Here is a 144,179-nt window from a genome sequence, read left to right as displayed (position 1 = left end):
CGGTAACTTAACGCAAAAAGCTTTCGGGTGCCAACCAAAAGATTGTGGGTTGAAATCCCACCTGTTATTGCACCACTCGATATATTTTTGATCTATATATCGAAATTTTCCAATTCATCCAATTAATCGTTCTGCTACATTGAGTTGATCGCCACAATTCAAATTGTTTGCTTCTTGTGATCGGCAGTTTTCGAAACGTACGGACAAAATGGCACTTAAGTTGATATTTATTTTCGTCGAAAACCGCCGATCACAAGAAACAAACAATTAACCGTTCGTTGCACCATACGCTTCTTTACTTTCCAAAAAAAATCTGTAATGGAAAGTTTTTTCTGCAGTTCTAATTTTCCAAATCTCGCAATAGTCAAATTTTTCATAGTCGACTGGAGCCTTTCTCATTCCTTACATTGAAGGTGTGTTCAGAAATTCAATTGGTGGTATTAAATTGAACAATTTTTGCATAATATGCTAACATCTAGCTTCTGTCTTAACCTTTAATGAGGTCAGTGATATAATTAATCTGCCATAACGGTAGTTTTTTTTACAATCGATGGAGGGGACTGTAGAAGATGGTAATAAAACAAAGGTGTTGATAGCATCAAAACAGAACGGGACAAGGCATGTAGGGGAAAGAGTAGAAAATTAGTTAATGGATGGTTATTGAAGCAACGCTTAAGAAATTGTGTAGTGCAATCCCCTTTGCACAAGCGGGTGGACCACGAATCCGTCGATAGTAAAAATTTGTAGGTTCCTAAATTAGGCAATTTAACCCTCTGGTGCCTAGTGCCTACCGCCACCTTTTGGTGGGTTAGAAGTATTTCTCTTCAAATCTCTATAAATCCCTGATACTTAATTTTGTTATATTAATATTTACTTATGCCTTCTCATTATAGTCTAATCTGTGGAGTGTACCCCATTAGGCGTAGGGACGATAAGGATACGGACGTTAGGCATAAATAGGCATAATGCACGATAGGCATAATACATTGTGGTAGATCTACATCAGTGATGACTCGTGCGGCCCGCGAACTGATTTGAGGGATGGCAGACTTATGAATCATTTTTTTTGATGACACAGGGGTCACTCAGTTCAGTCGTAGTACCTCGTACATATTGTAGATCTGATTGCTTTCCGGTTTAAATCTTGTGGTTACTCCTAAAAATCGACTTTTGGTGCCGCCTATTTTACATTTTGGTATGCGCAAGAATGGCCAGCGGCCATTGTGGCCCGCGGACTCATGGAACGATCTGATTTGGCCCGCACCACGCCTATGCCTGGGCACCACTGATCTACATGAACGATAGGGAATGGACGTGCGGAAGGCATAATGTTAGGCAATCTGCCGTTAGATTGCAAGCGGTCTAGGGTAGAGGATCCATATTTCGCCAGTTGATGAATCCAAAGCCTTGAAAAATGGAAGTACTCCCATCCCAATAAATAAAGGGGTCGTAAAATCGGCACTAAACTTAGGGTTTTCACTTGCTGACCTGAAACGAACAATCTGACAAAATTTGGTTCTAATCCGAGAAGGTCGATTACAAGTTAGTACTTTTTCTTGGTCACTTGACGTGGAATGACCCATAGAGTACGGCGGGGCATAAGTGCGATGTTTGAAGTTATCATAAATTTTCGTGAGATATAAAGAAGGACAACAACATAATATATTTTATAGTGATGCAGTAAGTCAATGTCTTCACATTCAAGTATAAATCATCTACGGTAATAGTGTTTTGCAAAATAAATTCTTCTTTCTTCTGATCAAGTGCAGATTCGCACTTTTACCCCACTAGCGGGGCAAAAGTGCGAATACCGAGGGGCAGAAGTTCGAAGCTAGAATCCATGAAATTAGTCCAGCAGTAGCTAACAAAACCATATTATCTTCAATCTGCGTTATGTTTCGGTAAGGAATATTCTCAATTTGCACCTTTTCTATTTTACACTGGTGTATTGCAGCCTCCGTTAGATCGAAACTTTTCCAAACGTTTGTCTGTTGTTTCATCAACGGAAACACATTGTTTTTCTTCGACCAACATCTGTAGAGCACACAGTTTTCTGCAGATCTTTCATTTCTAGTATCTGTAATATAGTGCCTAAAGCTGTAGATAATTAGCTATACATTTTTGCCTCGTCCATGAATCGCATTTTTGCCCCGTCCGTGAATCGAACTTTTACCCCGCTAGCCGCTTGACGGAGTTAGATTAAATTACGGAAAAGCGAAATATATTTTGTAAATTATTTGCGTCGTATTTTCAAAACAGATATGTGAGTGATGTAAAACGCTGCTACAAATTTTCAACAAGTAATATCCTCCTGTTGATATCGTATTTATCGTATAACGTAAAATTACATCAAAACCGCCCTAAAATAGCATTTGCACATAACTCAGCAACTATGCTTCGTAAGCAACCAAAGTTTACGTTAGATTCAAGCTGTCAAAGTAGTCACCCATCCATGTCAATGTAGAAAATTTACTCGGAATCTGCACCGATAAACCATTGAATCGCACTTTTACCAGCATCGCACTTTTACCACTCCTTACTCTATAGTATGAGTCAGATTACATACGAATGGTCGAAACTCAACTGGACGAAATAGCGAATGGTGTAGAGAAACACGAATGGCCGAATCACAAATTGCCGAAACACACATGGCCCAAGCAATATTATACTCTTATGGCTGTTTTTATGACCTATTTTGGTCTGTAATGCCATCATAAGAGTGCAATAAAACTCAAATTGTTACTTTGGGGGCCGAATCACGAAAGGACGAATGTCATCGCTAATATTTGCCGTCTCAAATGTTGGGTATCTACTGTCCTTACCCGATACCGCTCGTTCGGATTCAACTAAGGGGTAACCCCTATTAGTCAGTAAACCTATCAAAATGCATGCACCTAAATAGGATGACGGCCTTCTAGCCCTAAATCATCAAGAAAACGTTTGCTACTGACAAGGTAAACAGGTCTCACAGCTCATAATGAGCATAACTCATTAACGTTTAAGAGAAAGAAAGAAATATCCATTATCTGTACTCTACTGTTTGTGCTAAAACTTGATTACCAAAATAAAAAATAAGGTGCAGAGTGTGTTTGTCTTGTTGTTTTCAGCCCATGCTCTGCCCAGTTGTTTTCAGCCCAGTGTGTTCCGAAGCCCACGCACGTGTGGTCTAATTTTTTAGCACACGCGTAATTATTCTAACGAACAAGCCGGCATAAGCATCTCTTTCGGACTCCCACTCTTATTTATTCATACACTGCAACGAGTTTTTGCGAGTGTGTGTTTAGCTAACAAACAGCTACAGTCGTCACTTTCGTTCGTCGTTGCAGCCCGACCTGCTAATACCGATTACTCGCGAGGGCTCGCACTTCCGCTCGTGAGCAGAATCGAGGACGCAGATGAAGAAGAAAAGAAAAAGTGACGCAAAATTTGTATTCCAGTGCACCACTCGGCTCACGGGCAATTAATTGCTCACGAATCATTTGACTCCCGAATAAGTTATGCAGGAAGATGATGTGAGGATGTGCGTGCGCGAGTGTGTGGGTAGCAAAATGTCTGCACACAGCAACGGCGGCTGTTTCTTCTACGTCTGCGTGAGCGGTGTAAGCGTAGAACACTATGCTTCTCATACTCTCTCGCGTGTGAGTAGATATCGTTGGCCCGCCCGGTGCTGTGGAACGCCATGTACGACGAGGTGTTGAAGCTGAAGTTCCCGGTAGGGGTTGTGATTGTCGGCTTTGAGGACGACATCACCTTGGAAATCTACGGTGAATCTATCAGAGAGGTTGAGTTGGCGGCTGCCCACTCTATAACCATTGTTGAAGATTGGATGCGCTTCAGGAAACTGGAGTGGAGCTAGTACATCATAAAACAGAGGTTATCGTGGTGAACAACCGCAAGTCGGTGCAGCAAGCAAATACCAGCGACAGGGACTGCACTATTTCATCAACGCGATCCTTCAAACTCATGGGAGTCATGCTCGACGACAAGCTCAAGTTCGGGAGCCACGTCGGCTATGGCTGCAAGAAGGCTTCCACAGCTATTTCGGCATTGTCTCGTATGAAGTCTAATAACTCTGTGGTATATGGCAGCAAGCGAAGGCTTTTAGTCAACGTGGTCCAGTCCATACTTAGGTATGGCGGACCGGTGTGGTCAACGGCGTTAGGAACCAAATACCGTTAGCTACCTAAATAAGCTGGAAAGTACCTATCGTCTCATGTGCTTGAGAGTGGCGAGTGCGTATCGCACAGTTTCACATGATGCAATTTGCGTCTTAGCGGGTATGATGCCTTTTGGTATCATCATCAGGGAGGACGTAGAGTGCTTCAGCCAACGTGGAACTAGAGGCATACGGAATACCACAACCATCGACCTCGATGATGACATGGCAGCGGGCATGGTCTGATTCCACAAAAGGCCGGTGGACACATCGACTTATCCCGGAACTATCCGGGTGGGTCAACAGGCGCCACGGCGAAGTTAACTTCCACCTGACACAGTTTCTGTCAGGGCATGGGTGTTTTTTTGACAGTATCTGCACAAGTTTAGGCATGCGAAGTCCCCCGCGTGTCCTGAATGCGTGGATTTAGAGGAAACTCAAGAACATGCTTTCTTCATATGCCCTCGTTTCGCAGGCGCGAGAAGCAACATGATGGCAGTGAGCGGACAGGACACTATTCCGGATAACTTAGTCCAAAGAATGTGTTCCAGCTCGGACGTCTGGGAAGCGGCCAATGCGGCTGCTACCCAGATTGTACTTGAGCTACTAAACCGCTGGAGAGCCAATCAACGGCGACTAAACAGCCTAACTACCATAGTCCAGTAGTTAGCTAAGAGAGTGCGTTAAGCACAATAGCCCCTCCCTGAAGTAATACCGTTAAGGTGGTGCCAGGGAGGATTGAGGCTGGATACTCGAGTAGGGTTTTAGTGGGCCGGCATCCTCACACCCCATTAGAGCGGGTATAGCTAACCCCACACTACCTGAGTTGTCTTCCCAGGGGTCTGATAGCACCATATCTTCTTGGTGCTGAGGTGCTGAGCAGATTTCCCTACTCTTAAATAAAGATATTGTTGGTCCAAAAGGACCAGGATAAGCAAGTGAGTTGTTCAAAAAATTTTTGGCCACAAAACCATTTAATTGTTATGAAACCAACTTGATTTTCACGAAAGGATCAAAGTTCAACTCAAGAGTCTTTTCCATTCAACAAACTTCTGAAAGTTACAAGTATATGTTTAATGCGAAAAATGTAGATTAGGCCTGGCCTAATATTAAGAATTTTTTAGTTTGCCTAATTTTACATTTTTCGCATTAAACATTTACTCTTCCTCAAGTGAAAAGTAAGCCGACTGCAATACTGTCGATTGAAAAAAGATAAAGAAAGTTACAAGTATATTTTTGGTGGCATTGCGGCCATCCATAAAATACGTCACGCTTATAGGAAGGACAAGAGGTTGACCTAGTCGTGACGATTTGTGACGTAGGGGGGAAGGGGGTATGAAGTTATGTGACGTCACATGAATAAAATTTCAAATGGAAAATTTATTTCGCTTTTATTTTAAGGTACAACTATTGAAGGCTTGTATAAAACGTACTGATAGATTTTAAAACAAATATTTAAATTTTTTAAATGACAACTTTTTATTTTTAACATATATGTGTAAACTGGACTCATTTATTCTTCTAGTATGAACTCTCCATCAAGGCTTTACAGAATATGCTGTACACCACTTAAGAGCTCCTTGAGTACCGCCCTGCCTAAAAGATTTTTGCAACCGCAAATAGCAGTCGCACAAACTCCTGATGGGCTACGGGGTGCTACCAATGGCACTGTTTCCTCTTGATATTCGTGCTGAACTCAATCGATGAACATAAACTCTGCCCTGGCAAGTGTTGTGGGTTCGAATCCGGTTATAATCTCAGATTATAGCTTGGTTCGACTCATGTACCCTCCAGCATTGGACAAAAAGTAGGAGTCAAAATAACTACTTGTCAAGCGTAGCTACCATTTCCCCCCCTCCTTTCCTTTCCGCTCTTCCCCTCCTTCACCAAAAAAATTTCATTTTTTTCCCCTACCGTCCCTTCATCAATTGTAGAACCATCGTTTCAATTTTTAATAAACTCATACCGAAGTTCGACGGCTGGGTTTAAAGTTCTTCCGTGTAACCTATAGGCACAGATAAACAGACATAACACTCGTTTTCCATTCTTCGAACCGATTAAACTGTCATTTCAAATTTGGGCTCCGTTGGGAATGTCTCCGTTTTGGTCAAAGTGGCGCTTTTTGACGAAAGCAGGGGAATTCCCTATAACAAATACTTGCTACTTCAAGGGATACTCCTGTTGCTATTTGATATTTTAGATTGTCTGTCATAGATGGTGCTGGCGTTCAGGCTAAATGTCATGGTCGATAATTTTTGTTGATTTTTCTTCCAAGAGTTATGTCTGTTTGTCTGTGCTATAGGGTAGCAACATCAGAAATCGCCACTTTTCAGATAGCAAACAAGAAAACCGAGATTCTTTACTATATAGTTCCATATCGATGAGAATTGTTTAGCCTACATTAAACAGAAACATTTTTGCTATGTTTTCAGCATAAAACTTAAGCCCAAATATTTGAAAAAGTCGTTGTAAATGTAAAATTTGTGATGCATGTTGAGGCACCAGTTTTCAACCCCCAAGACACAGTTTTCGCCATTTCTGTGCTCCAGTTTTCGCCACCCCCAGAAGCGTCGGTTGCAACTTATTGTGGTCTGAAAATTTATTTATATTTATATTTTTTTCCGAATAATAGAATCTGTTTTCAGTTGAATAGTGAAAACAGAATGGATTAGCGTAGAGAAACAATCGCATCCTGGTTCCCGTGATGTGCTTAGGAACGGTTCATTGAAATTCGCCAATGGCGAAAAGTGCATCACGCTCATACCCTCTCAATCTGACGACACCAACTGAAAATAATGCCAATTTTAATTGCATAGCCATTGATAGTTTGGAGTCGTATTATATTTATTTATTTATTTTATTTATTTATTTATTTTTCTATTAAACTTCAACTGACAGAGTCTTCTTGAAGTGTAGGTATGGGAAAAGCCGATTTGGGATGACAATATTGACACCATTCTCAAATCGGCACAAAAACCCATCATCTTTTCATTCACAGTACAAACATAGGTTACATAAATAGTTACAATCATAAATAATCATTTTTCCTGATTCTATTCTTAAATCTATACGTCGATATGGAGAAGTCAAATTGTTGATATACATCATTAAATAAGCAGCACATCGCCTGGATTGGTTCGTGTTGTCCATAATGTGTGCGTTGAAAGGCTGGTCGAAGAAATCCTCGGGATCTAAGTGGCCGTGGCATAACTTTTACATCTATCATACCAAGAAGTTAAGGAGAATCGATCTCCTATTTCAAAAGTTGGGCTACGAAGACGGCTGTGGAAACGTTCCTCCTTTTGCTTAAAGTTTCGACATTCAGTAGTTTACAACGGTCTTCATAGCGTGGGAGATTTTGATGGTCCAACCACGGGAGATGTCTTAATGCATGTCTGATAAATCTCCGTTGCACTGCTTCGATTCTTGTGGACCAAATATTAGTGAAAGGACTCCATACAATAGAAGCCGTCTCCAGAATGGAGCGTACTAGCGAATAGTAAAGAGCACGCAAACAATATGGGTCACGGAAATCTTTAGCCATAAAACCCAGATTACGATTCGCTTTTGAAATTATGTTTGAGTAATGATTGTTGAAGGTCATTCTTGTATCTAGCTCGATTCCTAGGTCCTTAGCAACTCTGACCCGTTCAAGACAAGACTCTTCGATTTTATAATTATACACAATGGGTGATTTGCTTCGAGTAAAAGTTATGACTGAGCATTTGGAAGTACTGATGGTCAGGTTGTTCAAGCGACACCACTTTGTAAATTGGTCAATAAAGCTTTGCAAGAACCTATAGTCCACAACAGATCGTACAGAGAGAAATATCTTCAGATCATCAGCATATAGTAGTTTGCAGCCCGGTGGGATCACAGAACAAACGTCATTAAAGAATATAATGAACAATAATGGGGTTAGGTTGCTTCCTTGTGGGACTCCAGACTGATTGCAAAAGCAGTACGACTCAGTGGAACCTAGTTCAACTGAGAGTCTCATTTACATCCAATGTCGTGGATATGCGTGAAACATTAATCGACGACACATCAGCAACTTCTGTAAGTATTTCCGATCACAGCAATTGGAGATCATCTTCAAAATACGTGAATACTTGTAAGCTCGAAAATTTTCCATTTTTTATTAGCTGAAGTTCATATTTGTTATTTCATGAATTTTTTTTTTTTTTTGTTTTATTATAGAGATTTCATGAATTGATTGAAGTGAAATATATTGATAGTTTGAAAGCAAAAGGTTGGAATGTATATTTTTTTTTTGTTGTGATGGAAGAGGGGGGGGGGGGGGTTGCCGAGACGTGACGTACTTTCTCAAGGGGATCATGAATGTGTGACAAAATGAGACTAGGGGGGGAGGGGGATGGTCGATTTTGGTTGATTGGCGTTTTTAAACTACATCTACATAAAAATATTTAGAGAAATTGATTCCAATTACAATGTGCAATGTTGAAATAGACCTTGCGTACATGCGCTCATGCTGCTACAATCTGTGCGGAAATTCCCCAACCAGACCGACCGACGGATGCACCGGGATGGCCCAAAATAATCCCGTTTTAAGCGCTTTACCGACACACAGACTCTCGTCGCGCTCTCTGGGACATGATTTTTCGATGGCGTGTCGGCGTACTATTGCCAGCCAGTCTCTCTCGTCCCAAGGCTTCCCGGTCCGACTACTCCGACGGTTGGCTCGGTCGATTTTATTTTTCCCCCTTTTTCCAACATCGCGTCTGTAGCAGCCCCAGCCGGCGCAGCGGTGGGATGCGTAAAAGTGCCATTCATGAAAAATTAGTGTCAATCCCTGGATAGGAAAAATCGGTTATGGCCGGATTGGCCCCGGCGTGGCATAAAAATCGATTTCGAGTAGGATTGAAATGGTAATTTCATTGGTTTAGCTACGGCTGGATAGGTAAAATTGGAAAATCTGAGGGAGTTGATTTTAAAATGAAATGATTCAATAATGCAGTACTTATAAGAGGACATCAGCTTTAGGAGTACAGAAACGGTATTTTTAACACAGAATCCCTTTTCTCTGACTCACTGTCGGTCATCTTACATTATGTTGTACCATTTGGATAACACAATTTGAAGTCCAAATTTGTTCAATCTTGCTAAGACCAGCCTTTATTAGGCCGAACCAGGTTAGTTTATCGCATGTAGTAATACACTGACAGGACCTTCATCCTGCTGAGTAAAGCTAACGAACAATCCTCTCAGAATAGTTTACTACCTCGTCAGTAAGCCCAGAATGGATGCAATAAAATTCCAGCAGAGCCCTGTCGTACGCCCACAATTTTGTTGATCCATAAAGGAAATAAAGTCAGTTGGTTAACTTATTCGTAGTTTGCTCGTTTGAAGGTAGTAAAACTTAAACTTAACTGTAACTGCGGTCTAGTAAGAAGCTCTGAACAATAGGCTCGATAATGATGAAGCAGTCAAGTCAGGTTAGGCAAAGTCAAGGTTCAATTTACGGGTGTGGGTTAATTAGTGGGACGATCTCGGCGACGGAAAATTGCAGTGACGAATTGCAGTGACGAAGGGCGCAGTGCTATTGCCGACCTTTTATAATATTATACGGGAGGAAAAAAGGTGGCCTTTAAATGTGCCTAAACCTTTTTGTTTCAGTAAAAAGACCCTCCAAAAGTCAGACAGTAGTTTTGACACTCTAATTAAGAAGTCAATTTCGTTAGTTTTCACTACAGTCTGAAAAGATTCTGGTCCTTTGACTGCAATCAACTAAACCTACAATAAAAGTTCCACCATCAACGCAGTATTAATGTCAGTAAGCGACGAAATTTGATTGAAAACATAAGATTACAAACCATGATTTGGACTTCGTACACCAGGGACGTGGACATTTCCCATCAGTGCGTTTTCTATGTGCGAGCAGATACCAAAAACACGACAGAATTAATTTCAATTTCAGACACGAGCATTTTGACAGCATGCAATAAAAGCACTATAAATATTTCACGTTTCTTTATGAATCCTTTCCCCAACCGGCAGCCTGCAACCGAGCTAACTGATTCCCCCCGTGGCACCGGTTCTGATTACTCTCAACTGCTATGGGACGCACCAAAACACTTCAGCACCAAAGCTTCGAAAGCAAGTTTCCATTGTTGGGAGTGTGTGTGTCAGTGTTGGAACTGGGATCAGTACCTACATCTTTGCATGTGGCCGTAGTTATGGCCTCGGCGGTCCTGGTGGTTGGAATTGGATTTGTGACTGAAAATCGAAACACAAACCAACAGCGTGAACGGTAGCAGTTTTGAATAAATTAAAGCAAAACTTTGATTGCTTCACTTCTCCCACTGGGCGCAACCCTTGCCGCGCTCCCGAAAACCGTGCCCACCGCCCTGACGGAACCGAACCTCCTGCGGTCCGGGTTTTCGGTGGAGACTGTGGAGATTAACCGCACCACGATAGAGAGAACGAACAGTCTAACGGTGCGAGAATTTGCTACCAATTGAGACCCAAAGCCAATCGACCGCCGAAAACCGAAAACCAAACCATCGAAGGGCGAAAAACTTTTCGACTTTCGAATCATGGTGAGTTTTCGTGGTTCATAAAATCAGATTAAGGCTATCGCCCGTGTAGCTGATGGGCGCTAATAAAGCTCTAATCCTGCGGCCAATAAGCTCCTGAACGGTGCTACTGTTTCGGGGGGTCCGCTGGTTCGGGCATCGATAAAATAGCTCCGAGCAGTTCGATTCGCCGTAGATTGGTATTCCAGAGCCCAAAAAAAAAAGAGGAAAAACTTTTCGGCAGCTTCGGCTGAGGCTCGGAGGAAGACACCCGGTCGGTCGACCCGGCCAGCCAAAGAACGTCCGATAACAATAAATTGTTGGATTGTCTTAGAAGTTATTGGCTCGTTCGATGGGTACGTTGTTTATGAGTCTGTGTGGGATTAATGCCACATCATGCTCTACGAAAGCAAATCGAGGCTGCTGCAGCACAGCGACAATGGAGGCAGTTTTTCTAAATTATGATAAACTTGTGGAAACAATTTTGTTATTTTCCTTTATACTTTTCTCGTTAACTGTTCTGTCTATTGCTTTATTTTTCGTCGGAATTTTCTATATTTAAATTTAAATTAAACATATAATAGGGCATATAATTTTCAAGAAAACATAATGTTCAATTTTAACATTTTCACGAATCGTTTACTGAATGTTGGTGACATAAACGGCATTAGCTGAATCAGATATTGTTCCATGGAGGCGCATTGTGATTAAATTATTTTTCGAACCCTGGTTATCCATGCCACGCTTCAATAGTAGAGATATATAAATTTTACCAACAAAAGGCAGGTTGTTTAGAAATTTACTAGATTTTTAACCGGTTTTCAATAATTCCTTTTGAATCGTCTGTCAATTTTTTATACCGACGCATTCCAGCACGCGGTAAAACGCCTTTGCGGGATGCGATAAGTTTCCGGTAAAACTTTTACTCTCACTCACTCAGTCATTCAGTCAATCACTCACTCTCATTATCACTCACTCATAAGCTGACGGCTAACGTGGAGGGGCTGTTCCCGAGGCACGACCCTTCATTGTGGCCATCAACACCGTACGGTGCAGAAGAGAGGAATAACCTTGACGGTCTGCAAGTCTCTAATAATGAACTACTAGCAGTAACTAAACGGCCAAGAAGGCGCCCAGTCCGAATGGAATTCCCAATGTGGTCCTAAAGGCAGCGACACAAGTGTTCTCGGACATGTTCAGGACAGTGCTGCAGAAATACGTGGAAGACGGTAGCTTTCCTGATAGGTGGAAGATCCAAAAGCTGGTGCTATTACCGAAGCCAGGGTAATCAGCCGGGGATCCGGTGTCATACTGGCCGATATGCCTGATGGACACAAGTGCTAAACTCCTGGAAAGGAACGAAGAGGAGATCATTTGAGCGCCGATCGACGTAAAAAACGCATTTAAGAGTGCCAGCAGGATCCATCGTCGAGTCGCTGCAAAGGATGCTTGGAATTCTGAGGGGTTACTTTCAGAACCGGACGCTTGTTTACGAAACCTCCGAGGAGCGGAAGATGATGAACATTACGGCGGGAGTACCACAAGGCTTCATCCTCGGCTCTACGCTTTGGAACGGTATATACAATGGTGTACCAACTCTGAAGCTGCCCAGAGGTTTAGTTATTGTTGGTTTTGGTGACAGGCGAAACACTTGGAGGAGGTGGAAATGCTGGCGACCGAGGCAATCGGAACGATTGAAAACTGGCTGCAGGGAGCAGAACTGCAAATTTCCCACCACAAAACGGAGGTCCTGTTGGTTAGTAAGTGCAAGCAGGCTTGGCATACACTTTTCGATTCGATTTTGCTCTTTTGATTACTGCACCTCAGCTATGCAAAATTTGAAAAAGTGGTTGAACAAAAAGAGGCAAACAACCGATTACTGAATATTGGTGACATAAACAACTTTAGCTGAATCAGATATTCCATGGAGGCGCATTGTGATTAAATTATTGTTCGAAGCCTGGTTATTCACGCCACGCTTCAATTGTAGAGGCATATAAATTTTACTAACAAAAGATAAGTTGTTTAGAAATTTGCTTGATTTATAACCGGTTTTCAATAATTTCTTTCGAATTGTCCGTCAATATACTACTATTCTTAACCGGGCCATTCCAGCACGCGGTAAAAAGCCTTTGCGGGATGCGATAAGTTTCCGGTAAAACTTTTACGCTCTCTCACTCACTCACTTAGTTACTCAGTCACTCACTCACACTGTCATTCACTCTCTCGAACTCTCACTGTCACTCACGCTCTCACTAACTTTCATTGTCATTCACTCTCACACACACACACACACACACACACACACACACACACACACACACACACACACACACACACACACACACACACACACACACACACACACACACACACACACACACACACACACACACACACACACACACACACACACACACACACACACACACACACACACACACACACACACACACACACACACACACACACACACACACACACACACACACACACACACACACACACACACACACACACACACACACACACACACACACACACACACACACACACACACACACACACACACACACACACACACACACACACACACACACACACACACAAACACAGAACTATCAGAGAGATGGGACACGACTGACAGTGATGCAAATGTGTTTGCAACAAGAAGCGCACGATGCTTACACCGCAGCACTATGGTCGAAAAAGCAAAAATTCCAGACAAAAATCAATATCTCGAAAACCATTGGCTCTACATATTGCATGTATTCAGAAGATTTTGTTTAGAAAAAAAGACCTATCTTTTGGTATAATTAGTCATTAGAGTGGTTCACTTTTACTCGTTATAAAAATTTTAACTTTTTTGTCTTACGATATAGAGCAATACTTTCTACTACAAAGTATACAACAACAAATACAACAAATTTTCTAGATTAGGTCAGGGTGGATCTTGAAAAAGCTGTTTTTTTGCTCTAACTTTTTTATTTGAAACCCAATTTGAAAACTATGTTCGGATGGCTTTTAGAGCGTAAAATGATGCATTTTATAAAACTTCTAGATAGTTGCTATCTATTGTCTGAAGGAAGATATAGAAGTTTTCGATTCAAAATATTATAGTTTTCCACGGCATCTCACACTTCCGTTGGCACATATTTTCGAAAACAGAATGAATGGTCTAAAAGTACGTACCTGGATCTACAAAATTCATGTAATGACATTTTTCCACACTTCTCCTGTTCTGAGAAAAACGCATTTGAAAAGTGAGTATTTTTCCATATTCAGCCCGCTGTGGTCCAACGGTTCACCAATATCTACGATCCGCAGGGTCTGGGGAAAAGTTGGGTTCGAATTCTGTTATAATTGACTCCCATTATAGTTCGTTTTGTTCCATGGACCCGTAAGCGTTGCTTCAAGGGCCATGCCTTACCTGTTTTTTTCATTCTGGAGACACTATAAACACGTTTGTTTCATTACTTTCTTCTACCGTCCCCTCCATCTATTGTAAAAAAAAACTACCGTTATGAAAAACAGTCGTTATAAAAAAAGAGTATTTTTACATTTCTAGACCGAAGTGCTGCGCTTGCCTAGTTTTGTTTAAGGTGGAATTAGTCGTCATCGATTCTGCAGATTTCAAAATCAGTATTTTTGTTTGAAACAAAAAATCTGTTCATGTGTTTTGTTCTGTTCAATATATTCGGTATGTTCAGATTGGTAAAAAGAACACAGTATTTACATTTTTGAAAACAGAATCCCGCTGTTGGGCCCAAAAACTGCTTCTGAAATTGGGCTTTCCGACGAAAAGTTAATGACTGCTAGTTTCCCGTTAAGCGTGTAGATCTATCACGTATGTTTTCTTATTTAAAAATATTCTGATCTTTTAAAAAAAAATTAGCATAAATTCGAGGTATTCTAAAATGTTTTCAAGGTTTTTGGAATTTGTTATAATTTTTTTTGATTATTTTGTATAGACAAGCATTTCCATTTTGCAAACTAATTCTAGCGGAATAAGCTCACAGTTGCTTACTTCTACGACTTGATAATGAGAGATTTTTTGATAATGAGAGATTTTACGCATTCTCTCAGCACTCAACTCGGCCAAATTTTTGTATTTCGATGAGACTTGTTTAATGAGGATGCGGTATCAATCGATAAAGTAGTCGAGACATCATAATTATTGGATATTATTGCAATATTTTCAAAACTTTCTCCAGGAATTTGTAATGGCGCGAAAAATGCATGTATCCCTTACAATCGAACAATTTTTTTTTCTATTCCACCGGCATGTCCTTCTTTACGACACTGTATGCTTTGAAAACTTCATCACATACTTTTCGGATTTTTTCGAAGGAGTTTCCTTGCGTATTTTTCCACAAAGAAAACAATTCACGTTTGTTCATTCCTTTAAAAGTACCCCCAATATTATTTTTTAATAAAAAGGTTTTATAGCGTCGTTTTCTAACTTACCTGCGATATTTATAACGGTAGTTTTTTTACAATTAATGGAGGGGACGGTAGAAGAAAGTAATGAAACAAACGTGTTTACAGTGTCTCCAGAGGGGAAAAACAGGTACGTACGTACGTACGTACGCCACGGATGGCCCTTGAAGCAACGCTAACGGGTCCATGGAACAAAACAAGCTATAATGGGAGTCAATTATAACAGAATTCGAACCCAACTTTTCCTCAGGCCCTGCGGATCGTAGATATTGGTGAACCGTTGGACCACAGCGCAGCGGGCTGAATATGGAAAAATACTCACTTTTTTAACTAATTATACCAAAAGATAGGTCTTTTTTTCTAAACAAAATCTTCTGAATACATGAAATATGTAGAGCCAATGGTTTTCGAGATATTGATTTTTGTCTGGAATTTTTGCTTTTTCGACCATAGTGCGCAGTCTAGTAGAGGACTTCTAGGAGACGATTTCAAAAAATTTCCGAAAAATTCGAAAAAAAATTATGGTGCGAACATTCCTTTTTTTAACGCAGGACTACGTCTTTGTGTACTATACTGGGTAGGGTAGCACTTTGTGAACATGAAAATAGAAGTGTAACGTTTGGATGAAAGATTTCAAATGCTTATAACTTCTATACTACTGAACGAAACATAACTGTTATTATGTCGTTGGAAAGATAAAATGTCCAGCAATTTTATAATAACTTACTTATAATAATCTTTCATACGCGTAATAATGATAAAATAATAATAATAATAAAATAATAAAAGTCAAATTTCACTAACATGGAAGGCTAGCGGTAAGTACGAATGACAAGCGGGAGTAGACTGCAGTGATAGCGGCTAATAAAAATGTTTCGGTGCAGGATACAATGAATCGATGCCGATAACCTACGTGCCTGTTGCCATCAGGGGTGTGAAATTGTCAAAATTTGGCGGACTAAATATCTATGGATGGCGACAACTCTGAAGTAGCCTACTTGTCGAAAATAACAGCTAGTTATAGTTAAATTATTGCTAATAGGCTGTGTTTAAATGCTTTCTGATTAGTTTCAGTTGTTTTAAGATGAATCAATCAGTAAGTAGGTACCAGAACCAAAAGTACCAAAACCAATGGGTGGGACATGGACAATGTATGTAGTTTGACACCCACCCCACCCCTCTGGTTGCCATTTATGCCAAAAGAGAAGGACATCCGATATTTGCACTGAACTTGCTTTGGCTTTGATGTTATTTGTAACCAATGGCCCTTTTAAGGGCCACCAACAAATTAAATGAAGGTTAAATAAAATTTCACGTAATCTGCAATCCGTTCATGTAAAAACGTTTAGTACCTATAACGCTAAATATATGCTACTTTTGTGGCGTTCCCTTCAAACTACTAAGTTAAAACACTGTAAAGTTCCTTAAATCTATTTTTGCTGTTGCTGTTTTCAGTTGAAAGAAAATTCAATTTTATCTTCAATTATTACTTGATGCTGAAGGCCAAAAAGGCAAGTTGATGGATGATATTCACATGTATCTTGAAACATTTACTAGGAGCTCGAATGTCATGATAATTATGTGCCTTTCGGGACGGAATTTGGGCTAATTCACTCACCAACAAGAAACGAACGAAGATCTGAACCTCCCGAGGGGTTTCCGTAGCGCCTCTGCTCACTGTTTTAATGAACCAAGCTGGAGGCGATAGATTCTTATGAACATACACATGTCAGAAATGCAGTCTGCATTAGTTCTTGCTCTAATGATCTGACATAAAGGAATACTTTATCGAGTAAAACATGTTATCAAAATATTACAATATAATGTTAACATAGGCCTACGTCACCATTTCGTACAACCCTTAGGGCTGTATACCTTATAGTTTTTCGTTTGAAGAAAAAGGACATCTAGAACAGAATGTTTGATCTCAAATTTTCCTTGTGAGTAATTTACATGCTTTTTTTTCAATTTTGTGATATATTTGAACTAAAAAAGTATTTGGGTAGAGCGTTAGGCATGAAAAACTAAAAAGGGAAAATGGACTATTTCATACCCATCGGTCCTCCAGATAAATATTTTCCCATGAAAATCAACACTCGAGCTTGAGTGTACTTTCATGATAAAGTAATCATTTGCTTGATCGCATCGTTTTTACGATGTTGCCCGTTAGAGGGTTAAGGAACATTGCGAGACGCCTAACCCCTAACCCCTGGGGTGACGCATATCGAGTTGCAATGGCAAAGATAAGAGGTCCGACGACGCCCACTGAAACGTGTCCAGAGAGGCTAAAAATCATCATTGAAGCGCTTTTCCCGGAGCACGATACAACGATCTGGCCACCTTGTCCATACGGTGCAGTTGAGGAGGTTGACGCCCATGAAAGACGAGACTCCAACGAGGAACTCGTAGTTGCCGCGAAAAGTATGAAAGTTAGGAAAGCGCCTGGCCCAGATGGAATCCCCAATGCAGCGTTGAAAGCGGCACTGCAAGAATTTCCAAATATGTTTAGACCGGTTTTACAAAAATGTCTGGAGGAAGACTACTTTTCAGATCCAAGGAAGACACAGAAGTTAGTACTCCTTCCGAAACCAGGAAAGTCCCCGGGAGATACAGGTGCTTACAGACCCATCTGTCTGCTGGACACACTCGATAAACTCTTGGAAAGAATTATTCTCAATCGGTTTACAAAATACACGAAGAGCGGACATGGACTGTCAGAGGGGCAATTCGGGTTCATGGAAGGAAAATGTACGGTAGACGCCATAAGTACAGGGAGAAGGCAACTAAGCAGAAGAGAAGAGGAAATCAACACTGCGCCGTAATCACGATTGACGTTAAGAACGCTCCAGTAGGCAAGCAATCGCTGCAGCGCTACACGCAATGAGGGTCCCTTACTATCTGTGTAGGATCCTCAATAGCTATTTCCAGAACCGCTTTCTGGTTTATGAAACGAACATCGGCCAGAAGGCGTTCAGGGTTACCGCGGGGGTTCCACAAGGCTCACTTATCGGCCCTTCGCTCTGGAATGCTATGTACAACGGCGTACTTACACTGAAACTGCCTAGAGGTGTGGAAATCGTCGGCTTCGCGGATGTCGTAACGACGTTAATAGTCGAGACTTTGGAGGAGGTTGAAATGCTGGCATACCAGACAATAGACGCGATCGAAACTTGGATGAAAGGAGTAAAGTTGCAAATGGCCCACCACAAAACAGAGGTACTATTAGTTAGCAACCGTAGAGCGGAGCAACGGTTGGAACTCAACGCTGGTGAGCACGCTATAGCCTCTAAGCGTGTGCTGAAATACTTGGGTGTGATGGCCGACGATCGGCTGAATTTCAATAGCCACGTCGACATGCATACAAGGCGGCCAAGGCCTTCAAGGCGATTTCCAGAATCATGCCGAACAGTGCTGGTCCAAGCAGCATCAAGAGGCGTCTTCTGGCTAGTGTATCCTGCTCAATACTGAAAAACGCGGGCCCGGCATGAAACGCAGCGCTGGAAACCCACTAGAATAGGACAAAGCTGAGCCGCACCTATCGGTTGATAGCCATACGAGTTGCTACTGCCTACCGAACCATCTCATGGGAAGCAGCTTGTGTTATCGCCGGAATGATCCCTATTTGCATTACGCTGGCCGAAGACAGTGAATGTTATAGGCGGAAAGGTACTAGAGGAATACGCAAACGGATGAGAGCGGAGTCGACAGCCAAGTGGCAACAAAAGTGGAACACTGCTACGGATGGAAGATGGACGCACAGGCTGATACCGAACCTGGTCAGTTGGATTAACAGGAAGCACGGAGAAGTGAACTTCTATCTGACGCAATTACTATCAGGGCACGGTTGCCTCAGGCAGTACCTGCATCGGTTCGGGCATGCAAGGTCCTCCCTATGTCCCGAGTGTGATAATGAGGAGGAAACACCAGAGCATGTAGCTTTCGTCTGCCCAAGATTTGAGTCTGCGCGATGTGAGCGCGTCGTGGTGGAGGGCACTTCCCAATCAGTACACGTCTCAACGGGTAGCAATATCCCGCGAGGGTGGCCATGATGGGGTGCACGTTATGCCGGTAGGCACTCCCAAATCGGTTCACGTCTCGATGGGTAGCAGGAGCGCCGTTATTGGAGCAGTGTTTAAGCACAGCCTCTCCCCGAAGTAGTCGCCTTATAGCGGTCCCGGGGGGATCTCGGGTCAGGAGCAGTGAGGTTTTTAGTGGGTTAGTGTCCCACACCGTGCCATATGATGAATATCATCATTAGTGTGCCAGGCATCGAGCGTTTCCTCAATTAAAAATACACACACACACACACACACACACACACACACACACACACACACACACACACACACACACACACACACACACACACACACACACACAGGCACACACACACACACACACACACACACACACACACACACACACACACACACACACACACACACACACACACACACACACACACACACACACACACACACACACACACACACACACACACACACACACACACACAGCAGACGCAGAGGGAAATGCCGGCAGAACGCGAAGAAGTGGGAAAAAAAGGCGAACCTCGCCGGATCCGGAGCAAACGCGACGCTCTGATTGTTGGAGTGAAGGGCGAGAAGACGACGTAATCCGATCTCCTCAAGTGAATGAGGGATGACCCGAAGTTGAAAGAGCTAGGGAAAAATGTCGTGAAAGCCTGGAGAACCCAGAGCGGCGATTTGCTCTTCGAGCTAAAGGGAGACCCGGAGGTGATGAGCGCGGCCCTAAAGATGCTAGTCGAGACAGCGCTTGGTAGCGAAGCTCTAGTAAAAGCTTTGTTTCGAAAGACGATCGGCGAAGCGAAAAACCTGGCCTAGGTCACAACAGAGAATGAGGTGAAAGCGGTGCTGACAAGAGCGGAATACCTGGGAGACGTTCCAATGTCTATTCGGGGGCGGAAAGCATACGGCAGTACGCAGACGGCGTAGATTCTGTCTGTCTATCGTTGCGGCAAACCGGCTTCTGAAGATGGACAGAGTCAAGATCGGAAGACGGTGGTTAATTTTAGGGCCATCCCCCGTGAACCCTAAGAAATTGCGAGATGCTTTAAATGCATGGACTTCGGTCGCCGAGCGAGGAATTGTCCGGGCCCCGACAGATCGAAACTGTGTCGGAAATGCAGCAATGAGGTACATGTTGCGAAGGACTGCAATAAGCAACCGAGGTGTATGTTGTGCAACACTGCGAAGACAACGACCTCGTGACGGGAGGCTTTCAATTCCCGGTGTACCAGAAGGCAAAGGCAGGCCTCAATAATGGAGGTGATTCAAATCAACCTCAATCACTGCGACACTACACAGCAACTGTTGTGGGAGTCGACAACTGAAACAAAGTGCGACTTTGCAATCGGAGCGGAGCCGTATCGAATTTCCTCCGATAACGGTAACAGAGCAGTAATGGTCGCGATATTGGTGACGGGCCGATATCCGAGGTGACTTCAACGCCTGGGCAACCGAATGGGGAAGTAGATGCATGAACGCCAGAGGAGCCAGCCTACTTGAAGCACTGGTAACGCTCGAACTAGAGCTGAGCAACGTTTGAACCACCAGCACCTTCCGCAGAGATGGCCGAGAATCTATCATCGACGTCACCTTCTACAGCCCGTCGCTGGGAACCGACATTAATTGAAGAGTGTGCGAAGAGTTCACGTACTGTGACCACCAAGCTATACGGTACACTATTGGCCGACGGAACCCTGTGACAGCACAGACAGGAAGAATTCACGAGCGGCAGTGGAAAATGGATGTATTCGGCAAGGACCTCTTTGTCGAGGCATTACGACCACACAGCAAAGCCCAGGATTGTAATGCTGATAAGCTGACCAAACCGCTAACAAGAGCATGCAACACAACCATGCCGAGGAAGGTGGAGCCCAGAAACTGACGGCGTCAACCCGGTCGGCGGCGACCGGAACCCGTCGGCACGTACCCGTACCCGACGGGTTCCGGTCGGGTTCGGGTATCAAAAAAAATAATCTTGCGTGTTCGAGTCGGCTACGGGTTTTTAATATTTTTTCTTAATCGGGTCAGGGTCGGGTTCGGGTATTCAAATTTTCATACCCGACTATCTCGACGCAAGGCGAGATTAGACGGACATGATTCCGAACGGACAAGAGACCGAATAGATTCAATGCCGAATGTGAGACCATCCGATACTGAACTAATTAGTTGTTACTGCTCACTAGTTACTTCGCTTTCGCTTCTCAGTACTCACAACCAGGGTTGCCACATGCACAGATTATTCTGTGTTTAACAGATATTTGAAAGAAATCGCCTGTACAGAATCTGTATGCATAGAATACAGATTTTCGCCAAATTACACAGATTAAACAGATTTTTGAGCCTTTATATGAGAGAGAAAGGGACGGAAATAGTCAGCAAAATGACTCTCTATCTCTTTCACTCTCATTGTTTTGTATTGGACAGATTTTTGCACAGATATTTTTCCTCGCCGTACAGATTGTCAGATTTTTCCAACAAAAACACAGAATATGTGGCATCCCTGCTCACAACTCGCTAGTACTCTCAGTACTTACTCCTCATGACCAACTGCTAATTCTTCTCCTCTTCATACATAAAACCCTATATTCAAACATTTATATGAATTCAGAAAAAATCCATAAAAATCCTTTTTCAAATAGGTCAAAATAATATTGTAAACATTGAAAGACTTGAATTTTGTCCAATAAACTAAAAGTTTATTTAAACGGCGACGAACATGCTGCTTGAACCACAAAAATTGATATTTTGGTTGCCCTCTTCCTTTGCTCAATATTTACAATGAGCAAACTACAAACCAAACATTTAGAGTGCAATATGGAAATGAGATGTATCGTTGAATTTTAATTCCAAAATCCGCTCGTAGTCAAAATAGACTTAGGAAAAAAAAGTTACAATCGGTCATTGCCACCAGCGACGGACGACGATTGATCTTGACAAATCACGATGTCGACCTTGAACGGAGCTTGTGTTTCGTTGCTTCTCGATGCGATAGGAAGGTACCTTTGTTGTAAAATTTCACCAAAAAAAAAGCCAGAGACGCCAGCCTCAGGACGCGAAGTTAATTTTAAACACGTCTAACAGCTTTCTGATTGTTAATTTCTGCTCACCAAGAGTTGGTGTTAGTTAGGAATTAGCTTCTTTCCTCGATAAGGACAGCGCGCAGACATCGTCGAATGAAACGATCATAAATTCTAGAGACATAAATTTCGGCGATTTGGTTAAAAATTTTCCTCTAACAGCTAGATAATGCATTTTACTGCTTCCAACAATGGCCACCTTCTAGAGCCGCACGGTTGTGCTGGTCTCCAAATTTGATTGTCTGCTTCTTTGTGCCTTACGACGAAGTCATTCGGACGACGGGTTGCGAGCAGCTCATTTCGAAAGAAAGAAGGCGAGATGCATCCCGGCGAGTAGCTCTGGTGGTGATGTCTGTCTGCCTGCCTGCCTGCCCGGGCACAAGATAAACATTAACATGACAAATGCTAATTCCTTAACCTTCTGCTGGATAATTAGGTAAAATTTAACCGTTTCCCATTGCCGGCCACACCGCAAAAGGCGTGGCCCGGGTGAGGCTGCCGACCCGGGGGCAGGTAGAACTAACTAGTGGTCGGCTACCTGGCGGAACGACTTTGTAGTGTGATTAGCAGAGATGCCTTTGGCACCCCACGCGTCCACGCTCGGGGCTCGGGGACCAATTTCATGCCGGCCTAATTGCAGCGAAAGCCCGAACGAACGAACGAACGAAATATTGATTTTCCCTGTCTGACTGCTTATTTCCACTGCCACTGGAGCGGGAGATTTTTCAATTAATGATTTCAAAATCTAATTATTAGAAAGTTCAGGGATGGTTTGTCCGCGCTGCTTGGCATGGGGGGAGGGTGGAAAACGTAGCGGTTCAGAATTAAATTTGTGCGAAAAGTTCCATTGCTGTCGATCGAACGAACTTTACTTACATTTGCCCTCTTTTGCGAAGAGCCCTTCCAATGATTGATTTTCCAACCCGAAGGTGCGCGCACAGCCAGCCAGCCAGCCAGCGAGCCAGGTCCGGTTGTTTTCCCGTTTTCCTCACTTGCTAATTCTCCCTAGGTACATCTCTCCGGTTTTCTCGTGAATGAGAAAAAACTGCGAGGCATTTTCTGAGAGAGCGAGAGAGAGTGGTTTAAGGCGAAAGACTTGTATTCCAGCGAGGGCACAAACACACGGACCGTCGGAAGCAGAAACGGGTTTTCGTGACTGAGTAGAGTGTGAAGCAAACAAGAAACCAAGAATTCGAGTGGGATGGAAATAGATGCCAATGGAAGGCAGACGCGTGTCGAGTAGGCGGTTCGAAAGGGACAACCATAGCGTGTTCGGGACCTGGTTGGTCCCAGGTAGAGAGTGTGTTTGTTCCGTTAGAGATTCGACTTTCGGGCCGCCGTTGTGTGCGTGGCAGAGTACACCTCTTCTCCGGAGTCTTGCATTGAAAAGTTATGAGGTATGGTTTGTTTTTCTACTTAGTTAGATATAAACATTCGTAAGGAGTACATGTGCACAGCGGATTAACATTAATTATAATTTTTATTGTTGTTTGTTTAATTAATAACAATAATAGGTGTAGTGCGTAGTGCGCGAGGCCAGCAGCAGTAGTGTCGTGCGAGAGCTTCGCAACCTTGTGCGGGAGTAACCATTGATGTCCGCGGCCGCCGCCGAGCTTGACCAGCGCTAGCGAGTCTCGTGTGTCCATTGATCCGGCTTAAACGTCACACCGTCACCGTTTTGTTGATCCGCTCCTGACACAGGAAACAGCTGATTATTTCTCTCCCGCGGGGCCCGTGCCAGTGCTTGTTCGGGGACACGCAATCGATGGCGATCGGTGAATTTGTCTAACAGCTGGTGACCGATAAACTTGGATTAAACTTGGAGGTGTTCTAGTTTACTTTCCCGTATGATTCTGTGCTCCAAATTACAATGTGCCAGTGATCCGCAATCAGGGAACCTGGGACTGTTAGCTAGTGTGGTGATCCGTTGAAAATACCACCGGGAAGCTTCCGACCGAGTGAACGGGTTGCGAGTGTGCGAGTCCGATGACAACATTTGGGCCAAAGTGACCGACCGTGTTGAGGTATTGTTCTTGTGCGATCGTAGTTCAGCCCAACAAGCTGATTAACGGATATAGTGGTGGACCTAGTGGAAGTGTGTGTCAGTGTGATTTAGGCGAACCAGTGTGTACTACCAGCGAAGGATAGTGCACACACGTTACTGTTTTTTTTCTTACCCCGGCTGCAAGAAATAGGCGTAAAAATTTTTCCCTTCGGAGAGCTGCATTCGTCGATCGGGAGGTGAGTTTCTAGACCAGGTAGAAGGCCGGGATGGCAGAATCTAGGTCAGAATTGGCACCTGATCGGTGCTTTCAAGTGACAGACAATGATTTTTGCTCGATTTTTTCCCCAAGTTTTCTATCCGTTATGTTGCTAAGTTTTTCTAAAAGTTACATAAGCAAGTTAGGTACAAGTTTTCGATTAGTTTAGTTCAATCGTCACCTTATTCAATTCATTCCGAAGCCAACGAAACTGTTCACATCTCACATCCAGTGGTGCGTATAATGGTAACCACAACCGATTATTTATGCATCGAAAAATTTCGATTATGAGCCAAGCCATTCAAAGGTAAGGTAATTAAGTCGGCATATTAACTGGCTTCTGTTGGTGATTTAGTTTATCAGGTGTTGAAACCGGTATCGCCCCGTACTTATGATCAATATCAATAAGCAATCGGAAAAATTTCCAATTGGTAGCACGGCCGGCACGCGCTTCGATAAGCTTCGAATTGATTATGCAATCATCTGCTCGTGATATGCTTTATCATGTGCACCCGTATTGGTGAAGGACCATCCCTTTGGTTGGATTCCAATCAGTGTAAATTATGCTGAAGGTTTTCAGTTTGGAAGTTGAAACCGAAATCTTGCAATTAATCCTGTATCTTTCGGCTAAATGACACCCAAATAAATGGTTAAAATATTTTTCAAAGCGAATAAGGCGTAGGGTAGTTGATTCAATAGTTGTGGTAGTATCAATAGTTGCGCTACTATTCATTATTAATGCATATTTTCGTCACCGTAGCATTTTAAATAAAGCAATTATGTTCATTATATAAAATAAGTTCAAAATTAAAGCATTATTTGCTAGAATGCCGATTTTATAAAATCTAACACAACTATAGGCGCTCATTTCTATAGTTGCGCTACAATGTTTTTTCACTTAGCAACCTAGCAATGTATACGGAATAACACAATTAAAGGAATACCAAATATTTTCACCATCTTTTAAATCAGTCTGTGGGCTGCTTGGACGCCTCGGCACCACTGTTCTATGAGATTATAATTTTAGGATGTAATTTTGTCACGAACAGGGAAGAGCTGTTGACGCACTACCTTAAACGTGTACAATCTTTTAAATTTCTGCCTCTTTCAACTAATTTTGATCTCAGTTTTGGTAAATTTCAATTCAACTGCACTTTAAATGTTATCAGTCTGCAGTTCTGATTCCATTAAATTGTTCTTGTATCAGTACGATACTGGATGGGTTCGTCCATGACGTCGTCTACTTTCCTGACATCACGGAGCGAAAAAGCTCCAGTTTGTTTCAAACAAAATGATTGTTGCTTTAAGCCTCAATAAAATATTTTTATAACAACCTAAAAATATTGTTGTTTCAAAACAAGATTTGAATTAAAAGTAAAGTATTTTCAACTTTGAAGTTAAGATTGATATAACAATAAATATTTTCATTTCAATCATATATTTCAGTTTGAAACAAAACGAAATTTTTGTTTGTGCGTAAAACAACCATAAATATGGTTGAAACTACATTTTTATTCTCCGTGATATAGACGAAAAAACAGCATTTGAACCAATTTTGATGAGAATTACATTCAAACTTTTTAAACAGTATGTGTTGCGGCATAAAGCCGCAATATGACCGCGTTGACCTTCACATCTAGCAAAACAACAATCAGTGTACTCGGTCGAAGATGAGACAAAGCGCTATTGTTGTTCTGGCTAGATATAGTAACAATGAGCTATTATCGAACGATGTATAAATAGGGGAATAGGGTAACCAACCTATTTTGGACCCCATCAGCAGCTGTACATAATTTGGACACTTGCATTTGAGTTTGCTGTAAGTGTCCATATTTATGTACAGCTGCTGAGGCGGTCCAAAATACGTTGGGACACAGGGATTTCCTCTTAGCATGCTCTTGTTCACACTATATTGTGGAACCTCTAATAAGAGCTACTAGTAACAGCGGCTGCGGAATCCTGGTTTACGATAAATGATTGAAAGTTGTCGCGCACGCGGGTGATTTGAACATCTTTATCAAAACTCAAGAAGAGTTTGATTTGGTTATGCAAATTTTTAGCTCATACACCTGTTTTGCACAAATAAAACTGAATCTGGAAAAATCTTATTTTCTACGGTTGAATAACGCAAAATCTGGGCCACAGCTGGTGAAAGAAGTGAACAAAAAAAGGATTTTTGGGGTTTTTATCAGTGACTCGTGGTGCAATGTGATTGAGGATAATTATGAAAAATTACTAGAGGTATAGACTTTGTATTACAGCGACATAGACTGCGGAATCTGGACTTATATGATAAAACATGGCTTATTAAAATCTTTGTTCCTTCAAAATTATGGTATGTAGTCTAAATTTTTCTACCAAAAAATAAACACCTTGCGGAAATTTAACGGAATCAATTATGCTTAGACCCCATAGACGGTGGAACTGGCACTGTTTATTAAGAATATTTTAGTAATCAAAAATTGAGAAGGAAATGAAGCAAACAGCAAAGCGATTAAAGGAAGAAGCTGATTTGAAGACTGTAAGAACGATATGGCGGAATATAAATCACAATTGTCTACTTTCGACTAATAAATCAATTGTACCTATATCAATTAGTGAATGATATTATCTCAAATAAAGAAAATTTAATTGATTGTAACATTGAATTTGTTTTCAATATTTATTTTGAAGCCTGCGATGGGCCTGACAATAATTTACATATAATCCGTGATTCCAAAAAGTGAAAAGATATTCGAGACTGGGTTATATATATATTAAGAAGAAAAAGATGAAAACCGAACTTGAACATTTTGATCAATTGTAACAATGGATAATAAACCAGCAAAATAAGTAAAATTGTGCAATTTTGTGGTTAGGCAAATATACGATTGCTTGGTGAATTTCAGGAGAGGCTAATGGTAGCCGTTACTGTTTCACTAGATCAATTAGAGAAGCAAGATAGAATACTAGGACAATTTTCAACAAAAGTTTCAGAAGTTTCCTAAATTGTAATTAAAGATTTAAAAAACTATTATATTTGCAACAAATAGAATGAGTTATTTATAAATGTAATGTAAGAAGTTCATGAGCGAATAAACTAATCATTAGGCCATCACAAATATTTTAAAAAGTTTTTGTCCCTCCGATTGTTGGGCCACTGAAGCGGGGGGGCGAAAAAAAACAAAGAGGATTTTTCAATCGAGCAAAAAAAAAATGGATTTTAGGCATTTTTATTTTAAGTTTAAACCAAATCTACTCTTGCTTTTAATATATACGTTGTTAATTTCCATGCAAAAATCTACGAAAAAAAAAGACAAAAACGAAAGAAAATTTTTTTGCTCGATTTTCGGAAATTCCGCTGTTTGAATTTCCATTTATATTTCATGCTAGAAGCTTTAAGCGTTACTCATTTTTCAAGTTTTAAGGCTGTAGAGTCCACAGACAATTGATTTTATAAAAAAATTTAACTCATATCCTACAAATTATTTTTTTGACCCCCGATTTTGCAAGCCAATTTCCAAGGGGGGGGGGGGGGGGGGGGTTTGACAAAAACTTTTAAAATGATTTGCAATGGCCTTATTCAAAAAAACTATTACTTGGCATTGATATTTATAGAATGCTTCTTCATTATCGACAAAAAACTAAAATAGGAATAAAATTTTTTTCACTATTGTTCAAAAAATAAAAGTTCTTTTGGTTTTCCTACCTGTTCTGAATAGGACGAAGAGTCTTCTGATCACTCAGAGTAAACACTTGAAATGTGTTCGTGGGTTGATGACTTATGTGTAGGGAACGTGCGAAGTTAGAAGAATTAACGTAAAAATAAATCTAATGAAACTAAATCATTTGTAGGGAACGTGCGAGTGAGGTTGCTGAAGAGAACTATTTTCATCACACTGTCGTCCGGCATCCTTACGACTTGTCTGGCCCACCATAGCCTACCGACTTTCGCCAGACGTAAGATGGGAATCTTTGGAAGCAATGCCTGTAGCTCATGATTCATACGCCTTCGTCCACCTCCGACCGAGCCCTCCGGAACACGGAACAACAACGTCCGTAAACGTCTACGTTCGTATGACAAATTCTCGCAACACATGCAAAGCAATTTCCGTTACACTGAAACAAATGATTTAGTTTCATTAGATTTATTTTTACGTTAATTCTTCTAACTTCGCACGTTCCCTACATTATGATTCAAACTATTTCCACTTTTTTTGTGGGAGTTGGATAACTTTTGCACACGGTTTAAAGAATATGTACATAGATTTTTGTAAACAATTGCTGTCTGTCCAGTATTGACAAAAGAAATCTTCCATATAACGAAGTGCACTTTTGTTAAGATAAACTTCCGTTGGAGCATGAACAATTCACTCGACATCGACGAGTATAGAGTCACGGAGACTACTAAATGTTTAGAAATATTTCAAATATGCGAGGAAGTGTCACAAAAAATATCGGAGCTATGCCTCTGATTTTTTAAAAAGACTGTTAGCTGCCACACACGTTTACGTTTACTTACATTTATTTATTTCGTTTTATGCTGATTATATGTGCATAACGTTACAACCGTCGCGACAACCAGTTTACTACCAGTCAATTAAAATGTGTTTCTGACGAAATTACGGCCGATGTCGACAATGGTACTCTGAATGCAAAAAAAAAATTTCAAATCCATGCATTATTCTTATTTGAAAAAAAAAAACCCGATTTAATTCATCTATTGGTGAAAGGAATCTTTGTTATACCATCTCATTGTCATTTGAGATAGAATTCGACCCACCTTCGAAACATAATTCAGCTTTTTGATAACACTTCGGTAGTTATCATCAATACATACGCATGTCTATGTAATATACTGGTTATATTATACAAATATATTTCAAAGCATTCCAAAAATGTTTTCCTTTTATTTGTAATTTGTTATTTTGAGTTAATAGAGGGGTCGCATTCTGGGGTTTGGTTTAAGTTAGAAACTAGCCATTTTCCTGGAAGTATTCGGAACGTTCCTAGAACGTGTCCGGCTGTAGCCAATGTAATCCTGGACACTTTATATGACGACAAATGAACTACTTTTGCAATTTTGAGTACTTAAAGATGTCACAAGTTTTATTTTAGTTCAATTCAGAAATTGATTCCCGATCCGGAACGTTCCCGGACATATTCAACGTGGTCGATGATGTCTTGAACATTTTATACGACATACTGAGACTGTTATGCGTTTATTTGTAACTTGTGACTGACATAGTTTAATATTATTTTCAAAATTTTAGGAACAAACATAACATTACTGTTTGAAATATTGAAAGCATGAGCAATTTAAAGATGATCCTCAGGCTTATTCCCAAAGTGGTGAAAATACATGGGACTGTTATGCATTTATGGGCAGTAATGGTAGTTATCATCAACACATGTGCATGTGTATGTAATCTACTGATAAATTTGTAGAATATTTGTAATCAATCAAAAAATCGTGTGCAAAGTTCTTGGGCAGGATTAATATTTAAGGGGGGACCCTCACTGTAAATGAAATGAATAAATGTAATGTAAACGCGCTCTCCTCGAAAACATATGTTTCCATCGACGGTGCGTGTATCTTAGTATCTAGAGGATCGTTTTGACTGATTTTTTTACGTGTAAAAATTGATTATCCTAATTGTGACGTAGCCGCTTTTCAATATCTCAATTTTTCAATTGGCGCTGCAAAAAAATCGTTGCACTTCGCAACCAGCAAGAGGTAGATAGTTACTATGTACAGCAAAGTTGCTTATTTTACTGTGTTCTACAACTTTTGTGGAGACACTGTACTATTTTGGACGCATTCAAAAAAACAAAAATTTGTAACACCCTAATAAGTAGATTTACGGTCACCCTAATACTGTACAAAGTTGCGCCATATTTTTTAAATAAACTCTTCCAAAGACACACCACCAGGAAAATTAAGCATTTTTGCGCAAGAGCACATGATCGTGTTTTTTTCTATTTGGTTCATATCAGTAAAGTTTACTTAAATAATTTCATCAATGTTTTTCAAATAACTTTTGACTGGTAAGGCCAATTCTAATCAGATTTAGCAGATATGTTCACAGCGTCAAGGCCTCTCGTTTGATACTAAGATAATTGAAATCTGATTAATTATCTGGTTAAAATCGTTATGAATAATTGTAAATTTTATTGTGCTGTACACGACTGCGCATAACTTCCAAATTAAACATCCAATCAAAAAACAAATCAATAATGATCTATGGGCCTATATTACCTACCAAATGAGACTAATAGCGCATAAATCGGTTTGGCCATCTCTGAGAAACGTTCGACTAATTGACACCTTGAAAAAGCACTTTTTTAAGCATAACTTTTGAACCGCTTTATTGTTTTCGATCAAATTCTCGGCAAAAAATTTGTAGTAGCAAGAGCTTTCATTTGATACTAAAATTGTTGAAATCGGTTGAGCGGTTCCGGAGAAAATCATGTCACGTAATTTTTACATTTTTGCTTATAACTTTTAAACAAAATGTCGGACCGCCAAACAGTTCAATAGTGATCTACAAGGTAATAGCACCTTTCAAATAAGCGTAACAGCAAACGAATCGGTTCAGCCATCTCCGAGAAACAGACGACTAAAGTCAAGCGTCACACACACACACACACACACACACACACACACACACACACACACACACACACACACACACACACACACACAGACACACACACACACGCAGACACACACACACACAGACACACACACACAGACACACACACAGACACACACACACACACAGACACACACACACACAGACACACACACACACAGACACACACACACAGACACACACACAGACACACACACAGACACACACACACAGACACACAGACACACACACACACACACACACACACACACACACACACACACACACACACACACACACACACAGGCTTTGCTCAATTCGTCGAACCCTATCGATTGGTATATGTGACTCGTCCCTCCGAGCCTCGGACCAACTTCGTGTTTTTCGACCAACTTTTAAACCTTTGTTATAGTATAACAAAGGTAAAAAGAAAAAAAATCGTTTCAAACACGAAAGGCACAAAGAAATTTGAAAACATGGCGTTATTTAAGGAAAAAAGTATATTTAATTGTGAAACACTTTGGAAAATCCCTGAAAAAGTAAAGTGACCGTGATAGTTCACCGTTTTGCGACACGGCCTAACGCCATTTCGTAAAAAATGATGCAAACTGTTTTGAGTTAATTATTTCTCAACTTTTACAACTTTTATCATTTTGATATCGACTTATACTGGTAAAATTATTTTGTACTCCCACATGATAAAATCAATTACTTTACTTAAAAGTTATTTGTGTGTACTTGAGTTATATACATTTTGTTAAACCTTTCAATGCACGAATAAGTTTTCACTAAACACGCAAAAAATTTGGGCGTTTTTTCGAACACATCTTTTACCAAACGTTCAATAAGTTGTACTTTTATCAATGTTTCCTCGAATATTAGATGAGACAATGAGACTAGAATTTACTACCAATGTTAGCCTACGCACGAATGAAACAGACGCTTTTAGGGGCTTCAATTTCGCTAAAAGCAGACGATGGTTGACACGACCGAACGCAGCTTTAATATCGGTGTAAATAGTGTCCAGCTGGGCTTCGTTCTCGATATGCTGGATACAAACTAAAGTAAATTCAGTTAATTTTGTGTTAATTGAACGACCAGGGTAGAACACGTGCTGATAAACTGAGATCACTGCATCACTTATTAGTATTTCAAATACTTTAGGCAAATGAATCTTAAATTCCTTGAATTTTCTCAGGATTCTAGTCATAAAGGAAATTTCAGCAAGGTTGATTAGCAGAACAAGGCCTTTCCATCGGTGGACAGAGTTTCATAAGTTTTTCTCCAAGTGGCGTTAATATTCGGGTGAATTACGTTTTGTTTTAGCATGCTTATGAATCCAAGTTGGCGCGAGTTACGAAAAGTTTAAGATCGCATTTTATTTCAGCCATTTTGGCTAAATAAAGGGCATTTCATCTTAGTTTTCTCGATAAAAAGAGATGTACAAGTCTCTGAAATCCGTCGGAAAAGAATAGATTTTTTTTTCGCAATAAGAAAGCGATATTGTATGCGGCTTGATTAACTGAACTTAACTGAATACGATTGTGAAAACGAAAATAAAGTGTAACGTTTGAATGAAAGATTTTAAATGCTAATAACTACTGAACTTCTGAACGAAACTGAACAATTTATATGTCGTTGGACAGACAAAATGACCAGCAATTTTATGGAAAGGGTAAGAGAGCAATTTTATGGAGGGCGTAAGAGAGGGGGGGGGCATACAAATGAAACCCAAATTTCCTCAAAGCTCGAGAACTAATCAAGCAAATGGAACCAAATTTGGCATAAGGGGGTTTTAGAAGGCTAGATTTTTTTCTATGGTGTACTGAGACCCCTTCTTCTTCTAAGTGGGGGGCTCCCATACAAATGAAATGCAAATTACCTCATAACTTTATAACTAATCAAGCAAATGGAACCAAATTTTAGATGTGGGGGTTTTTGGAGGCAGGATTTTTTTCTATGGTGAATTAGGACCTTTGCTTTCTTTAAGAAGGGGGGATCCCATACAAATGAAACATAAATTTCCTCATAACTCGAGAACAAATCAAGCAAATGGAACCAAATTTGACATGTGGGGTTTTTTGGATGCATGAATTTATTTTATGATGGTTTGAGACCCCTCACCCCTGTGGTAGGAAGATAAGGACTCTCATACAAATAAAACAGAAATTTTTGCGTATGTGCCATATTTTCTGCTATGTAACAAGCGGTATGCTTTGAAAGTAAAATAGTAAAACCTTCTCGGAGCAAAAGACAGTGAATCGACGCCGCTAACTTACGTGCCTGTTGCCATTCATGTCAAAAGAGAAGGACTTTCGAATGGCACGTCATAGTTGCGTTGAACGTGCTTTGGCTTTAATGTTATTTGTAACCAATAGCTCTTTTAAAGGCCACAAGCTAGTTAAGTTAAAAGATTTTTAAAAGAAATCTTTCTATCTCAATGGTTGCAGGAGTTGTACTTATCCCCGTATTTTCGAAGCCACCATTGCATTTAATGAAGAATTGAATGTAAATATTTCGCTCTTCTCTTTTAAACATTCATTTAAACAATGGCACTCATCGATTTCTATGAACATACACATGCCAGAAATGCAGTTTACATTAGTCTTTGATCTAATGATCTGATATAGTCCTACGTCAATCTTTCGTACAACCCTTAGGGCTGCATACCTTATAGTTTTTAAAACGCGGGGTTTTCAGCGATTTTTAAGGTGAAACGGTACTGAATTCAACATGGCCGGACAACCTATATCCTCACAAGGACGCCATTTTTCCAGCCATGTTGGGATTCAGTACCGTATCACCTTAAATTCGAGCGGCTTTTTTGGTGAGTTTGAATTAACGCGGGTTTTTTTACGTCGATTTTTGAATTAACACGGTTTATTTTATAACAATTTTTGAATTAACGCGGTTTTTTACAACATTTTTCGAATTAACGCGGTTTTTTTAAACGGTTTTGTACACGGCACGTATCCCCCGTGTAAAAAAAGACTTGAGTGTACAACTTATCTCCATCGAGAATGCAATAAGTATAGATGAACTTGTCGCGCTTTTACAAGAAAAAGATCTATAATTAAAAAAGAAGAAAACTTATCCAATTTAATTCTACTATGTGTATTTTATTCACGACAGATACTCGAAAACAGACGCTGAGGAAGCCTGCAAGTCGCAGGCGAAATACGTATCTGTCGTGAATAAAATACACATAGTAGAATTAAATTGGATAAGTTTTCTTCTTTTTTAATTTTAGGTTTCGTATTCTACTAAGACGCTCCAAAAACTTCAGTCAAGGAAAAGATTTTTCTCTTGCACGAAAAATTAGTTTTATCAACATTTTATGGTAGATTTAGATAAAACCATTAAAAATTGACAAACAATTGGCTGCTTAGACTACTTTTCAAATGGTAGCCAATTGCATTTGGGTATATTGCAATTGGTTTTCTCCAATACCATAAGTGATCTAATTCTTTTGAATAAATTTTTGAACATAGAAAAACCTGCTCGCCACAATTTGTTTAAATTTCGATAACTATCCGTTTTTTATGGAAGTATTGAATATTTTTTATATAATTAAATTATTTAATAGTCTAGTAACGCTTGCTCGACGCTTGGCTTGAAAATTTTCTCATTCATGTGCTACAAAGTTGATGCTTTTATAACAATTTTATTTTCAATTTTCATTTACATCAATTTTATAAAAGCAATGTCTGTCCTTAAAAGCTTTTAGTCAATTTAAAATAAAAAGATATCTTTATCAGGCAAAGCAAACCGGTTCAGGAAATTAAGTCCGTGAAAAAATGATGATGTTTTGCAAGTGTTTTTAAAAGGAAAACCATAAAGCCATCCACACTTGCGGTGGTTTTATTATAGTTTTTGCCCCACAGGAATAGAGAACCAGGCCGGACAAAACACTATCGAATTGGACGGAATAGGCCGACGATTTGAAGATTTTTGTCAGTGGAATGATGATCAAATGCACGCTCAATGTAAATTTGTTTGAATTCTGGTAAAACTTAATCAAGCGACGGTTTTTATTGTTGCCGCTAACATTTTTTTACGTTCACTTCTGCAATGGGGCGCAACAAATGTTGTGACAGTGAGATTTCAATTTTTTCACTGGCAAAAGCATTAGCGTATGTGTCCTAAATGACACAAAAGATTATGATTTTATTAAGTCCGACCAAAAGATAACAAACAACATTAGGGTAGACGAACCAGTAGTGGTGGAAACTTGAATTATTCCATTATTTTTGCAGATTTTGGTACGAGCTTGATAAGTATCGAACTACCAGTAACAGTGTTATTTAATAAGTATCAAACTTGTACCAAAATCTGCAAAAATAATGGAATAATTCATGTTTCCACCACTACTGGTACTACCACCACTAATGATGCGTCTACTCATTACCAAGCAATGTAGGGTAAAGAACCAGTTTTAAGCAGTCTAAGCGGGTCACTGATTGTTTTACCTTATTACAAGCGATGGGTTGACTAAGTGGAGGATATCAGCATACCAATCTTCTTGCTATCTTTAGTTCTTCAAGCTGTTACCATTGGAAGACACTATTGTTCAGCTAAACTTTTGATTTTTCGCTTTAAAAGTTGCAGTGGTGGAACTAATTTTGATCAGACCGAATATATTTTCACCCTCAAGGTGCTTTGTTAAGCAATCCTGAAACCTGATTTTTTTTACGTCCCCATAAAAAATCACTCGAACTATTCCCCCTATTCAGTAAGTTCGCGTTCCTATCCGCGACATACTAATCGACATCTGATGCGTAATCGGCATATCGTATCGGCATAGATGCGTGAAATGCCATCTGTCTAAATTGTTTATCGGGGCATACACTCACCGCACCGCTCGGCAAACGATATTCGTCGTCTCTTTTATTCTCTAGTGTTCATATGGGAAACTGCGAGTTTGACGTCTCACTCGCTGTTCATAAGGATGGTGGGAGAACAAAAGAGGTAAACATAGCAGTACACACGGTCCGACTAAGAACAGTGTTGTCAAAGCAAATAACATTGCAACACATCGTTGCTTCATCAAATCACTGAGAAAATCTTCGAAAATTATTGAAAAAGCTGTTTTTCTGTTGTTTTTAATAAAGAAAAATTAGTTATGAACATACATTTCTCTTGAAAGTATTGAACCACGTTTTCACCATTGGAGATTTCAGATAATTTCAAACCTATAATTCTTATTTCCAGACCCGAAACAGTGTCTTGGCAACACGATAGTTCATCAGTTATGCTGCAGCTGCTGCTACTGGTGAACAAGTTCCGTCAATTCAGAATTTATTTTCAGTTTTGTTATAAAATAATAAAACTTTCGGCTAGTGACAAAGCCTTAGATAATAGAAAAAATCAGAGGGGTTGTGTACAAGACACGACCGCATATATAGGTGACGCAGGACTACGTAAGTGTCTTTGTAGTGATAGTAGCATGTATTCATGCTTGTAATCATTCGATTCTTCATGTATACATGCTATATGCAACATATATACATGCTACATGCGTTGTATGTAACATTTATCAAAGTAGTAACATTGCATACGTTCAATTCTCAAAAGATTGTACATTTGAAAACAATTTAACAAAATCAAGAACACAAACTATTGCTTTCCTGCTACCTTACTGAAATTAAAGATTGTTTTTATTATCCATGGTTTCCCACGTTGCCACGACGTTACCAATTAAATCCTATTTTATCAACAGCACATCTTTTCACTACACTTCTAATGAAACGGCAAGCTTTCGTATTCATACAGAGCCGTATTATAACCGAACAGTACAGCTGTAGCACATTTTTCCAACACAGATATCAAGTTCGCCGAGGTTTAATCGTCTCGCAGTAAAGAATTTGCGATCTGTTGGGACAATGAACTTGTGTCATTTTTTCTGGCACACTTCCCTAACACAGACATCAAATTGGACTAGGTTTAATCGCGTTCGTAAGAAATCTGTTGGCGCGAGGGGGCTTTGTTACTCTCTCTGGCGTACTTCCCAAACAAGGACATCAAAATGGTCTAGGTTGAACCACGGTGTTAAGAAATCTTGTTGAAATAAGGAAACTTGGTCACTTGTTTTGGCTTACTTCCCAAGCACAGATATCAAATTGGTATAGGTTTAGATCATCGTAAAGAATCTTCCAACCAATCACCAAGCAAGAATTCTGGTAAAACATAGGTTTATTATTTTCAATTTTTCAATAGTTCAACATCAAGAATCCATACTTTTCTTCATTTGGGTCAATTCTTAGAAGATTTTCCGGTCGATTGATGTAAGAATATTGAAAATCGATCGGAAAACCGCTGAGCTATTAGCGCTCAAAAGCTTTCATTTTTCGTGACGCTCGCATTTTTCGATTTTTTGGAATGACACCCTATCTCAAAACTTGCCGTAAGACGTAGTCCTACGTCAAAAACGATAGTGAATAATATGGTATGTGACAATTGAGTGCTGGACTTTTAGAGTGGTTGTAATCAGTGCTGAAAAATGTGATGGATTCGTTAGTTGCGAGGTGGCGATTGCCTTCAGCAGCTGAAAAATGAATGTTTTTGGAAAACAATTTTTAATTCATCATGTTTCTTGTCGGAAACCCAGTAAATTGTGTTTGTGTGAATCAAAGGTCTGGTTAAGTGATTTGTGAAGATGATCCTATCAAAAGATTTTGAAAATATGGATAAAAAAGTGCATTTTCGGCTCATTTATTCATAACTGATTAAAATAGATGACACTGCTTAACTCGTTCCTTACCCTAGCTTAAGTTCCACAAAATCTTCCAATCTTGAAAGGCTGGTTCATTAGTATTGTAATTATGTCAATTACACAAGAAATCGTAAAAATGGCATTAATGTCAGGAAATAAAATAAATCAATTTAACTGTATAAGTTACCGTTCCCACGTTATTGCCCTATTCCCCTAAACTTCCAATCCGGAATTCGCGTTCAACAATAACTGCATTTCCCATCGCCTCGAAACACGTCGGTCCGGGATGTGCGCACTCACCTGTTCAAATATTTCCTCCCCAACCAACCAGCACAAGAATGGAATCAGTCGTCTTTCACAAAAACGGCTATTTAGTGTATAAAGTTAGAGCCTTTCTTCATTTTTCCCACAGCATTCTGAGTGTCAAAATCTCATTCAACATTTCCTCTCATTGTCCGTCACATCCACGCAGGTAATCACGTCTTGCGCGAACCATTCTCGTCCGTTACGTCTCACCCACCTCGGGGCTTCCTCCCGCACGCAATCCAAAATTTTGAAATCTTAACCAGCGACGGCAGGGACCCTGCCGATCGGACGGACGACCGGGCCTAGATCGTGTGATTCACAATAGTGCTTCGGTCTGTCCGGCCGCTCACCCACCCGCTCCTACCTGCTACTCCGTCGGGATTCTTCCAACTAACGTGCCAGTGCCAGCACTGCACTCCTAATCAATGAAATATCAATCAGATTGGTTTTCGTTTACTTCTTCCTTCGCATCCCACTGACCGACCGACGATCGTTCCGAATCACACACCGGACGGACGGACGGACGGACAGCAAACCCATCGGTTAGTTTCACACTTTTCAAAAATTATATGACGTTGATTTCTTCCTCACCTTGTTGACCGTTAGTGCCCATGAAGGTGGTACAGCGGTCCAAGTGGATGGATGGTGGTAGTTCATTCATAAAAAAGAGTGCTGTTTGTTAGAGCTGCAGATCCTCCTAGTAGTGTTTTCGGTCTTTTGCTACACTAAAAAGTTTGTCTTGTTCTGCAGACGGACAAACGTAAACGGAATGCGTGGACTCATTCGACAGCGAATTTCATTGTCAAGATTGATTGTTCGGGGGGAGGTTTGGATTCCTTTTTCGGGTGCTGCTGGTACTGCTACCCGAACCGAACCTGACAGATGAATCGGCTCGATTGGTGAGCTATATTGGGATTGAGCTGATCTCGCGTTTGATTTCGTTTGATTCGAAACTGGTTGAATGCCAATTAGAGTTCTCGGTGCTGTGCGGTGCGGTGCTACCGCACCGTCTTGAAGTTTGACTGTTTGTCAGGAACAAATCGTACCAACAGTGACAACGAGACAGTGACGGCATGAGAATGAAAACCATTCGTGGAAGTTATCTGCCAAACGACCAAATCCAGCGACGTGACTCCATCAAAGTACGGCCCACTAAAAGGGTCAACAGAGCGTCACCGCGCGCCCGATCGAGGTCAGCCGAACGGCGCTCCACCAATCGTGAATTTTCTTAAAACACGAATCTTTATGAGTGCTTAAGTGCTCTTTATCAAAAAATATATATTTATACACATACGAAAACGAGCGGGAAAAAGTCGAGTGAACGGAATCAAACACATCACCACGTCAACCAGCCGCCGGCTGGTGAAGTACTTCGCTGACCCGTTGAAGAGACCCCAGCGGCTGTGAGGCCCGATTCGGGGAGATTCTTGGCCGGCAAACCCCCGCATCGATCGCGGTGTGTGTGTCGAGCTATTTCGGACGGTTTTTATTATTGTTCGATATTCATGAGAGAACTACGATAAAATCGCACTCTCATTTTTTATGGTGCGTGACAGTCGGTTGACAAACAACGGGATTCGATCGATTTTTTCTCCTCCGTCTCGCCTCTCCCTGGCCGTGCCATGTGACAACCACGTCCCGCGGTTGGGAGAGCATTTTTACTGCCACTTTTTATGGCAAGCAGAGTTCTTAATTTTTCACAATTCACGATCGCTAAGTGCGTCGCAGAGATAAACGTTTCAGGCCGGTCGGTCGGTCGGTCCAGGAAACCCGGGAGAGCTCTCGACGAGTGAGTCCCAATGCGGCTCGTAAAAATATCAATAATTGGAATATGAACCGACCGTCCCGAGCCTCCGGCTCCGCCCGACCTAGCTTCCGCACTCCTCCATTCCAGCGGTCGATCCATCACGAGCACACATGAAAGCACACACATTTGCCTACGGTATAATATGTTAAAACACTTATGGAACAACATCATTATTATTCCATTTTCCCCCCTGCGCGCTTATCTTTATGCATAATTATGTCATTTGAGACACGATACTGAAATGGAAATATTTGTTCCGAACTTCTTGGGGCTTCCAATATGCGCTGACCGACCGACCGACCGACAGGCCGACCGATGACGCGCCGACCAGGAACGTCAACGACGACAACGACAACGACAACGGCAACGACGATGATCGGTCGCGCCGAGAAGTGGCACGGGTTCTGCTGGCTGGCTGCTGCTGCCGAGCTCCGAGCTCCGAGCTGAGCTGAGCTGAGGTTGTGATCGTTTATTCGAAGGTGATTTCTCTTCTTCCTCGATGTGTCAACTTTCTGGGGAAACGGATGGGTCCGGTGGACTAGAAGGGGCGGCGAGAGACGAAGTGCAATTTATAAGACATTAGGCAAAGAGTTTACAATCTTGGCATGTGCTCTCGAATCAATATGCGCGCGGCTCCTCTTGGTTTGGTGGCTCTTTTTTTTTGTTTCATCGAAAATGGATTAGGGTGCGACGGGCGGCTGGGAGGCAGGGGAGCTTGTTTTGCAGGCTGTGCTAAAAAAAATACCGGATTTGTTGCGAATTCAAATTTTGACTATATTTGTTGATAACAATTGAAAGGTTTACTGTCCAAGCGCCGAGCGAAGAATGCAGCATGAAAAAAATCCAATGACGACTCGACCGTTTACGACGTTCTTGGTAGCAAATGAAGGGCTGAGACCCTAATTAAATAACAATTTTAATTTTTTAACAATTAATAATTTTATAACTGATCAAATTTGAATAAATATTTGTGTGAAAATGCAAAGACGATTTCAGAGCAGTTCAAAATAAATATTTAAAAATCCAAATAGTATTTTTGGTTTTTGATGTTGCTTGTTGAAGATGAAATATGACTATGGAATTCACAAAATATTCACTTAGACAATGATTAGTAATATTGACTATAGAATAACATATGTATAAAAAATGGACTAATTTCGGATGGCAATGAAAAAAATCTACAACAGATAATTCAATAGAACGAATTTTCTTTGAATCCTACGTTTATTGAGTCTGTACAGAAAATAGCGAAAACAGTTAAACAACTACGCTTGATGCTTTGTTCGTACTGCCAGCTTCACCCCGGAGCATGACGTTGGATATATTTGACGCAATCGCTTACCTCCTTATGTGAGGGGAGGGGGGGATGTGAAGTACCTGACCCCTTGCTAGCCGTTGCTCTCCAGCGCCGAGTACAATTCGTTATCCATTATGACAACGACATCGCATTTTTCCGGACAGATGGTTTTCTCTAGAGTCTGTCAACCTGTCTTTGTGGTTGATTGGCTGGTACCCAGACACGGTCGGCTTCGACAAACGTTTTCGCATATAAGCATCCATTTTGGTCCTTTACACAGTACTGCATCACCGTTTGGTCGATTAGCCCGATCACCGCACTGTGCTCTCGATTTTCTTTTTAGGCTTCTGCACTTAACGGTCGCGTAGCACCGTCGAGCGGACAAAACCAGGCTTCCGTTCGGCGCTCTGGACTTTCTCCAGAAGGTAGAGGACGCTGTAAATGCCAGATCGGTCTATGTCGAACTATTTCGTTTCTAGGTGGAGATGGCAGTAGGAACAAGACATCGAACGTAGTTGTTTAGCTGTTTTCGCCATGGCTGCTAGAAATCAACTGATGCCAGTGTCAACCCGGAAAAAAACCATAACACGAAGGTCAAAATTATTGTAACAGTAGGATACAAAAAATACATCAAAAACAATGAAATTTATCGACAGTAAAGATAACCAAACAATCAAACTTATTAATAATTGAGGATTTTCTTGATATTTTTCGGTGAATAAATAACTCGCTTCTGCTTTATGCGTTACGCGTTTCAGCCTACTGTGTTTATTTCAGCCATCTTCGGACGCAAAAAGTAATTAGTACGAGACGTACACAGTGTTAAGACGTTCTTTTTGCGTCCGAAGATGGCTGAAATAAACACAGTAGGCTGAAACGCGTGACGCATAAAGCATAAGCGAGTTATTTATTCACCGAAAAATATCAAGAAAATCCTCAATTATAATCGCACGGTGATTCAAACAACGGGAATCAAACTTATTGTAGTTCACCATTACTTTCATGGTTTTGAGAGGTTCCACCATAAAAATGACGGGTTGTTAAGTATCTTAACAATAAAATAATCTATTTTCTCACGAACGAATATTTTCATTTACAGTAAATGTTATCGTACTTTTATAGTAATTATTTTAAGCGAAAAAATAAAATATAATTAAAAAAGGCAGTAAATTTGTGATGAAATAGGGTCAATTTTATTCCATAAAATAAGAAAAAAAATATGAATAAAATTTGAATTTGCTACACTTTTACAATGAAATCACCATAAGTTTCAATGTCCACAAAAAAAAACTGTTGCAGACGCATTGTTTTTACAGCGAGATTTAGTGTACAGTGTTTTTTTTTCGGGAATTCACTGTCATAAAAAACAAAAAGATCCAAAACAACCTTAAAACAAAGCAATAAAAAATTGACAAGAAATTGACAACAAAGGGGAAAAAATGATACAAACCCGACACAGAAATGATTAAAAAATGACATAAAAGTGATTGTAATACATAAAATGATACAAAAATACACAAAAATGAACCAGCAGTAATGCAAGAAAATGATAGAAAAATATAACCAAACAAGAACTCAAATCAAAGAACACAATAAACTCCAAAAAGGAATGAAAATTATGATAGAAATAGTACAAAAATGATACAGAATTGGCACAATTGTGTTATGTTGTGTCCATTTTTTTAGACGAGAGAATAAAGATTTCGAATTTCAAGTACGCCACTTTGAATCATATAATATAAAAGAATGTGACAAAAATGACCCAAAAATTGTATTAAATTGACGCGTGTCACCAAAACGATATGAAGATGGTACAAAATTGGAAAGAAAATGATGCAAAAAGTGTTTAAAACAAACAAACGAGATAGAAATATTACACATATTATTGGTTAAAAATGATACAAAAAAAAAAAATAAATACCATACGAAAACGATATAAAAATAAAATGATGCAAAAATGGCACTGGCATGGCATAAAATGATGAAAAAGATGTACAAAGAAAAAAACAATAAAAAGAAAATATTCAGAATGAAAATAAATATAATTTTGTTTTTATACAAGAATGAAACTAAAATGAACCCTTGAACGTAAAACACAAAACGATTCTTAATCTGAACAGAACTTAGTACATAAACTGATGCATATAATGATGCAAAAACTATAGATAATCACAGTAGGATTTCGAATTTGGCAACAAGTGCGTGTCGCCTACGTTGCCAAAATAGAGACCCTTTTGCGGTATGGAAAAATTCAATTTAAATGTGTCAAAAAGTCACTTATCACACAGGACTTTTTATATTAAAGGTGGCGGAGCGTTTGGTGAGGACGAATGGTAGACTGGATGATATTGCGAAACTTCGCTGTGGGGCCAAAAATATATTGCGTAGTTCAATTAAACTGAGTGGAACTCTAACCCACACTCTCTTGGTTTGCGCCCAAGTGTTTTGACAACTAAACTATCAGTACACGACAACCTATATTAAATAATCTCACATCTAGTTTCGATCATTCCAGCACAGAACAGAAGTGGAAGTAGAAATCCAAACACGTACATGCTACTTTCTACTGATACTAGCGAACCTGGCTGTAGCGAGTCACTTTTTTCCACGAAAACACACGAACGCATACGAATGCACACGAAAGTATGTGAAAGCTGCTGTGCGGTTGGCAGCGAGCGTTCTGCTCATATCGCTGTTATTCGCTTCTATGCGAAAACCATCCCAAAAAAAAAAAACAAAAAAGACTCTATTACCAGTTTTGATCGCCTAATCGTTCGGACTTCCAATTCTGTTCTGTGATTCCAGTCTAACCATTCGTACGCACACACCATACGTTGAACCGCGACAGAGTCAAAGACAAGTAAAACCGGAAAAAACAAGCAGGTCTGCAAAAACAAGTTTCTTTTCTCTGCAAAACAGAATTTCTGCACTCAATTACGTTCTCCCACGTACTGCATTGCCTCTTGAAGCGAGATCCGCAAGCGTCATGAAATAAACATTTGTAGAGCTGAATGTAATCTACAGTCTCTCTGAATTGAGTACTGCATTATTTTTTCATTTTCGTTAGAAACGGCCTGTTTTATTGTTTAATTGTTATTAACTTATTATATATTGACTTATTACAACATTATAGCGTAAATACAACGTTATAGCCTAACATACGTAAAAGATTATGTTAGGCTCCACAAATGTTTCATACGTGACTTTCACCGAATTTTCTTCTATTAGGCAACACAGTCGAATAAGCGTAAGTGAGCGTATTTGAGCACATCAACTCTGCTTTAAAATGATATTCTCCATATTTTCTCCATCACGTATGGTTTTCTTGCGAAACATGGCAAAGTTTACAATTAATGAACACAATGGTGATGAAAAAAAATTTAAGCGTAAAATACCCCGAGGAAATTCCCGATTTTGTCCATAACGATGCCGGATAATAAACGTGCATAAAATGCGTTCTAGTGCAAAATGTGCTACGAATGTGCTCTTGTACCAAATACGAACCATTCGTAATAATAACATTTCCGGTACGAAACAATCCTGCGAATGTTGTTACTGATATGATTTTTTTTACCAACTGCGAATATAGTGCTACGGATAAACGGCTGGATTCTGAAAAGTACGAAATTATGTTCTCAGTAGTGGTTGGAGAATTCGCGAAAAAATGATTATTTGAATCGATGAACATCCCTCATACCTCGATCCCTCGATGAACTTACACTATTCGTCTGCCACACCGTTGATGCACTCATCGACTTTGAGTTAAAACTCAAACACGAAAATAACCTCATTACGAACATCGGAATTCGTTCAAAAATTGAACATTGAATATTGAGTGTGCAGTGTATAGGGTATAGGATGCCCGAGGACGCATAAAAGTGTTTAAAATAATATCACACTGAAAAGAGAATAGTTTGAAGTAGTGTTAGTTGCTTCAGAAGCAACAGAAGGTGTTATTTCGCACTTTTGCTTTACACACGATATTCGTATATTCAGTGATGATAAATAAGTAGCGTGAATGCATATGGCTCATTAGTTATAGGTCAATTGAACCATTCGTGTCTCTGTTTTCTCATGATAAAATCGTTTGCCGATGCTTGGCGTATATCTTCATTTTGAGAATTTTTCAACCTTTCAAGCTGTGCGGCCCAACATGTTTGCAAAAAGTTGTTGTTGTTGTTGTTGTTGTTTTTTATTAGCGACACTTTATATGCAAAAAGTGATTGATGTTCAAGCATATTTTTGGAAGGAAAATAATTTGTGTTGCCAAAATCGATTCGTGCCAAAATGGGTCCATGCCAAAATTTAGCCATGCCATGCCATCGAAACTCCACTGTGTAAAAAAATAAAATAAAAATAATGCAGAAAATAGGAGCAAACTACAGCAAAAAAGAGAAAAAAATTACGAAAAAATTACACGGATCACAGTATCGTGATGCAAATGACCTTTGTAAAGTTTACCTTGTTAACTTGTTTGTGGAACATTCAAAGAATTACCGGACTATTTATTATATTCATACATGCTCGTCGTGATCGTGCCAATTTTCGCGTTCGTCTAGCAGTACATCGTCGCTAAGAAACAATGGTTCATGCCCTAGCGCTTAAGCGCTTTCGCCAGCCCATTGCCCATAGCCCATAGCTCCGGGGTACCATGCTGACCTAGCAAGCCAGTCGTCGTATGTTCGAATCTCGACTGGTCGGTGCCGCTACAGAGTTAATAGGATCTTTGCACTAGCCCTGTAACCAGAGCTGCCACAAATACAGATATTTGTGCATACTTAAATTTGGGACCCATCAATTATTTCAGTTGCTGTGATTTCTGGCTCTACTAATGTTCCTGAATTTTAAAGTAGTCCATAAACTATTTATGTTATTTAAAAGATTAGATCGAGAACGGTAGGATCCCAAATTTATGCATGCACAAATATCTGTATTTATGGCAGCTCTGCCTGTAACTGTCCTATACTCTAATAACCGACTGCGAAGTCTGTCGATAAAGAAGGGTCAAGTTCTGGAGGACGTTTAAACCCATGGCTTTGCTTTTGCTTGCACTAGCGCGCAACGTCCGCCAATTTACTAACTCTCACTTCCTACACAATGGACTGCTTCGACGACCATTCTCAGACAGACCTCATCTACACGGACTTGCTTTTCACAAGCTAAATCATGAAATTGCCGTCGGATAAACTGGTGAGCCGTTGATCCAGTGGTTCAAATTGTATTTGTTGAATCATCTTGTTAATGTATTCATCGACGGGCCTCTTCAGTCGACTTTCACCGCTTTCTTCGGAATCCCACAAGGTAGCCATTTCAGCCCGTTGGTTTTTCTTATATATTTTAATAATGTGAATATTACGGTCTTCTTTTTACGTTTGCCGACGACTTGAAACCGTTCGCAAAAGTCAAAGACTCATCGGATTCTCCTGCACTCCAGGAGCAGCTGTCGATATTCGCTGAATAGTGTAAGGGGACATTTCAACATCAGTAATATAGGGTTTTTTCTAATTCCCGTCGTACTAAGTAAAGCCATTCTAATTTTCATCATTCGTTGGATGGATTTAATGAATACTACAAATGTTCTTGTGCTGATTTGACTAAAACACACTTAACTTCCGATCCGTGAACTTTGAAATCACTGAAAAGCGACTATTAAAGCATATTAATGAAATTACGCACCTGACTTTGTTTCTTAAATTCGTCGTACCGTTTTAAAATCCGTCCTAACGCGCATGTATTTGTGTAGGACGGCATGACAAATGTTATTCTACAAAATTTCTGCAGGTCAGGCATGTTTTCCTGGCTGTAGAATAACGACAATGTCTTGGGTGAGTTATTTTCATTTATGAATGACGGAAATTAAAACGATTAGCTGACATTGTCTTCTTCGTCGCACGAAAAAACGTAGAAATTTTGGCTGGTAAGAGTTCTTTAATGATAAAAAGCATTTAAATAGATCTCAGCTCACTTCGATTGATCGCGTATGATAGAAAACTAACTGAAATATTAGGGAATAACTAGTTTTGCATTGCGTGTCATAAAAATGCTGATATTTTTAATAATTTGTGTTGGATAGGACGGGAATAGGCAATTACGACGATGTAGCAACATACCCTATGTCAAATCGCATGTCATAAAACGGCCAAATAGCGATTGGCGACATATCTTTCAGAGGTCATATGGTTGATTTCAGGTCCTGAACAAGTTCATTCAAAATCCGTTTCGTGCTTGGATCAGAAAAGAAACTTGTTCGGGGACGTAAATAACAGTTATGTTGACCTTAGGAGGGTTAATTAATTTTTTCTTTTAGTTTATGTTGACCGCTCTAAAAGATGGAAAAATAGTAAAAATAGACTTTTTATCTTTCCAACCGGTTAACCAGTTGGGTAATATTTTCACAGCTAGTGAAATAGTTCAAATAGTGACCAATTCGTTGGTTGCGTTAGTTGTAACGTCACAAAGTGTTGCTGGTCAAAGAAGCGTTTTGCCCATCATTTGCACTAAAAAGCGTGCACTTAGAAAATTTCATCTATCCAAATCTATGGTGATATACGACATCCATGGACATTTGAGAAAGTTATCGAGACAAAAATGTCATTTGTCTGAAAGAATTCATGACGTTACAACGGAGAATGTGTTACAAATATTTGGACTGTAAAAATAAAATAAATTATGATATAGTGATATAGAAATGGTAGAAAAATAACACAAAAAATAAGGAAGTCTATATAAAATGGCACAAAATACGACAAAAGTGATATGACAGTGACAAAAATTTGCACAAATTACAGAAAGGGAGTAAAAATGACTCAAACATCGCATTTTAGGAAGGTAAATTTCATAACCAAACGAATGGTAAATCTTCCCAAAATAAATTGAATGAGAGAGACCTCCTATGAAATCGCTGGTGGTTTCCAGTCCTAAGTATTTACTCGTCCTGAAGTATGGGATATGATTTACAAACTTACACGTTTCAAGCATCATCGATCTTTGCACTTAGCTGCAGTCACATGGTTTTGTACAGTTTGCTCAAAGATATTTCAGGTAGCTCTGGGCCAGAGCTGTCCAGATCTTTCGATTGGACATAACTCAGGACTATTGGGCGGATTAGTTGATTGTACCTGTGCCAATGAAGGATTGATTTTTACTGCCGCAGGAGCAAATTGCATTCCAAACAACGTACTTTTTAAAAAATTTAGACAAATATCTATTCTAAAGTATTCAGGTGTTGCATTTCTGGCCACTGAAGAGTAGAAAGCCCGTCTTGGAACTGTTTAAAATTATCGAAAACGTAAGTTTCACCGTCCATAATGGTATATAAAAATGTCGTGAAATAACCTCAATACTGTTTATCGTTGTAGTTATGGACTTTTTTGATTTTCGGCTGCAACAAAAATCGAATATCCAAACCAAAAAGAAAAGTATTGGAAATAGATAGAGACCGAGCATCCACATTAAACAGCTTAATGTAAAATTAGATAGAAAACCCCACTATGGACCTAACAACACCTTATGATTGTTTCCTCAAAAAATTAACCGGTGAGGTCACTTAGAAGTAGCAAGCCGCCAACGTTTTAGAGGGCCCATCTATCGAACCACAATCACTGTCACATTATTCAACCAAAATCATCTGCACAGATGTCCGGGGAAGAGCGTGCTAGACCTGCGTCAACATTTCAAACGCCGCGACCGCGTATCTCAGCTCTCGGCTAGACAAACGACCGCAGATAACAAGAGGAAAAAGAGGTGGAAGAACAAGAAACCCACCAAGCACACACATTCCTGCCAAATCTAAAAAATATGCCCGAAAAGGCTAAAACATTAGGCAAATTCCCGGCTTCGACCGAGAGTTTCGGCAATAAAATCGACGTTAAGAAGATTCAACAATCGACGACACGAGCCAAACGATGAATCCGAACCACCCGTCCGTCCGTCCGTTCGTCTGAAACATTGGAAGTGACCAATTGATTTTATTATTATTAGTATTATTATTATTAACATTTGGGCAGAAAGTTTCGAGCAAACTACGGAAAACTAAATCACCCGAAATGTCCTACCGTCGGACGGTTAGCACGAGTCAAGCCAGCAGCAGCAGTGAAGCCAACAAAGCAGAAACACGCAAGCAATTTGTAGTTCTTTAAGATCCGCGAATAAGATAACCTGACCCGGCAGCATTCTGTGCCCGCAACGCAAGAGAAGACACGCCTTAACGCCCGGGGCGGGCCGGTCCCGGTCGTGTCGGTTGCTGTTTTCTTCCTCCTTTGGAATCCTTGAAACATTTGTCAAATTCGAATTCTAGCGGCTTTTCGCGCACACGGTCGGTCCTCGGTCCGCAACCAAGTCCGACCGGCCAAGAAGCAGAGCTGTCAACGGTCGCCGAAATGAAGGATAAAAAAAAGTGTCGCCAAAGTGTTGGCCTTTTGAAGGTCCGCACGTTTTTCGCAGTGGTTTGGTGGTTGTTCGCTCTTTCAAGAACCTCCCGCGCCCACACGTTGTTCTCGCGATCCGACCGTGGACCGTCGACCATCGACCATCGGCGGCCGACGCAGTCTTGTTTTCTTCCTGCGGCTATTAATCGTTCGCTGATCGGCTGTCTAATGGATATATTTATTTTGGTTTCCACCACCCGCGTTCCTCCGCAGCGGCGCTGCGTTGCGCTGCACGGATTCATCGGGTCTACCACGGTTGAAAGCTTCAACTTCGAGAGCTTTTTACTCGAATCACTCACCTCCACTTCAGTCTCTTTATCAAAAATCATAAAAATAGACATCGTTGGTGGTTTGTGTTGTGTTGTTTCTTTTTTTTTTGCTGCGTGTCTCAGTCGTTTCGCACTCTCCTTGGCCCGGCGGCCCGGCAGGCCCGAAAGGGAGACACGCTGCCATGCCACGAGAAATGTCACAAGAGGTGTAAGTATCTCTTCGAGATGATTTTTTAAGTGTTTCTGGCTTTAAGTGGCTCGTCTCGAAGCCACGTCTCCCCGGCAATGGCTTTTATGTTCGTTTTTTTTTTGTTTCGAACATTCACAGCAATTTGCTTCGATATCAATTATTGACTGGATGTCAAAATATCACAAAAGCAGGAAACCTTTTTTTCCTTTTTTACTCATGTCCGGTACCGGACGGTTAGTTACCACCGTAGCCGTAATGGTTCGGAAGGTTGTCAAGTGAAGTTAAATTAAAATCTAAAATCTAAAGAAAATTTTGTACTGTGTCTAAGCCCGCTACTGAACCCGTTTCTTCACTACTCTTCCGAGCCAACAGTCACGGGTGACAGAATTCAACGGCCAATCGATGTCACCGCGCTGTCGATGATTCAACCGTCGCTTGCTGCCGTCGCCGGGCCAGAGCGCAACAGCGAACGGGAATTTCGTGGAGCCTTAATGGATTCCAGCGTCGGAAATTTTGACGGACCTAGATAAGAACGCACGCTCGGCGGATCGGCTGCGCCGGACGACGGGCTGAACACGACGTTATGAAATTGAAAATGTCACTCATGCTGCAGCTTTTGATCGGCAGACAGCCGTGCACACAGGTGACCCTTCTCCGGTTGTCCCCTTTCCATTGTCGATCCGTCCCGGTGGATGACGGTTGCGACAAAAGAAGCTTTAAATTACCCAAACAGAAAATGCAAACCTTTTATTTTCCTTTTTTTTATCCCCGTGATCGTCTGTCAAACAAGCAGCGAGTGAGTCAGAATTTTTGTGAAATCACTCAATTTCTCGTTTGCTGACACAAAATAGAAAGAAAACAAAATAAAGGTGATCCCTCGCGTCGAATTTCATAGCAGAAGAAGACTAATAGACCGGCCCGAACTGATCTGGATCTGAATCTGGATCTAGATCCTGCTGCAAACCCGAAAGATGAGGCTGACAAATTGACACCTACCGAGGAAAGGTTGATCTCCCGGCAAAGCTAGCCAGCCTAATTTCGTTCGTGTGTCTTGTTTCGAAGTTTGGCTGGTTGGCTGGCAATCGTAACTCAAATTACCAAAACAGTAATCGATCGGTTCTTGGAGATCGTTTTCTGCATCGAACTTTGGTGTCGGTTTTAAACCAATCTAGAAGTAAACATTAGACGGTAAATATAGGAAACATAAAATGCGCAATTTCGCTTGCCAATTTTTAATATTACCGTGTACCATGCAGCCCCATTGACAAACATTTTGAAATGTAACTTTTGCACAACAAGCACAATATCAGTGAAAGCAGAACAGATAGTTTCAAGACAATGATAACTTTTATTTGCTACTGAAAACGTCTGAAATGGTCATACTGTCATTGTGGGCCAGGTGGGACGCACCTGGGACCATGTCCCAATTTAAATTTCTTTCAATAACAGTTCTCTACTTATTAGATACTTTAAACTAAGGAAATGTCACGTGATTTGCTTATTTTCAAGACTAACGTAATCGAGGATTTCTCAAAATTATCGCACACATCGTAACAAAGTGCCTCAAAGTTAGAGGTGTGCGCCGGTCAGATTATCGGCGGCGCTGGAATCATTTTCATTCAAGTCGCCAGCGTGACGCCATTCATTACTATCGGCGGCGGCGTGCATCGGCGTGCCAGTATTTTACACCGTTAAATTACCGCATTTCGTATAAGTTTAAGCAAAATCTTTTTAAAAATCGAACTAAAGTTGACAAGTAAAACAAATCTTAATAATGCTTATTTTATGAATGATTTTTAATGACCCTTAAATCTCGGAATAATTTTTTTTTGTATGTTTGCGAACACTAGTTCGTAAAAGGCAGGGAAGATTGGAATACGCACCCCATCTTTCGATTTTATGCCATACATATGAACGTCCGATTGCTATAGATCGAATTTAAATTTCAGTTTTCTGCCTATGTGTTTTTTTAATTAAGGGATATTACATGCATTGCGTGTAATAGACGGCGCCTAAAACTTGGCGGGAGAAATCGGCAATGTTGCAAATCGAGCAAGAAGTAAAGTATGCCCAGTCTCATGCGAGCGAGTATAAGCAGCATCCAGCGCTTACGCAACTGACGCAAGCGTACGATAAGCAACCACCGATACTGTGTGCATACATCCTGCTACCTACTTGCTAGCGAGCGCACAGCCTCGAAGTATCTTTCTGCACAGCCCGCTTACAAAGCCAACAACTTATGAGAAGCCAACAGCCCGCGCGGGCTAGCGGCATACTAGGATATATGGATACTTATTTTGCATTGTTTTCTTTTTTGTTCACCTTACGCCCTCACTTACACACGCGGATAAGACTGCGAGCCCTAGCGAATGATCGGTGTCAGCTGCTTAGATTGCAATGACGAGCGAGAGCGGCGACTGTGGCCGATAGCTAAGTACACACTCGCAAAAACTTGTCGCGTGCATCTGCGCATGAAAAAATAAGAGCGAGAGTCCGTAGGAGATACTGATGCCGGCGTGGTCGTTAGAACTAAGAAACTGGTCGAAAAACGATCGAACACCTAAGCATTCCAGTGCGGCGTTGCGCAATTTCAACCGAATAAAACGCCGCTTCTGTAAAAACACGATTTTCAAACTTTATGCACCTTTTTCTCAGAAATTACACAACGTTTCGGAGCAAACTTTTTTTGTTTTATAGGTAGAAGCTTGGCAAAGACTTTTATAACTTTTGAGCTCTGTAAACGAAACACAGCCAGAGAAAAAGGAAAAAGAATATTTTTTGAAACGGTAGTTCTCTTACAATTGACGAAGGGACGGTAGAAGAAAGTAATGAAATTTTTAGAGTGATGAGAAAGAGCGAAATGATGAGGGGGGGGGGGGGGGGGGGTTAGTAGCTACGCTTAACAAGTAGTCGTTGTGACTCTTACCTTTTGTCCAATGCTGGAAGGTGCATGAGTCGAATCAAGCTATAACCTGAGATTATAACTGGATTCGAACTAACACCCGCCAGGGCATGTGGCTCGCTGGTACTAATGTACCTTTGAACCATAGAAGCGCTGGACAAAAGAGACCGCACAATCCCCTTATTAAGTGAGTAACGTATCGTCAAACTCCACCATCAGGTGGGTGGCTATAACCCCAGATTATAGCTTGATTCGACGAATGCACCTTCCAGCATTGGACAAAAGGTAGGAGTCATAACGACCATGGCGTATAGAGCATGGTGAAACGATATGGCAAAAAGTAGAAGCAGTCATATTGAAAAAAGCCAAGAAGGCCTGTGACGTAGGAATTTTTTTTACAAAAGCTTCTAGTCTAAAGCACGTGCTTGTGCTATATGTACAACAACATCATGGCAGGCGTAGGGCGCTTTTCTAGTGGTGACGTTCTTGACATAGCGTAACATAGAGATTATGATACGGAGCATGTGCAAATCTCCATTGAGTGATCGCCTGATTAAATTTGAAACAAAGTTTTACATTCCACGTAGCATCAGCCGTAAAGTTCAGGTTCAGCAACATCAGACACATTTAGTTCTTGCTGCATGAAAATTTAAAACAATTTATTACGATGCTTTATAAAACAGTTCTTTTGTATTCTGTAAAAAGAAATCAGAAATTGGATTATCCAATAAATTTTTATTTCTATCAAATGTTTCTATTTAAGTATCATTTAATAATAGGTAATGTATAACAGTACAAATCATCTCCTTCTTGATCATTGTCCATTTTTATTCACTTTATTCTCGCCTCCGAGGGATGAGAGTATTCCGACCTGGCTTTAGGGTGGGTTATTTAGATAGGCATTTCTACATATTCCGGTTCCGACGGGGATGATTTTCTAGACAATTTAAACGGTTTGAATTTGGGGTTCTGTCTCAACGGCAACGACGCCTTCCTGAAGTGTTCCTTTCTGTAACGGCTAGCTTCGTAAAATTTACACTTGCTGTGATGCCGCATTTGGATGCGCGGCAGCGAGGGTAACGCACGGTCCATTACTACTGCTAGAAGCAGCAGTAATGAAGGTGGCGGTAATTTGTACTACTTTTTCGTGGCCGCTTCCAACACCTAAATTCGACTCCGCTGCAGTGGTTTTAAGTTCGGAGATGACGCATTCGTCATCCCACTAGAAGACAGAAAAAGGAATGCGAGCCTAGATGCGTACTGGTTGGCCGGCATTTGGGTGAATTTGCATCTAAGAAGAAAATATTAGAACCGCTTAGAAATATTATAACAGTATTACTTACCTTAGTTTTCGTTTTCAACAGAACAAATATGCCACCGTTCGTTGTAGCAGCTAGCAAACAATCAGTAACAAACCTTCGTTGCTTTGGTTGCTGTTTATAAAACCAAAGCAACGAGAAAAAGCTGCAAACTTCCTACGTCATAGAGCGCCGTGCGTCTCCTGCCTGCACAACAAAAGCTTTTACTCCACTTCGCCTACTGTTTGTCAGTTGCGTTTCACCATGTCTATACTCACCATGATAACGACTACTTGTTAAGCGTAACTACAAATAACCCCCCCCCCCCTCCCCCACCTCTCTCTCACCTTACCGCTCTTTCTCCTCATTCTAAAAAAATTTATTACTTTCATCTACCGTCCCTTTGTCAATTGGAAAAGAACTAGCGTTTCAAAAAATATTAATTATATGTACCTGACCTCATTTCAAGGTCAAGACAAAAACTGGTCTAAGGAAAAAGAAGGCTTTTTTTATTTTTCAGCCTTCTGTTTCTTTTTTCTCAAGCTCTTTTTTCCTTCTTTTTCTTTTTTCTCAAGCTGTGATTAGTTTACAAAACTCAAAAGTTATAAAAGTCTTTGCCATGCTTCTACCAATAAACCCAAACAAATTTGTTTCAATATGTTGTGTAGTTTCTGAGAGAAAGGTACATAAAGCTTGAAAATCGTGTTTTTACAGGAGCGGCGTTTTATTCCAGCGAGGTTGTTCCGCGCCGCACTGAAAAGCTTATAGACTGCAGAATCAAAATCTGAAATAAAAAATTTGACTTTTTCAAAAATTTTGGACGCTTATGTCTCCTTAAAAAGAAATGAAGCAAGACAGCAATTTGACAGAAAACGTCATGCTAAAGTTCGTTTACGTTAGGTCTTTTCCATTCGCTCTCACATGGTAATACTCAGGGTACAGCAACACGGCAGTTTAATTGAATCTAAATTGAAGGTACATTATAAAAATGAATTCATAAAACGGGTTCACTATGTGCTGTCAACACCTTGACCCACATTTTTGTCAATGTTGGGCTATATCGTCAGCGTGGGTAAATGGCTTCGGCGGCCTGGGAAAAAGGACCTAGGCGGCGCGCCGGTTCTAAATCATCGGCGGCGGCGGCGGCGGCGCGTGCAAAAGTGTTGGCGGCGGCGCACGCCTCTACCTCAAAGTTTACTAAAATTTGTGCACGGACATTGCGACATGAACTTTTGGCATAGTCTTTGGGACTATCAATTTTCAAAAAGCTGCACTAAAAATTTTCTCGTTTTGTCGGACACCGATCACTACATAAATTTGCTGAAAATGCTAATAAAACATCACATAAATCTAGAAAATGTATTATTTTTTCCAAGAAGTTTTTTGGTTTGGTTTTTATTATAGAGCCTTTAACCTGAAGGGTCAGTCAGCTCTTTTCCAAGAATATTCTCTAGATTTATTTTCTCTAGATTTTTGATCTGTTTGCAGTGACTGTTTGGTAAAGCCGAAGTACATAATCGAATCTGCAGATTGAGAAAATTGGTACTTTTCCTGCTAAGTCCACTATTTATGCATTATTTTGATAGATAATATCTGTGGACTTAGCAGGAAAAGTGTCATCTTTCTCAATGTGCAGATTCGATTAAAACGCTCATGATAAAAACATTAGACAAAATAACATAAAACTTGTAAATAAGTATGAAAACAATAAAAAAACAGCATACAAATGTCACAAAAATGGTACAAAAATAATAACCATTTTGCAAAACTAGCATATAAATTGGACAGAAAAGTCTCCCAATTTCATGATATTTTGCATGAGAGCATATAACATATAACATTTGTGAATAAAAATCATATTTTAAAAATACAAAGTCTTATATTGTTCCAGATTATTGTTCCAGTTTCAACTTTAAACAAAATTTTCCGACTTTCTTGGACTTCGCATTTTGCTAACATTCATCAGTTATGCTGTTAAGATTGACTGAAGTACATATAGAAAAGCCTAGGGCTAGGCAGTATAAAAAAGCCGTTTTCAATATAAAACTGACTGGAAAGCTGAAAATCCGCAATACAATTCATCAATTATCGTTGAACGAAATTTCAAATTTTCTAAGCAATTGGTAAACATATAATCGGAAAAAGGTTTTTGAGGGGGTGGAAAACTCAAAAAAAATTGAACACTTTTTTTCTGATTAATGAAAAATTCATAGAATAATGCTTTCTTATTTGCCGATTTTTAATCGATGAATGGTGAAAATTTTGCTAAAGTGCTATTTTTATTTCAAAGTAAAGCGCTATTTTTAGTTCAAAAATTGGTTGGTGAACGGCTGGATAATGCGTTACATCGGTACCTCGCCGGTACAGGTATAAAGTAGACCCCATAGTGGTCCTTAGCCTCTTATCCAGCAACTCCTTTCCCTACCTCCTCGTGGTACCAGCCGGAATACGAGCAACCTTAGCTGGAGATTGGCGCCCCAACCCCGGTGAAAACTAAGGTCGTATACCAACAGGGAAGGAGGCAATCGTGCGAATGCTCAGTGTAGCTTGACGGTTTCTTAACCAAGCGCGCGGTTGTACTCCAGGTTAGGAGCGGCTCACGACAGCGTCTAATCCAGCGCGGGCGGCTGAATTAAAAATGTTTTGTCTCGACACTACACTTAAGATGGCAGCCCCAGCAAGAGACTCGGTTTGGTAGTAAGTACAACCTACCTAAATCTAATAATACTGCGAACAATCAAGGAAATTCGGTTCGGAACATTCGGCATGGGCAAAAGCGACGAAAGAAGGCGACACACGAAATCACTAATTTCGTGGGTGGCGACAGGGTGATGCTCGATCAATTTGAACACCGAAAGTTCGGCATCGTGGCACTGGAGGGTCCGTAGAGAAAAGGCGCAATTTTACCAGAGCGGTGGAGCGACCAACGAGCTGTGGTGATGGGTACGTCTGGAGTGACGGCCAGAATGCAAGATGGACTGGAAGGCGATCAGCGAGAAATTATGTATGTTGAAGATAAAAGACCAGTTCTTCAACTATACCTTTACAAACGTACACTGTCCAGCCAAAGACGAGAAGGAAGCGTTCTTTGCGCAGTTGGAGGCAATGTACGATAGCTGTTCGCCGAGGGACATCAAGATCGTTAAAGGGGATATGAATGCTCAGATCGGCAGGAAAGCGATTTATAGACCGGTGATCGGGCACAATAACAGCCAGCGATGCGTCAACTTTGCAGCATCCCGTGCATGCTGGTGGTCGCAAAGAAAAAAGTAAATCAATCTCGGAAAAAATACACATCGAAGCCTAATATGTGTAGAGATGTGGAAGAAAACCTGGTCACAAACGAGTGCGAGGTGGTCGACAGATGGAAGCAGTTTTTCGGTGGACATCTCAATGGTAATATAATAGAAGGTGATGGAAAGGAACCTTAATCTAGGAGTGCCTACGAACATAACAGCGTGCCGGCTCCTCTCGAAGAGATCCGGCAAAAAATCAGTCAGATGAAGAGTAACAGAGCCGCCGGAAAGGACCGACCGGTTTGAGCCGGTTACCGGTTGAACTCTACCAAAATGGCAAAGAACCACTAGCAGTGGCACTTAAACTAATAATTTAAAGGATTTGCGAGAAGGAGAAACTACCGGAGGAACGGACGGAAGCTTTGGTTTGTCCCATCTATTAAAAAGGCGATCGACTCGATTGCTGTAATTAGCGCGGCATTACGCTGATCAACGCTGCCTACAAGGTGCTCTCCAAAGATTTAGTTACGCCGTCCATCCCCAATAGAAACAGAATTCGTAGAGCAGTATCAGACCGGCTTTATGGATGCCTGTGATACAACGGATCAAATTTTTACTCTTCGACAAAGTCCCAAGAAATATCGGGAGTACAACTTGCCCTCGCATAATATTTTCGTGGATTTAAAGGCAGCGTACAATACAGTCGAACGCGAGCAGCTATGGCTGATATTGCACGAGAACGGTTTTCCGGATAAACTAACGTGGCAGATCAAAGCTACCCTATAGTGAGTGATGTGCTACGTGCGTGTTTTTCGGGAGCATTCTCCAGTTCCTTCGAACACTTCTTAATTTGAACCGCGCAGAGGATTGCGGTAAGGGTTTGGGGTTTGGAACTCGCTCAGGATCACTTCACTGGCATCACATTTATTATATTTACTGACAACAAATTAAACGGTACTTCGTCGTCTCTTTTATTCTCTGGTGTTCTTATGGGAAACTGCGAGTTTGACGTCTCACTCGCTGTTCATAAGGATGGTGGGAGAACAAAAGAGGTAAACATAGCAGTACAAACGATCCGACTCAGAACAGTGTTGTCAAAGCAAATAACATTGAAACACATCGTTGCTTTATTAAATCACTGAGAAAATCTTCGAAAATTATTGAAAAAGCTGTCTTTTGTGTTGTTTTTAATAAAGAAAAATTAATTATGAGCATATATTTCTCTTGAAAGTATTGAACCACGTTTTCATCATAGGAGGTTTCAGTTAATTTCAAACTTAAAATTCTTATTTCCAGAACCGAAACAGTGTCTTGGCAACACGATAGTTCATCAGTTGTGCTGCAGCTGCTGCTACTAGTGAACGGGTTCCGTCAATTCAGAATTTGTTTTCAGTTTTGATAGAAAATAATAAAACTTTCGGCTAGTGACAAAGCCTTAGATAATAGAAAAAAAGAGAGTGAATAATATGGTATGTGACAATTGAGTGCTTGACTTTTAGAGTGGTTGTAATCAGTGCTGAAAAATGTGATGGGTTCGTTAGTAGCGAGGTGGCGATTGCCTTCAGCAGCTGAAAAATGTACGTTTTTGGACAACAATTTTTAATTCATCATATTTCTTGTCGGAAACCCAATAAATTGTGTTTGTGTGAATCAAATGTATGGTTAAGTGATTTGTGAAGCTGATCCTATAAAAAGATTTTGAAAATATGAATAAAAAAGTGCATTTTCGGCTCATTTATGTTCAACTGATTGAAATAGGTGACACTGCTTAACTCGTTCCTTACCCTACTAACATCGAAAACAGTACGGGCCGCGAAACTTCTTAGCGAATTTAAAAATAAATCCAGGTTGCTTATTGGCTCTGGAGATATTGGCGGAAAGTTCGTGCGCTATCTAGAACGATACTAAGATCACGAATGCGGTAGACGCATTGTAGCAAATGACCTGCCATGTTGTAACCAAAAGCTATAAGCTTATTTTCACGGTGTAAGGAGATAGCCTCCCAGTTGGCTTCCAGGTATGACGCTGGCCTAAGAAGCCAGTCGTCGTATGTTCGAATCTCGACTGGGAGAGGCTGTTAGAGTCAATAGGATCGTAGCAACTGGCCCTGCAATTGTCCTGCACTCTAACAGCTGGCTGCGAAGCCTGTCGTATAAAAACAGAAGGGCAAGTTTCGATAACGGAATGTAGTCCCTAGGCTTTGCTAAGGAAATGGCAAAGCACTATGAGATACTAACGGTTAGCATGTTATTCGAGTACCAATCTTCAAATTTGTCCACAAGGCGTTGCAGTTCAATGCAGTCCATTTTTATTACCTTAAAGATTAAAAAATCGGGATTAAAAGAACGACAGCCTTGTGGCAGGAGAGCTGATAGTTCATTTACAAAAAGAGGCCAGAGCAGGAATCCGAGGTTGCTCCCCTGTGGTACGTCAAAGATGTTGCAGAGCGTGTCGGGAAACTCGGATCCGATCTTTACACTCAGCCCACGGTGTGTTCGGTACAAGTGTGGCCACTTGCAGAACTGTGCGATAACTCCCATCTTCTCCAGCCTAGCAAGGAGGATGCCGTGATCAACTCGATCAAACGCTGCTTTCAGGTCCGTGTTAACGGCGTCAATTTGCACCCCTTCATTCATGTTGCGCAGGTAGAACGAGACGAAATTGACAAGATTCGTGAAGACTGAACATCGTTGAACGTCGTTCACGATTATATCGAGCACTTTAGAACTGCGGAGCATAACGATGTAATCCCTTCGATAGTTTTGAACGTTGCGCTTATCACCCTTCTTGTGTACAGGGAGCATTACTAATTCTTTCCATAGAGTAGGTAATTATAATATCTTGGCATGCCGTGCTGCAAATAAAATTAATTTAAAATTCAACGAACCACTACAAAGTATGAACTGTATTGAAAAACCACTGGCAAGTGGAATATATCAGCAGTTTTATTGACAGACAGTTATATTTTGCGGATCGTACGATTCGGGCTCAACTAGTATTTATGAAATAGCTGAAAACAGCATCAATGTGTGTTAGGAATCAGATATTGATTGATTGTTATTTTAACCAATAACCGACGCTACTCAATTAGCACGCTTCTGCCACATTTAGTTTAAACAACTTGTTTGTGACTTGTATTAGCCATATATTATTCACTGTAACTCATTTACAACATCTGTACGGCGAGGGTAATTCCATTGGTAACATAGCCTGTTATAATTTTGTTGAATTCTCATAATCGGGAGTGTATTTACAAGAGCGGTAAGCTACGGTTTGTTTTTATGAATGAATCAACGATAAGACGAAAATTTCCGTAATTTGAAGCTGGTCGAAAAGGTCCAATGCGAGGTAATCAACCAAACACCATATTGCTTTTTTAAGCTTGTTTCTCACCTGTTGGAAGGAGGTTGATTTGAAGAACCTAAAATCGCTTCTTTAAACACCATGCTATAGGGTTTACTTTATGGAATTTTGATCACATCCAATCTTCATGTCAACCAAGTAAAACCCATTGCATTTTCACTGGCATATATTATTTCAACTGATTTAAGGCATTCCCAAATCATTCAAACCAAGCCAATCGCCATTGGTCGCCATCTTTTGCCGCCGTCGCCCCGTTACACTGTGGAAGAGGTCCAATTTTCTACGCCCGACCGGAGAGCCGAGCGGTAGCCTGACTCGTGAGAACCCTCCCCGAAATTAGCTGCCGAAACTAACGAACGTAACCACAACGGCCATGCCATCCATCGTCGTTGTCGTAGGAAAGCCAACCGCACTTTACTTTGCTGTGCCACGCACCGGTCATTAACCGCGTGCACAGGTAATTACAGGTTAGCTTCACCGGCGGCGGCGGCGATGCGGCGATGGGTGGCAAACGGCCGGCGCAAAATGGCGACGGACGACGGATGGTGTTTGCGCTGACTCAGCCACCGGTTCGGCGGCGTGCCGAACCGAACCGAACCAAACGGCAGCAGCGATTCGATGATGGAGTAGTTTTTCGGTTTTCGCACTCCTCCGGACCGGGAGTGGAAGAAAAAGAAGCGTCATTAATTAAACCTACGACCGAAGCTGATGAGAAAACTTTTCCTTTGTGCTGCTGCGGTGTAATTCGGTACGAACAGCAGCCGCAGCAGCAGCGCGGTAGCCGCGAGCTGCTCACGTATGTTGTGTTCGAAAATCAAAATTTGAATGAATTGATTAAATTTTACACGCTTCATTAATTCGGTTCCTGCCGACCGGAATGGGAGAGCAAAATGGGAACGGACCCAGAGCTTGCTGGGGCCGAGCTTCGGACTGAGCCGAACAAAATTGTTCAATGGCCCCATGATCTCCTTTTTATTTCGGCCCCGCAACTTCCCGCGGGAAGAAATGAATCTGAATCATAAAAGCAAGAGCTACATAATTAATTATAATCCTCAGTAGCAGCTCACGATCATAAATATTTATTTATTTTTATTTTTATTTATTCTTTCACTCGTTTTTTTTTTTCATCTGGTCGTCGTCCGTTTGCTTCGGCCGGCCGCGCGGTGGAGTTGGCTTCGGTGTTGCGCGAATGTTCACCTTTTTTGGTGCACGGACGGACGGACGGGCCCCAGCTACGTACGGTGTGTAGCAACCGACCGGCAGGAATGTGTCCGTATAGATGATCAATTGCATTTAAATTAATCTTAATTATTAGATATTTTTCTCCGGCTTCCTCGGGGTCGGGCAGCGAATGGGACCGACACCGGGCTGCAGGGCAGTGAAACGAGGTGAAATGTGTGGCCTTAAACAAACAATTGTTCCGGCTTTGCTGAGCTCCGGGTGACTACCGAGTATTAGGGCAGACATTTTTCGGAACTCCTCAAAGTCGTTTCGAACTGCGCGCTGTCTTTTGTGTATCACGGGAAGGGGCTTTCTCGCTTGTCATCCAATTTAATCGGTCAGCCAAGCGGTGAATCTTGAATCTAACCTCAATTAACGGTCAGAGCGACATCTACAGTGCACTGCAAGTGTTGGGTGCTTCTGTTCCTACAGTAGTGGGGGGTTCACTGTTTGCAGGCATTCAAGTCACTGAGTAGATCGGTCGACTAGAAAGTCCACCTTTGAACCCCTCGGTGTGATGATCTGACACTGAGCGGTGAGCTACTAGCATGGTAAACACAACAGTCAATCCCCAAAAGGGCAAACGCAACGGGCTCCGGTGTCGGTGGGGGTGGGAGGAACATCGACGGTAGAAGTGCTTGACAGTAATCAAGACGATCGCGCCTCGGTCGGCTGGATGGTGCGCGTTTGTCTGTGCCGGCAACCGGGAGCGGTGATTTTCAAAAGATCTTTCCATTCTGCGGCAAAGTGTCAGCGGCGGCGACTACAGGCGGCAGTGGATGGTTGGTTGTCCAGTGGCCGCAAGAGGCGATGAATGCAAAGCGTTCCTCGTAGGGAGCACGAGCGGGACACCGACAGAGACGGCGAGATGAGAAATATTATAAATATCCATATATGAAAAATATTGTTATTATTATTATTATTATTATAATTTCAAACTGGTTTTATCAGCCACCCCTCCGGTTTCGCTGCGCTGGCTACCTTCGGTTCGTTCCGAGCTTGTTTTCGTAGGAACGGAGCAGATTCTCGAGCCGGGAGTATTGCTATTTCCCTCGACCGATGATATCGAAAAAATATTCTGCCATTCTCCCGTTCGGTCCGGGGAAAACGCTGCAAAGAAAAAGCTCTGTCTACATAAATAATAATAAAAACGAGAAATAAATTAAGAAAAATATGACGATATTATACGCTACTGTATTCATTTATTGCACGGAGGAGCACGGAGCTGCCCGGGCCCGGGCGACGAACATCGGACGGCTAGAGCGAATATTTTTATTGCAGACTTGAAGCTTCTGTAGTCTAACGAAGCCACAAGCTTAACGAAGTCTGCACCGAAAAAAACAACAACAACAATAACAAGAAAGACCACAAAAGTCCCGTACGCGAGGTGTGAATCTCTAATGGTTTAACATCCAGAAGCCGGGGCCGGAAAATTAGAAATTCACCATTCGTTTGGCGTTCGGTTTGTGCCGATCCCGGAATGGCATAATTGGATATTTTTATTATTGCACCCTTTCCGCACGGGTTGCGCTGAAAATGGGTAGCTCCCAAATTCCCGAAAATCCGTCGAAATCGATAGCCACAAAGCGAGCTCCGAATGCCGCCGCCACCGCGACAGCGTGACGAGGTTCCGATCAGCGGAGACAGAGCGATAAAAATAATCGTAAAAATAATCAACGACTATCAAGATTTGGTAGATACAAATTTTTTATCGCCTTGAAGCTAATTTCGACCCGCAACGGGGCCGTTCCGTGAAAGGCCTCTGCCGAAGCCGGAGAAAGATGAGAGAAAAAAGTGGTAGCACCTTCTTTGCATATTCTAACGATTTAACAGCAGCACCAGCAGCAGAAGCAGCACACTCTGCAACCCATCAGCGTTCGGAAATGCCTTTGCTCGGCTAAGAGGGAGGACCCCTGCTGTGGTCTCCCAGCGGGCGGGCCCTATCGTCGTCGTCGTCGTGGTTACCGCGCCTGGAAGCTGCCAAAAAATTCACCACGGTTCGGACCACAGCCGGCCGCTAGAACCGGCAGGACTGACAGTCTTTTAATTGAATTTGTTAACGCTCAGTGCAACCACAAAAACCCGAGCGCAGGCTGGTTGGTTGCACTCTCGGGAGTGCGACGCATTCTGGTGGGGACAGAATTTGCACCCGGTCGTGAGTGGGTGGCTGAAGAGGAGTGAGTATGTGGTCGACTTTGGCGATGCGGCGGCATTTTCAGTAATGTGTCAAGGTGATGAAGCCTGTAGAAATTTTACCCGGGGTTGATGCGGCAACACATGGCAAAGGGCGCAAAAGGTCGGTCAAGTGTATGCAGCTCGCATTTTTTTGTAATCAAAATATGGCTTTCTGCTTCAAGCAACCGTCAGCAGTCGAAGGTCGATGTGTCTAACAATAGCAGCTCACCTGTAGCCGAAGACTGTTGAGCAATGCTGGGCACACTTTTCTAGCAGTCAGGATGTCAGATACCACAATAGCATGGGCAACATTTCGGCGAGCAACTAGAGTACCGTAATTTATTAGTTGGAAACGACTTTCGCAGCAGGGTAACCGGAATGGATCCTGCCATGGAAAACATCCATGGAAGTGCAGAACGTACAAACCTCCACTGAACAGCTTCGATACGATCAACTACATTTTGGGAATGATGTGGATTCCAATTTTGATAGCAATGCTCGACAGTTAAACGCACCAGTGTGCAATATAAGGACTCAAGGCAATAGATGTAACTTAAATCCTTAGCGATCCGGAATATGAAGTCTAGATTTCGAGAGGACTTCTCGATTACATATGAAATACGCTACTGGAATGACAGATGCAAAACTTTCTAACTGTTATTGAAGCACACGGACCTCGGAGGTAGAGCTGATTTGATTGAGCATTCTCAAATCGCCGACGGAGGATAAAGCAGAAACTTTCTTTTGTAAAATCCACATTATTTACAAATAAAAGGAATATGAACGATCTTAAGTGGCTGCCTTGAGGAATACTAGATGGAGCAGAAAGTTCATCAGACAAATTATCACCAATTTTCACTGCTAACCTACGACCAGTGAGAATACGAACGCAACCAACTGATAAGTCTGTCATCGAATCCTTGCTTTCCCAATTTGGCTATGGTGATTTAGTTTAGTTTAGTTCAGTTTAAGTTATTTGCTCACAAAAAACTTAAGATAACTGTCTTTTCTGTTTACGATTCGATCAGATGAAGTGTTATTACGAATAACATTATTACGAATACTAAATAGAAAAACAAACTAACAAAAATTAATTAATTTAAATTTAAATGCTCTAAACACGCCTTCCTAAACCCTATTTTTGATTTGATTGTTTGAAGCTCATTAGGTAATGGGTTCCAGAAAGCAATTTCGTAGTTAACGCTATCGAAGGCTGCTGTTAGATTGAAGTAAATTGTATCAGTTTGCTTAGCGTTATTATAGCCATCTGTTTTATATGTACAAGAAGTAAACGACAAAAGATTAGGTTGGCATAAATTAATGTTGGTCCTATACAATGTATGGTTGGTAAAAACCAAAAAAGTGGTCCAATTCAGCCAACTCAAATAGTTTAGAAACCAAGCTCTGAACAGATATTCCATGATAATTTTCAATGCGCATTTTATCCCCTTTTCTATGAACGGGAAACAAAAATGAAGATTTCCAAAAAGTTAGGGACTTAGGGTTTGAAAGCCAAAGACATTAAACATTAAAAATACGATGCAATGGAGTCAGTAAGCTAGCAGTGCATTTTTCAGAAGATCAGATGGAATCCCATCAGTCTTTGAGTGTAAATATTTCTGACCTGATTTCTGACGATCATTTGCATAAGCAAAGGGGGAAAGTCTTAAACATCTGTTTAGATGACAATATTGTAAGTAAGGTCGAATGAAGGCGAGGCCAAATAGAGGTGAAGCCAACTAATTGCATAGTAGAATACCCGCAAACAAATGAAAACTCGAACACATGAATTAAATCTTTATATTTAATCCCAGCTTTTGTCACTGAAAACATAAAAATTTGAAAGTTTAAATATTAATTTTACAGTAACGCTTGAGTTAGCGAGTTCCGAAATGGTAGAGTGCACAAATTCAGAAAAAGTTCGTGAATATACAATTCAAAGAATATAAAGGCATATAAAGCGTAGACCACTGCTTCTTTAGTTCGAAAAATAAAAAACGACTATGAGACTGTTTCGCAAAAGTGAATAGTGAGAAGTGAGCTGTGAGAAGTGAAAAATGAGTAGTAAGAAATGAGTAGTAAGCAGTGAGTAGTGAGAAATCGGTGGTAAGAAGCGAAAAAAGAGCCAAATTAATGAAGGAATGTAAGAAGTATGATGAAATAAGCAGAGTAAAGTACAGTAAGTACTTAGAAGTGAGCAGTGAGTAGTGAGAAGTGAGTAGTGAGTAAAAATAAAAGGCTAATGAGTAGTGTGAACTGAGTGCTAAGAAGCGAGAAGCGAATCCTCAGAAATGAATGAAGGAATAAAAAAACGAGAACACTCAAATCACTTTTTAGGCGACTCGCGTAAAAAAATTACTATACGACGAGGACAGTGAACCATTCACGGCTTCGTCAGCCCAATCCAATCCAGCATTTGAGATACTTTTCGCAAATTGTGGTCACCTCCAAACCTTAAACTTTTAACAACGTAGAATTATCTGTTCTGCTAGGTAAATATACAATGGCTACAGGTACGGCCTAAGCTATCGTAGACACCACACACATTCGAAGAGACCTTTTCCCACACGAACCTCACAGATTTGTGAGGAAAACCCCTTGGCTAATAAGACGCCGCCGATTACCAAACCTGTTTCTAATCGCATCGAAAACTCAATCACGGTATGTTACCAAAATGTAAGGGGACTTCGATTCGACCTAGATCGGCTATTTGTTTTTGGCTGCTTCCGATGTGAAGTACAGTCAGTCTACAATCGCACAGAATTGTAGATTATTTTTGCTTTAGCTGCTAAATTCCGTTTCAAAATCACCTAATAGGACACCATACGAACCGTTGCTTTTCAAGAGGTGGCGCTTTTCTAGTGGTAGTAAAATCAAAATTTCTCACTTATTTATGTTAACCTACCTGAAAAACAATCACTAATCATATTTTATTTGTGGTACAGTTACTCTGTTATACTTAATTTTCATGACTTCTACCTAATTTTGATAAAAAAAACAAACATTTCCTATACCTCTCCATAGCATCTTACTACCAGTAATCCGAGAGCCCTGAAAAGTGATTTGATACTGTACGAGAGCCAGGAGCTGATATGTTTGCGACATTTCAATTCGAAAAAAAAAATAAATTTCGCAACATGAACGCAATAAATAAAAACAATGTTTACCAACTATTTATTGGTTCAGGTGTCAAACGTTATGTTGCGATTAGCGATAAACACAAAAGAAACTGAGATGCATGAGAGAGTAAGGTTGTTGTGTTCAGTAAATTTATTTATCGCGCAAAATTCAGCTATTTCTGAAATGTACAATATGCGTTACGAAGTAACGACATCTGTTGTATTCAACAGAGAAACATTGATAGTTTCAAGCATACTCTCACGCATGGCGCATGATGAAACACTTGCGCCAACTTCTGTTATTTATTATCAGAAACTAGAGGCGGTGTCCCATTGTTTAGAGTCAATTATAAAGTACTAGCTGTAACCCGCGTGCGTCGCCACACGCGGTACTCTAGTATAATTGGTTTGAATCTTTGTTTAATGTAGGTGATTTTTACCACGAAAATGTGATGCCCTATCAGGGGCCTGGTTTTGGTTACAGACAAGGCTCTTATATGTACAGATACCGGAGTGATCGCGATCTCATTGTTAGAGTGCAAAACAGAGGGGTGGTATACTCATTTCAATTGCTTCTAAGACTTATTCTTCTATGTCTATGTCGGCGACTGATTCCATTAAAAAATATATTGAATCTACCTCCAGTAGAACTGAATCGTCGAAATCGAACCTTTACTTCTTGTTACTAGCTTGCAAAGCAATATTTCGGAAAACTACTCTAACGTCACTGACGACAGCAAGTTTGACTTTAGCAAAACCGATTTTGCTGAGCTTCGCCGTGATATTGCGAGTCTGAATTGGTCTGAACTATCGGACATTGAATCACTATCTTTACTCAAGATACTCCCAGTGAAAGGAAGCTGATCTAAAGTGCAATCGAAAAAGCTTTTGAAATTTTATGAACGAGAAACGTAAAACAGGCGGGTTTCTGATCATTATGTTTCTTAATGCTAAAGCAACTGACATTCGCGGGGACATCTGCAATCTGTTTGCTGATCATTTGATCTAGTGTGTTTAAAGCTGATTCTTCCAGTGAGCAATTCATAAACTTGGCATTGAAATCTGCGTCCAGCGACGTAATTGCCGTCAAAGCTATTAACTTTACAGTCGAAGACGTCATTCGGAAACTAAAATCTTCTGTATGCGCGGTGCCACACGTGAGAACGTGGAAAGATACAAACAGATGAAGATGCAGCGAAACCAAATCTTTCGGAAGAAAAAATCAGAGGGGTTGTGTACCAGACACGACCGCATATATAGGCGACGCAGGACTACGTAAGTCTCTTTGTAGTGATAGTAGCATGTATTCATGCTTGTAATCATTCGATTCTGCATGTATACATGCTATATGCAATATATATACATGCTATGTATGTAACATTTATCAAGGTAGTAACATTGCATACGTTCAATTCTCAAAAGATTTCAGAGTTATTTCTATGTGCATTTGGAAACAATTGAACAAAATCAAGAACACAAACTATTACTTCCCTGCTACCTTACTGAAATTAAAGATTGTTTTTCTTATCCATGGTTTCCCACGTTGAAAGGATTTTACCAATTCAATCCTATTTTATCAACAGCACATCTTTTCACTACACTTCTAATGAAACGGCAAGCCTGCGTATTCATACAGTCATATTGTTTTTGTATGCCAGAAGGGCATTGGGTTAAAAGGCCACTGCGACAGTCTTAATGATCGTCTTTTGTGGCAGTACAGAGTCATATTATAACCGAACACTACAGCTGTAGCACATTTTTCCAACCCAGATATCAAATTCGCCGAGGTTTAATCGTCACGCAGTAAAGAATTTGCGATCTGTTGGGACAACGAACTTGTGTCATTTTTTCTGGCACTCTTCCCTAACACAGACATCAGATTGGACTAGGTTTAATCGCGTTCGTAAGAAATCTGTTGGAACAAGGGGGCTTTGTCACTCTCTCTGGCGTACTTCCCAAGCAAGGACATCAAAATGGTCTAGGTTGAACCGCGGTGTTAAGAAATCTTGTTAAAATGAGGAAACTTTGTCACTTCTTTTGGCTTACTTCCCAAGCACAGATATCAAATTGGTATAGGTTTAGATCATCGTAAAGAATCTTCCAACTAATCACGAAGCGAGAATTCTGTTAAAACATAGGTTCATTATTTTCAATTTTTCAATAGTTCAACATCAAGAATCCATACTTTTTTTCATTTGGGTCAATTCTTAGAAGATTTTCCGATCGATTGGTGTAAGAATATTGAAAATCGATCGGAAAACCGCTGAGCTATTAGCGCTCAAAACCTTTCATTTTTCGTGACGCCCGCATTTTTCCATTTTTTGGAATGACACCCTATCTCAAAACTTGCCGTAAGACGTAGTCCTACGTCAAAAGCGCTGCCTGGAAGAGCAGGAATATGCAGAGTTGAATCGGCTGTATCGTTCTCAGGAAACGCGAAAATTCTACCAGAAACTGAACGGATCCCGCAAAGGCTTTGTGCCGCGAGCCGAAGTGGGTCGGGATAAGAATGGCAGTATTGTGACGGATGATCGTGATGTGACCGATAGGTGGAAGCAGCACTTCAACGACCACCTGAATGGCGCCCAGGCGGAGAACCATGGCGGCGGGGAAAGCAATTTCGACGGTGCAACAAACGGGGAAGAGGTGTCAGCCCCAACGATAGGCGAAGTCAAGGAGGTCATCATGCAGCTAAAGAACAACAAGTCAGCTGGGAAAGATGGCATCGGAGCGGAGCTTATTAAAATGGGACCAGTAAAGCTGGCCGGTTGTATACACCGACTAATTGTTAGAATTTGGGATACGGAACAACTACCGGAGGAGTGGAAAGATGGGGTTATCTGCCCGATCTATAAAAAGAGCGACAAGTTGGACTGTGAGAACTATCCAGCGATTACCGTTCTCAATGCCTCGTATAAAGTGCTGTCCCAGATTATTTTTCGCCGACTATCACCAATTGCGAACAGATTTGTGGGAACTTATCAAGTCGGCTTCGTCGAAGGTCGGTCTACAATGGATCAAATATTTATACTGCGGCAAATCCTCCAAAAGGGCCGTGAATTCAGAGTTCCCACGCATCATTTGTTCGTTGATTTCAAAGCCGCATATGATACCATCGACCGGAAAGAACTATGGAAAATCATGGACGAGAAAAGCTTCCCCAGGAAGCTCATAAAACTGATTAAATCTACGATGGATGGCACACAATGCTGTTTTCGGACTTCGGGTGGATTGTCAAGTTCATTCGAATCACACAGAGGGTTTCGTCAAGGTGATAGTCTTTCATGCCTGCTGTTCAACATAGCGCTACAAGGTGTTATGAACCGAGCGGATATCAACACGCGGGGCACGATATTCAACAAATCTAGTCAATTCGTCTGCTTTGTCGATGACATGCATATTATCGGCAGAACCTCTGTGGCGGTAGCTGAACAGTACACCAGACTAAAGCGCGAAGCAGAAAAGATTGGGTTAAAGGTAAATACGTCTAAAACAAAGTACATGCTGGCCAGCGGAACCGAGACCGAACGACGCCGCTTGGGCAGTAGTATATTGATCGACGGCGATGAGTTTGAAGTAGTCGACGAACGACGAGTTTGTCTACCTTGGCTCACTGGGAACGGCGGACAATGATACCAGCCGTGAGATTCGGAGGCGTATTATCAGCGGAAGTCGTGCTTACTACAAAGTGCACTCTGTACAAGACGCTTATTAGACCGGTTGTTCTCTACGGGCATGAAATATGGACAATGCTCGAGGAGGACCTGCGAGTGCTCGGAGTTTCCGAACGACGAATGCTAAGAACGATCTTCGGCGGCGCACAGGAGAACGAAGTATGGAGGCGGAGGATGAACTATGAACTCGCACGGCTCTATGGCGAACCCAGTATCCAGAAGGTGGCTATAGCTGGACGGATACGATGGGCAGGACATGTTGCAAGAATGCCGGACAACTACCCTGCAAAGATGATGTTCGCCTCAAATGCGGTAGGAACAAGACGACCAGGAGCGCAGCGAGCAAGATGGTTAGACCAGGTGGAGCGAGATCTGGCGGAGAGTATTCGGTGTTACATGAAGAAACTTTGTTCAACAGGCTTTGTTGTAGGACGGCAAGCCACCTAAGTAAGTAAGTAAAATCTTCTGTAGCGGTTGGACCTGGCGGTATTCCCTCGATGGTATCGAAAAATTTGTAGCATCACCTCGTTGTTTGCCGGATCCAAGCATTTAGAAATTATGGTAGGACACATACTTTTTACCGCAGTCAAACCATACATTTCGCCTACTCAGCATGAGCGCCTCTCATCTTCAAAGAGAGAACAATAAATACAAATCTTGTTGAATCAATCAATGCTATTGAAGATGGATATCATATAGATACAATTCACATTGAAACGATGTTTTGTTGGAAAATTTGTGTTTGAAAAAGTGTTATGTCTGTTAGTCTGTGGTAATACCAAATAACTCGTAGATTCAAATAGAGTCATCTGCCCCCAGAAATGCATTAGGAAGGTCATGGGCACCGTCTCAACAGTAGCAGCAAACAACGGCTAGAATAGGCACTTAGCGTGTGGGCCCAGAAAGCCAACCTGCAAACTGGCCAGTAGTACCTAGGAGCAGAGGGTAACGTGCTCGTTGTCCGTTATTCGCAGCGTACTAAACTAGTTTCGATAGACACAATCGCGGCGCAGTCCGCACGGACGGCTATTTAGAGCAAACCCTCCAGCTCCAGCAGCACACACAATGTAGGCTGCTGTCGTATGCAAATATCATTTTTCTTTTTCCATTATTGATTGATTTTGTCACCTCTGATTACGGGCGGCAGCAGTCGTCGTCGCGGTCGCGGAGTAAGTTTTTGCTATCGCTGCCGCGAGATTCAAGGTGATAAATTGAAACTAGTCCAAACTGTTCCAACTGGGGCAGCAGCCGCTGCTGGCTGGAGGAAAAGTATTGCATTTTTCTCCGCGATCATTCGCATCACGAATGAGAATGGTTCCCCGTTCCCGCTGCGGCGATCGCAAGTCAGTCGCAGGCAAGACAACATTCCACCTCCTTCATTCTTCTAAAACCTATCCATCTATCCTAGATTGACGTGTGTGGCTGCAAACGTGTGTGTGTACGTGTTCGTGTGCATGATTGATTTCCATTTGCAGTAATCAGAACGGTCTACATGAGATCGCACTTTTACACCGTCACACGTTGGTTGGCTCGACTCTCGGCTTGGCTGTGGCATGGTCAATTGCGTAATCTCGGTCGGGTTTTGGAATTGGATTTTGGAACTATTCGAAGTTCTCTTCCGACCGGCCCAGCCCGGCCCGGCCGTCGTTTGTGGTTTGACTGCAAAAGGCCATACCGTCACCAGGACTGGTTATAGATAAAACGCGATTGATAGAGTTTTTTTTAATGCCGAATATTCCATTCCGGCCGGCCGTCGATTGATGAAAGATTTCTCGTGTCAGAGAGGGATGTAGGTTGGGCTGCAAAGGTATGCGACGGGCGAGAATGGAGGCCACCTGATTCGGCCCTGCCATTCTGACAACACACGTGATGAGCTGAGCTTCGAGCGGCTAAGAGCACCGACCGAAGCAGCAAAGAGACAGCAGAAACAACTTTGATAATTTTGGAATTCAAGCTCGCTGGAATAAGAAGGGAAAATTTTTCATGAATATTTTATTGATTCGTTACGGATTCGTGGCTGCTTGTTTGCTTTAACTTCTGCAGAGGCCGTCCGGGGTTGAAGGCTCTCCGCGGCTTCGAAACAGTCAGTGACAGGTAGCCGAGCGGCAAGCCCGTGTGGGAGGAGAAGAGCGAAATCAAGATTCCAAATTGGAATCAAGTTCAGCTCAAACTGCGTGTATAATTCAATTAAAACGAGTGGGCTTTCCAGTGTGTGATTATTCTCCCTCCGGGGCGTCGACCGTCATCGTCATCTGTTGCTGATCTATTTCAGCAGGGCTCTCCGAACTAGGTCGAAAGGTGGTACGGTGGTTGGTAGCCTGCGAAAGAAGCATAATTTCTTCGGGGTTTCCAGAAGGCGTGGAGGCGCTTCTAATCGATTAGAAAATTAACGACCAGAACTGCAGCAAGCGGGTCTGAAACAAAAGGTTCGAGCTCGAACGGAGATCGGTTGAACGGTCGGACGGACGGACGGACGAACTAATGGGAAACGAAACCGATGGAAAAAGAGATCGTATTTATTACTTTTCACACCTCATTACCAGAAACAAACATAAATTTTCTACATAAATGATGAACCTTGAGGGAAATTCGAACCGTCGAGCGACCGAACACTGATCAAACTGATCGATCGCCTGGTTGGAAGGGTGCACAGAAGAATTGAGACGTGAGCCAAGTTTGATGGTTAGAAATTCCATCGAAAAACGAAACATGATGAATCGTAAATTCGTACACCGCAAGTGGAGGTTGTAAAACGTTAGGTTAGATTGTAAAATTTTTACTGTTTTACATATTTTCGATAGGCTGCAGCACCAACGAGAAAAATGTTTTTTGTGCGGCGACACGACTTTCAAAATACTACGCAATCAGTCAAGGAAAAAAAAGTTGCGGTTCACGCATTGACCGGTTCCCAACGATGCGATGGCCTCGTCTAGAGCGTCAGATTTCAGCCAATTACCGAACCTCAAGTACGGATCACAAGTTTGACTTCAGTGCACACACTCACACACATACACTCATGCATCGATCAGTGATCAGTTGTTTGGCTTTCGAGGCGTGCGAATCGCAAGCCTCGGGTAGGTTCCATACCTACATTCATGGGTTCACCCGCTCAAGTGCTTGTTCTTCGAAGCTAACAAAACAAATCAATCGAACTCGGTGTTTGTCTACATAAATAGTTACACACGTTTGTTTACGTTCAGGTGATTGAAGCGACGAGCAACGGCGAGTTTGATTGCGTCCTCGAGTGGGTGCCTCTCGGGGCTCGGAGACCGCAAATCAGTGTGTCAGTTCAATACCGATCGGTCCACCGATCGCCGCCACCCATTCGGCAGAGATCGTTGGCCTGGCAGTGTTCGTCTCTGACCATACGCACACTACTGCTGCTGCCGGGTGGTCTAGCCAGGTATGCAGACCTCTCCATTCAATTTCGCCATACGAGAAACAGGGCGTCGACGTGCCAGAAACAATGTCGAATTCCTCACGTTCCTCCTGTTGTAGGCTTATCCTTCTCTAGGTCGAAGGAAGCCCGCACTGGCAGAGGATGTTGCAAACAAACTGTGACCTTTTGTAACTCTTGGTTTGCTGGTACGAAAATTCCAACCCCCAAGTATGGAAGTAATTTTGCTTCCTTTGCAGAATCCCTTCTACGGTGCTCGTCTGTACGTGCTGCAGTCGCTACCCGCACGGGACAAATCAATCACTTTCCGAAAGGTATCATTTTTCACTCATCATCGCCGCTCGTGATCCCACTGGAGGATGACCGGTGCTGACTCAGCACACCGTAGCCCCCGTCGCGTAAATCTTGGCCGGCGCCTCGCTTTATCAAAACTTCTGCCGTCGCTGGTTGCTGCTGGCTATTGGCTGGCAGTGCGCCAGCCGCAGGGTCTCCCGTCCCATATAGCTGGAACCGACGGACCTCCGATGCGCACGCAAGAAAGAGCAGACGCGGATAATCACTTAATCAATCCTTCCCAATCCGTCCGAATGTATTTAAATCGATGTAATTTGAATCAGATATCAGAGGTGAGAAAGATAAACGATCCACAGCGTTGAGCGCCGCCCCCATCGCACACACACCAGGGCTGGCTTGGCTGCCGTCGCCGCCGCCGCTGCCGGTTAAGACAAGTTGGTCTGACCGTGACAACGAGAAGAACAAAAAACTCAAAAAAAAAGGGAGCCCCTGTGTGTGTTTGTCGGGGAGGATGAAACAAAAGAGCAGCAGCACAACGCGCTGGTCATTAATAACATCGGGAAATTAAATTAATTTTATCTAATCTGATCAGCTGAAATCAAACATTCGCTTTGATGGCACACGGTCAGGTGCATCGGAGAGGGGGGGGTTGCCGCATCATGGGTGGTGGGGAAGTAGCAGGCGATTTAGTGTTCTGAGCAAAGAGGAAGTCCCCTCTGGCAGGCAGGGGTGCTGGAGAGGAGAGGTTTGCTGTTTGAGACGTGTAATAACCTGGTGAGTGACGTCGGAACATTCATTGCGCTAATGGTGCTTCTTATCTCGGTGAGCGGTCCGTCTTGATGGCCGGATTTTGTAAAGTGAAATGGGTTAATTTTTAACGTAAGTTAAATTAATCAGCTTCTAGGTTTTAATGATCGGTACGGACAAATGAAAAGTGGCAGTTTACGGAAAGAAAAGGCTTCAGGAAATAAGTTGGATTAGGATCAACACCAATACCTACTTTTCCCACGAAAAACATCTGAATCTGCGGCCGTCTTCATTGTATAAAGTTGTCGTTGCTATTCGTTTATCAGGACTTTCTGTAAGGTTTCTCCAAATTTTGGTATAGTGACTCCATATAATGACCGATGTCTCCAGAGTGGTCAAGTGAGGAGTACAATGATCGCAAGCAAAACGGGACAGTGGGCTCTCAGCCAGTACTCATAATAAAACCAAGGTTTCTATTAGCACGTGTTACCAAGTGAGAATAGTTATGTTATGTTAATAGTTAAGGCAAGTTGTGAGTCTAGTAATACATCTAAGTCCTTAATAACTGTGACTCTTTCGAGCATTTCTCAGATGCTGTATAGTTAGACAATATTGGGGTCCTCTTACGTGTGAAAAAAAAATCACAAAACAATTCGACACGCTAATAGTCAAGAAGTCACAAGCACCACCCAAGTAACAATGTGAGTTTTATTGCGCACTTATTCTGTGCATTAAACCCAAGTTCTTGCTTCGGTAGTCAAAGAAAGAATTCAAGAATCGTTGCAGTTCAATGCAGTCCGTCATTGTTTGGACAACAGGAAATATTTTTGGATCGTCAATGTAAATGAGCTTACAAGCAGGTGGAATAATAAAGCACACTTCATTGAAGAATAAAGAGAACAGCCACGGTCCCAGGTTACTCTCCTGCGGAACACCAGACAGGGTATTGAAACGAGCGGTCCACGAGATAAGAATTCAGTCACTCAGTAAAGTGCATTGAGACTCCGAGACATTCAATTTTAGCTACTAAGATAGAGTTATTAAACGCAGCTTTCAAATAAATAGTGTCCACTTGTACGAAAGTTTTTAAGTTTTTAATGCAATGCGATGTGAACTGCAGTAAGTTTGTCGTCGTTTATCTGCCAGGGTAGAAACTATGTTGATCCAAGAAGATATATGACTTGAACTCACGTAGTAGTACATTCCTAACCAGTATTTCAAACAATTTTGATCCAGCAGAGAGAAGTAATTTATCGATAACGTGGCTCTTGGGCACGGGCTCTACATTTTCTTCAAAATTTTATTTAAAACAATATAATTTCTGTTGCCCAGAAGTCCGCGGTTTTTAAATTAATCTGCCACTATTTTGTGATAAATTAAATTTCAGGTTTAGTTTCAAACCAATTTCAAGCATAATTTAATGTCCAAATTCAATTCCAATTTCATGCCTAATTTCGAAACTGATTTTAAGTCCGATTTTAAAGAAAATTTCAAGTGCAATTTAAAACCAATTTCAAGTCCAGCAGCGCCGTAGCGTGCGGTTGGCCAGACTGGCCCCCACCAAGAGCGCTAGTTTTAGGAGGCGCCAAAAAGGGCCTGCGTTTCTATAAAGCAATAACATATGCATTGAAAAATGACTCATTTTAGCGATTTTTCACACCACGTTATCAGTTGATTTGCATGCAGCAGCCATAGCGAAAACAGCTAAACAACTACGCTCGATGCTTTGTTCGTACCGCCCACACCACCCCGAAGCGAAGAAGTTGGACATGGTGAAGGCGAAAGCGTTGAACGGCACGGAGCAGCTGAAGATGAAAATCGATTGCAATGCGGTCTCATCGCTGCGCACCTTGGGCCGAGAGGTCGGAGTAACCGGCTAAACGATGTAGAAGTAATGGTCTAAATTGGACTTTTTTTATACAGAAACGTCAGTCGAAGCTGGCCGTTCCTGAGTAGTGGGCAATCGCCCAGAGTGGTTATAATGAGTGATGAAAACTATTTGACGCTGGATGGCAACGACTGGCAAAGGACCGAGTATTTTATGTCCCTCACCAATAAGGTAAACGATGATGGCAACTATATCTTTCGCGCCAAGTTCCCGAAAAAGATCCTTCTGTAGCTGACGATTATTTTGGAACTACCACCCTTTTGGAACCCACCAAGTTGCCGTGGTCTTTTAACCGGACCAGACCTTGGACCTTCGTGCCAAGAGAGCACAAGAGCCGGCTGAGAGAGCACAAGAGATCAGCCGGCTGAAAATAAACCTTGTACCGACGATCATCAACTATCCCAACGTCCCCCAACTGCGACCAAATGAAACTTTTTGGGCGAAGCTCAAACACAGCATTTACTCCAATAATTCGGTGGCCAAAACATTGAAGAAGCTGATCATCAAGGCACGAGAGAGTTGAATATGCCGATGGCTATCTTTTGATCGACCATTTTGGAAGGAACACTGATTTAGTAAACGAGGGGGTGCCAAAAAGGGTTTCCACCAAGTGCGCCACAATGTCACGCTACAGCTCTGAAGTCCAGTTTCAATTCCTGCCTTAAGTTCAATTTCATGTCCAATTTCCACTTTGATTTTAGGTCAAACTTCAAATACACTTTCAAGACCGATTTCCTGTCCAATTTTAGTTCAACTTCAAGTCCGATTTCAAATCAAGTTTGTAGTCTAATTTAAGGGGGTATAGTACCTTTTAAATTTTTAAAAACCGAAATTTTTTTATAGATTATTTCGAAAGATTAACATTTTGACCATATGTGTTTGAAGTCATTTGGATGAATTCCAAAAATTGGAAAAGTTACAGCTATTTGTACCACATCGCGCATGTCTGGAGCAATTACACAGCGAATAAAATCTTCAACGCCGTTTTTCTCGAAACCTGGTTTAGAAAGTAGGTACCATAAATATCTCAAGAACGACTCAAGCAGTTGTCATGATTCTTTTTTTGTTTTAAATCCAACAAAATTATCAAGTGTTTGACCCATCCTTTTATCGATATTGCAATTTTTGTATTTTTTAGAAATGTTTAAAGTCAATTTTTTGACTAAAAACCTTACTTTTATGTTTGAATGTCCATCATTTTATAATGCGTTCGAATTTTAAAAAAGAATGGGTCAAACACGAAAATTTAATACACTTTCATGCCCTTTTGGAATTTTTCAATTAGGATAAACGCCCCAGCGCCAATCCATGGTACCGCAATTCATGTTCTTTTGAATGACTATCTTAAAGGAGCCGTAGGGGAAAGGGGAAGACGTTCCCATATGAAAACAAAATTGTAAATATTAGTAAAAAATGCAATGTTTTGAATTGGCCTTACGCGTTATCGAGAAAAAAATATTTGAAAAAGGCAAAAAATATAGTGTCAAAGGTACTATGCCCCCTTAAAACCTATTTATTTATTTATTAGTCGTCAAACAAAGTAAAGTAGTTGATACTACAATAATAAAATTAACATTCAAATTATATTCATTTCAAATTTTAAGTTAAGTGAGGCTGCAGACTCCAAAAAAAAGACGGAAAATTATGGACTGCCCTACCACTTATAAATTTTATGTAATTTTGTTTTCATATTTGACAATTTTTCATTTTAATTAAATTTTATTTTGGGCATAGCTGCTGAGCTATGCCCAAAATACTCTGTTTTCCAGAATAATTATCTAATTCAAAAACACATATGTCAAGAACCAAACAGCGTACAGCAAGCAGTTTCCTATGAAAATGCTAGTTAATTTTCATAACATATTCACAGACAGATTACTGATGGGTCTTGTCCTGCAGTTCCGGGTAGGGTCCGGCTACGTTTATTTTTACCTTTATTATACTATAACAAAGGTTTTTTTTATTGAAGGTGGAGGAGCGTTTGGTAAGGAAAAATGGTAGACCGGATAATATTGCGAAACTTCGGTATGGGTCTGAAAATATATTGCGTAGTTCAATTACTGATTGGGACTCTAACCCATAATTTCTCGGTTTGCGCCCAAGTGTTTTGACAATTAAACTATCAGTACACGACACCCTATATTAGATAATCTCACATCTAATTTCGATCATTCCAGTCAAACCATTCGTACGCACGCATTATACGCTCCACCCATTGACGGTAATTATTTTTAAATGATTGCTCTTTCTGCTTCTACCACTAAGAAGACATACTATTGTCGACTGCATTGTGGCAGAAGCTTGGCAATCGGTGCCAACCGTCGACCAGCACGCTAATATAGGGTTTATCATAAGGTGTCGTGTAAAAGAAGCAAAGCCTAGGTGCTACATTCCATTGTCGAAACTTGACCTTCTGTTTTTATACGACAGACTTCGCAGCCAGCTGTTAGAGTACAGGACAATTGCAGGGAAAGGTGCTACGATGCTACTGACTCTACCAGCCTCTCCCAGTCAAGATTAGAACATACAACGACTGGCTTATTAGGCCAGCATCATACCTTGAGGCCAACCTCCGGTTGTCGTGTACTCATAGTTTAATTGTCAAAACACTTAGGCGCAAACCGAGAGAGTGTGGGATAGAGTCCCACTCAGTAATTGAACTACGCAATATATTTTTGGCCCCACATCGAAGTTTCGCAAGATCATCCAGTCTACTATTCTTCCCCACCAAACGCTCCTCCATCTTTAATAAAAATAAATGATTGATGTTGGACCGCGACCGGGTCAAAGATAAGTGAAACAAAAAAAAAACAGCTACTTCTAGACAACGGAAAAGGGGAAGAGAGAAAACATTACAAAACTGGTCAATCGGTTAGAAAAAGAGGAAAAACGCGAGATAGCAAAAGAAGAAAAACTGGAATGAAAAACAAATAACAATGAAAGAAAAGTTACGACCAAATAGGAGGGAAAACAGTATGTAAAAAGAGGAAAAACGTGAAAAAGAAGAAAACTGGAGAAAAAAGGAAAGACGGGACCGAATAATTTGGAGAACAGAAGAGAAAAGAGAGACAAGCGATAAAGCAAACAAGAAAAATGAGAAATAAAATGAGGACAAACTGGACAGAAAAGGAGAAAAACGAGATAGAAAAGTTGTAAAAGATAAAGATAAAATACGAGAACAGGATGATGGAGAAACGAGAAAAGAAAATGAGAGAGAAAATGGAAACGGAAAACAAAAGGGATAAAATGGCAAAGAACATTAATCGTTACTAAAAAGGAGGAAAAGCAGAATGTAGTAAGGGCAAGAACATAACAAAAGAAAACGAAGAAATTGAAAACAAGTTAAAAAAGAGAAAAAGGAGCGAATCGGTACCAAAAATAGAAGGAAAAAATATGAAGCGGGGCAAAAAATGAGGCCAGTGCAAATTATTTTTAAAGTTTTTGTCACGCCCCTGCGAAATTGGTATGAAAAATCGGGGGGCAAAAAATAATTTGACGGATATAAGTCAAAATATTTTTATAAAATCAATTGTCTGTGGGCTCTATAGCCTTAAAAACTCGAAAAATAAGTTTTAACGCTTTTAACACGGAATATAAATGTAAATTTCGAACAACGGAATTTCGGAAAATCGGCAATAAAATTTTCATGCGTTTTTGTCTTTCTTTTCGTATTTTTTGCATGGAAAATAATAACGGATATATAAAAAGCAAGAATAGAATTAGTTTTCACGTTTAAAGCTTATGTAAAAATGCTAAAAACGCAGTTTTTTTGCTCTATTTAAAAAATCACTGTTTTTTACCCCCTTAAGTTGGCCAACACCGGAAGAACAAATTTTTTTTTAAATATTTGTAATGGCCTGACAGAAAAGGAAGAAAACAGGAAAAATGGCCCTAAAAGCTACGACATAGGAGAAAAGAGACTAAAACTGGAACAGAAAAGAGTAAATTATAGAAAAATTAGGTCTAAAAATTTCGAAAAACGGGAAAGGAAAAGAAGAGAAACGAAGCAAAGGAAGAGGAAATAGCGGACAGAATAAAAGAAAAACGAGAGAAAACGAGACAGGGAGAAAAAAGGAAAATAGACGTGACAGAAAAGGTGAGAAAACACAGCAAGCAAAAGAAAACAAAAGAGAAAACAAGTGGAACAAACATGAAAATGAACGAGATAGAAAAGAGAAAACCGATAGAGACAGCCCGGTAAAACTGACAAAAAACGCGAAAATGGGTCAGAAAAGGAAGAAAAAGCAGGAAAAAGCCGAAAAACGAGAGATGAAAAAAGGAACACCGGAGAGCAAAGGGAAGAAATGGAACCAAAAGCAGAATAAATGTAGCAGAGAACTATGAAACACGGAACAGATGAAGACGAAAAACGAGAAGTAAAGGAGATAAAAAGTGTTAAAAAACGTTAAACGGGACTGGATGAGAGAAAAATCGGAACGGGAAAAAGGTAAAACGTATAAAAGAGTAAGTCGAACAAAAGGGGGGTCCTGTAGCCGCAAGGTTACCGAGTTGACAAGCCTTGACAAGCGAGTGGTCGTGGGTTCGAATCTTAGTAGAATCAGGCCATTCGATGTAAAGTGACTTTAGCATGGGTTTATTCTCAGGCCCCTCCACATCCTTCCTACTGCATTCTGCATTTACTAACAACGAAAGCCTCTTGCCAGGGCAAGTTGTAAGAGTGGTACTTGCTTGAGGTGCGAATGAAGCCTCTTGTTCAAGGGCAAATTATAGCTTGTTCCGCTTTCTGGTTGTAGGAACGAGATTGGTAATGCATAAGCAGTATGGAACACATACATACACACATACACACCCTCACTCTGTGCTGAACTCTGCTTTACCGACCATGAAGCCTTTAGGCGGGACTGGTTATAAGAATGATACTTGCTCGAGGTGCGAATGAAGCCTCTTGTCCAAGGACAAATTGTAACTAGTCTCCGCACTTCCTGGCTCTAGAGCTAGATTGGTTGAAAAGTAGTAAGAAGCGTAGAGGGAAAAAGGGGTGAAAACACACCGACACTTTAAGCACGGATAATAAGCAGTTCGCTCACTCTATAGCGATACTGCAATAACAACGAAGTGCGGAACAACACCTGGATAAGATCACAATAGATCAAAATGGTGGTCTTAGTGATAATATCCACACACACAAAAAAAAGTCGAACAATGTCAATCCTTATTTTAATTGAAACTTCGTATCTAATTTCGTTTATACGTTCGATTTCAAGTAATCCTAATTATATGCTTAATTTTAAGGCAAGTTCTAGACAACTCTCTACGATAAAACTGAACCTTGACGTGATGTAGGACTTTTTAACTGATCAGCTATTGAACAGTAGTCACGTTTACTTCTGGATCTGGCTATATGTCCAAATACTTTTGTGATTTGATGTAACAGTCGTTGTATAAATTTACCAAATGTGATTGTTACGTAGTTCAGCAGGTGCTTTTATTCCATTTAAGAAGGTCAGTACGGTATGAATGTTTTTCGGGCTCATCCCTATTTATCACAGCTTTCACAAATATTTCCGAAAACTGTCGGATTGTTTGGATAGGCCGGGGGCTTAGGGATAGTAAGGGGATGTAAGCGGAATACCAAACTCGGTTTGAATACGAAAGTAGCATTCTACAATAGTTACGGGCAATGATACAGGTGCTAAGGAAGCAGATGCGAAGATGAGAAGTATATTCTTATACTATATTAAATTTAACTCAGAATAACAATATTTATTACGGTCGGTATTTGGGGTCAGGTGACAGATTCTCGTTATAAATATTGCGCCCTAGCTCTTTGGTCTCGAGGGTTGGGAGGCGTGAGCGACTCTATGGTTTAAAGCTTTTGTCGACTACCGCGAACGCACAACTCGTGCTACGCTTAATTTACTTTGTGAACCTATCTTGGGACAGTGCATAAATATCAGTGGGATGAATGATGAAATTTGTTTCAGGAGGCCAGCCCTGATCAGTTGATAACTACTGTTGGTCCGAGATTTATCTTCCGATTGGTTCATTTGTGGTTGTTTGTGTTAGAAAATTGATCGTGGGTGCGCGGTTGAAAACAACCGGTGTTAGGCGGGGCTGACGAGATCGCCACTTTTTCACTACTTTTTCACACTTTTTACAAATAAAGTAATACAAAATGACAAGGGCAAAGCACATTAACATCTATCATTTTTCCTCTCATCACCATTACCAACGACTATTGGCTTCTCATAGATTCTAGGCGGCAGCCTAGAACACACAAGTGGAATGCAGAAAGCATACGCTTTCACGCAGTCACAGAAAACTTGCGATATCTTTTCAAGTCCTGCAGCTGGATAGCTAGAAAAAACGCAAAAAACGGACAAGGCAAGTTTTAGCTCTGATTTCAAGTCCAATTTCTAATACTCAATATCAATTTTCAATCTAGTTTCAAATGCACTTGCAAGTTTAATCACAATTCTAATTTTAATCCATTTTACGGGTGTGAAATGGGGACGGCAACTAGGAAAAAGCGCCCAACATAGCTCTAGCCATCCCAAGCCCCTACCTAGCGCCTCCACGTGGCCGTACCCAGGGATGCCACATATAATTCTGTGTTTTTTGTTGGAAAAATCTGACAATCTGTACGGCGAGGAAAAATATCTGTGCAAAAATCTGTTCAATGCAAAACAATGAGAGTGAAAGAGATAGAGAGTCATTTTGCTGACTATTTCCGTCTCTTTCACTCTCGTGTAAAAGCTGAAAAATCTGTTTAATCTGTGTAATTTGGCGAAAATCTGTATTCTATGCAAACAGATTCTGTACAGGCGATTTCTTTCAAATATCTGTTAAACACAGAATAATCTGTGCATGTGGCAACCCTGGCCGTACCTGAAAATACTTCAATTTGTATAATTGAGTAGCCAAGCTAGGAGGTGCGGGGTCGTGCGGTTTTCAGTTCCTAACCTTACAAATGTAGTTTTGGGCAAACATTAAACCACACGACTTTATTTTCAAGTATTATATGATTTAAACCAAGTTTTTTTGGCAAAGTAATCTATTTTCAGAGAGCGAAATAAGGCGCTATATTATTCATTTTTATATCCAGCTTTTTACGAGCCATAATGGCGGACGTGTTTGTAATATTTGAACAGCATTTTTGACAATTCCCTAATACATCGCACGTTTTCTTTCCGTACATCCCTTTAGTTTTACCATGAACGCGGGGAAAGAAAACGTACGATGTATTAGGGAATTGTCAAAAATGCTGTTCAAATCAAAAATCACGTCCGCCATTATGGCTCGTAAAAAGCTGGTTATAGTGAATTTAACATCATTTTAACAACCATATATTGCTTGGATCCATTTGACGTAGAACTACGTCTTACGATAAGGATTAGGAATGTCATTCTAAAAATATGAAAAAATGCTAGCCTCACGAAAGTATGCAAGATTTTGAACGCTAATGGCTGTGCCAATTATGAATGGATTTTCATGGTTTAGATACCGATTGACTCATAATAGAAGTAGCAATTATGTGGTTTCTATTATACCTTTCGTTTTCAATCACTTATTAGTGAAAATTAACGAAAAGTTTCAAGGTCAAATATCGCCATAGATTTTGACAAAGCCCCCTCCTCTTCCCGACAGGTCGAAGAATATTTACGACGTTCAGACTTACACTAATTTGATATCTGCGTTTGGGAAGCACACCAGAAACAATGATAAAGTCCTTTCGTTCCCACAAAATGTCCTAGGACTGCGATAAATCTGGTCCAATTTGATGTCTGTGTTAGAGAAGAGCAGCAAAAAAAACTGATGTCTCCTCATCTCAACAAAATTTCTTAGAACCGCAATAAACCCAGTCCAATTTGATGTCCTAGAAGAGAACAGTTGTAAAAAAGTGAGCGACCAAACCTTCCTTTCGCCCGAGTATATCCACATACTGCAAGAATTTGTTCAAAACTGATGTCTTATATGAAAAGGTGGTTGACGAAATATTCATGCATGTGACGGGATGCGATAATTTTCAAAGCGAGGAAGAATTAGCGACTTTCTGATCCGAAAATGGGTTTTAAGTATTTCATTTGTTACTTTGGGCACAGAACTTCATACTTTTTTAAATGAATTACGATGAGATGATCATTCAAATTTATCATTTTGTGGTAAATAAATGTGTGTGATATTTCTTTTGGCGTAGGTTTTCAACTTATTCGGTCAAATCTATAAAAGAAACCACGATTTTTTGTTGTTTTGTTTTCCACAGTCAGCACCTCAACAAATTTCGATATAAAAATGATACCATCTTGTTAGCCTAAGCATTATTCACAGATTAACCGAAAACCTACTCAGTCAGTAACTAAATAGCAAATTGCTAGAGGAAGAGCAAACTCACTGGTTCGGTTGGCACGGCTTATTGCCTACTCCTCAGGCCACCACCGGCCACCATAGCACGGAGGATCGACCATTGAACCACCTCCTCAGGCAGGCAGGCGCAGGTGACCCGTTAATCCAATCCAAATATTTACACGCCAATCGATCCTTATTTGTAGCTGCACGAACGACCGTATCGAATATCGGCTACCGGCTCCGGGCCGGGTTGACCAATAGAGTTGGATTATTCATTCGGTCTTTTTTTTTTGGAAGCCAATTCTCACAATTTGATGTACGCGACTGCTCTTTTCTAGCGGTTTTTTTATTCATTGAATTAAGCAACTGGCATTAAAGGCAGCTGCCCTCAGGCAGGGGAAAGGTGCTGATCAGCGCCTCTAAATTATGAAATAAACCAACTTTTTTATGTTGCTTGGATCAATTGTTCCCCGCGGCCTGCCGGTCGGTCGACCGACCGGTTGCACCGGCAAATAAAACCGAAACAAGTCTTCTTTACCCAAGGGCCGACAGGAACGAAATTTTCGGTCATTTTCCGTCGGCCCAGAGAAAGCTCCGCACAATAGACTCGCGTGTAGATATTAGCTGGAATATTAAAAATCTATAACCACAATTGCTCACATATATCAGCTGAAGCTGATGATTATTGAGGCTTAGGAATGCTTTTTCCTTCCTATCTTTCTGTGTCTGTCTCTGTTTCTCTGCTCTGGCTCGTTTGTCTCCGACTGAAACCCGGTTTCGGTGGTGGTAGGTGGTGGTGGAACGGCAAAATAGTGACAAATATTCTATAAATTTTCGGTGCCTTTTAATGGATTATTTATGTTGCTGTCCGTCGTCGTCGTAGTCTTCAACGTCGTCCACCTTCGATCCCAGGAGCGGTTGTTTTGCGGTTGGTTTTCCTATCTTAACTAGGTTTGTCTCGTATATGGCTGTGGCACATTCTCACTTCTTCTTTACAGGTTCGCTTATCTCGACAGAGCAGCAGAATGGTAATGATATTTTGAAAACTGACATTCCTAAGGATCCCCGGGCATTGATCCTTTGGGTTCGAAAAAAGAAAAAAACCAACACCTAAACAAACTGAACCGCTCATTGATTGCTTCAGTCCTTGCAATCGCTTATTATCGTTACACGCATGTTTGTCGATCTTTCTCCGGGTTGTTTTCCGCTCGTTTCATTCTTCTCGCCATTGAGGTAGTAGTCCTGTACGGTTAACATGCGCACTGAAAACAAACAACGGGAGTCCGACATGCAATCATCGCATCGGTACAGAACCGTACCGCACCGCACCGCCTGAAGGAACAGCGAGACAGAGAGAAGGGATAATCCGATCCTGGGGATCGACAAGAAGACCCCTGTGAATGGGTCGAGATCGAAATTAGGCTGCTCATTGTCCTTTTCAGTTGTGTTTCGTTACTGCAAAGGCCCCCGTAAGCCGGGTGTGCGTGTGTGAGAATGGGTGAAGCGCACTGGCGGGATTAGGAAATTAGCTGATCTTCTCCGAAGTTCTCGTTCGGAGAGCTCAATTCGGTAGCAAGGAGGCGTAAAATTGTGCGCTTTTGTTCGGAGATTTTCCTCCATTCGATCAACCAGATCGCAGATCTGGCCTGATCGGCATTTGGCAGAAGTTTAATTTTTCGCACTCGTTGGTGGTATACCGTAAAGTTCGAGAGTTTTTTTTAGTGAAAGAAGAAAATGTTTCTGAAGTGCCGACTGACGACCACCGGCAATCAAGATACCGGGTCTAGATAATCAATCTAATATGAGCTTTTGTTCTTTTTTTCCCCGCACTCTCATTACAGCCCCGGAAATCCTACAGCACCGGCCAGCTTCGGGCCATCGGCGGCGGACCATTCGTTACTTCAGCAGCAGCAGCAGCAGCAGCAGCATCAAAAAATTAGCACCGTGGCGCTACACTCGACCGAGGCCCTGATGGCGGGCTTTCTCAAATCGACCGACCTCGGTCCGCACGGGCCCCACGGGTATGGCGGTTCGCACCATCCGCACCATGGCCATCCGCACGGACCGCTGCCGCCCGGAATGCCTATGACATCGCTAGCTCCGTTCGGTTTACCCCACGGGCTCGATGCCGTAGGGTTCCCGCAAGGTATGTGGGGTAAATATTCGCTTTTTTCTTCTACTTGTTCATCCGCTAGTTCGTAAGCGCGGCTTGTACGGTTAACGAATGCTACACTTGCGATCGGGTTGCCCTGGTCACTCACACTGGGGTGCAGCTGGTGGGGCACGGGGAGAGAACCACTGTGTTGTGCTGGCTGCTTCTGGGTTGCCTGCCTGCGGCACTGTGCATAGGGTGTCCTGTCGTCATCGGTTGGATTACTGGTAGCTGTGAATAACAAAATAATCCTTATGAAAGAATTCATTTTCATCGTTTTCAATGAGCTGATGACTTTAAAAATTTAATTTTATTGCTTTGACTAATTAACCCAAGCAACAATGAGAGTTTTATTGTACTCTTATGGTGGTTTTCATGACCAATTTTGGTCGTAAATGCTATCATAAGAGCGTAATAAAACCGAAATTGTTGCTTGGGAATGGCTCCTTCTAAGATTATAAGCATTAGCCTACTGTAGATATACCAATCATATTGCAAGAAGCTGATATGGGAAAAGGATATAAAATGGGACAGAAATAAAACTCGAAACGGGACATGAAATTGGACTTGAATTGACCTTAAAATGGGACATAACCGGACTTGCAATTAGACACAAAAATTAACATGAGTGAGGACTTCCTTTACTTCAAATTAAACTAGAACTTTTTCTTCAAACTGAACTTAAAATGGGACTTAAAATTGGCCCTGAAATAACGACATAAAGTAGGAACTTAACTAAGTAGGAATGGAATGAATTCAAACTAACTTCAATTCCAATTGAGATAAAATTTTACTTCAAATTTAACTTGAAATGAAAGTTGAAACAAGACTTTAAATGGGACATGAAGTGTAACTTGAAACGGATCATGAAACGGAACGTGCAATTGGAATTAAAATGGAGCTTAAAATGGGACTTAAATTGAACCTGTAATTGAACCAGAATTATGATTAACTTGAGTTTGGTTTACTTGAAATTGAAATGAAATTTTGCTTCAAACTGAACTTCAAATGGGATTTAAAATTGAACTTGAAAAAGAATCAAAAATTGAAGTTGAAATAAGAATTAAAATGGCAAAAATTTAAATTAAAACGGGACATTGTGTCCATAAATAGTACTTGAAATGGGATGTAAAACTGCTTCATTTTCGTGTGGTGTCATGAACATTTGATTCAATATTTCTAATTTTCAACTCATTTTTACATTTACTCACACTTGAGTAAACCTCCCAGTCCCACTAGTCCCAGTAGTCAGACACTATTTTTTCTATTCATTGAATAGTCATTTTCATAGTTTTTGAATACATTCTCAATCGTGGTGGAGTAATTCTCGTTGAAACCGAACTACTATTGCCAAGAACTCGTTGAATATTGCAATTTTTGTGCTGGATTAGTATAAAATGGTTAAGAAATGAGAATTACACTTTCACTAACTTGAAACAGTGTACCCCTCGTTCAGCGAGGGGTGGTACAGTTTTCAAAAAAGCCTATTTTTGACAATTTTTGACACGTTCTGAGACGAGACGTGCCAACTCATAACAGATTTTTCGACCATTTTGAGACCAACCTCTGATTTGTCAAATGGGATTGCTTTGCACGCATGAAAAACCCCTAAAAGGACACTCAACAGTGTTGTTAAGAACAACATATTCATAAATTTTGGTGAAACTGCTAGGCAACGTGTGAAAAGTATCGAAAGTTTGCTGAAAAGTGGACAAAGAAGCCAGTTTTCAGGTCTCGTCTCAGGACAAATTTGCTGTAAAACTAATAACAATAGATAAGGTTTTGCAAAAATAAAAGATAGGGAAAGATGGAGATTTTTGTCAACTATCTGGCCCCTCGGCGAACAAGAGGTCTACTCTTTCGAGATATTGAATTCTATTTTCAAGCCATTTTCAACGATCATGTACAAAAATGTCGATATTTAAGTCGCCCAATTTCAGCGACAATTACTCTGTGTCATTCCTAAAGTCACATTTTAAATAGTAATTTGAATCTTATCACACACTAATGATTACTTTTATGATCTGGTTAGCTAATCATTATCAAACCACAATAAGAGTGTGATGAAACCTTAAGACTTGCCTTACTTGGAACACGACATTTACGATTCCCGTGAAGGAAAAATGTAAATTCCGCCAATATGTTTGCCATCTTAATTCATGAATGTGTGCTAGCTTTTTTCGCTGCTGATGTTTTCACTGGCGGTTAATTCTCTTTCGCTCTCTGATTCGTTGTATGAAATGCTAGCTGTGGAAGAATTAAGCAAAATGCTCACAGCTGAATTTGGTTCATATTGCATAGCAACAGAGACATCGCGTATAATAGCGAGAGAAATTCATATGTAAGTTTGGCGCTTCTGATCAAGGTTAAAATTTCATGGTGCTTGAAATCCCATTGAGTTTTTTGTCGCTATGAACTTTTCAACACTGGTCACAAAAATTGTATTAAAATGATACGAAAGGTAACAAAAATGCAACAAGAAATACAAATATGCTGAGAAAATAGCACCAAATTTAACACAACGAGGACAAAAAATATTAAAAACCTGCACAAAACTACCAATTAATAAATATGTTTGACCGCATTTCAAGGTCAAGACTAAAAATTCGAGGATAGCCTATTTGCATAGGAACGGAGCCTTTCTCCGAAAACCCACGCCGAGAATCGCGGCTAACACGCTGACAAACGAACAGCGTCACGCACAGTACCTTGCAAGTCGTTAGGGCCTGCATAGTGTCGTCGTCCTGAAAGTAAAAACAAGTTAGCTTAAAACTTCTCGGTCGGTGGTTTCTACAGTAGACGGAGGAAGAGGCACAATTTGTGTCTAAAATAACCCAAAACCAGATACGTCGCTACCTTAATGAGGGGGGTTGCGCAGCTTCCTTTTGTCCAGCGCCTCTATGGTTCGAAGGTACAAGTACCAGCGACATGCCCTGGCGGGTGTTGTGGGTTGGAATCCGGTTATAATCTCTGATTATAGCTTGGTTCGACCATGCATCTTCCAGCATTGGACAAAAGGTAGGAGTCACAACGACAACTTGTTAAGCGTAGCTACCAATTATCCCCCCCCCCCGCTTATTTTTCCACACTTTCCCCTCCATTCCCAAAAAAATTTCATTACTTTCCCTTACCGTCTCTTCATCAATTGTAGAGCCACCGTTTCAAAAAATATTAACCAAAAAAGCGACACAAATAGCTTGTAAAATTGGTGACTAAAAGGGACTTTAGTTTCCAGTTATATGTCAGGAATTTCGTTCAATAGGAACTATTTTGCGGGGTTGGCCCGGCGTCCCTTAACGCTAGAATGTGTCATTAACATGTAAAAGTGACCTAAAAATGTCAGAAATTTTTTACAAAAATAGTGCAAAAAATACAAAAAATAACATAATAAAAAAAAATTAAATATAGATAGCGATACAAATGCTAATTTGAAAGTAATGGCACGAAAGTTACCTCACAAAAGAATTTAAAACTAATTCTAAAATGAAACAAAAATATGAATACAAAAATGATTCTCAACTGATATAAAATGTGGCTATCATCAAAATCATACAAATGCCATAAACGACACAAAGATACTGATATGCTTAGAAAAATAACAGTAAAAGCACATCAAAATAGCACAAGAATAATAAAAAAACTCGTAAATAAATGACTAAGACAATACAAAAATGACATAAAATTATGTACTTAAGTTGCTTTTTACGTGTTTTTTTTTTGTTTTTGCGCGAATACTTTTATGCGAATTTTGGAATTTACGCAGTGTTTTTTGTCGGGGGCCGCATAACGCATTCTGCATAACGCCAATTGGCATAATCCATTTGGCATAATCATAAGGAGCCATTTGGGATTATGCCATTTGGCATAACGCCATTTGGCATTATTCCTCAAACATTATTTTATGACCTAATGTTCGCTTTCCTAGATGATTCAGGGCGAGTCGGAAGCGCCGGCAGCCCCCCTGTCACATCTGTCTAGGTTTATTTGTTTTCCTAGGTTTACTGACCTCTAGTTCTTTCCTTCAGTTGGGTCCGAACGAGCGATAGCGACTAAGGACGGATCACTCTTTCTCTGTGAGGCGATCAAAGCACCAAACAACAAAATCTGGCTAAATTATTAATTATGCCAAAAAGTCGTTATGCCAAATGATCCTTATGCTAAAAGACCGTTATGCCAAATAGATTTATGCCAAATGGCGTTATGCCAAACAGCATTATGCCAAATGTCTTTATGCCATATAGGGTAGCCCCTATTTTGTCGCGAATTTCGGAATTTACGCGATTTATTTCACAAATTTTTTAATTTACGTGATTTTTTACACGACTTTTGAATTTTACTCGTTTTTATACGCGATTTCTCCGAGTTTACACAGGTGAGCTCTGTTTTTAAGCTTAATTTTGGAATTCACGAGGTTTATACGGGAATTTCTGAAATTACACGGCTTTTAACGCGAATTAGGGGATTTACGTAGACTTTACGCGATGTTTTGAATTTACTCGATCTCACTCTTCTATTACACTAGAATCTCTTTTTACGTTCGTGATTTCGTTTGATATCCGAAATTTGAATTAACGTCCTCGTCAAATGCTAATCTCAGGAAATTAGAAATCACGCCTTTTCTTCTTACGTCTTAAATTGGAAATAGCGGCCTTGTTTTTTATGTTCAGAATTTGAAATATCATCCTCTTCTTTTACGTTCAAATTTTGAATAAAAGTCCTCTCTTTTTACGTCCAAATTTCGAATTAATGTCCCCAAGTAACTATGATGGCATTTAAGACCAATATTGGTCATGAAAACCGCCACAAAAGTGCAATAAAACTTATATTGTTGCTTGGGTCTCCTCATTTGAAGTCCAGTCAGTTTGAAACTGAGGCGGTGCTGCTTCTGTTGAAACCGAAGCTTCACCGAAGCTGTTGAGCGACGCTATGCAATTGAAGCTGACGTTGTCGGTTCCTGGAGATGATTGATTCAAGTGTGTATTCGTGGAAAAACGAAATATTGCAGATTATGCTTAACGTTCATTATGCCTATCGTCTATTATGCCTGACGAAATTTCCAGAATTTCCGCGCTTTTTACGCAAATTTTTTAGAATTCTCACGTTTTGCCTTTCTACTATATAAATATATAGTATAAAGGTATAGAAATCACTTGGAAAACCGGAAATGGAAAGAAGGTCCTGCGGGCCGAATGTTATATACCATTCGACTCAGTTTCGAAAACTGAGCATTTTCTGTGTGTGTATGTATGTGTGTGTGTGTATGTGTGTGTGTGTGTATGTGTGTGTGTGTATGTGACGCTTTTAATCTCACTCACTTTTCTCGGAGATGGCTGGACCGATTTTAATGTTCTTAGTGTCAAATGAAAGGTCTAGGTGTCCCATTGGTCGCTATTGAATTTCATACTGATCGGACTTTTAGTTCAAAAGTTATGTATAAAAATATGAAAAATATGGGACTTCATTATCTCATAGGTCCCTTAACCGATTTGAAAAACAATTGATTGCATATGAAAGAGGAGCCTTGCAAACCCTTAACTTCCAAATTTCATGACGATTGGGCTTGTAGTTTGAAAGTTACATAAAGAAATGTGAAAAAATAATATTTAAAACATATTTTTGTAACATATAAGCATTAATTCAATGAAAAACATCACACATTTTATTATTATTTGAAAATAACTGCTGAGATCTATCAAACGAAACCGAGTTATTTAAAATCGGACGGTTCATTCAAAAGTTATTTAAACTTTAACACTTAAGCACCGTATATTAAACCGTTAAAACGTGTGAAATCAAAACAAATGTTGATTGTATTTAATGCGTGTGATGTATGTGTGTATGTATGTATGTATGTATGTATGTATGTATTATGTATGTATGTATGCATGTATGTATGTATGTATGTATGTATGTATGTATGTATATATGAATATATGTATGTATGTATGTATGTGTGTATGTGATCCCAAGCAACAATCTTATGGTGGTTTTCATGACCAATTGTGGTCTTGAATGCTATCATAAGAGTGTAATAAAACTCAAATTGTTACTTGGGATGACAATTTGCAATTTTTAAATTTGCATTGAAATTCAAGAAAAGTTTTCAAGAAATTGTCTGAAGTTTTTGAAGCCTCTTAGTGGAATACGAAATTTGAAATTAAAGAAAAGAAAAAACTTTTACCGACTAAATTCCACTATTTAATATTTATTCGCGACAGATACGTATACGCTTTGGAATAAGACACTGATGAAGCCTGCACGTCGTAGGCGAACTACGTATCTGTTGCAAATAAATATTAAAAAAATAGTGGGATTCAATCGAAAAGCTTTTTCTTTTCTTTGATTTCAGTTCACTTGCTGTTACTCACAATTGTACACGAAAAGCAAACAGCGAAGAAAAGCAGTTAATTTAAGCATGTAGGTCTTTTTAATCAATAGATACTAGAGCTTAGAAATGTTACATGAAAAATAGGAAGTAAACGTTGCACGGTAGTAATTTTGTAAGATTTGTTTTCGTTAATGACATTTTAAAGGACAGATGTCTTATGTCATGTATCATGTTTCAACAAATAAATCAAAAATGACAAGCACTGGAAATCATATCGATCATATTTCCTATTCTCAAGCATGTTTAAGGCGCAGCTTGCACTATTTTTCGACCTCATCTTGTTTTCCTAACCCTCTAACATTGTAAAAACGATGCGATCAAGCTAATGACTATCTTTTCATGAAAGTACATTCAAAAGAAGCTTAAGTTTTGATTTTCATGCAAAAATAATTATCTGAAGGAGCGCCAGCTAAGAAAACGTTCAATTTCTCTTTTTCATATCTAATGCTCTATTCAGTTATATTTTCTAATTCAGATATATCGCAAAATTGAAGCCAAGCAAACTAATAGTAAAATTTTGAGATTAATCATTTTGTTGTCGATATCCTTTGTCTTCAAAAGCGAAGTATAATAATAATTTTTCTGAACTCTTGTTTTTCAAAGATGCTAACTTTTGAACGCATGGTATTAATTAATTATCAAAAAATCTGTTTTGAACACATATTTCATATTGTCAATTCAAAACAAGTTTCGTATATGGCTCTGAAGCCCAAAAGTTAAGGCCGACCGATTATAAAACTAAATAAGGTGTTACAAGTATTTACGCACCCAAGGAAAGAAAATTTAATTATTCTACGCAATGCGTTGGTAATTTTACTGGCAAATAAGGATTTTGAGGAATACGGAACGGATATTTAAAAATATAGTCAAGTTAATTATACATAGACGTTCCTGAGAAATTAAATAATGATTATTGTGGCAGTAGAAAGGCTACGTCACGCCGCTAGGTGGATTAATTCGGGTTTTTTTAACTCAATTTTCGCGAAATTCTGTTTTTATGCAGAGTTTCGGAATTAACGAGTTTTTATCACGAGGATTTCAGAATTTGGTTTTTACGTGTTTACGCTAATATTAGAATTTACGTGGTTGTGCTCTTCGGATCTTAGCCTTCCAGTTGGCTTCGAGGTATGACGCTGGCCTAATAAGCCAGTGGTCGTATGTTTGAATCCCGGATGGGAGAGGCTGTTAGATAGGATCAATAGGATCGTAGCAACTGGCCCTGCAATTGTTCTGTACTCTAACAGCTGGCTGCGAAGTCTGTCGTATAAAACAGAAGGTCAAGTTTCGATAACGGAATGTAGCACCTAGGCTTTGCCTTGCTCTTCGGGTCTGTTTCTCGCATAGTTTTGGAATCCACGACGGTTTTTACGCGAAATTTCGGAATTTACACGGTTTTTATGCGAATTTTGACAGTTTGGAATAGGCTTTCTATCAGTTATTACTCAGTTGATTCCTGCCTGTGTTAATTTTTTTGTCAGTTTGATAGAAGTGCGCTTGACTCAGGACAGAAAACCTATTTTCAGCCTATTAAGCAATATTTATGTATTATTTTTCATAACGGTAGTTTTTACAGTCGACGGAGGGAATGGTAGGAAAATGTACTGAAACAAAGGTGTTGATAGTATCGCAGGGAAGACAAGGTGTGAGGAGAAAAAAAGCAGAAAATTAGGTAAGGATGGGTCATTGGAGCAACGCTTATTAAGTTTGTACAACGTTTCGCTTTTCCCAAGCTAATTAATGAACAATGTCGTTATTATTATATTAGTTTTTCATGCCAATTTGTTAGCAGCTGCTTCTTCTAAAGCCCGGGCGCGTATCATTATACAGCAGAACATTAAGAATACTAGCTAAAACATGAATATTTGAAAATTAGATACGTTTTACCAGATCTACAAATATATAAGACAACTTTAATTGCCAAAAATTTGATTCTTTTGTTTTGGAAAAGAATTCCTAGATTCCAAATTCCTGAGTTTTATTGCTCTATTGTAGCAATTTGATGGACTAATTTTGGTGATTAAAACCATTATAAGTACACAATAAACCCCAAATCGTTGCGAGGGTTGAGTTTAAAAGTCATATTATGCATATATTATATACTTCTCTTTCCGTTGCCGATTAATTACCGATGAGTTTTTGGAGCCAATTTAGCTTAATATTTCAAATCTTAACACTAATATAAGTGTTAGGGTCCGATCTAACCGCATCAGCTCATTGGAAGATATTTTCCCACATTTTTTATAAAACCTTTACCACGTCACATCATGGCACACCGGGTAATTACGACACCAACCGACTGACATCTCTTCAGCGTACCGTGGGACACCCTAGCACAGGAAAAAAAGTGCTTCACATCTCTAGCCAGCAGTGGAGACCCTATCGACGACCCAAAGCCGCCGGCAACTGGGCCGATTCGATTCGGTAGTCACAAAATTGTGAAGAGGATTAAGCGGCGGCGATCGTTGCTCCCGCCTGCCTACCTATCATGATCTTGTGGACTTCCTTACCCCCTGTGTATCAACCCCCACACGCGCCTCGGCAGTGTGACCCAACCCGATCGACCGCCAGAGAAAGAAAGAAAAAAAAACTAGTAGCACTACACGATTCGTTAATTATACAGCAAGACCGCAGTGATTGATATGTAATATACATTAGTTCTGTAGAGATCCTCAATATATAGCTTATAGATCTAGAGTAGGTAGAGTTGCTTATCTGAAACTGAAACGCCGCGTACACGCCGCCGGACGGACAAGCTGTCCGTCCGAGAGCATCGGATCACGCTCCGGTGACTTTGCCTGACAATAATTCATCTGTCATTTGGGCTAAAAGCATTCTCCCGATCCGGTCGCGTCGTCGTCGTCATCGTCGTCAACATCGTGACGAGGGGTCGCCCAACCTTCAGTGAGCGATTTTCGCATCGCATTGCATCGTGTCCGCTGCTGCTGTTCTGTTGACTGGCTGGCTGGCTGGTGGAAGAAGATCACTTTCTGATAGGTCGATGATGGCTGTTTCGTCCTGTCTCCTGTCTGCCATCACCAGCTGCCACCGCTGCCTCAAGGCAAGGGCCGCCGCCGTGTTATGAAATTGTTCACACGATCTGGCGAGAGATAGTTGCGTTAATTTTCGGTTAATTCCATCGGAGATCCGTCGGCTGTCGGCGGCGGCCCCAGAGCAACACAAAACCGTATCAACTTTCAACTACCGTGCACCGTTCTAAGTGATCTACCATCGTACCGCGGAGTGAGGAGGAGAAAAAACGGTGACGGAGGCTGGGAACTGGGTTTTGCGAACTCCCCGTTGACGGCCGCGGACGGGCCGATGATGAGTTTGATTTTGATTCGATTTTGATGATTCTGGACTGGCTCCCACGGCACTGCCATGGCCGCGGTGTCGTCGTTGGACGGAGATTTGCGTCGTTTTGCAGTGGCAGCGAGCGGCGGCTTCTTGTGATGAATCGAAAGCAAATGGCGACCGACGACGGTAGTCGGTATTCGTGGCTAATTACGGGCTTTCGCCCGCTGACAGACGAACCGTTAATGGATGTTGAATGTAACATCGAATTCGAATTAGCTTCGACAATGAAATCCTTACTGTGTTTCGGATTAATTAGTTGGTGCGCGTCTGATGGCGATTTTTCGCGGAGCTGCTTAGAAAGATGATGAATGTCTTTGGAAAGTGGTTCAGCTGCTTTTAATGGAATGTAATTTTGGCTGATGGACTTTAGTTGTAATTAAAGTTTAATTTTTCCAGTTCAAATTTTGAGATGAAAACTGCTGCTCAATTAGCAAGACGCAGAAATTGCCTTATTTTAAGCATGTAACATTGATCTGTCAGCCAACGAACGGACGGTCGAGAATTGTTCCAGCGCCGTCGTTTTAGTCCTGTCTTCAGGCAGCTCTCCCCTACTGAGCTCGCAGCTAAACCCGACAAACATGCAGCAAAACAAATAACACGGAGTAGCTTGTCATGCAACTACTTCGGGGCACGCCAAAGGTCGCCAAACGGCAGCACTATTCCGGCCACGAAGCCATCCGGGGCGAGGAGGAAGGGCGTGAAGGAGAACGCGTACGAGCGGAAAGCTCTCAGCTCGCACGAAGAAGAGACCATAAATTGCCAACATCGTAAAAAGCAACCGCCACTCTTTGCTCGTCCTTGTCGCTACAGCAGCAGCAGCAGCACCAACAGCAGGCCTCCGTCCCTCGGAGCACTTCGTTGGCTCTGGCTGACTGCTTCGGTAGATAGCATCACCATAAAATATAAATGACGTTTTTCTTGCGACTCTTGGACCGGATCCGACGACCGTTGTCGCCGTAGTTGCCGCACCCGGGTGCAGGCCACCTTTGGGGTAAGCTGCGGTGAGGTAGGAAAGAAAAAAAATGGCGGTTCGCTCGTGCCTTCACCGCCACTGTACCGCACTGGGCCGAGGGTCCTCTGGGATAGGTTCTCGTTGTCGCTCCGCCGGCCGCCGGGCGGTTCGAAGAGTCTCGTTAGTTACTGTTGTAGTGTGCTGCAGCTCCATGCTGTTGTTGTTTCTACTGCTCCTTCTGCTCGGTGATTTTCATGCGGGGGAAGAACCGCACCCCACCCCACAGAGTACTCTCTGATAGTAGGAGGGGGATATTTTGGTTGCCACCCCGGTAAGCGGTTTATCTTTCTGCTTGCAGGCTTCCCTCGGTGATGATAATGTACGGAGGATGCCTCGTCTTTTCGAGTGTTTTCCTTCTGCCACTCTCCCCGTTTTCCGTGATTCCGAAACCAAAAGACTCTGCTTGAGTGGAAGCCGTTTTTGTGCGACTTCTTAAAGAGAGAGAGACAGAGAGGGTATGATGTGCGTGTGTGAGGCGGTGTGCATTGTACACGAATGCTCATGCAAACAATGGTGTAGTTCGTCGAAATGGGGTAAATGGAGTACAGTTGGGATGAGGAGTCCTTTTGCTGAGTCGGGCAAAATTACTGTTACCGGGGGTTACTTCGAGAGATGTTGCAGGGTGAAACAGTACAATTTGCTCAGCTTCGGTGCTATCTGGAAATTGCTGTCTTCGAAACAGGCATGAAAAATAATTTTCTCAAACGGTTTCCACCGCCTGAGCTATCACGCTAGAACAATCGCTTTTGTTTTGAATCCAGACAATGTGGTCGGAAAAATGCTGAAGTATTTTGTTGCTTCACAGAGCCATAATCCTGATACAGTTCAAATGCATGCAATGTACTTGTTTGGAGTTAAACATGCTGAACTAGTCTGATTCAGGATATATTGCTGCTGCTGCTAATGCAGAAATATTGTTTGATAATTTCCTCGACTAAAGCGTTCACATGTTTGAACAACCATAAAATATCTTTTTTTCTCTATGCATATGCTAAAGGGTGTTACGACCAAAATTTGGTTTAAATTGATTAATTTTTCTATTGTATAATGCTGAAAAAGAATATTCAACTAAGTTTTCGGCTGATCAAAAGCGATTTGCCGTTTTGCGGCAGTGTTGCTAGACTTTACTGAACAAAAATCCTTAATTTACTATCTGTGGTTTTATCACCACTTCGTTTCAAAATTAAGAAAGAAACATAATTTAATTAAATTTTAGTTTCGCCAATATAGTAGAGTTTCATTTTACGCTTATGAACCGATGCTTCATTCCACCTAGACGCGTATTCATTCGTATATTATTCAAGGACGCTTACTTTCCATATTCGTCCTTGATCTGTTGTTATCCGCCTTTTGTTTTTTCCGTCTTTCATCTTTCGTTTGATTGCGATTTTTACATCTCTGTCGCCTTTGGTTGTCAGTTTCTTGTCGTTTTGTTTTGGTTATTTAACTATTTAACGTTTGTCAGATGTTTTTTGGTTCTTTGTAACACTTGGCTTTCTGGCATCTTTACATCATTTTATCTCTTTTAAGTGATTTGTTATGATTTTTATAGTTTTTTGCTCCGTTTTTTAGCTTAATGGCGTCTTTTGACGTCATTTGTAGTCTTTTTCGGATTTCTTATCGTTGTTTTGCCATTTTTTGTCGGTTCTTCACCTTTTCCGCATCTATTTAAAGTATTTTTGTCGTTTTTAGATGTCTTTTCTAGCATTTTTTGTCACTTGCTCGAAGTCTTTCCACCGTATTTTTGTCATCTATCGTTTTTTTTCATTGTTTTTTCGCCAACTTTGACCACTTTTTCGTCATTTTCCAGTCCAGTTTTTCGCTGTCTGCCGCCTCTTCGTCGTCTGTATTGTCGTATATTTGTTGTCCTGTTGTCATTCTTTTATTGTCATCATGTCATCCTATCGTTGTCTTTCTGGCACCTTTTTGTCATCTTTTTGTCATCGTTTTGCTGAGTTTTCGTATTCATCGTCTTTTTATGTTATCTTTTCATATTTTTTACCCTCTTTCATCGTATTTCCATCTGTTTTTGGCATTTGTTTCGCTTTTTTGCGATTTTTTGTCGCTTTTTTGTCATCTTGTGGTGTCATTTGGCGTTTTTTCTCGTTGTATTTTCATCTCTTTTGTGTCATATTTTTTCCCAGCTGGCATTTTCATATGTATAAAAAAGGTAAAAATCAGCATTACGTACAGATATACATGCTAAACAAATCGTATTTCATGCAAAAAATTGGCATATCCGTACTATTTTGGAGGCGATATACATGATTCCGAATAATTTTGAGCGATACGACTATATAAGTATTTATATACGATTATATCCGATTAAGCGCGAGTCGCTCCGTACTACTCTACGATTTTGTGCTGAAAATCGTATGTATATCAGTCATTTTCATTATATACAACAGAAAATCAACTTGTTCCCACTTGTTAAGAGATATTTACGATAGTTTTAGTACATTGATATACGAGTTGGTGCTAGCTGGGTTGTTATCAAGACAAAAAATTTGTTTTTTTTCTTGTTTTTTCCACGCCTTTTGTGTCATCTCTTCATAGTTTTTTTGCCATCTTTTCAACGTCTCTTTTGGCGTTTCTTCGTCGTTTTTGCCGTCTGTTTGCCTTTTCGCCTTTTCTTTTTGTCATCTTTTTGATGTGTTTTCGTATTCATCGTGTTTTTATACCATCTTTTCATAGTTATTGCCCTCTTTTCATCGTATTTCCGTCTGTTTTTGGCATTTTTGTCGCTTCTTTTGGGGAGCTTCTTCTCATTTTTATTGACTTTTTGTCGTTATCTTGTCGAGTTTTCTTCGTTTTTTTTTTTGCAATATATTCAGCATCTTTTGTTGTCCAGACAACAAAAATGTTCTCTTTTTCTTGTCATTTGGATGTTATTTTGTTGGCTGGACTTATTGTCATCTTATCGTTGCCTTTTTGTCGCCTTTTTTTCAATTCTGTATTGTATTGTCGCTTTCGTTTACTGTTTGTTATCTTTTTGATGCCTTCAAATTTTCATAATCGTTTTTTTTTATCTTTTTTCGTTATTTTGCCGTCTCATTTTTTTGTCATTTTTCGTCGTTCTGTCAAGATAACAACAATGTTGTCTACTTCGTGTCGCTCTTTTGTCGTTTTATCTTCATGTCATCTTACCGTTGTCTTTTCAGCACCTTTTCGTCGTATTTTGTCATCTTTTCATGTTTCTTGGTCATCTTTTCATCGTAGTTCACCGTTTTTTGACGTCTATTCATCTCTTTTGCCACCTTTTCATCTTCACAAGTAACAATTTGGGTTTTATTATACTCTTATGATGGCTTTTGTGGCCAAAATTGGTCATAAAAACTGCAGTAAGAGTGCAATAAAACTCACATTGTTATTTGGGTTTTGTTGTCGTCGTTTGGCAGCTTTTTTGCCGTATTTTCATCACGTTTTTCATGTTTTGCTTTCATTTTTTGTTTTCGTCTTTTTCTTACCTTTTGCATATTTTGTCACTTTTTTAGGTTTTTTAAACGTCTTTTTATCGTTTTTTTCGTGTTTTTTATTTAAGCTTCGTAGTTGTTTTGGCGTCTTTCGTCGTCTTTATATCGATTATCACTTTTTCGTTTTATCGCTTTTTCGTCGTCTGCTCATTTTTGACGCCTATTTTCAGCATTATTTGTAGTTTTTCTGACTTGAGTTTTTCGTCCTTTTCTATGCTGTTTGGCATTTTTTCTCGTCGTTTCATCTTTTTTAATCACCTGTTCATCGTCGATTCTTCGTATTTTTTGTTATATTTTCGTCAATTTTCTGGCCATTTTTTCGGAGTTGTGCATGTTGTCAAGACAACAAAAATATCTTATCGTTGTCTTTTCGGAGCCTTTTCATCGTCTCTTTGTCATTATTTTGTTGTCTTTTTTTCGTACTCGTCGTCCTTTTGTTATTTCGCTGTCGTATTTTTGCCACTTTTTGTTGTCTATTCGATTTTGAAGCCTGCTTTTGGCATTTTTGGGCGGCTTCTTGCCGTTGTAGTGGTTATTTTATCGTCCCTATGTCGCCTTTTCTTCATTTTTTTGTCATTTTTTATCGTCTTTTTTGGTCCTTTCTGTGTTTTTTGTTGTTATACTTTCGTTACTTTTTTTTAATTTATCCTTCGCTTTATTTGTTTTCAACGTAACAAAAATGTTGTCTTTTTGTCGTAAATCCGTCACCCTTTTGTCATCTTTTTTGTATATTTTGTCGTCTTTTTGACTAAAATTCTCGTTTTTGTCATCTTGGCATCTTTTCATCATCTTGTTATTATATTTTTTACCCTTTTTCCGTCATCTTTTTTCATATTTTCGTCGTCTGAACATAGCCTTTGATATCTGCTTGTGGCATTTTTGTCGCGATTCTCAGTGGCTTCTTGTCATTTTTGTTGTTTTTAATTGCTGTTTAGTTGTTGGAGTGCTTTCGTCGACTTTTGTCGTCGTTTCTCTGCTATTCTTGTCACATTTTAACCATTTTCTTCGTCATTTTTTCGTCATCTTGTTTATTACCAATACAATGAGAAATTTATCTTTTCGTTGTTTTTTCATCATCGCTTTCAGTGACGCTTTTGACGCTTATTAAACGTGTTTTTTTTGCGTCCTTTCGTAGTCTTTTACACACCAAAAATATTCCGCACATAACTAATGGTAAATTTCCATATGAAGTTCCATATAATTATCATGTGCCGCATATAAACACAATCCGCCAAAAATACACATAAAAATTATACGCATATGAATAGTATTGTAAACTTTTCGGATTTTCGGCTTTTCAGTTAGTTTTATATCGAAAACGGCTTTTTTATACTGCCTGACGTTTCGACCTTCGGTTTTAGCCTTTATCAAAGGAAAATGCAATTGGTATTTATTGTAAATAACAGAATAAAACGTTAACACATTAAAACATTAAAACATATTTTGGCTTAAACTCACTATTGTCACGTTTCCTTGTCTAATCGTTGATTATTACCAACGGACGGAAGTTTGAAAGCCGTTTTCGATATAAAACCGACTGAAAAGCCGAAAATCCACAATTATCGATAACTGTTTGGCACATTCATTGGAAATTCATTAACTAGGCACATTGCAAAATTCTATGTGTGTGACACATAGAAACTATACGAAAAGTTTTCTCAGTGTAGTATTTTCACCATTTCTTTTCATCACTTTTTCGTCGTCTGTTATCGTTGTCCCTTCGGCAACCTTTCGCCGTCTTTTTGTTATCGCTTTGTTGTCTTTTCTTAGTATTCATCGTCTTTTTGTCATATTTCTCTCGTATTTTTCTTATCCTTTCATGTTCTCAATGTTCTCTCATTTCATTGTATTTTCGTCGTCTCTTTAACGTTTGTTTTTTGTCAGTTTTTGGATGTCGTGTTTTCTGTCAACACAACAAAAATGTTGCCTTTTTCTAGCCTTTTCGTTGTTTTATGCATTTTTTGTCACCTTTCGATGTTTTTTAAACGTCTTTTTGTCGTGTTTTTTTGTTTTTTCTTTTCTTGGATTTTGGCGTCCTTTCTTCGTCATTTCATCGCATTTTCACTATCTTTTTATCACTTTTTCGTCGTCTGTTTATCGTCTAGGCCGTTAGTATTTGGCATTGTTTGTCGCTTTTTTGGCGGTTTCTTGCCGTCGTTGTGTCGGTTTTTTGGTGCTATTTCGTCGTATTGGTCTTTTCATCATCTTTTGTCATCTTTTCTCCGTTTTTTTTGTTGTATCTTCGTAACTTTTTTGTTATTTTTCGACGTTCTGTTTGTTGTCAAGATAACAAAATGTTGTCTTTTCATCGTCTGTTTTACATATTTGGTCGATTGTTTGACGCGTTATAATAGTCCTTCTGTCGTTTTAATCGCTTTTACCTTTTTATCGTATTTTTAGCATGTTTTAATCAGTTTTCATCATCATTTCAATGCATTTTCGTCATATTTACGACTTCTTTTCTCCGTTTCTTCGTCGTCTTACTCGAGTTCTACTTTAGTCATCGCCTTTTGTTCAGATTCTAACAGTTAGATAGATGATGAGGTAGAGAATATACGTGTTAATGCGTAGTCAATGACCGAAGAATAGTAGGTCGAAACGTCCACTGAAAACACAGTATTGGTCTAAATTTCACCGAAAATATCAAGAAACTCAGATTATTTTTCAAATATTATTTGGCTGTGGCTGAGTTAAATAAGTAACATCGGTGTAACAAGAGCAGGATAGCACTGTATTTATGCGTTGCTGCTCTTGCTTAAACGCCATCGTGATAGGTAAAACCTACAAAATGAAGGATGTTAAGGTTTTCAAACGCACTTATAAAAGAAATGCATCAAATTTAAGTCGACCAAATTGTGATCGTGCCACCCTTTAAATCAGATCGTTGAAAAATTATCACACATTTCACGAATATGTCGTTGGTTCGTCATACGGCTTCACCGCAGCCCAGCAGCAGCAGCGGCGGCTTGAAATCATGTCACGAACAAAGCCTGACTGATAGCCCGAATAAAAGTTAATTCGTGAGCTCTCCCCCCAGCCAGCGTGCGCAGCGACAGCGGCCTGGCGTGGCGACACTAAAAATTAGAAACCATTTATTAAAACCTGATTTAATGGCCCAGCCAGGTCCAGGCGCTGTGGCGGACGGTTGAGCTTGTTGATGCTCACACCAATTGCACCGGCACGATCGATCAGCTGTGTACCGATATTTTTTCTACCATTATTTTCGCAGCAAATCCGCTGAAACAACACAAAAACGACCAGAAGCAACAGAGAACAAAAAAAAACTTAAAAACATTACGCCATTTGTATGGGAGAGCTACCACGCTACACTCTCGAACTATCATAAATCAGCATTATCCTTTCGAATGGCGACGACGACGACGACGGTGACACGGTGATGGTGACGGCGACATCGAAATTGTTCAGAAACTCTACGAACCGAAGCACAGAGATCTGTTCCCCCGTTGTCGAAGCACCCTCGGTTTCATGCGAAAAGTGACAATTTTCCGATCGTTTTTTTTTTGGCCCTCAAACAGGAACCCTTCCCGGAGCAAGCATTGAACAGCAGCACCTACCATATTGCTTTCGGATTTCAATTTTCACTTTTGATGACGACGAGAGCGAGTGAATGGAACCCCGGGTGACAGTTACAATTTGTCACCGATCTGATCTGGCTGGCTGGCTGGCAATAGCTACTCTCTTAGAGCTAGGGGTCGCGTTCGGATCACACACACGGTGGGACGTCCATTTGTTTTGTCCGTCCGCCTGACGGTACGGAGGGTTGCTGCTGATGAATTTATTCCAAATCACGCCTCGCTGCTTACCACACTCATTGGTACTGTCGTCGTACCCTCAATAAGGGTTCCCGGGTGGGAACAAAGAAAAACACTAAAAAGTACCCTTAGCTGAGGCTGTTACATGTTCTACCTACATGCTCTGAGCTACATGGATGACAGTAGTCAGCTCTACCAGATGGGCGATCGTGATCGACACAAAGAAATATGGCGAACCGTTTATTGCTGCACATGTGTTTGTACACAACTAGCTGTCGTTCAACAGATGCACTATTGACGACGGTGCGAGTTTGGCAGCTGAAGCACGAAAGTGTACTGCCAACGCCGGATAGCGCCATTTTGAACCTTTGCTAAAATTGTGAATTGGGAAATGAGACGATTAAACTATATTTATCAAGCTAAATTTCTGATTCACTGAGTAGTACCTTAATTAATAAACGGAAGATGTAAAATTATTTAGATCTGATTTCTGCCAGAATGAGAAAAATCGGTTTTCAGTTCCCTAGGATGGTTTTAAAGTACCTATATAAACTAAAACTCAACATGTTGCTATTAGCTCATATGTATCAAAACTTTTTATTCAATTAGCACTCTGAACCATTTTTTGATATTACTTTACTGAAAAGTTTTTTTTCTAGATTCTTCAAATAGTGTTGTTTAAAAAAAATGATATGATTTAAATTTCAAATCGTCTTGGAATATATTATTACTATTTATTTATCGTAATTCCAACCGACCATAATGGTCTGAATAATATATTGTGGCTGGGAAAAGCCACTTTGAGTAGAATGAACTATTCATCCTCAAAGCGGCATAAAAACTCAGCATCTTTTAACAGCACAAATAACACAATATAAAATAATTACAAAATACAGAATAACAATATAAATTACACAAACAAACTGTCAAAAATTAAAATCATGTTGACTTTTGTAAGTAACAGTCATATGCCGGACTGGTTCATGCAGTTCAGGTCAATCATTTTGTTTTAGACGCCCTTTTTCTTCAAAAGTAAAAAAGGGAATATCCGCGCATTAATTATTTTCGGAATTTTTCGGAATTTTTGTTTTTGACAGATGATAACTTTTGAATGCATAGTCAGAATGTAGTGATATTATTGTCAAAAGGTCAGGAAATCTGTTCTGAACACATTTTGCTCAATTCAAAACAAATTTCATATACGGCTCTGGAGCTCCAAAAGCGAAGGCCGTCAATAGACGGTCCAAAAAAGCCCAAAACCAGCTCCGCGCAATACATTCAGTTTCAGTTTTGTAGGAGTTTGAAAACATAATTGTACTAAACTTACTGTCATACGCTACCTTTGTCCACAAGTCCACCAATGATGGCCCAAATTTGCCCGACGATTTTAGATACTACCCGAAACAGAAAATTGGGTCTCCGAAAATTAAATAAAATCGTTTACTCAACTTCAATTTTAGACAAATAAGATGATTGCAGAAAGTTTCTCACGGAACTCACTCTGTCAACCTTTTCTTATTGCTTTAAGTAAGGTCAAAACAGCTAAACTTGCTTCGGATCAGGCTCGGAGCTGCATCCTAAATACATTAAATGACTGCCCTTAGCTAAGTTCCTGTAGCTTCAGCTGCCCAAAAAATGCACGTCCTTTCGTCAAAGTCTGTAGTAAAGAGTGCTCGTTGTTATACCAACGGATGTGCACCAGAAGTGCGTCGTGAATACAAACGATAGAGCAATACTTAATTCAGCAGTATTGTAGATAATAATTAGCTCTACAAATGTCCCATGAATGGCTTTGCCACATTTTACGTAGCTGAGTTAGCTCGGCGTTCGCAGTTACAAAAAACGAATCCATTTTAGTTGTAAATTCTATAAGATGCTGAGTAGTTTTGAGTCAGAAAAATCGGTACGATTAATTCAAACGTAAGTTATTTGTCACCATGTGAATTGGCAGCCTGTGTGTTGATTTTTCCGTTAATGTTTGTGATGGTGCTTTTGTATTATGTCAATGAGGGCAACACACATCGTTAAATAAAAATTTTGGGAGGTGTTTTTCAAGAAATTCTCGTCTTACCAAGAGTTACTAAATATTTACATCTACATTCAGCTGAAAATGTCTCGCATTCATCTACCAATAATGGTTACTTTTCGTGCCTTTTCGTGAAAGTAGTGAATACTATAGAAACAAATTCACGATTTTCTAACCAAAATAGCTGAAAAGAAGAAATAATAAGTGACATCTGACATGTAAATAGCAGCCCTAGATAGGACACACTGAAAAAGTGATTTTAAGAACGGAATGAATAGAAACGGTGAGTAAAAAGAGTAGTCCAAATGTGTAATTCTAATGACTCCGCTGCTCAAAGAAAAGAGATAAAAGAACCTTAGAAGTATGTATTAAAACCACTTTTTTCATGACTTTTCCTGATAAAAAGTTTATTCGTGGGTGTTTTCTCTTTGGTTGTTGATGCTGTGGTTGCTGCATCTTCTTCTTCTAATATATAAGAGCTTAATTTGTAACCAAAATCGGGGCCCTGTCACGACACCGTGGATTTGTGCGGTAAAAAGCGCAGATCGCGCCCTACATGCTTTGTACAAAGCTGAACTACTCTGCTCTCCGGGGCAGAATTTGCTGTGGACCCGAAAAAGTAGTGGTTCAAAATCGGTGTTAAAAATTCGTGAGACAACAATGTATCATATATCAGTAACCCGGTTGAAACACAGTCAGTAATCTGGTTAAGGCCTCAGTTTATGTTAACAACCGAGTATGCATCATTCGATGTTTATACGCAAGCACTTTTTGTTGATTGGTTTGTATGTAAAGTTTGTCTGCGAGATCTGTATCGAAAAAAAAAAATATAAAACAGACAAAAATTATCGGGAATTTTTGAAATTCACAAGCAATAAATAAACATATAGAGTAGGGCGGGGCATAAGTGTGATGTTTTGAAGCTGTCATAAATTTTCGGGAGATATAAAGAAGGACATCAACAAAATATATTTTATAGTGATGCAGTCAGTAACCAGTAACTCAATGTCTTCACATTCAACTATAAATCATTCGGAATTGGCACCTTTCCTATTTCGCGCTGGTGTATTGCAGCCTCCGTCAGATCGAAACTTTTCCAAACGTTTGTTTTTTGTTTCATCAGCGGAAAAACATTGTTTTCCTTCGGCCAACATTTGTGGAGCACACAGTTTTCTGCAGATCTTCTATTTCTAGTATCTGTAATATAGTACCTAAAGCTGTATATTTAACTATATATTTCTGCCTCGTCCATGAATCGCACTTTTGTCCCGTCCATGAATCGCACTTTTGTCCCGTCCATGAATCGCACTTTTACCCCGCTAGGCGCTTCACGGCGCAATCAAAAGTTATGGAAAAGCGAAATATATTTTGTAAATTCTTTCCACCGTATTTTCAAAACAGATATGTAAATTATGTAAAACGCTGCTACAAATTTTCAACAAGTATTATCCTCCTGTTGATATCATATTTGCCATATAATGAAAAATTACATCAAAACCGCCCTAAAATAACATTTGCTCATAACTCAGCAACTATGTTTCGTAAGCAACTAATGTTTACGTTAGATTAAAGCTGTCAAAGTAGTCACCCATCCATGCCAATTTAACAATTTACTCGGAATCTGCACCGATAAATCATTGAATCGCACTTTCACTCCTCCTTACTCTATTAGTTTTTGCAAAGCTGGATTATATAACCTCCTCTCTTAGGCTAAATGGCCGCACCTTAACTTAACGCAACCCATCAAATCCTGTGCACCACTTGCACTATCTTTCCTGCACACTTTCATCCACTCTTTTTTCAAATCCTGATAGTTTTTGGAGACCTTCCTTGTTTTTCGGAGCTTGTCCATCATAATCGCCCAGAACCTTTTTTTATTGGGCGAAGTTCTGGCGAGTTTGGTAGATTTACCTCCTTCGGCACAAAAACAACATCGTTGGCTTCGTATCACTTCATCACCGGTTTCTCGTAATGGCACGATGCCAGATCCGGTCAAAACAGAGTGTCACCTTCGCGGGACTTGAGAAATGGCATCAGGCGCTTCTAGAGGCATTTTTCTTTACATATTTGGCCGTTGATGGCCGTGCCGGTCGTTATGTACGGCTTGCAGAATTTGACACATCCACCGATCGCCTGACACACCAAGCCCTTCTTGGCAAACTTTTGTCGATCTTCTGCTTGCGGAACTTCTCCGGAACATCCAGGCGGGACTTGCCGACGAAAAACTCCAGGCCGGGTCTCTGCTTGGCGTCAGCTTTAATGTACGCGTCATCGTCCATTACGAAGCAATTCGGCTGCATTAACCACCAACCACTCGTGGTACAGCTTCCTGGAGCGGGATTTAGTCACCGTTTTCTGTTTATCGGCTCGGTTGGTCACCTTGGTCACCTTGAAGACATGAAGCAGACCTGAACCAGACGGAAAAATTGACCTTCTTGGCCATGTTCCAAATTGAAAGGTTCGGGTAGTATTTGAAATAGAAGCTTACCTTGCTTGCCTTCACGGGGTCATTCGTCTTCGCTTTTCCTCCACTGCCAGCTCGCTGCTTGATCGTCTGGGTCTCCTTAAACGGTTTTACCACACGGAATACGGTCGAATGATCTATTCCCAATTGTTTCGCGACCAACTTTGAGATTGGCCTGGATTTTTCACGACCGCACCCATCAGTTTTTATCGAAAATCTTCTTGCTTGCTACTTGAAAGTTATCTCGAAAACCTAATTGTGACGAAGTTTTGCACATGTAAAAAGTTATGTATAAAAGGAAGTGTTGTATTTTTTCGTGTACAGTCCTTATTTTGATATAATCTATATATATATAAGAGCCTTGTCTGTAGCCAAAACGAGGGGCGCGATATGTATTTTCATATTAATAATCGCCCATATTAAGCAAAGACTCAAAACAAACATACCAGATTGCATTCAAGTCGAGCAAAAGTAACGTACTTACACCTCATAGAGTTACATAGCGTTAGCGTTACATAGCGTATCTCCAATTTGCTCTCAATTAGACGCGAGGTGACGCGCGCGGGTTACAGCTAGTAGTATATATTTTAGTATAATTTTAAATCGCAATGATATCTGATCTATAACTAATGCGCTCTCTATAAGCATACGAAAGCTAATAGCAGCGAAAGGGAGCATGCGCTCTACTGATTGACCTTGTTGATTTGAGGTTATGTTAATGGTTAACTTTCCCTAATTTGAAAAACTCTACAGCAGCACAGTGGGAAAATTACCAACAGCAACAACAAATCTCGTGAAATTATATTCCAACGGTCACATCCGAACGTTTTCTGTCCTGTTTGGTTCCCTATTCCTGAACCACAACCGTCGGGGCACGAAAATTGATTCGCAATGACCAGTCTGTGTACGCGGCAGCTTGAGAAATCAAGGAGAAAATAATTTTATTTTACTATTTTTTTCATCTGACCTTTTTGGTCTACATGAAGCGGTGTGTATGAATAACTTCATATTACTCTCTTTGGCTGTATTGGCTCGAGCAACACGTTCCTCACATGATTGTGAGGAACGTACTGCTCGAGCCAAAGATTCTGGTACTCTTCAAAAAATATTAAATTAACCCTTCAGGTAAATTTTAAATGAATCTTAAAAAATACAAAAAATCCTAATTATTCGTGAATAAGCGCACTTTTACCCGCGCTGACAACTATCAAAAAGTTGGAAAATTGGGAAATCTTGAAGAAACTCATTCCAAAGAAAACTTCAAATTCATAACAAAATTTCAACGAATTCTACAAGAAAATAGATTAATCCATTATTAAGCGTAAATTTATCAGCCCTGGATGCGATCTTAAAATTCAACCTAGGTTCTGTGGCGCAAGGTAGCAACTTTGGACCGTTACCGTTTACGGTTTTTCGTGACGTTAATTAATTTGAAATATTTTTTCGACTGCTTTTTACTCATTTGTCAAGCAGCCAAGAGTGAAAATATTAGAAATTTGTTGGAATAAAGAGGGATGCTTTTAGAGCTCTGTCATTGTCTTACATTTTCTGATAATAACTTATTTTTAGGGGATGGTCATGCACTTTTATGGCGAAGTCTACAGGTTTGAAAGAAAACAAAACCATAGACAGGCAGAGGTATTACAAACAGAGTAGAATCGAAACTACATTCTACGTTTCTCAACCTCAGATACCTCAGATTCGATATTGTTCTAACCATCTCGTTATGCATTTCCCAGCTTGCAATGTCCTCACAGCATCCACTTCAAAGTTCGAAAATTATCGCCTCGCTTTCGTCAAAACACTTGTGTAAAACGGCTCTCAAAAAGAAAAACACGCAACGTGTGCCAGCGAGCGCCGTCGGCGCCGCCACCACCGTCTTGTTAAAAACCATTTCACCCTCGTCTGCGATTGTTTTCCCCGCGCCCCGTCGTCGCATCAATTGGACGCACTATTTACATAACTTCTTCCTTCGCCTGCCGCCAACCGGGAAGCGAAATCCTTGCAGCAGTCAGCAGTCAGCGGGATAATCTTCTCAGGAACGAACCACCGCGCCGCCGTCGGCGATTCTGGGTGTCATGTTTTCGTAGCAATTAATTTTTCCAGCCTAATTGAGATCTAGTGCGGTGGGAAAAACTGCGAGGGTGGCACATCCTGCAAGGATGGTACTGTAAATATTTGCTTTTCGCACTCATGATCGAGCTGCAAGTGGGCTGCTCCTGCCTTGCCTGCCCGTACCTTGCGGGCTCAGTGGCAGGGTGAGTGTAAAACGGAAAAGTCACGTGTGTCTCGCCAGCTTATTTGTATGGTTTGTCTACTAGTGCGTTCGAATTGGTAATTGATATTCAAACAGAAGGAAGGCTGACAAGAATGGGAAAAAAGCTGAGCCAGTGTCCTATCCGGAACGGACGATACCACACTCGGACTGGAAGTGAACCTTAAAATTGAAACTTGATAGTTTTTTCCGATTCGGTGTTCGACGATATATCGCGTAGTCGTGCTGCAAGCGGGCTTCCCCCCGAACCGAAACAAAAAAAAAAGGTTCGAATGTTCGTGGCTGTCTGGCACTCGTTTGGCTTTGGTCGATCGATAACTGCAAGGTAAGGTTTTCCGCGTTGGATTGTACGGTTTATGATTGATCGAGGAGCAGGTCGATGGCCTTGTGGAATTCTAGTAATTCACAGTTTTTTTTTGTTGCTCCCTATTGATAGACTGTTGATCGTTAGGTTTAATATGGAAGTCGCAAAAGAACGTTTCAGTTTCAGATTCGTTTCATTCACTGGTAAGCAACCCAATAGCAGTTAATCATTCTAGTTTAGTTCTAGTTTAGTCAATTGAATGTGTAGTAAAATTCTGAACCATCTAAACTAACGTGCTTTGGTTTCTTTTCTCCCGTTTTTGTCTATTCAGGAGTCAATCCTCGGAAGCAACGACGAGAGCGGACAACGTTCACCCGCACCCAGCTGGACGTTCTGGAAGGGCTGTTCGGCAAGACGCGCTACCCGGATATTTTCATGCGCGAGGAAGTCGCCATGAAGATTAACCTGCCTGAATCACGAGTACAGGTTAGTAACTCAATCGAAGGTACTTCCTGCTGACGGGTGCCGACGGAGCGACGGTTTTCCGCGTTGCATTTCAATGGTCGTCTGCCGGCGGCAGAGCAGTGACGGTTTGCTTTAGAAAAACAAAAACAAGTGCGCAAAGTCGGCAAGTGCCGAAAGCCGCCTGCAGGCGACCGGCAATCGGTGAGAAAATTTCCTCTGACAAACACGTGAAACCATGGACCGAGCGGGCGTGTGATGTTGATTTAATTTTAATTTTTAATCATTTTTTCCATTCTGCCCGGCGGCGGCAACTGCGGCAATTGCTAAAGTGCAACGGGTTTTCGTGCGGGCGAGAGTTTCCAAATTGAGTGGGTAGGAGTAACAGCAGCAACTCGGAAGTTTTTCCGAGAGTAGCGGAGGGTGAATAATAAAGTGATAATCGGCGAGGATTTGTTATTCATGGGGAAAAAGTACCGAATGCGAGCTCCGAATCTGATGTTTTAGTCGATTCGTTCGGAGTAGCGGGGTAGTTGCGGATTGGCATGAAGATTGCGGCAGTCGTAGAGCTGTCTCTTCCCGCGGTGGAGTATCGAATTTCACCGTCGGTTGACGAGGAAAATTAAATTTCACGAGCCGTTGGAGTTCAGTAATTGAATGCATAAGTTTTGGGGTACGGTTGTATCGAAGTTTTGGGATGGAAATTTTACCAAGTTCAGCCGATGAGACTTTGATTTGCAGGGTTCAGTTGAAATTGTATTAAAAAAAGATCATTGTAACGTGATCCTATCGTTATTGCCATTTTTGCATGTTATTGGGAAAAACTGGACCGAGAAAAATTGAATAACCAAAGTCGGGACAATTTTCCATATGGTAAAATGGTTTAGGGTAATAATTTCTCCTTCTGAATATAAGTTAAAAAAAATTATAAGGCACAAAGCTCCTTACTGATGAGGAGAATGTGCTGCTCAAACCACAGAAACTGATACCAGAAACTGATTGTAGCTACGGAATTGTATTATTTTAGATTGTAAAGTGTTCAGGCAACTCTGTTCAACATTTAAACCAATTCATAAACAGCCATTGTTCCCTCAGTTATCAATACTACTAAGAATTTTCAGTAGACTGTTATTTATACTAGCTAACTAAATGGTTTTCTAAGTTAGTAAAGACTGTAACCTTTCAGCATTTTCAGGCAAGTTCGAAAGGCTTAAGTCCTGTAAAGACCACTTAGTATTAGTGAGTGCCTTATTAAGCTTATTGACCGATCTCTGAGAGAAGCCTGATTAAAAGAACTTAAAATGACACAAAAATCACTTATTCAAGTATCAATTAACATTGAGATCAAATTAGAGCAATTAAAGCCACGAGACCATGGACAACGCCGCACTTTCGGGCCTAATTGGGCACACGAAAAGCGGAATGAAAATTCATGTTTATCGCAAAAGTATCCATAATGCTGAGGAGCATTTTTGGCTTAACCATCGAAACTGATGTTTTCGTTTCAAAAGTCCAATTACATCTAGAAAAGTGCGTTGCTTTGTGGTATAAATTAACGGTCCTAATTTTTTTCGAGTGCAAAAGCAGGTAGCTGTAAAATTCGGAATAAAACACATTTTTTATGTGACAGAGTTTTGCAAGTTAAGCTTTGATCTGATTAATCACCGACATCTACGAACAAATCAGGTGCGCCGCAGGGTGGCATTCTTGGTCTCTTTTTTTCTTCATATTTTGGCTCAATAACACAGCAATTGCCACAGAAACTTTATGCCGATTAGTCAAAATACATCGTACGACTCGAAGCATCGAAGATTGTTATCAGTTGGAAAATTTATTGATGAATTTGTGCCGTGGTTTGAACAAAATATTTTAACAATGAGCACTTGGGTTTATCACAAAACTAAATAAAGCGCAACTTGAAATATCTTTACTGTTGAATAACATTACATGCATGTTTTGGACTCCGCACCAGCTCACATGAACCTTGCGAATAGCAGGTGTGCCGAGAAGATTACTACGTCTGGCAGTGAGGAACTTACCCAAGCGCGATCCAAAACTGTTATCTTCCTTTTAATTTGGATCGTTATCGTTTTTGGTTGGGTTGAACTATCGCGAACTGCAGAAGACTCTCCGAAGTACCAATTTTTCGATACAATAAAAGCTAAACTATGTTTCAATGTGTGTAAGCACCGCCATAACTTTGCAACACTTGAACGGTTCTTTATCAAACTAGAACGTACATGTGATAAGAAATTCAGCAACTGGCAAATAACGGAAGAACAGTTTTATTTCTCTTGCAATATGCAAATTTCCGGAACGGAAACATATGTACAAGTGGCTGGTATAAAGCGGGGTATCTTAAACAAGATCGGTCACTCAGCTCAGTCGACCATGCTAGCAAACCGATTTCACCATACGAACTTCGGTTATTTTGAATCTACTGTGTTCAGCATGAGGCTATTTACCCACTGCTACTGGACATCTCTTGGAATACGGCGAACTGTTATGTGAATTAAAGTACCTAAATCTAGTTATATTTGATTGTTTCAATGATTCCTAGAGACAAAAACATTGTACTAATAACTAAAATGTAGCGAATAACTTAGTTTAAATCTAGTGGGTATGCTCAGTTTAGTATCGAATAAAAAATAAGATTGCGTCTATTATTTCGGGGGCACACTACGATCCAAACCATGTAATGCTTATAGTAGAGCGACTATTAATTGTTGGTTCATTATTTCAATTGTATATTACTTTGATCACAGAGAACAGACATTCATCTTGAAGCCGCAACGTGTGTGAAAGCTCAGCGGCCATTTTGAAAGTATGTGATAATGCTCCCGCTACGTGGCGCTCACATCACTAACAGAATGGGCTTTGCTTGTAAATGTCTGTCAGCATATCAAAGCTTTCGTCGTATTTTCACTAAAGCTTTTAACAGTTGCTACAGCAACTAACGTATTGTTTACCCAATCTACCGAACTCAAAATAAAGGTAAACATCATTCATTTAAAATAGTAATTATTGAATAATTCGTTTTTAAGTCTTCGGAGAAACTGTGTATCTGTACCGGATTGCGAACGTACCAGATGGGGGAATTGCTTGCAGATAACTGCAGATAATTGAAATTAAAACGAACTTCATGGCGATGAGGGTGATTTTGATTATGAATTCAGTGTTACGAGTCATTGGTATATAGGTCGAGAATAAACCACGATTTTAGTGGTCGCCACCTCTGAGGTCAATGAATCACAGCTAAACGCTTCTCCTACGGTGGACTTCGATGAAGTAGGGGAACTGTGGGTAAAATGAACAGGTAGCCAAATTCCCAGTAAACCGATTAAAATTTGTTCCAGATCAATAGGTATCTTCTCCTAGAAGTATTTCAAGCTGTTTGAGACAATATGTGGTGATCATAAGCTTTCTAATGTGAAAAAAATTGAAAAAGTAAAAAATATTTGTTGAAATCTGACGCCGATGGTAATTTCCGCGAATAGTATATAAGTTTTTTTGGCGAAACAAATTAAATTTCGACTATTGGTATCATTTTGTGTTGTTTGCTTATCACTGTCCTGCGGTTCTGTCGAAAATTCCAAATATTTTTATCAACTGTTTGTTTATAATAAACACTAGAAAACAATTGGTGTTTTGGGGGCAAAATGAACACTTCACTATGGGGGCAAAATGAACAATGTGTATAATGATGTTCTATTTTCCATTTATCAGCAGTCAGGACCTAATTACAATTCAATCAATAAAAATAATCGAGTCTCTCGAAAAATGACGGAAAATGCCCGATGAAGCAAGTTGAAAGTCTAGCATTGTATGAACGTGGCGAAGATTCATTATGCTAACTTTGTGGAGTCCTATTTTAATTTCACCAGCCTTGTTGAATATCTACAGCTTATGTAGAACAATGATAAGGTAAAATAATGTTTAATTTATCCAAACTGCATGTTAACTTTAGTTTTCTATGACATGTTCATTTTACCCACACGAAAAAAATCAGGCTCGAATGTGACGCTTTCGAAAATTCGTCCTTTTTCAAACATCTTTATATTTTGCTACGTGGAATATGAATCCAGCTTTCAATTCATGTAGTGCATTTGGTTGGTTCCTGGGGAAGCAAATGGCGAAACTGCTAAGGGTGTTCATTTTCCTCCCAGTTCCCCTAGTAGTACGGATTTCCCGGTGCTCAAAGATGAAAAATCCATAGCTAGTACCGCTGCGGTGAGGTCATGCTGGTATAACGATGAAATGGCACGATTCAATGTGGAAAAACTTTAAATACGATACCTGTTTGGCCATACTAATCCAAAATAACAGAAAAATTTAAAATGCGCTTTGGTTTCTGTTTTCAATGATTAGCCGTGTTCGGCAAATAACAAACAAAATCGCCCCGTTGCTACGGTTGTTACAGTAACTGATATTGGAGTTGCCAGTGTTTCGACGATGTAGATTATGACAAGCATATATAATAAATTTGGCAACGAGGATGTTGGACAACTGGTGCACTCTAAGAGAGATGTCGCTAGTGTCTTGTTTAAAAGCTTTACACACCTTTTGCGAAATATTTTATATGAACATAATTGTCTGTTCTCTGTGCTTTGATTGTTGAATTATTTTAATTAATTATTTTAACTACTCTTGTGCAGTAATACTTTACCGCTGTCTTGAAGTAGAATTCCAAACAATGCGATGATTAAAAAGTGGTAACGAACACTCTTTCAATTTTGTCTCTCTCTCTGTGTGAAGATTTTCGCGTCGAAAAAAACAACAATAATTTGAGCAGAACATTCGCTTCCTCTCGCTGTTACGTTCTCTGTAGCAAAAATCAGAGGGGTTGTGTACAAGACACGACCGCATATATAGGTGACGCAGGACCACGTAAGTCTCTTGATGCTTGTAATCATTAGATTCTTCATGTATACATGCTATATGCAAAATATATGCATGCTACATGCGTTGTATGTGACATTTATCAAAGTAGTAACATTGCATACGTTCAATTCTCAAAAGATTGTGCATTTGAAAACAATTTAACGAAATCATGAACACAAACTATTGCTTTCCCGCTACATTACTGAAATAAAAGATTGTTTTTATTACCCATCGTTGAAGAGATTTTACCAAGTCAATCCTATTATATCAACAGCACATCTTTTCACTACACTTCTAAAGAAACGGCAAGCATGTGTATTCATACAGAGTCGTATTATAACCGAACAGTACAGCTGTAGCACATATTTCCAACACAGATATCAAGTTCGCCGAGGTTTAATCGTCTCGCAGTAAAGAATTTGCGATCTGTTGGGACAACGAATTTGTGTCATTTTTTCTGGCACACTTCCCTAACACAGGCATCAAATTGGACTAAGTTTAATCACGTTCGTAAGAAATCTGTTGGCACGAGAGGGCTTTGTTACTCTCTCTGGCGTACTTCCCAAGCAAGGACATTAAAATGGTCTAGGTTGAACCGCGGTGTTAAGAAATCTTATTGAAATGAGGAAACTTTGTCACTTGTTTTGGCTTACTTCCCAAGCACAGATATCAAATTGGTATAGGTTTAGATCATCGTAAAGAATCTTCCAACCAATCACGAAGCGAGAATTCTGGTAAAACATAGGTTCATTATTTTCAATTTTTCAATAGTTCAACATCACGAATCCATACTTTTCTTCATTTGGGTCAATTCTTAGAAGATTTTCCGATCGATTGGTGTAAGAATATTGAAAATCGATCGGAAAACCGCTGAGCTATTAGCGCTCAAAACCTTTCATTTTTCGTGACGCCCGCATTTTTCGATTTTTTGGAATGACACCCTATCTCAAAACTTGCCGTAAGACGTAGTCCTACGTCAAAAGTAGTAAGTGGCCTTGCGAGCCTTGCTGATAATGTTCAGAGTTTTGCGTGAGAAAAAATGATTGGGAAGTAATTTTGCTTTTGTCAACTCTCACGCGTTGACAGTTCGGCGTGAAATTTCCTGTAAGTGCGAGCAGCCTACGAAATCTCTTTCAACGCTGACAAGGCCAATTGCAGCGCCAGATTCGTTAATATCTGTAGCGCTTCTGTTTTGTGATTCTACCGTATTTCCAGCAGGTTGGCTATTTTGTGTTATCAAAACAAATATTTTTGACAGTGTCAAAAACGGATTCCTGGCGAAATAGAAATCCCAATCCCTCTGCACTGCATTCATTCCGTTTCACGTTTGACGCATATACAGTCAGTCCACAATCATGGGCAGGGGCGTAAAATGTACTGGTTGGTGACCAAAATCTGAAGACATTTGACATTATTTCTTGCGATCAGTCACGCGGCAGATTTCTAGTACACACGCACCGAGAAGAAATACCAGAATAACGATAACATCGCTTGCTCGTTGTGTCACACACTTCGGAGCGGCAGAGACACGCCTCAACATTCTAACACCATGCATGAAAAAAGGTGTAGTAGTTTTTGGTATTGTCAGCTGCTGCTTCATTCATATGCCTACAGTATTTCCCCAAATAATGCGGATTCAAAGAAGAACGTTCCCAAAATTGAAAACGAACTCTACTGCATCTATTCTTACAAGATCTTTAAAGTAGTAGTCAACCCCAAAACCGTGCAAAAATTCAACAATTTTCATTACATAAATTTCAGATGAAAAACGCATCAATAATTACACCTTATTCTCTATCGCTTGTCCATACTATTCCAGCTAGAACTGTAAGCAAAAAGCGGCGAATGCCTGTCACTTCTATACTGTGACATTTTTTTCGACTAGTCGCATAAGAATGTTTGCTTATTATCATGCTGGATTCCACAAGAGATAGGCTCTCTCGATACAGAAACAATTCATATTAATACGAAGCGACGGTATTGGCTGAGATTATGACATGGTACTGCATACTGGCAAATGTTCAGAAAAAATGTAACCGTTTCGGACACTGATTCATGGATCACGACGGGAACTAGAAATAAACCCTACGTGCACACCGAACAAGACACAATATGAAAATGAAACTACGTCAAGTTAGACTTAAGTCATGATGATACACAGGGTCTTAGTTTGATTGTATTAATTGTATATGCCGCTGCTGCTAAAATGATTTTTTTTTTCGAATATACAGTCAATCCACAATCATGAGTCACGCACAATTATGGGTCATTTTAGCTTTAACTGCTAATTTCCGTTTAAATCTCACCTAATGATTGATCTTGATCTAGTGCTACTTATAACCAACAATTTTATCAATCAATTGGTATAATATTCACGCATTAATCGGCAGAAAAAGCTAAAATGACCCATAATTGTGCGTGACCCACGATTGTGGATTGACTGTAAATTCGAAAAAAAAAATCATTTTAGCAGCAGCGGCATATACAATTAATACAATCAAATTAAGACCCTATGTATGTGGCATCATGACTTAAGTCTAGTCAAGCAGCAATGTGAGTTTTATTGTACTCATATGGTGGTTTTCAAGACCAATTTTGATCTTATATGCCATCATAAAAGTATAATAAACCCTAAATTGTTACTTGGGAAGGAAAGCCATTCTAATTTTCATCATTTCTTAGGTGGATTTAATGAATACTCCTAAAGTTCTTGTGCTGATTTGACTCAAACACACCTACCTTCCGATCCGTGCAGTTTGAAGTTACTAAAAAGCGATTATTAAAGCATTTTATCGAAATTTTGCAGGTGTCTTTATTTCTTAAATTCGTCGTACCGTTCTAAAATCCGTCCATCAAAATTTTTCATCGTCCGATCTAAAAATCACAATAATGTTTACGAAGTTAGTGCGCATGTATTTGTGTAGGACGGCATTACAAATGTTATTCTGCAAAATTTCTGCAGGTCATGCAAGTTTTCCCGGCTGCAGAATAACGACAATGCGTTGCGTGAACTATTTTCATTTAATGAATGACGGAAATTGAAACGATTAGTCGACTATTTCTTCTTCGTCGCACAAAAAAACGTAGGAAATTTGGCTGCTAGGAACTTTTTAACGAAAAAAGCATTTAAATAGATCTCAGCTCACTTTGATTGATCGCGTATAATCTAATCTAATCTAATCTAATCTCACACTAACGCAGCCAATTCTGGAAGGCATCCTGGAAAATGACGATTACTTGAATCAATCATTTTTCTTGTCAACGGCCAGGCCAACTGCGCAGCATGTACCGCAGAGAGAATTCCAAGGAATCAAGTGGAACTAGAAAAAATACCTAATTCCATCAAACTCCTTGAAATCAAGGGAAGGAAGAAAGCGTGGACCTCCCGTACCAAACGCTTCCCATATACATAGATATTGATTTATTTACAGTCGTTGGGAGTATCTTTGCTAATAAGGGTTAAGTGATACTCCGGACCCTCAGGGATGAACTAATGGCATTTAGACCAGAAGCCAGGCTGCAATTGGCCAAGGATATAGCGCCTTATTTCGCTCTCTGAAAATAGATTAGTTTACCAAAAAATTAGTATAAATCATATAATACTTGAAATTAAAGTCGTGTGGTTTAATGGTTGCCTAAAACTACATTTGTAAGGTTAGGAACTGAAAACCGCACGGCCCCGCACCTCCTAGCTTGGCTACTCAATTATACAAATTGAAGTATTTCCAGGTATGGCCACGTGGAGGCGCTAGGTAGGGGCTTGGGATGGCTAGAGCTATGTTGGGCGCTTCTTCCTAGTTGCCTTCCCCATTTCATACCCTCACTTTGATTGATCGCGTATAATAATAAACAAACTAAAATATTAGGGAATAAGTTATTTTGCATTGTGAGTCATTAAAATCGGTGATATTTTTAATAATTTGTGTTGGATAGGACGGGAATAGGCAAATACGATGAAGCAGCAATATACCCTACCAGAGTTTGAGTTACGGTCGATGATAATAAATAAATTGTTGAACGGTGCTGTATGCGGCACTATGCTTCGTGACCTCAAACATTACGGCAAAAAAAAAGGATTTGTATACTATGCACTAAAAAGATTTGTCGAGATGGGATCTGTTGAAAACCGTCAAGAAACCGGAAGAAAAAGAAGTGTAGAAGAAAAGAACTTCAGAGGTAAAAAAGTTCGTACGAGAACGAATTCGTCGCATTCGCGACCGGTCCGCGCTGAAAATGGCAGTTCAGCTGAATATCAACAGAAAAAATCTTCGTCAAATTTTGAAAATGGATCTGCATATGAAACCACTTAACAAACGTAAAATCCATAGATTAACGGAAGCAGCAAAACAAAAACGGCAGGAAAGATGCAAACTGCTGCTCTGTCGGTACGGTGTTTCAGAAGTGATCTATTCTGATGGGAAGTTGTTTGCTCTTCAAACACCGCATCATGCTCAAAATGATCGGCTGTGGTCGGTTTCGATCATGGACGTTCCAAAGCACAAACCACGATACCAAAATTTATCAACGGTCATGGTATGGGGAGGCATTTCAAAGAAATTGAAACTTCCTCTATTATTTATTGACAAGGGAGTGAAAGTTAATACAAAATACTGTCTGGAAATGGTCTTTTTTTCCATGTGTGGACTCATCACTGCGACCAGTATAGTTGATCTATTTTGATTTCGCCCGGGTGTTTGCTGTATGACACGCACTGCATTTCTTTTTGCTATAATCGCTATTGAATGAGCGATATGCTTATTAAATTGTATGCGTGCTTGTGTGTATTGGGGTTTACCCTTCCTTCAAAGCTTGATCACTTTATCCACTTATTTCTCGCTGCCAGCACTATCCCATATTATAGCCGTCCCTGGCGAGGACTCATTCGTACCTCTGACCAGTACACTTAAACTATAGGAGGGACATTTACAATGTCAAGAGGCTTCAGAGTGTAAATATAGAATTCAGCATGAAGGAAGGGTAAATAAAGGGGCCTGAGAATAAACCCATGCTAAAGTCACTTGACATCGAATGGCTAAGATTCGAACCCATGACCATTCGCTTGTCAAAGCAGACACAATAACCTTGCGGCTACGGAGACCCCCTGGAAATGGTCTTAGAACAAAATTTGATGCCCTACGTTCGGGGAATGTATGGTGAAGAAGATTACGGCTTTCGACAGGATGGAACTCCAGCCCACACTGCAAATCTTGTGAAAATGTTGTGCAAAGCCAATCCGACGGATTTCATATCGAAAAAGGAAAGGCCTCCTTTCTCCTGATCTCCTGAAAATTCTCCTGATTTGAACCCACTGGATATTTGTATATGACGGTACATGTAACAGAAGCTCAAGGATTACAAATATCATAATTTGGATGAATTTAAGTTAGTTAAGATGTGGGATGATATTCCGATGGAAGTAGTGCGTGCCGCATGTAACGGCTTTAAAAAGCGTTTGAAGCGTGTTATCCAGGCAAAAGGCGATTCCATAGAGTAATGATTATTTGTTGCGTACTGTATATATTGGTAAACAACTTCTAAAAGTAAAATTCGAAATTCAGCCTTTATTTACAAAAATATGTCTTTGTTTTTGTTCGAATACATATGTGTCACACTGTACAAGGTCCACCACGTGACATGTAATCTATTCGAAAGGCCTTAAATTCGGTTTGGAAAATGATATTTTTATAAATTTTTACTCTGCTTTTTTCTGGCTTTTACAGTCTGTTACGGAAATTGGCACTGGCTTTTTCAATTCGCTCCAAAGTAACCAAATGTAGAGATTGTTACGGAAATAACAGACTGAAAAAGCCAGAAAAAAACAGAGTAAAAATTACGAAACGGACAGTCGAGAGGGTAAAAGATTTTTTTTGTTTCAAAGTACAGAATTTGTGAAAATAATCAAAACTGCATAATCAATTCGCTTTGGCTCGATATAACTGCCTTTTGCCTCGAGAAGGATGAAAACTGAATCGCAAGCGGCCCGAATGTGACTTACCGGCGTTTTGGATTTTTTACTTACTTATGGACAATGGCGTTCTACAGTTTCTCGAGGCTGGTATTTAGCTGAGACCGTGCTTTTCAAATTGGCTAAGAGTTAATAATCCATTGGATGTAGGTCTAGTGAATTTGAAAGCCATTGTGGGGTCAAAATGAAGTTAGGAATGTTATTTTTCAGTCATTCTTGGTTCACTCGCACCTTGTGAGACGGTGCCGAATCTTGATGAAACGTCTAAGCTCTGCGACTGAAATTTCGGTCTGCTCAAGGTTACAAAGCAGTCTCCAGAAATCTTTCCCGATATTATATCGCATTTACTTTAACGCCAATTCCCAGGAACTTCTACATTGTGCTTCGTACGGCGGTTCCTGGTTTAGCCATGAGAAGAGTTCCAACGCATGTTTTATAGGCTGGTATAGGTTGAACCGAATACTACAGTACAGGCACTATACAATAGCTACTGTTACCAAATAGATCAAACAAGGTTGAAATACATACAAGGCACGTGTCCTCGAAAATTTAATTCGGAGTCTAGCAATAGCCCAAGATCAAGTACATCGTTTGTTTTTATCTGCCTTATGCTGTACCTGCATTTAATTGTATGCTTTTGTTCCGTTACATAAAGTTCAATACCCTAACAGGTAACGCTTTGCCAAGGGGCATTTAATAACCAACTAGTAACCTGTTTTTACCAACCGAACTGCTTCGGACTCTGAAGTCGGGATTACGGCAACGGATGTTCCAGCCAATTTAGTTGAATTGACTGTTTTGGAAATAATCTGACTGATATGATATTGGCCGTCGCTAAAAAACTAAATCGCTCCTACTGGGCAGATCCCGATGGAATCCCTGCAGTTATTTTCAATATCGGTGCTAATGTGCTGGCAGACTCGATATGTTTAATTTGAGTCATCAAAATCCGCAAATACCGAGACGTCTAGTCAGCTTATGTTAATCATTCATACAGCATAAAAATCATACAGTTCTCACAAAAGCTGTCCACTGAAGGGGATGAAATCAGATCAACCTCCACCGCCGACGGTTATCCGCTATGACTTTCACCTAGCGTCAGGACAGGTTTTGGTCAACGGCCTGGCTGTCGTTGGCTAAGCTGCGTCACCATGAACCTCTGACTCTGCCTCGTAAGAGCCTTGTGGATCCGATTGAGGATTACCATTGAAGTCATCAGCGTATAATAGTTTCGGGAATTTCAATTTGCACAAAGTTCGTTAATGAAAAGAACGAACAGCAAAGGTCCCAAGACACTGCCTTGAAGAACACCGTACTGATTATGGAACGGAATAGAGCACGCGCCGTCAGATTCGACAGGCTCCATTGTGCCAGCCACTCAGGTAGACTCATTCTCCTAATCTTCTCAACCGCTAGAGTGTGTCTAACCTTGTCAAAAGCCTTGTCAAAATCAATATACATAGCGTCGATACATAGTTTAGCAAGTTTGTAGTGGTCGAACGTGTCTTTCATGAAGCCGAGTTGTTCTGCAGAAAATATGGACTTGACAAGTTGGTAGAGCGAATCATGTACCATACTTTCAACGACCTTCGGTAGACAGCTAAGAATGGAGATTCCAACGGAGTAGTTCTCTACTTCGTTCAAACGAACAAACCAAAAATTTAAAATTCTGTGTGATAGAAGCGGATTTCCAAATAGTTGGGAAGTGCCTTTCGCCGACAGAACGGTTGAACAGTATATTTACAGGGTTAGCGACAGCAAAGAAAGGAGGTAATTCATCGAGACCGGGTCCGTTTGACCACTCGATGGATTGCAACTTCAGTAAGATTTCGTGTGACAAGAATTTCATCCAGAGCACGTTCACATCTTATCACGGCATACTACTCAGGTACATTTCAGACAAAAGTGGTGAGTTATTACTTGACACACTCTAAAAGAAAGACCAGATCATATTCACTGAATCCTGTGACGACTAATCCCTGGTTGCGTTGCTTGTGGGTCCTTAACGTAAGTCCAGAATGACCTTGGATTCGCTCCTACATTATTTTCTATACGATGATGAATGTAATCACGAAAACTTGAAGCGTTCAAAGAGTGAATTAAGCCTCAATTTCACGCATTTTAGTTTTTCACGATTCACTCCTGCATTTGAAGTAATTTTTCCTGGCTTATCAAAAACAGTTTCGAAGATTCCGAAGCTTCCGAATTTTCTTCTTTTTGAAATGATCAGCCACTTCGAACTTATCTTTTTCGGTGTAAAACTTCTATCCGGGGATTTGTTGGAAGTCAACTTTGACGTATGTTTCGTCATCCATCGCACAGCAGCTGTATCTGGTGGTTAACCTCATCGTGTGGAGCTTTCTTGTGCGAGTTTTGGCATCAGTTTGCTGGCGTTCATTGCGGTTTGAGAAGTTTTGACCCGTCTATGGATGCAATCCAACTGTTGTGACTTTTTGGACCGTGCTTTGTGAAATGCCGACCTTCTTGGGTGAGCAAACTGCTTATGGTTTCCTTCCAGCTCCTGGTTTCCTTCCAGCTCCTGGTTTATTTCCACCTCCTGGTTTGTAATTCAATGTCAATCGGTCTTGAATCTTTTCAACATACTTGAGGTGGTTAAATTGCAGATTTGCAGCTTTATTCCCAAAGCACAGTTTTCTAAATGCACAACTATGCAATTCATAGAAGGGAAACAATACACTTTCAAAACAAATTGTAACAAGTTTGTTTAATTTCTACCCAGTAGAAAAAAAGTTATGGTCAGTTATAAGTGTTGCAATAATTCGACGCAAAAATTTCGTGTCGATCGCGGAAAAAAATCGTCTCTATTTGTCATAAAACGTGGAAAGAATGCATAAAAACCGCGTCTTAGAAAAGTTGAAAATGTAGACAAAAGTTTGATTGTTCTATTAATTGAGTAATTTCAACCTTCTTTGTTTCATCTAAAAACTCAAATGAGAAAAAATTGAACTCAGTTAGAAATACTGATCATATTTTTACTAAAACGATGTGATACTAAACGAGTTTTTCAAAGCCGTGATTTGCAGGTGAAATTTATAGCATGAGTGGTACCTTAGATAGGGACGGTTGAAACAAATGTTTATTTTTGTTATTCAACAAAAAAAAAATGGCGCAGTAAATCTGACCTTAATTTCTTTCGACCTAATTCAAAAGCAAATGTTATTTCCATTTTATTGGTTTTCGAATGTAATATTTATATTTCCCTATGGGAAGGATAAACCATTTTTAATTAAAGACATTTCTTGATAGTAGACCATGGCATTATCGCCGCTAACGTCTGCCGCCTCTAACTATTTGCATATCAGCAAATATGGCTCGGGTGGAGATCGTTTTCTTCACATTTTTATGTGTTTGGCTTGTAAATGTGCATTATCATTCCGAAAAAAAACTGTCGCTTTGGACCCAACAAACAAAGCAAAACCAGTTCGAAAAATAAACCGTTTTCTCATCACTCGAAGGTCGTCGAATTTGTTGCCCCGTTATTCCGTCTTTTCCCATAAGAGTATTATTTTGAATGAACTGTAAATTTCACTACAACAATAGAGCAGACAATGAGAGCCATTTCCAACAATCGTCGAACATTCCCTCCGTACAGGACAAAACGACAGCCGACGGCTGTATTTGCGCAACGGATCAATTCGTAATTGATCGAAAATCTGCTGCGACGTGGTTTCGGCCGGCTTGCGCAGAGCCAAACGGAAGAGCCAGGACCCCGTGTAATTATTGGTTGTGTAAACAGCTAACCCGAACTACCCGCCCCGAATCACCACCGCACCCGTGGCGGTGGCTGTGCTGGGTCTTCCGGGGAAGGGAAGAAAAGAGCAAAGATCAAAACAGAGTGAGTTTGCGAAAAAACCGAAAAATAGCATCCTACACTAGGGTCCTCATGTTACGTGCTTTATCTGCTCGTTCAGCCCAAGCCAAGGCCGAGTGAAAGGTGATAATGGGATGTCTTTCTTGCCAGTTATTGTGGGCTTTCCCGGAATTTTTCTGCCGACTCATAACCGAACCAAAGTGATTGATCATCGTCGGGCCGGAGTCCGATTGGAAACAGATTGAACCGTAATGTTTCGGGCGTGTTGTTTGTTTTGGCAAATACGTTGACAGGATCTATTGTTATCGGACTGGCAGAGTTTGTTTTGCTTACACTATCGTCATCCATCGGTCAGAGTTTGGTCAGCTGCCGAGCGAGTGTCCGATTTTTGTTGTCATCCGAAATGGAACAAATGATGACACAATCCTCGGTGTGCTTGAATTGCCCAATCGAAGTTTCGGAAGCATTTTCAGCTGCGTGTAACGATCACAATAGCTTACACGGCGACGGAGTTTCGCAGTAAAGTTGTCAAATCCGGTGCTCCGCACCAAAGATAACAGATTATTTATGTAGCTCATCAGCAACTATTAGCAACTTCATCGAAACATAACGCCCGCAGTCCTTGGGGAACTCGCTTGTGCAACCCTCGCCTTCGCCCTCTTGGGTAGGGAAAAAATCGCAGCAGCATGATGAAAGTCACTTTTGCGGAAAAATTTCCAGCTGTGCGACGAACCAACCGCAGCCCTCCTCGAACTATACTTGGAAAGGAAAAGGTAATGATTTCGTAATCACGTTTTCATTACCCGAACAAATAATCCTCCAGAGGAAAAGTGAAGGGCATCCATCCAAGAACGACGGCGGGAGGGATAAGCTCGAGAGAGAAAAAAAAGCGCAGGGAAATCGAAATCTGCCGCTGTTATTGTTCCGGCGGCTTCACTCGTGCCTGCCTCCGTGCGTGTATTTGTGTGGGTGGGGGAGGAAAAAGTAATAAAATCAAATGAATTGAAACAAATCACGGTCGAGGTTCGGTGGGCTCGAGGGGGTGCGCACGACGAGTGTTCGATTCCGATGTTCGAGTCGCTGCTAAAGAGGGGCGGAAAAGTCCTTGTCAAGTTGGGTCTGTTCGTTCGTTTGTTGGATATCGGTTTGCCTGCGCTGCCGTCGAGCAGCAACAGCAGCAGCAGCAGAGGGAGGGAACTGCGGTAAACTGCGAACAAGTGCCGGGATATAGAAGATATTGAATTACTTCTGTACTTTTAAGAGTTCTTCAGACTCGACAGGAGTTGAACGGTTCGAATTGCTTTATGTTTGCTTTTTGTTCAGGCTGTTTGTGGCGTGTGGCATTTTTTTGCCGGTTGTATTACAGGGTGTTTGTGTTCTCTATTATTAGCATCTGTCTTTTGTAGTTCGAGCTTTCCGAGTTCTCATTGCGTTTTTTTGTTTTTCTCGTTTTGTTGACTTTCCAGGTTTGGTTCAAAAACCGGCGCGCCAAATGTCGTCAGCAACTTCAGCATCAGACCTCTTCGAATCTCAACAGTAGCAAATCGTCCAGCAACACGTCCAGCTCATCGACGAGGCAATCCGGAACGGGAACCGGCTCTGCGTCGTCCTCCTCGAACAACAACAATAACAACCACACTTCAGGCGGCGGCGGCGGTGGCACTGGCGGTAGCAACAAAAGTTCATCGATAGCCAACGCCAACAACAAACCGACGATCAAACACACACCGATGAACAACCACAACAGCGCGGGCAACAACAGTGGCAGTGGGCCCGGGACCGCCGGCAATAGTGCAAACAACAATACCAGTAGTCACAACGGTGCCAGTTTAGGAATAACACATAGTAACGCCTCTCCGATTCTGCCGATAACGCCGTCGACATCGGTGAGTCCTCCGATTAACGTGATCTGCAAAAAGGAGCAACCGTCCTTCCATCATGGCTCCGCCAACGACGCGATGAAGGGCGCGTCCGGTTACGACCTGCTCAAGGAGTCCGATATGAGCCTGTCCCATCACACACAGGCCTACTTGAACATCAACTCACGGTTAGGGCAATCGTTAGGCACCGGCGGAGCCGGGGTATCCAACGGTCCGTCGGCCGGCAATCTCACTCCCCTCGGTTCGAACTCCTCGATCATGACTACACCGTCGCCTCCCATCACCCCGCAAACCTCTCACAACCCGCTCTCGTATGTGCCAAACCACGAAACGTATAACTTTTGGCACAACCAGTACCAGCAGTACCCGAACAACTACAATACGTCATCCTACTACAGCCAGATGGACTACTTCCAGAACCAGAACCAGAGCAACTACAACATGGGCCATACGGGCTACACGACGTCCGCCAACTTCGGCCTCGCGTCGACTTCCGCTCTGGCAGGTCCCATGGGTGGTCAGGCCTTCAGTCCCAGCGGGCTGGATTACATGAATCCCCAGGACAAGTATGTAAATATGGTAGGATAAATCTTCACCGACGAGCAAACCCTTTCCTAAATCTGTTAAAGTGCCGTTTCGTTTGTCCCTCCTTTCCAATCTACACTGTTGTGTGATTTTAGACATCCATATCATTCCCCGAAAAAAGTGTTTCGCCTGTTTTTGTTTAAATTTTCTGTAAGAAACAAAATCTTATTTATCCATTAGACTGCCATAGGGAAGCAAAAAACAAAAGTAAAAATTCACGAAACAATCCCCGAATTGTTTCCGAATTTTAAGCCGAGATCAGTCGTGTATAGAAAATCAGAATCAATCAAAATTGAGGAAGAATCGATATCAAATTGTTCATATCAGTATTTTTGCTAGGATCGAAAAGCAGTGAGCGCAAGAAGTGCGCTTAGCCACACAGAAAAAAAAGAAACAAGTATAAGAGAAAAAAAAAGAAAACAACTTCATACATCGACTTACCAGCGCCAAATGTGTTAAAAACAAAAACAAAACATTAGCATTTCTATTGTGACAAGCGAAGAAAACAAAAGAAACCAATCAATATCACAGCTCGATGAGAGTTCACGAGTGTGTGATGTGAAAAGATCCTCAAAGCCTGCTTAAGCCGGTTAAAAATAAAACCTTACTAGAGTGACTATATACAAAGTGGCGACAATGTCAAAATTGGAATGATAATTATCTGTCAGTGTCATTCCAATCGAGCAGACGACCTATCGAACGCGTATGCAGGAAAGAGAAAGAAAAACCTTGGAAAAACCGCATTGCATACATTTGGGATGACTTGTCGCCACTCTGTATATAGTCACTCTAACCTTACAAACAATCTCACTTTTTACCTGTTACTTACACACTCACTCACCCACACTCGATCCCACTCATCCCACACACTTGTATAGAAAGAAAACAAAGCCACACATTGTTGAACCACAATGGCGGGTGAAGCGAGCGCGTGCGCGCTTGCGGCAAAGACTGCTGCAAATCTGTGCAATTTTAACGTCAATCCACACTCCACCACCACCAGCAGCAGCCAGTAGCCGCGTACCTACTATCCCCCCCCGGAAAATACTCAAACCAATCTCGTCTCGATTTGTTGTTCAACTGTGTAATTTTATTTTAGTTTCTTTTTTTTAAATCACTGAAAAATTAGTTTTTTCAGTCGCGTAACATGTTTTATATTGAGAACAAACAAAGCAGTACAGAACGTAACTCTATATTTAAACTCAATTTGCGTGCGTAGAAGCGCGCGTGAGCTCGCGAGCAGAACAGCAACAACAACAACAAGAACAACCCGATTAAGGTTTTAGATATGCGTAAGATTAAACAAATAAATGAATTGAAACCCAACCCCCATCTAAAACAAAACAAACAAAGCAAAAAAATGAAAGAAAAACAAAATGCTATATAGTTGTACATGGATCGCTGCCCGATCTAGAAGATAAACTGTAAGGAAGTAATATTTGCGAATGCGGCACGCCTGCCGTTCTCTTTCGGTTCGTTCGCGAATGTTAGCATAAAGTGAAGTGTCAAGAGAGCTCGGGAAAGAATGAATTGTGTTTCCACCCTGGAAAAAAGCAACCGAAAGAGAGCAAGTGTCGTGTAACGAAAAAAAAACTTAATTGCAAACAAAAAAAATATTGATTATGAAATTAAAAGATGCAGAAAATCTCTAACTGTACATAGTAAATCGAAATATTATATAATTATATTATCTCAAAAATAAAAAGAATGAAAGTGAATTGGTGGTTTTGTTTGTTTTGTTGAATTTGAAGAGATATCACAAAATTTTTCTTGAATTTTTACTTGTTTGCATAGGGTAAGTATTATGTATTTCCAAGAAGTGAAATAAGTTTTCCGGTACATACGTGTACTGACGAATTTCAATAGGAGAGTAAGCTCAGCTCTAACGACGTATAGAATCTTCTAGCCCCAGTAAGAACGTGGTTTTTCCGATTTTTCTTTACAATACAATACTCGACGATGTCTTAGAAAATCGGAAAATGTCACTTGGAATTTTCTGAGGATTTACGATTTGATTATTGTATACCTTATTCTGCCGCATAACCGTGGAACCACCGTTGACGCTGTTTCTAGAAGCCACTCATTCGTGGTTCCTGACTCGTTTAGTGATTAAAGAACGATACTCTCCGATCCTACGTTTCCAGAAGATGCCTTAAGTGTGCCGCGTAAGTACTGTTTTACGACTACTGTACGCCACTAGAAAACTGAAGTAAGAAAAGTTTTGGTGTGAAAGCTTTCTGCGCAGTCACCTAAAGGAGTAACTTAGTTAACGACGACATGTTCATAGTAGCTTCGACTTCAGCTGCTCTGGTGTACAAAGATTCATCGTGCAACTTGTGTGCTGATTTGTGTTTTGACGGATCGCACCAAGTGCTCCCAGAACCCGCCCATGTAGGGAGCATAAGGCAGATTGAATATCCACTTCGTTTGTTTATTTATTCATTTATCTGTTTAATTATCAAAAAATAGTGTTGTCCCAATTACTGAAGCCCGATGACTTCCTTTGGTCCATAGATTGTCCTTCAAAACACCTCCGATGAGAGAACGATTCCAAATGGTCAAACATGGATTTATAGCCATCAGAACTTGCCGTTTTGTCGCCATGATTGGACCTCCAACTAGTGCTATGATATCATCATTTGATGTACTTTGATTAAAGGTAAATACGTCCACTGTAGGTCTTCAAAGCATGCCTAACTCTCACTCTGTTCCCAAGGATTTCTCCAAGTTTAATTAGCCCGACAATGAAACCTTCTGTTATCCTATCTCAGCTAGAACTTTTTGGAATGGAATTAGGGCAAAAGTTTCCGATCTCGAATCCTACTTCTGAATGAATATAGTTGAATTCATTGACAAGCTGAATCGCTTTTGCTTCCGAATCCAGGTTGTTCTGGGTCCATGGCGGGATTCTTGAATCATCAGATCACATCAGATCAGATCAGATTTTACTGCTCAATCGTCCGGCATCCTTGCAACGTAGCTGGGTCATCGTAGATTAACGACTTTCGTCTGATGCACAACTGGACCTCTCCAAGTAGTGTCTGAAACGTTCATACGCCTGCCCCACTCCGTTTACTGTTTACACTTATTCACTAGCAGTCCACAATTTCGTTCAAATACGGCAAGTGCACGTATGTCTTCCGTTGGCAAAATAACAGTCTGAAGTCCGTAGAGGATTACCGGTCTTATTAGCGTTTTGTATACATCGTCAGCTTTGTGCGGCAGCGTATGTTGAGGGAAAAGCAGGGCTGACTACTAGCTTGAATGCGTTGTTAAATCCGGCACGGCCTGTGGGAGGCAGACGTTTTTTCTCTTGAGCCTCTTCTTGTCCTATATTTAGTTTTTAAAGCTTTGATTTGTAATCAAATCCTACTAGCCTCCGATTTTATTCTGGCGTAGATTGCGCTGTCCCAAGGTTTGTAGTAACGATGTCAAGGTGCGAAGGCTAGGAGTTGACTGCTTTTGCGAAAGATAGTTTCTCTCGTGTCGATTGCCGCTCACCAGATCAATAGTGATCCTATACAGCATATAGGGCAGTCTTTTCGCCTGTCGGAACCCTTTGTGTGATTCGAAGTGGCTCGAAACGTGCACGGTGCTGTTCTAGAGTAGCTTGAATCAGCCATGTCAGTTTATCCAGAAATTCATTCTCATGATTATCTGTTATAGCCATTCGCGTACGATTGTATCGCATATTGCCCTGAAATCTACGAAAATATGATGGTTGTTCACATGGTACTCCTGACATTTCTGGAGGATTTGTCGGATAGTGAAAACTTGAGCTGTAGTAGCACGAGCCAACATATTTTTTTTTATATTGAGGATGGACAACGTGAAAAGTTTCGGGAGTGCACTTTACGCACCGTAATACCATGATTATTAAAGCAATCGATCGAACCAATTGCCCTTTTCGTAAACAGTGAAAACCACACTTTTCATCCACTCCTCCAGAAGCTTCTCCTCTTTACAATTCCTGTAAATTATCCAGTGCAGTGCCATTGCTGGTGGTGTTTACCATTTTTTGTCAAGTTCTGCCGGAACCCAGTAAATCATTTGGTTTGTATATATCGATTGCAACTGGGAAATACGACATCATATCTGAACGAAAAAGTTATATTTCATGCCAGATAAAAATATATATTTACCAAAAAGGAGGCAATATACGTACGAAAATTTTGACAATTATTTCTAATTCTATCTTGCATTTTATACAGCGGATCTCATAACACGCAACTGAATACTTCTGAAGATATGATTAAGATATAACTTAATATTGCAATCATCTGTACTGATTTATAATTCACAGTCATGAGTTGTATATGAGGACACGCACGACTGCAAAACAATTTATTGTTCATTTTGTTTTGACATACTCTAATCATTATGCAATTCTAATGTAAAATTGACGATTCAATGCGAACTTTCTATTACGATCTTGTGTTGACTGGGGAGTCGGTACTTTCCGGTAGCTGTATTAGCCATCTGCATTAGTTAACCCACAATAGTTATTCTAGCTCTACACGATCTCTGTCCTCCTTCTGGAACTGTTTCCTCCTCATTTGATCGTGGTCAACTCATTTCGTGCATGTTTCTAAGCTCTGTTTTTCCTCTCCAACGCTTGCCTGCGAACTCCAAATAATCTCCAAGTGACCTTTTAAATATCTTCGCGAAGAGGGAAAGTGCTTCTGAAACCAGGCCTTGGGAAGTAGTAACGTTTATGCATAGTCGACCGTTATCGTTTGCGTCGGTGAGCAGGCTATTGAGTACAATCACTGATATGTACATCACTTCCTTACGAACTAGGTGTTCATATCCCGGACGATGATTTGATTTGGTTTCCTGTGATGAACTGCTATCGTACGTTCCTTTCAGTTGTCCGTAGAATATTCCCTGCTCGTCGTCGGGTCTATCTTTTAACGCGGTCTTTTATCCTCAGCCGGCACAGCTTCATGTTGCTTGCCTTCCAATCTACTCACAATCCTATGTTCTGTTGAATATTGCACTGCCCGCCTAGTCGTTGGAGGCTGCAAAAAGCAAAGCAAAGCTTAGATGCTACATTCCGTTGTCGAAACTTGACTTTCTGCTTTTATACGACAGACTCCGCAGCCAGCTGTTAGAGTACAGGACAATTGCAGGGCCAGTTGCTACGATCCTATTGATTCTAACGTTGGAGGCTGCACATCTCTAAAAAAGTTGGGTCACGAGTGTTTCACATCTTCTAGCGTTTGGAACAATGCAGACCGGCAAAGCCGAATATTTGGGACTTCAGCTTCTCGACCAGCACCCTGTCGTCACCCACGAAATTCAGCGATCTACGCTACCAAACTACCAGCCTATAATCTTATTTCGCTACCTGTGTCCATTTTGCTTGTCCGTAGTTGTTGCACCTATGTAGAGTTCCTGTGGGTATTTCCATACCAATTGGTTTTATAATGAATATCTGAGTGCATTTTGATCTTAATAAAACGCTGTTAAATTTGAGTTACAGACGCGAGAAGTGATGAGGTTGCTGCAACTATCTATAGGCCAAGGGCCTATTCGGTGGATTGTGGTACTTCAACAGCAGACCAAAAGGGAATCAGATGGTTTATGTGTCCGTGTTTTTCAAGCATTGCCTATATCCCAGATTACACAAGATCGTAATCGTATGCATGTCAATTTTATATCGTATGCATGTCAATTGGAATTGTATAATGATTAGAGCATGTTAAAGCTTGCTTCATTTACAATTGGAACAAACTTTTGCTCGTATTGCGATTCTCTTGGTGGACGGATTTGGAAGTTCTTGGCGCCCACTTGTCGGAAATTTTGTTAGCTGCGTAATGGAGGCAGAGGTCTTCAAAAATTGGAACTTTTGCACTTAATTGGTTAAAAATGGTTAAAAAATAAGAATTGCACGCTCAATACCTCGAAATAGTGAACCCCTCGTTCGCCAAGAGGCCTAACAGTTTCAAAAATAGTTGAATTTTGAGCAAACCTTGTGATCTATATCATGTGACATTTCATAAATTTGCCATGAAATAACTAACAAATGGCCCGATTCTGTAAAGAAGAAGAACAGGGCTTTCAAATGAACTAAAAAACTTTTTGGCGGCTATCTTGGATTTTGTCGCCATATTGGATTTTATTACAAAATCGCCGTTTTCACCATGAGCCCCTCAACCGATTTTTATTTTAAGACCACCATTGGAAAGCAGAGAAAAAAGCTATAAGAAACATTCATAAAATTAAGTGTGCAATGGCATTAATTGAATAAAACAACCAGTTATTTGAAGCAACAATCACAATTTTCATATTATTATTGCGTTTTTTCCACAATTTGCTGTGAAACAAACTACAAACGACACGGTTTTGTAAAGAGGAGAGATACGGCTTATAAACGAAGTGAAAAAAAATTGTCGGCCATCTTGGACTTGGCCGCCATGTTGGATTTTATAAAAAAATCGCCGTTTTCGCCACGCATTTTTTCTCAGCTTTCCGATGGTGGTCCTGAAATGAAAATCGGTTGGGGGGCTCATGGTGAAAACGGCAATTTTTTGATAAAATCCAGTATGGCGACCAAATCCAAGATGGCCGCCAAAAAAAATTAATTCCATTTAAAAGCCCTGATCTTCTTCTTTACAGAACCGGGCCATATTTTAGTAGTTTCATGGCAAATTTATGAAATATCACGTGATATATATCTCAACGTTTGCTCAAAATTTAACTTTTTTTGAAGCTGTTGGGCACCTTGACGAACGAGGGGTCCACTATTTCGAGGTATTAAAAGTGCAATTCTTAATTTTTAACCACTGTAAACTAATTAAGTGCAAAAGTTCCAATTTTTAAAGACCTCGTGTGAGTAGTGGCCCCATTTCTGCGAGAATTACTCAGCTTCACCTATGTAGTTTTGACATTCCGCAAACGACTGTATTTTGTAAACAAACAACATGGAAGCCGAAAGAAGGGAAAAAATGTGCATAGTTATTTGGAAAAGCCATTGTGGTCTGCATCTAGACTAGACTCCAGAAATACCGTATGGAACGTTATCAAACGGTATAAGGAAACATTGACGACGATTCGGAAGCCTCAAGCTAATCATCGGAGTGGAGCTGTCAACCGGAAACTGCGTGGTAAGATTTTGAAGACCATCAAGAGGGATCCCAATCTGTCGGGCCGTGATTTGACCAGATTCGGTGCTGCCCATAGTACCCATAGTAAGGAGAATTCGACTCTTAATACCACAATTTCCGATACGTGGGCGCCAAGAACTTCCAAATCCGTCCACCAAGCGCACCATAATATGAGCAAAAGTTTGTTCCAATTCTAAATGAAGGAAGCTTTACGTAAAGGGTGTCCACGGTAAAATGGCATCACGCTCAAATTGCTCTAACTTTTGAACCTTTGGGTAAAATTAATTGAAATTTTGCATGGAGAACGTTCGAAATGCATTGTTTACACTGTGTTAGTCTTTTCATCAGGTGTGCAAAGATCTGAAAATTGCTGCCGAATGCGAGTTAGGTTAAGGACAAAACACTGCCATTCAGATAAAGTTTAGTTTACATTCCTCCGGATATGTCGAGAAACCATTCTTTCGTCGAGAAGTTCAACAGTTCTATTTCCTCTGTTACGGAATCGCTGAACGTGCAAGGCGTCGATCGGCTTTTCGGAGATTTCAATCCTCCGAACCTGCGTTGGTGCGCGACTGCTGTGTGTTTTGCCGAGTTAGAGCCCACGGATTCAACTTCTGCAAGCAATACTCTGATTGACAATATGGCGTTACGCAACATGAAGCAGTTGAATTTGAGGAGAAACTGTATGAACGGAATACTTGATCTGTGTTTCGTAGATGAAGATTTTGTACCGATGTGCAACCTTGTCGAACCTCCTGAATCGCTTATTCCAATTGACTCGTTGCACCCCCGTTCTTAGCGCGTTTACAATGTTCGGCTCCAAAACGATTTAGCGAACCGTTTGATGACCAAACACTCGACTTCACTCATGCTGACTTTGAAAATCTGAAAGTGGCTCTCTCATCCGTTGATTGTGTAACTTTTCCAGAGAATCATTCCAATCCGACGCCCGCGAGTGTCACCCCCATGGTCCAATAATTGCCTTCACCGTCTGAAACAAAATCGTGCCAGGGCCTTAAGGCAATACTCCAATCACCGGAACTCAATCAATAAACAAAATTTTGGGACCGCAAGCTCTAGTTACAAATCATATAACCGAACTCTATATGGTCGGTGTGTATTGCGAACACAAAATGCGCTGAAAAACAACCCTAAACGTTTTTGGTCGTTCATCAACGAGAAGCGGAAAGAACGTGGTCTGCCATCTAACATGTTTTTGGGTGACGACAGTTCATGGTCCACCACCCAAAGAATTCGCAATCTGTTCGCTAAACGATTTGGAAATGTATTCGATGATGTAACGCCTACCCAACGACAGACTCTAGATGCGCTAAGAGATGTTCCCATTGGTATGATGTCAACGAAAAACTGTGTGAGTGATGATGCAGATATACTAGCAGGCGTCAAGAAAATGAAATCTTCAAATATGCCAGGACCAGATGGAATACCTTCGACTATACTAATAAAGTGCGCCGACACTCTCTGCGCGCCTTCAAGATCTATTCTAAATCTATCATTATCACGTGCAGTTTTTCCAGAAAGTTGGAAGAAATCGATAATGTTCCCGGTACGAAAAAAACTATGTGCTGGTTCAAAACTTTTCGAGATACTAATTAACAACGAACTTTTTCGAGTCGCAAAACACTACATCTCACCAGAGCAGCACGGATTTTTCCCTGGCAGATCTACCGTCGGCGTCGCCAACTGGAACAGGGGCTTCAAGTTGATGCAATTTATACGAATCCGAAGGCAGCCTTGGACAAAGTTAATCACCAAATCTTGCTAGCCAAACTTGACCGTTTAGGGGTATCTACAAACGTTATTAACTGGTTCAAGTCGTTCCTGACTGATCGTCGACTGTGTGTAGAATTGGGCTCAACAGAATCAAAAGAATTCCGTAGTCATTCAGGTGTCCCACAAGGCAGTAATTTAGGGCCATTACTATTTATCATATTTTTCAACGACGTATGCCAATGCTTACCGGAAGGTTGCAAACTACGGTATGCCGACGACCTTAAAATTTTCTAGGTAATCAAAACCTCCATTGACTTTCAGTTGTTACAAGGAGTCATCGACAAATTTCACGACTGCACAGTGGTCCAAACAGCGAAATACGTGATCGTGTGATATTGCGCCGAAACGTGAAGTTTTTCGCATGTAGTGTCTTTAAGAACATTTCTTAGTATAACCCTTCTTGTGAGAGAAATCTTTGGGTGATTAATTCCCTTAAAAGTGAGATACGAAATTTATTTTCTCGTATATTCGAGATACAGGTCTGGTTCTTTCGGCAAAGTTATAGTAAATGTCAATCCAAACAACTTTGTCAAAGACATCATACTTGTATCTTTTCAGAAAAGAAAGTACACTGAAGTCGCTTTTTACGCGGTTTTTTACGCGACTATTTTTACGCAAATTTCGGAATTTACGCGGTTTTTTTCGCGAATTTCGGAATTTACACGGTTTTTTACGTGATTTTCGGAATTTACGCGTTTTTTTACGCGAATTCCGGAATTTACGCGGTTTTTTTTTGTGAATTTCGGAATTTACGCGGTTTTGATTTACGCGGGACGTAGTCTTCGAATAAAAAGCGACTTGAGTGTACTCTTTTCAAAAAGAAGTGCTTAGTGTTCGCAGTATAGCTACAAGCAGGAAAAGTCTTTTTAATAATTCAAACTTATGTACCAACTACTATCCTCCATGGCCGTAATACGTACACTCCCCAAAATAGAACAAAAGACGTAAATGATATTACCCCTTGAAAAAGACACCAACAAAGTGTCGAAACGTCGGGAAAAGATCTAATCTATGCCTTTATATTTTCTGAAGACTGCCCTTGCCAATATTTCAATAGTTACAAGTGAATCCAATTTATTTTAACCTTTAAATGTCCGAATTTGATGTTAGATACAACAAATCTATATAGTGAGAATGGTTAAAGAAACTATGCTATGGAATGGTTTTATTTCCATAACATTACTCTTTACGGTTCTCACTGTCAAAGCAAACAGCAATTCGTGACAAAGCGTGAAAAAAGTTCACCGTAGAGCGAAATAATGCAGCAGTCTCTCCGGTGCGGTGCTCTTTATTTTCCGCAGTCAGTCGGTGGAAATTTCTTCTGTCTGCCAAACGCCACACTACAGCCGCATCTCCGAATTATAAACGAGTCAGGCTTAAACAGTAGTAACGACCACCGATCAAATTGATCCTGCTTAAATCAATAAATTTATACGCCCAGCGAGCCTGACGCTATTCATCTGATTATGTGAACCTTTAATCAAATGCAATCAAATTAGTCGCGCTTCTGGTTACCTGACTTGGCTTGGCTGGCTGCGGTCGTCGTCGTCGTCGTCGTCGTCGGTTCGTTGACTGCGGGAACCCGCGCCGTGGCGGTTCGGCGCGGCGGAGAATTCCATTTCCAATTTTCCGTGTTTGCTCGCGCTCAATGACTGCCTCCGAAGATTTATGCATTTATTGTTTTACGACATTTTTCAACTCTGGGCTGAAGTATCTACAGAAGACCGTACCTTAGGGTGGCAATAAAAGTGTGGAATCTTTCTCCTTAAACGCGGGTAAAAGTCAATCTGTAAAGGTTAAACTTCAAAGAGAAGAAGTCTATGCAGCGGGTCTTGGCTCAGAAAATTCCGAACCCAATTGTGGCACCCTAACGGCTTTGCATACAGATACGATTCCTTAATTCCTCGTCATTGGGATCGTTTTCGAGCTGATTGAACTTTCCCAATCGCTTTGACATGAAGGAATAAAAATCAACGTGTAAGAGCGGTAGCAATAGGATTTGAGCTTCATTTTTCAAACTGCTTTCATTGCTGGGTGCTCCAATTTGTGCTGGCATATAAGCGCAGCGAGCGAGGAGCAATCGTGATCAAATGCTTACCGTGTGCGCGCGCGCTCGATTCGATTCTGCAAACAAGCCCGGTTTCTCTAGCCTGCTGGATGCTATGGTATGACACAATCGTAGATACAAGAGACGGCATCTGAGCGGGGTGGGGGAACACAGAAGAGACTCCCACGGAATCAAGCACTCTCGTTGAGGTACCATCGACGCGGCAGAGCAGCGCGGCAGGGCAGTTAGTAAATATTCAACTCGGTTTCCAACGGAACTTGAAAAAAAAACACACACAGGAAAAAAGCTGCAAGCGAGCTACATTTCCCACTCTCGAGGGATTATCAAATTTCGAACCATGCTTCACTAGAGGAAAATAATGGACGAGGACGAGCTAGTCCAGTATCCAGGGGAAAAAAGTAGAATGAAAATGTTCAGCTGCATATACAATCCACCGAACAACAGTTCGTCGAGTGTATGATTCGATCCGCGTTCGAAGTGAAGTCGATGTAAAGGAAATGCCAATAGTTAGGGATACACTTGAAAGCTTAAATCGAAAATTTTGTGGAACTCCAGCTACGGAGAAAACTTTTTTACTTTTCTATAACAGGATGTGTAATGATGAGCACTCTTATAAGAGATCTGGAGATCTGAGATCTGGACCCCGGTATAATTTACAAAATTATCGTATTTTTGGGGCAACTGTAATACAAAATTTTAAGTCACCAGTTTTTACAAAAATCTGCAATAGAAATTTTTCGATGTTTGTAATGAAAATAATATGCCTAACTTGATTTGAGTCCGGTTCTAGTTGGCTCCCATAGCTTGGCTCGATCCGCCGATCCCCCTGCTCGGGTAAAGAGGAACGTTGTACAAACTTAATAAGCGTTGCTTCAATGAACCTTGCTAACCTAATTTTTCAAGTTTTATGATTTTGGACTGGACAAACGTGACTTCCCGTAATATTTTGTTTGTCACTTATGACAAAAATTGTTGTTTCTTAACTGAAACGTTTCAAAAAGAATGGTTCGATAACTGAGAACTAAATAAGAAAAAAGATTCATTTGAATTAAACATTTTAACAACTTTGATGCCAATTTATGGAAAAAATTTATAATTATCATTCTCGTGTCAGGTGTTTGGTCCCGAATATGAAGTTTTTCGATGCGACCGTGGGCCCAGAAATAGTCGGAAGTTAATGGGCGGTGGCGTGCTTGTCGCGGTTAATCAGAGATTGAAAGCAAAACTGATCGAAAATTATCAATGGAGCAGTATTGAGCAAGTGTGGGTGTGTATCGAGTTTACCAACTGCAGGTTGTTCCTGTGTGGAATTTACATCCCTCCCGATCGAGTACGAGACGAAAGTCTGATCGACGTTCACTCCCGCTCGGTTATGTCAGTGTTCGACTTGGCGACAGCAACCGACGAGCTCATTATTATCGGTGATTTTAACCTACCAGGACTTTTATGGCAACCATCCAGTAATGGTTTTCTCCATCCGGATCCAGATCACTCCACTGTGCACAGTGCAGCATTATGGCTTATAGACTGCTACAGTTCTGCCATTTTGCGACAGATCAACCACGTGACCAACGAGAACATTCGCTGTCTGAATCTCTGCTTCACCAGCGCACAGGATGTTGCTCCAGTCGTTTCGCTCGCTCCGTCGCCACTAGTTAAGCAAGTGAGGCATCACCCTCTACTAGTACTTACCCTCAGCAATCACCACTCGAATCTAACAAAAACTATCCCCTCTGTTTCGTATGACTTTCGAAATGCTGATCACCAAAGCATTGCCGAATTCTTCGCACTATCAACTGGTTTGCGAGCCGCATCAACGTTAAAATCATCGGCTAAATCCGGCCCCGATGGTATTCCGTCTGTGTTTTTAAAGAAGCACATTGAAGACCTGTTAATCCCTCTCCGACTCGTGTTTGGTCTATCAATCACAAGCGGAGTATTTCCGCTTGCATGGAAAACCGCCCAAATGTTCCTGTGCATAAAGAAGGGGATCGGAAAGATGTCAACAACAACCGAGAAATTTCGTCATTGTGTGCCATTTCCAAGTTATTTGAGCTTGTAGTCATGACTCCGTTGCTGTCGCACTGTAAACATTACTTGAGTGACGACCAACATGGATTCATCGCAGGCAGATCAACCATTACAAACCTCCTTTGTCTCATATGTTGCCGAAAGTCTAGCGGATCGTGCTCAAACGGATGTCATTTATACTGATTTGTCTGCGGCATTTGACAAAATCAATCATGCTATTGTACCTCGTATGTCGCCAACTGATTGCGACAGTTGCAGGTTTTCAATCAAATGTGTTTCAGGCCACTTCTGGAATTCCACAAGGTAGTCATTTGGGACCGTTAATTTTCCTATTGTACTTCAATGATGTCAACTATGTACTCAGAGGTCCTCGTTTATCCTTCGCCAACGATTTGAAGATGTACTTGAAGATACGTTCCAAGGACGATGCAATTTGTCTTCACCAAGAACTTGAGACTTTTACGAATTGGTGCAATCTGAACTGCATGCTCGTCTATCCTGAGAAGTGTTCTATTATTTCTTTTGCCCGGATCAGAGAACCCGTCATTTTTAGCTGCAAGCTACGCGGTACAGAAATCCAACGTGTCGAC

At 40.6% G+C, this 144,179-nt stretch overlaps 1 protein-coding gene across 1 annotated transcript; it reads left to right on the top strand.

Annotated features, from left to right (window-relative positions):
* Positions 1-87,708: 87,708 nt before the first annotated feature.
* Positions 87,709-130,590, top strand: LOC128746250 (homeotic protein ocelliless). The gene is made up of 3 exons (XM_053843298.1): positions 87,709-87,916; positions 113,314-113,468; positions 129,589-130,590. The coding sequence occupies exons 1-3, from the start codon at positions 87,733-87,735 to the stop codon at positions 130,588-130,590; spliced, it is 1,341 nt and encodes a 446-aa protein (XP_053699273.1). The 5' UTR covers positions 87,709-87,732.
* The last annotated feature ends 13,589 nt before the right edge of the window (positions 130,591-144,179 follow it).

This window comes from Sabethes cyaneus, chromosome 1 (assembly GCF_943734655.1).
Source record: "Sabethes cyaneus chromosome 1, idSabCyanKW18_F2, whole genome shotgun sequence".
Taxonomy (NCBI): domain Eukaryota; kingdom Metazoa; phylum Arthropoda; class Insecta; order Diptera; family Culicidae; genus Sabethes; species Sabethes cyaneus.
This window is presented reverse-complemented; position numbering and strand designations above follow the sequence as displayed.

Coding starts and splice junctions, on each gene's coding strand:
- LOC128746250 (XM_053843298.1), top strand. CDS start 87,733: ATGGCGGGCTTTCTCAAATCGACCGACCTCGGTCCGCACGGGCCCCAC. Junction 87,917..113,313: donor GTTCCCGCAAGGTATGTGGG/GTAAATATTCGC, acceptor TTGTCTATTCAG/GAGTCAATCCTCGGAAGCAA. Junction 113,469..129,588: donor TGCCTGAATCACGAGTACAG/GTTAGTAACTCA, acceptor TTGACTTTCCAG/GTTTGGTTCAAAAACCGGCG.